Genomic DNA, 105581 nt, shown 5'->3' on the forward strand with positions numbered 1-105581 from the left:
ACCAGCTTCTAGTTTTCTGCCTGGGGAAACCAGACTTTCCTTCGCACAAGCAGCCAGACACCCTTCATCTTCATTGCCTATAAAGAAAACTTGAGGTTTGTCTAAAACATTGCAGGAACAATTAAACTATGTACTGCAACACATGGACAGAGAACCATTACACCAATGACTCATTATTCATTTATGGAGAGAACAGTAAACAACCTCTTCATCTTAAAAAAAATGTTCTATAAGTTTCCAGGACTACCATGGGCTGCCCATGTATTATTAAATTGAACTTATATTGTAAATATTGAGAACTTGAAGCAGAGTGGTCTGACTTATAACGTCAATTGGCTTCATTGCCTTTGGGTATCTAACATCTGAATTCCCATGTTAAATTCTCATTGTTGATCTGAAAACATTCCCAAAAGAATCATCTTGTTTTTAAAACAGTTCACTCCTTTTCATTCTTAAAAAGCAGAAGTGAGGCAATCCATAAGTAATACATGTTTTGTAAATACACTAACAGTTAAATGAAAGCCTAGTTGCCATAAAAAAATTTGTCAAATTTATTTGGATATTTTGAAATATTTACAACAGTTCATTTTAACTCATGTAACAGGGTAAATTCAAGTTTATCTGTGTCTGAAGTCACAAACTTTATACATTTATTTTTCACTGCATGCCTGTTGCTATTGTGTTGTACAGACTGAGGAATATTTTCTTTCATTTATCATCAGGTGACTGCAAAAGGCATATATGTGAAAAAGCAGGACATTTTGAACTGCAATGGATGATACATAAAAGATGAGGCAGCACTGGCACCTTTGGAATACAACTATTCAGCTAAAATGCCTGTCAAAAATGGTAGTGGGTTCAAATATTGCCAAAATAAAAATAAAATTCTCTCTTGAAAATTCCAGGTTCTGAACTTCAGTCTGAGACATGGAAACAAGAAAGACGCAGCTCTGTTGCAGTTTAATTGCAAGGACTCAGGATAACAAAATGATCCAAAGTTGATGGTGTAAGTTGAAATAACTACGTTTCTGAAAATATATGCATAGTCTCAGCATTACAAAGCACAGGAGCATCCAGTTACACCATCATACAAAAACAGAGATTCTAAAAAGGAATATGTTTGATATGAAACAGATTTGTGATTGTGGATAATTTGGAAAAAAAAGCTGACTCTTGAAAAAGGTCAAATCAATGTAAACTAGGAGAACCATTTCTAAAAGTAAAACAACTTTAGAAAAAATTAAATATCTATCACATTATTATACAGAACCTTACAAAAACATTTTTTCAAAAACAAAGGAAAAAAGAAGTCAAATAGCAAGATGGCTGAAGAATAATTGGCATTACAAAATGCCCTTAAAAAAACTAATCAGAAATCCATAAAAAGGGTAAAATATGGAATATAACAACATTCGGGCAAAACACTTGTTTTTGACATTAGAGTAATCCTTTTTCTGAAACTTCCTTTGTATATATTTGCAGGAGAGCAGAATTGAGGTGTGGGAAGTGCAGTTAGTTGGATGGATCTCTTCCAAAGCATACAAATCCTTCAGTAATCTGCTAAGGAACAAGAGCAGAACTCAATGGAAGGATATTTAGGTGGTAAAGGTCTATTGGCTGAGATTTTGTGAAGTATAATTTTCCGTCGCTCTTGCTGTAGCCAGAAGAGCATCTCCACTTTGTCCCGTTGCATCTTCTCTATATATGGCCGGCCCTATAATCAGAAGTTTGAGGAAACATTATTTAGAGGTAGGTAGCAGAATGCATGTCATGCACAGGAATTAGCACAACCCTGCAAAACTGTAGGTAAACTAAAGTAAAATAATGTCATTTTTTAAAAAAATTCCTTAAAAATATTAGTTTAACCTAACTATTAATCAGACTATCTTAGAATTAACCTTACTGAATACAACTGGACTGGTTACCCAAAGACCCTGAAAATGCTCAGGGTCCCAGGTATGATGATGGAATTTGAATTCAGAAAAGATTGTAATTATAAGTTTAACAATGACCATTAAACCATTGTTGATTATCATTGTAGGTTACTAATATCCTTTAATGAAGAAAATGTGACCTCACCTAGTCTAGCCTATATGAGACTCCAGACCCACAGTAATGTGGTTGATTCACAACTGTTTTCTGAAATGAATTACCAAATCATTCAGTCTCAATTGCTAAACAGCCTCAAAAGGAATTATATTGGATTGATCACTTGGCAACATCCAAGAAACTGGAAACAATAATGGCAAACTCAGCCCTGCAAAGCCCACCTTACTGACATTTGGGAGCTAGTGCCGAAATTGGGAGAGCTGTGTCTTGGACACTTCAGGCAACATGTGATATAATCTAGGTGATCTGGGAATCCTCAAAATTGCCTCCAGACCCCATTAAATCTCATGGCATCAGGAGATACATGGGCAAAGAAACTTCTGTTGATTACCATGTACCACTTGATCCCTCAGTTGATGAATCAGCACTCCTCCAAATTGAAATATTGAAGGTAGCAATAGCACAGAATGTATTCTGGGTGGAGGACTTCAATATCCACCAACAAGAGTGGTTCAGCTGCACTACTACTGATTGAGCTGATCGAGACCTGAAGGACATAGCTGCTTGGTTGGGTCCATGGCAGATGATGAGGGAACAATCTGCCTGCCGCAGATGCATCTGTCCTGACAGCAATGATAGATGTCACCACCACAAAGACTTTGTGGAGGGGAAGTCCCATTAAAGATATTTTCCATTGTCTTGTGTGTCACTACGAATGTGCTAAATGGGTTAGATTTTGAACACATCTAGTAATTCAGACCTGAATCTGTGAGGCATTATAAGTCATCAGAAACAACAAAACTTATACAAACACAAAAAAGCCCAAAGAACTGCAGATGCTGGAAGTCAGAAATACAAATAAAAATTGCTAGAAAAGCTCAGCAGGTCCGGCGGCATCTGTGGAATGAAAGCTGAGTTAACATTTCAAGTCCCGTGATGCTTCTTCAGAACTTCAGAACAACAATACAATCTGCAACCTCATGGCTTCATATATCCCCAATTTTACCATTATCATCAAGTCAAGAATTAACTCTGGTTAAATGAAAAGTGCAGGAGGGTATGCCAGAGCAGCACTAAATGAGCCAAACTGGTGAACCTATAACACAGGATGAGTTGCATGTCAAAAAACATAAGCAGCAAATGATAGACAAAGATAAGAAATTCCACAACCGATGGATCAGATCTAAGTTATGTAATTTGGCTACATGCTATCGTGAATGGTGTTGGACAATTAAACAACTCACTGCAGGAGGAAACTTTACAATTATCTCCATTCTCGGGTAATGGTGGAGCCTAACAGATCAGCTCAAAAGATAAGGCTGAACCATTTGCAAGTGTTAAGCAGATGATTTATCTCAGCCGCTTCAGAATGTTCCAGCAGCACAGGTGTTGTTGGGGGTTGAATTGCTCAATTGGCTGGACAGCTGGTTTGCTATACAGCATAACACTAACAGCACAGGTTTGATTCCCACAGCAGTATAAGTTACCATGAAGGTCCTGATTTCTCAACTTTGCTGTTGCTTGAGATTTGGTGACCCTCAAATTAAACTCAGAACCAGTTACATCTCTCATTTAGAGAGAAGTTCTACGGCCCTCTGAAACTAAGGTCTTCACCTATTCTGATTCACTCAAAGAAATGGCTAAGGAATTGGACACTGTAAAGGCTATGGGCACTGGCAAAATTCTGTCAATAATTTGGAAGATATATCCTGTGAACATAGCCAAGCTTACAACAACAATGCTGGCATCTACCTAGCAACGTATTCAGATTTGATCTGCCATAAAAAAAAGCAGATACCATCTGATCAAGTATTGGCCAGTCAGTCTACTCACAGTCATCAATAAAGTGTTTGAAGGGATCATCAAGTGTGCTGTGAAGCAACACCTGCTTAGCAAAAAGCTGCTTACTGATGCTAAGTTTGCACTCTGCCGGGGCCAGTCAGCTGATTATCGCCATACGGCTTTGGTTCAAACATGGACAGAAGAGCTGACAGCAGAGGTGAGTTGAGAGTGACTACCCTTGACATCAAAGCAGCAATATATCATGTTGTATCAAGAATCCCTTAGCTAAACTAGAATACTGTAAAAATAGGAAGCCAGGGAGATGGCTGTGATTATTGGAAGTCAGTCAGCTCAGTCTAAGAACATCGCTACAGGGATTCCTCAGGGTAGTATCCTTAGCCTAAACATTTTCAGCTGCCTGGTCCATGACCATTCCTTCATCCTTTCACTGTCACTGATTCAAAATCATGGAACTCACTCCCTACACCATTGGGCTGTGTCTACACTAAATGGGCTCCAATAGTTTAAGAGCTGAAAATGTGTTGCTGGTTAAAGCACAGCAGGTTAGGCAGCATCCTAGAAACAGGATGCTGCCTAACCTGCTGTGCTTTAACCAGCAACACATTTTCAGCTCTCATCTCCAGCATCTGCAGACCTCACTTTTTACTCCAATAGTTTAAGAAAAAGCTCATCACCACCTTCTCAAATACAATTAGGGATGGGCAATAAATGCTGGCACAGCCAGTGAAGTCCACACCCCTGAATGAATTACAAAGAAAAATTAGTTGAGTTTAAGTTCCACAGACTGAAAAAATAAAATTACTATGAAAAAACTCATACATAGTTTAACTAAGATACTTAGCTGAAATAAAGATATATACAATAATATTGCATTTCTTATGTAAGTATCAAAACTAAAGTTAATGGGAATAGGTAGTTACCTCGCCACTGGGTGGAGTCATACCTAGTACAAAGAAAGATGGTTGTGTTTGTTGGAGATCAGTCATCTCAAGTATGGAAACTTTCAGCAGGAGTTTCTCAAAGTGGTTTCTTAGACCTAAGCATTTTCAGCTATTCAAAAAAGACCTTCCCTCTATCATTAGGTCAGAAGTTGGGATGTTCTCTAGATTATTCCACAATGGTCAGCATCATCCACAGCTCCTCATATGCTGAAACAGTCCATTTCCAAACACCCTGACAACATCTACTTGCTGCCAAGTGACAAGTAACATGAATGCCATATTGCTGCAGGTAATAACCATCTCCATCAAGAAAATCTATGCATAGCTCGTTGAAATTCAATGGCACTACCATCACTGAATCCATCACTATCAACATCTTGGTATTACCAATGACTAGAAACTGAGCTGTACTAGCCATATAAATCTGTGGCTACAAGATCAGGTCAGAAACTAGTAATGGAAATGAGTAACTCCTGACTCCCCAAAGCTCTTCCATCATCTACAAGGCACAAGTTAGAATTGTGATGGTAAAGTCCTCACCACATGAATGACTAAATCTTGAAAAACATTCAAGAAGCCATTCAGGACAACACTCAGGATAATGCAGCCTGTTTGATTGGCACCACATCCTCAAATGTTCACTCCTTCCACCATCAACGCATTGTAGCAGTAGCATGTATCATATAAGTACAAGATTTGAAGAAGCAGAATAGGCCATTCAGTCTATCAAGTCTGATCCACCATTCAATGAGATCATTGCAAATCTAATAATCTTCAACTCAATTTTCCTGCTTTTTCCCTGTTAACCCTTAATTTCCTTACTAACTAAAGATCTGTCTAAAACTAAATATCTCAGCACTGCATATACTTAAGACAGCCTCTACATTTCTCTGGGGTAAAGAGTTCCACAGATTCAATAGCCTCTGTGAGAAGCAGTTCCTCCACATCTCTGTTTGAAATTGGCGAACCTTAATTTGGAGATTACTCCCTCTGGTCCCAGATTTTCCCACAAGGGAAAACAACATCTCTGCATCTAAAATGTCAAGCCCCCTAAGAATCTGGTATGTTTCACTATGGTGGCCTCTAAATCTTCTAGTTTCCAATGAGTACAGGCCCAACCTACCTACCAACTTACTCAACTTCTCATTATAAGACAGTGCCTCCACACCCAGGATCAGCTAGTCAATTGTCTTTGAACTATCTCCAATGCATGTATATCTTTTCTTCAAAAAGTGTCCACAACTGTTCACAGTATTCCAGCACGAGGTCTGACTAGTGTGTTATGTAGTTATAGCAACTCCTGCCTATTTTTATACTCCATTCCCTTTGAAATAAAGGCCACCATTAATTTGCATTCCCTTTTACCTGCTGACCTTGTGTACTAGCTTTTAGTGATTTATGCATGAGGACTCCCAAATCTTTCAGCGATATAGCTTTCTATCATCATTCTCCCTTTAAGAGGGTTTGAGCTATAGGGAGAAGCTGAATACAATGGAGCTGTTTTCCCTGGAGCATTGGAGACTGAGGGGTAACCTTATAGATGTTTATAAAATCGTAAGGGGCATGGATAGGGTAAAGAGACAAGGTCTTTTCCCTTATTTGGGGGTGTCCAGAACTAGAGGACATAGGTTTAGGGTGAGAGGAAAAAGATTCAAAAGTACCTAAGCGGCACTTTTTTCCACACAGAGGGTGGTGCGTGTATGGAATGAATTGCCAGAGGAAATTATGGAGGCTGGTACAATTACAACATTTAAAAGGCATCTGCTTGAGTATATAAATAAGAAGGGTTTCGAGGGATATGGGCCAAGTGCTGGGAAATGGGACTACATTAGTTTAGGAGTTGGACCAAAGGGTCTGTTTCCATGCTGTTTTTCTCAATGACTCTATGTCTCTAATATCTTGCTTCTTTATTCTTCCTGACAAAGTGCATAATCTAATTTTTCCACATTACATTCAATTTGTCAGATTTTTGCCAACTCACTTAAACTGTCTACCGTATGTACTAAAGTAATAATCACATTTTTTTGACTACTTTTTAAGGTTAAATTTATGGAGTTGACTATTACGTGGATACTGCTTTTGAGGAGTTGAAATTCATGTGTGTCAAATTTCATACCGTATCATTAGCAGAAGCCCAATTATCTCGAAACAAATACAAAAAAAATAACTATGGTTATTCTGAAAACCCAGAGCAGAACAGCTAGTGGACTGGAAGACTGGGAGCAGAGTGGAACAACCAGCTGACTGGAATGCTGAAGCAGAACGTGATGGCCGGCGCACTGATTCATAAACGTTGATCTGTTATCTATGAAGAACGAGGGTCAATTTTTACACAAAATATATGGAAAAGCCCAGATTATTTGGCCAAAAATAGGGGGTTGACTTTTACATGAGATCGACTATTACTCGAGTATATACGGTATACCCTTTTGTATACCGTGTCATCGTTGTTTATGCCTTCCTATCCAGCTTTGTGTCATTCACAAACTTGGCCATGGTACATTCACTTCCCTCATCCATGCCATTAATACATATTTTAGACAACTGTGGACCACGCACTGATCAATGACACTTAACTAGTCACAGGTTGCCATCCTGAAAATGTCCCCCTTATCCCAACTCTCTTTCTTCTGCTAATTAGCCAATCCTCCATTCATGCTAATAATCTATCTCCAACACCATGGTTTCTTATCTTATTAGATAACCTAACATGTGCAGCCTTATTAGACGTCTTCTGGAAATCCAGATGTATTAAATGCACTTCTTCCCCTTTATCTATCCAACTTAAATAATTCTAATAAATTTGTGAGGTATGACTTCCCCTTCATGAAACCACACTGACTCCGCTTGATGACGTTAAGTATTTTTAAAATCTCTGTCATTACATCTTTTATAATAGACTCCAAGAACATATCTTAAGATAAATGTCCCTCTTGTACTTGTCTCCTTCCCTTTTGGAATAAAGGGATTACATTAGAAGTTTCCAATTCTCCAGGATTTTTCCAGAATCAATGGATTCTTGAAAGATTACCACCAGTTTATGCACTATCTCTGTAGCTATTTCCTTTAATATCTTCGGATATATCCCATCAGGTGTAGGGGTCTCAGATGTCTTTAGACCCGTTAGTTTCCCCAAGTACATTTTTTTGCAGTCATTGTATTTATTTCCTCTCCCCTTTATACCTCTTGATGATTTAGTGTTTTTGTAATACTATTAGTGTTTTCTACAATAAAGACTAACAGAAAGTGTTCATTCAACTCCTCTGCCACTTCATGATTTCCCTTTATTATTTTTCCAACCTCATTCTCTAAAGGGTTTATATTCACTTTGGCCTCTGTCGTCCATTTTATATATTTAAAAAATCCCTTGCTATCCATTGTGATATTACTTGCAAATTTACTGTCAAATTTTATATTGTCCCTCTTTGTTTTATTTTTGGTCATCTTTTGTTGCTTTTCAAAACTGCTCCAATCCTCTGACTTACCAATAACATTTGCCACTGCAAATTTTTTTCTTTCAATTTGATGCAATCTTTATCATACTCTGCTATCTTATGGTCACTGTTTCCTAGGGATATTTCACTCTGACATTATTTATTAAACCTGGTTCATTACACACGATCAGATTCAAAATAAGTGAGTCAAAATCTCGGAACTCCCTCCCCAATAACATTGTAGGTGATTCTGTACCCACACAAAACCGACTGCAATGTTTCAACAAGGATAGCCGATAAATGTTGGCCTCGCACACAATGCCCACATCCCATCAATGACAAAATCACATCATAGACAGCAAAGATTTTATTGCTATCATAAATTGGTGTTTCTACCTTGAAAGTAACTACATCTTCAAAATTGTTTTTGATTTTCTTCAAAATTGTTGACAATTGATTTTCAATTTGTGCTATATCAGAGTAAAGCTTATCCCTCTCTTTGGACTCCCTTAATCTTGCGGTTGAAGTACCCCAGTAACCTGTAACATAGAAAAATAGAAGAGACACAGCATTACCACCAAATTTATTCTTGAAGGGTCGAACGTATTCAACACACTGGGATATTTTTATATCATCTGGTTTAGACATATTGTGATATACCTCTGGAGCAGGTCAGAATTGAACCCAGTTGAAAATGTGTTGCTGGTTAAAGCACAGCAGGTCAGGCAGGCATCCAAGGAATAGGAAATTCGACGTTTCGGGCATAAGCCCTTCATCAGGAATGAGGAGAGGGTGCCAGGCAGGCTAAGATAAAAGGTAGGGAGGAGGGACTTGGGGGAGGGGCGATGGAGATGTGATAGGTGGAAGGAGGTCAAGGTGAGGGTGATAGGCCGGAGTGGGGTGGGGGCGGAGAGGTTAGGAAGAAGATTGCAGGTTAGGAGGGCGGTGCTGAGTTGAGGGAACTGACTGAGACAAGGTGGGGGGAGGGGAAATGAGGAAACTGGAGAAATCTGAGTTCATCCCTTGTGGTTGGATAGTTCCCAGGCGGAAGATGAGGCGCTCTTCCTCCAACCGTCGTGTTGTTATGTTTTGCCGGTGGAGGAGTCCAAGGACCTGCATGTCCTCGGTGGAGTGGGTGGGAGAGTTAAAGTGTTGAGCCACGGGGTGGTTGGGTTGGTTGGTCCGGGCGTCCCTGAGGTGTTCTCTGAAGCGTTCCGCAAGTAAGCGGCCCATCTCCCCAACGTAGAGGAGGCCACATCGGGTGCAGCAGATGCAATAGATGATGTGTGTGGAGGTACAGGTGAACTTGTGGCGGATATGGAAGGATCCCTTGGGGCCTTGGAAGGAAGTGAGGGAGAAGGTGTGGGCGCAAGTTTTACATTTCCTGCGGTTGCTGGGGAAGGTGCCGGGAGTGGAGGTTGGGTTGGTGGGGGGTGTGGACCTGACAAGGGAGTCACGAAGGGAGTGGTCTTTGCGGAACGCTGATAGGGGAGGGGAGGGAAATATATCCCTGGTGGTGGGGTCCGTTTGGAGTTGGCGGAAATGACGGCGGATGATACGTTGTATACGGAGGTTGGTGGGGTGGTAGGTGAGAACCAGTGGGGTTCTGTCTTGGTGGCGGTTGGAGGAGCGGGGCTCAAGGGCGGAGGAGCGGGAAGTGGAGGAGATGCGGTGGAGGGCATCGTCGATCACGTTTGGGGGGAATTTGCGGTCCTTGAAGAAGGAGGCCATCTGGGCTGTGCGGTGTTGGAACTGGTCCTCCTGGGAGCAGATGCGGCGGAGACGAAGGAATTGGGAATATGGGATGGAGTTTTTACAGGGGGCAGGGTGGGAGGAGGTGTAGTCCAGATAGCTGTGGGAGTCAGTCGGTTTATAGTAGATGTCTGTGTTGAGTCGGTCGCCTGAGATAGAAATGGAAAGGTCTAGGAAGGGGAGGGAGGAGTCTGAGACAGTCCAGGTGAATTTGAGGTCGGGATGGAAGGTGTTAGTAAAGTTGATGAACTGTTCAACCTCCTCGTGGGAGCACAAGGCAGCGCCGATACAGTCATCGATGTAGCGGAGGAAAAGGTGGGGGGTGGTGCCAGTGTAGTTGCGGAAGATGGACTGTTCCACATATCCTACGAAGGGACAGGCATAGCTGGGGCCCATGCGGGTGCCCATAGCAACTCCTTTAGTTTGGAGGAAGTGGGAGGATTGAAAAGAGAAGTTATTCAGGGTGAGGACCAGTTCAGTCAGTCGAAGGAGGGTGTCAGTGGAAGGGTACTGGTTGGTGCGGCGGGAAAGGAAGAAGCGGAGGGCTTTGAGTCCTTCGTGATGGGGGATGGAGGTGTACAGGGACTGGATGTCCATTGTGAAAATAAGGTGTTGGGGACCGGGGAAGCGAAAATCCTGGAGGAGGTGGAGGGCGTGGGTGGTGTCCCGAACGTAGGTGGGGAGTTCTTGGACTAAAGGGGACAGAACCGTGTCAAGGTATGCGGAGATGAGTTCGGTGGGGCAGGAGCAGGCTGAGACAATGGGTCGGCCGGGGCATTCAGGTTTGTGGATTTTGGGCAGGAGGTAGAAACGGGCGGTGCGGGGTTGTGGGACTATGAGGTTGGAGGCGGTGGATGGGAGATCCCCTGAGGTGATGAGGTTATGGATGGCCTGGGAGATGATGGTTTGGTGGTGCGAGGTGGGGTCGTGGTTGTGGGGGCGATAAGAGGAGGTGTCCGCGAGTTGGCGTTTGGCCTCAGCGGTATAAAGGTCGGTGCGCCAAACTACTACCGCGCCTCCCTTGTCTGCCGGTTTGATGGTGAGGTTGAGATTGGAGCGGAGGGAGTGGAGGGCTGCACGTTCTGAGGGTGAGAGGTTGGAATGGGTAAGAGGGGTGGACAGGTTGAGTTGGTTAATAGCACCCTCACCTTGACCTCCTTCCACCTATCACATCTCCATCGCCCCTCCCCCAAGTCCCTCCTCCCTACCTTTTATCTTAGCCTGCCTGGCACCCTCTCCTCATTCCTGATGAAGGGCTTATGCCCGAAACGTCGAATTTCCTATTCCTTGGATGCTGCCTGACCTGCTGTGCTTTAACCAGCAACACATTTTCAACTGTGATCTCCAGCATCTGCAGACCTCATTTTTTACCAGAATTGAACCCAGACCGCTTGGCTCAGAAATAGGGACACTACCACAAAAACCATGATGGCCATTTTTATATAAATAAAAAAGTATATACATAAAATTAATTAATCAATACCCAAAACCAGTTTCTCTTAATTGTTTCAGCTATTAGGTAGTTAATGTCTATTAACAGAACCTATTAGATTCTAATACTAGCAATGTATGTAGTCCACATTACACCTGGATTCGATTATACCAGGATATCCACATTGCAGAATAATGTGGATATCCAGGTATAATCACTAATTCTCAGCTCCTCCAGGAGAGTGTGGTGTTGGGGTCCTCCAAGAGTGCAATCCCAAAGGAATCAGTGAATATATGAGAACTTCCAGTTTTATTGTTGAGTGCAATGTAACTAGGTGTTTACCAGTGTGTCAAGCTTGTAATCAGAGCAAGACAACCAAACTAGCCCAGAAATGCTAAATATATATTTATCAGTGTCAAATTTCTTCATTACGATAAAGAAAATTCCACATTAGTTAAAACAAATTTTATAATGTTCGTTTATGATGATTAACTTGTCTTACCATTCTCGTATATTTAGCTATCTGAAAACTCCTGAGAAACTTAAAAATAACTTGTATGGATTAATTACCAAGTAGAATGCTAGTGAGTGAGATCCTTGATTTGAAGACATTATGCTTATAGAGTGGTGGAACTTGGTTACTAGATGTCCATTTGATGATACATGATTCATAAGATTGAATGAAAGAGATTGTGTTTAAAAGGAAAATGAAAATTTCACCCTGTTGGGATGTGGAGAAGAGCTCTTGTTGAAGTGGAAGGAAGTTTGTGAGAAGATTTGTAGCTCGGGTGCTCATTGTTGTGGTTCTGTTCGCCGAGCTGGGAGTTTTTGTTGCAAACGTTTCGTCCCCTTTCTAGGTGACATCCTCCCAAGCACTGAAGATGTCACCTAGAAAGGGGACGAAACGTTTGCAACAAAAACTCCCAGCTCGGCGAACAGAACCACAACGAAGTGGAAGGAAGTTGGACTCTAATCACAAGACTATATTCTGCTGACATTGTAATGTTTCTTAATGTATAATATGGAGCTTTCAATTTTGTTGAGTAGTTCATGGGGAATATGTTCTCTATAATTTAGTTATTAGCTATCTACTATGTATTATTTGGTCCATGTTGATTTTAATTTGTTTGTAACATTAAAAGTCTTAAAATGTGATATTTTGTTATGCAATTCACTATGTTGGTCATTAGGAAGTTGAATATTCTTTTAAGAGTTGTCATTTTCTGGAAGGATTTTAAAAATAACAATCCATTCTTTGCTACAATAGTAAAAATTTATAAGTTTAGACACTTCATTACAACAATCCCTATGTTAAGTGGAAGCAAAATATACAACACTTCTTTCAGTTGAGCAATCAAAACCATCAATGACAACCTATTTACATCACTAAGAAAAAATGCCAATCTTAATCTCAACCAATTTAAGTTATTCACATACACTCTCTTTAATACTTACTTTGAAATTATTTATAAAGATAGAAAGACAGAAGATTGAATTATAACTGAATTCCTTGGCAAAATCCCACAATGCAGACGGATCTGCTCAGTAAAATCTAACATGGTCAAAAAAAACAAATAATTCTTGGCAAACCACACTTACCTAATACCACACAAAACTGGAAAACACTTAGAGGTTTCAAAAGACTGATTCCCAATATAACTCAATCCAGAGTGTCACAACCATAATATAGTTCAACAAAGCTGTTCAAATGCAACTGGAAACCTGTTTGTCACCAGATAGAACAAATCCTGTTTCTGCAGTGTAATGATTTTATGAGACTTTTCATCATTTGACCTCTCCAAAGCCTACCTTTTACAAAAAATCGATTAGGGTTTGATGCAAATCTCTCAAATTGTTCAAGTTTACTCAAAATGCACTCTCGCTCTTTAATCAGTTTTACAGCTGCTTCCCACGCCTCCAGAGCCTAAAACAAAGAAGGAAAGATATGCAGTTCTTACTATTATACCAAATATACTGAATTTATGTATGATCAGTACTATGAATGAGGGAAATAAGTGTGATAATAGTTAGCTTCATTCCTTTTCACTGTAGAATGTATTTTCGATCACCACCATCCCTGTAGCTACCTTAAAACATGGCCAACTCTTGCCGTTTCCTACCTTGAATTTCATTCTCTATTCTCACTGAGGGCACTTAAAAAGCGCTCCTTTGTGGCCTTTCAAGGTTTAATAAGAATGTATTGGGTTATTTCAAGGTTAAATGTGCTTGCTCAGCACAGTAGCACTGTTTTACAGAATTTAGATAAGGTTATGCAACTTTGCAAAAATAAAGTTTTTAATTAGTGAATTTGGGAGCTGGACTATATGATATTAAATTATATTATATTCATAGTCACTATGGCAATTTCCATAGTGATAGGATATATGCTAAAAGCATTGAGGGCATACTAATTATTTTTGGCACTTAGCACAAAAGGCTTTTGTAACAGACATTTATATTCCAGTGTCGAATGTGCAAATGCACTAATAAAAATAAAATTTGTCTGTGCTCAAAATAAAATCACAATTTAAAATTATGGATCAGACAGTTCATCGCTATAAATGAAGTTATCATTGATCATTTTCCACAGCTCTTCTAACTGAAAGACAATGATGATGAGATTTAGAAGCACACTAATACTAAACAAAATCTTCGTGACATTTCATACCATGTTCTAGTACCATCTTTAGGTTAAGTGTGGTCTGAATGAGAGGAAGAACTGCAACACTGGGTTCAGAAAAGTCTGAGAGAATATGAATATCGGAGCATTAGAGCACAGTGCTGAAGCAAAATGTCGGAATTTGCTTCGAGACAGGTGTTATAGCCACAAAAGGAATAATGGTGTAAAGGGAGATTATAGCACACAGATGGCCTGAAGATCATCCAACAGGGATTCTATATTCCACAGGTATCAAATCTTTATAGCATGATGAGTAATTAAGGATAAACTCGGAAAATAGACACCTGGATTTTCAGATGGCCAGACAGTTGTTAAGCCAGTGTAAATAGCACCTTGGTGTTTTGATCGGGAGGGTTTATGGCTACTGGACCAGATGTGTTGAGTGTGTCCTGCCCAGAGGCAGGTTCCTCAGCTTGAGGAAGGCTGACAGTGACATGCAGGATGGAAGTGGAAAGTGCAGCAACATCTGGACCGTTTTAAGAGGTACTTAAATGTGATTTCTCTTCTGGCTGAATGCCTACTGGAACAACCCTGTCTCTTTATGAGCAAGGAGCATCTGGAGTGAGGTCAAGATGCCTCGTTATGCTGTTGCGTTACTGTTGGTGCTGTAATACAATGTCGTCTGTTCACATAACCAGCAGTCACCGACTGTGCTTGACCTGCCTCTCCACAGCCACCAACTTGTCCATGGAGGAAGCACAGCATACAGTGTTGGTGACTCCTCCAATATTTACCCAATGCCTCTGTCAAATCTGCCTACTCCAGTGTCTTCTCGTGCATTTTAATGAAGTTGTTAATTGCCAAGATCAGGGGTCCTCATCTGCCTGAGGCTGAACAGGTGCCTGTTGTCTGGCAGTCCTCAGAGAATGCTCCTGACTGGAAGCAAGCTAAAAGGGAGCATGTAACTGGAGGAGTAGCCAGGGCAGGAGGTAGAAACCTGTGATTGGAGGAGCAATTGTGGATGTTATCAAGGTCAGAGCAAATCAAGCGGAGCTGTCGCTCTGTCTGCTTGAGCGAGATGACTGCCTAATAGGCTGTGCCCTGAGTTTCAGCTGGAAAGTTGGAGCAGAGGGTGTGAAGTGTGGCAGGATGGAGCAATCCAACTGGTGGGGAAGGTCCAGTACAAGTCCAAGGGAAACATTCCCATCCTGACCCAGCTCCAGTTCCAATTCCTCAGCTCCATCTTGGCCGTCTTCTCTATCTGCCCCAAAGTGGAAACGGACTTCAGAGAGACCACTGATTCCTTCTCCATATGGTGGAGGAGACTGGCCAGGGGCTGGGATCTTGTGGCTACTCATGGGGTTTTCACCCCCAAGTAATGATCACATTAGCTTGAAGCTGAGACATCACATATGAGGTGGTGGTGGTTTGGAATTGTGGTAGAGTTGGAAAGAATGGGCACAGTGCAGGCTAGCCTAGTTTTGAAGAAAGTTTCTGCAAACTACAGAATTAAAGGAACAATGTTGTGAGAATTAACCACTTTCCAGTTCATTACAACATGTCTTGGACAACTGTATTTCATCTCTGCCAATTGATGCTGGAGGTTGAGAAATTTAAAGTTTAGGATATAAATTTTTTAGGATAAATTTTTTTTTGGAAACAAAATATTGATCAGTTACAATATTGTGAGGCAAAGTTTAGTTCTAAAAGTCCAAGGTAATTAACAGTAATGCAACAGAACAAATATTTTGTGCCAATAAAATTGAACATCGTTACATAACAATGCAGCTTAAGATCTCATCAGTAAAGTACTTTACATTACATTGTGAAGAAGAATGCCCATTTGGGAAGTTTGAATAATAGACAAAATAACTTCCATTTTCAAAACATTGGGGAAGTGAACTAGTGTGGAGTAATCAAATTCTAAACAGCTGAAATTCCATACAACATTTTGTGTTCTTTATATTGTAGTATAAGTCATTACTAGGGTCTACAATTTAAAGGACACAATGACTGAACACCCTGAATTTTTCAACTGAAACCTCAATGCTTTTTGAAGTAGCAAATAAAGAGGCAAATAGGGAAATGTCTATGAATGTAAGTTACATAGACTTTCAGAAGGCATCTGATGAGGTTTCTCATCAGATACTGTTTGCTAAAGTTGAAGCTTGTGGGATTGAAGGCAAATTAGCAAGTTGTTGGTGGTAAGAGACAAAGTAGTAATGAGCAAGTGTTGTAAATGGATGGGTATGTCCAGCAGGGTCCACACGGTTTTCTACAGGGGCTTCAATATGTGCAATGAAAATGAAAAATTAGCCTTCAAGAAAATCTCAAAATGAACTCGAGAAAAAAAAAGTATTTTTTGGTAGCCAGAATGCATCAGGTCGGTTTTCCACCTCAGGTGATCTGAATCTTCTCTAATCTTATGTTTATAAGCATGGTTGAGCTGCTGAGGGATAAGCTGACTAAACATGGTTTTTAATCAGTTCCCTGAGAAAAACTCAGAAGGAGAAACATGGCAAGATTTTACAGTGTGTCTTTCAGGATCACAAGTGAGGATGGATTTGATGAAGAAATTATGTCATAAATGTGATTAATTTGCAAAAGTTGGCAATATCTGATGGATAAACTCAGAATGAAAGAGATCAGTGATGGTGGAGGTGGGGCAGGGCAGCGAATGGAAAAATCAGGTCAGATCACAGTGGAACTGTTGATCACAAAGATAGAATTACTTAGTGATGGTAGTGAGGCAGCCCAGCACATGAAGGAATATAAAGTGCTAAGAATGGACATGTGGATTCAGGAGAAGTACTGTATGAGGCAGTCCCATTAGGGAGTAGACACATGATCAAAGTCTGGCAGGACAGAGGAGGTCTTGGATGTCCAATAGCAACCTCAGGAAACTGGTACGGTTACAAAACATTAGGAATGATAATTTTCAAAGTAGTATTTAGTTCTAACTGCTAACTGGCATACTGGAGGCCATGAAATTTTAAACTCCTCCACAGCAACACTTGGTGGCTAAATCTTGCAACTGCATGTGGAAGAGTTTATTAAAACTCACCATTACTACCAAAAGGCAGTTACTGCATTTCACACGTGTATGTGGCTGGTAAGTTGTGACACATTGAATGGTGAAGATACTAGTTAGATGTCACCTACAGGTATTATAGATAGATAAGTTTCTTCTATGATGTGATTCTATATTGTATTGAAAAGATTAATGTCATCCAATGCATGTACACAATTTAAATATAAAATAGATAAGATCATTAGCACTCTACAGTTATTTCATTAGCAAATCCTACATTTTGAGGAGAACAAATGGCAATTCAGAGAGCATTAATAACTGGTATATTTGGAGCAACTGTACACAGATCCATTTCTTTAAATATGCTGTCGTTGACCTCTCCTCAAAAAAATCCGTCAACTCCACAGTCCTTCCAAACTACAGGCCCATCTGAAACATCCCATGATTCTGCAAAATCATGTGCTGTCACCGCCCAAATCTATGCCCTTATTTCCTGAAATTTTCCATCTGAATTCACTTTATCAGATTTCCAGCTGTGCTGCAGTACCAAAATGGCTCTTACTAAGATCATAAGAAATTTCAAATACAACTGTGACAAAGATAAACTTTCCCTGCTCATCCTTTTGACCTGTCTGCAGTCTTTGACACATTGACTACACCATCCTCCTCCAACCCTTTGTCACTGCCATCCAGCTGAATGGGACTGGTCTCAAGTTCCAATCTTATCTATCTAAGTGTATTCAGAGTTTCCATTGCAATGATTTATCATTCTGCTCCTACACAATCACTTCTGTAGTCAACTCCTTGATACTCTGCTATTTCTCCCAAGAAAACACAGTATTAGTTTCACACACATGTTGATGAAACCGAGCTTAATCTCAATATTACTTCTCTAAGCACTTCCACTGCTGCTAAATGATCAATATTGACAATATTCTAATTTTAAAATTCTCATCTTTATTTCCAAGTCCCTCCTTGGCCTTGTCCTTCCCTATCTCTGTGATCCCCTCCAGTCCCAAAACACTCCAAGATATCTGTGCCTCTTGAGCATCCCTGATTTTATTTTTGTTCCATTATTGCTGGCTGCACATTTAGTCAGTGAGTCCCCACGCTCTGGAATTCCCTTCCTATGTTTCTCCACCTCATTATTTTGCTTTATTCTTTTCAGATTTCCTTAAAACCTATCCTTATAACCAAGGTCTTAGTCATCTGGCCTGTAGTTTAGTGCCATAATTTGTTTTACAATACTAGTCTGAAGTACCTTGAAATGATTTATCAGATTAAAGATATTAGATAATGCATAGCTGTCGTAATATCAAAAAAGTCAAGGCCCTGCACAAAGTCTTGGTGGCCCAAACAGTTTTGGATGCAGTGAGACTGACTGCAATTTAATTAAGTATTGTATAGGATCCAGTTTTTAATAAATGCTTAGAAATGTGCAAAGATTTGTTATCAAATCCTAGAAGTCACAGTTGCAATCACATGACTTCAACCCATGCGGCACCAAAACTTAGGGGTAAAAATTTGCAACAACATATTATTTGCATTGTTCTGTCAGGATTTTAGGAGAAAGGCGTAATCCTGTGTTGATGTCACAGAGTTGCTCCGCACTGGCCATTAATCATATAATGAGTGGAGTTAGAGAGGAGTGAGAGAAAAACACATGGACAGCTAAGCAGAAGCCTAAAGTCCAGCCATGAGAATGGCAGAAACATGTAGAGAGAAGCATGTGAAACAGACTGACAAGCACATGTTATAGAATTTATGCAATAATCTTTCAATAACATAACAGTAAGATTAGAACCTGGCATATGTCTGAATACCATTTAGCGTAGCGATTAGTTTTTGTATTTAATAACTAGTGGCACAAAGAAGCATAAGTCTGAAGATAGTTCTTGACCTTGCTTTTTCCTTGATCACATTAAGCCACAAATCTAGGAAGTTTGTGTGTCAGACTTTTTCAGAGGAGCCATGATGTGGAGGTGCCAGTGTTGGACTGGAGTGGGGAGTGGACAAAGTTATAAATCACACAACACCAGGTTATAGTTGGACTATAACCTGTTTGACTATTACCTGGTGTTGTGTGATTTATAATTTTTTCAGGGGATACAGAGCTTTGTAAATGAGCATTGGAAGGTTCAGCAGATATTTCTTAGAAATGCTTAGTGATGTTACACCATAAAACTATTAAAAGCTAGATACGCACAGATTTCCTTCAAAAAGAATATATGTATGCACACAATATTTATGGTAAAAGATGCTGAACCAACTTAAGCCTATTCTATCCACATACCTTTGAAACACGAATTTTGTGTTTAAATGAACTGTATTTAATAGCCATATCAAGACGTTCCGAATCAGGGATGTACAGATTGGTCCAAATATGTTGCAGTCTATTCTGGATCTCCTCTAGATTTTCTAGGTAAGGTTTCTTCCCAAGCCGCTTCTGAACCTCTACATACTCCTATTATGAGAAGAGGGTGAAATGGGGTTTGAGGAATAATTTAAAAATGCAGATAGAGTTTGTCCTTTTTTTCACACACACTTGAGGCATTTTTATTAAAGAAACCACAGCACCCTTCATTCAAAAGCTTGGATTTATCGATTTTATCCCGTTCTGAGCGATTCGGTCCTGTAGTTTAATTGATAGTATTTTCTGCTTGCATTTAGGAGGTATACAGCATTCAATGTTGTAGAGAATGGGACAGGATAAGATTTTCTGATATTCTTTCCAGTGAGGCACTACTGGTGACAGTATGGTTGAGATTACAAATTCACAAATCAACAGCTCAACATGAAGTTACTGTGTATCTAGTTGAAGAAAAAATAATCAGAAATAGTTAAAAAGTCAAAAGGATTTCTGAAAGGAAAATCATATCTAACAAACCTGATGAGTGTTCTTTTGATAAATATAGGTGGTAGAAAAAATGCAATCAATATGATGTGCATGATTTTTCACACAGGAGGCTATGAAGATCAAATGCATAATTAGGAAACAATGGAAAACTAGATGAAAATCTGGATTGAAGGAGGAAAAAAGGGTACTATGGAGTATTGGAGTTATTGGAAGCAGTGTGAAAGCATTCAAAAGGGTTTGGTTTTGAACTTTATTTTTTATTGTTACATGATGATTTATAAGTTCAATCAGAAACAATGGATTCCATATTTGCAGACAATATTCAGTTTTTAAGAGGCAATGTTAATTATTCTGAAAACTAAAGGGAGGCACAAAACAATACAGGTTTATTGACATGATGCCAATATTAAACATTGGAAGGTTGAATGAAATTGTTCCAGAGAACTTATCTCCGTTCATCTAAAGCCGTAGCTTGCTAACAATCATCTATGTAGGTTTACAGACAATGATCACTGCACTTAAAACCTGAACTAGCCATTGGGAAGACACATGACAAGAAGAAGTCTCACTCATCTTTGGAGGTGATAAGGCAAGAAGTGAATGCTGTTAAAAATATATATGATTTTATTATTAGAGGAATCCATATTGCAAGGGAGTTACGTCAAAACTTTATAAGGTGAAGCCCGAGCTGGTATACTGAGTCAAACTATGTACCCCATATGTGGGAAAGAAAGTCAAGGCTATGGAGAGAGTGTAGAGGAGATAAACTCGAACACTAACAAAGATGAGGAATTTCAGTTATGTGGAAAGACTGGAGAAGTTAAGGTTGTTCTCCTTAGGTCTAAGATAAGATTTAATAGAAATATTCAAAGTTGTGAAAGATTTTGATTGAATAAATGAGGAGAAACTTTTCAATGACAGAAGGGTCTGTAACCAGAAGACACAGATGATAGGGAAGTCACTGCAGCCTTCCTTTAAAGATCCTTAAAGATACACAGTTTCTTTAAAGGTCCTTCTGTACTGTTCGATTCTATTTTATATACATATAACATGATTTGGAGAAATGAACAGGGCTATGGATTAATGACAATTGTTCATATGGCAAACAAATATCAAAATCTTCTTGTTAAATCCCACGGCCTGTTTTATGTTATTTCTTTGTAATTCTCTGAGAAATAGCACTCCGAGAGTGCATCAAATGTGGAGTGTGGTGCCAAACCAATCTATTTCTTGAGTAAGCTCTTCTATTATGAAGTATAGCCAAAATCCTTTCCAACTTTACAGGTCCTTGTTCAAAAATTGAATAGTCAAAACTACCTTAAATTAAGTGTTAATAAAATCAAAGACAACAATGTCCCAATTTAATCAGCAAAGATGTAGTAACATACATAGTAACAATCTTTGCCAATTACCTCTGACTGCAAACAATAATTTTGAGCAATTACGTATTTAATTGAGAATATAGATATTTTTTAATTAATCTGTTCAGAGATGTTAATACATTTGCTGCAAGTGGACAACTGCTTTTCAACTCTCATCTCTGAGAGTTGATCTTTAAGAACCTGTACCCAAGTATTCTAAGCTAAGTGAAGAAAAGTGCAGCCCTATGGAGAAAATATATACATATCCCATGAGGTTTACCTAAATTTTGTCCTCTTCATACGGATCATTTAGCAGTTTAATTTGAAGTCTCTTAGGGATATTGACTTGTCGAAACACATATTCACACCTCAGAAAAACTCTAATAAAAACACCTTGATGATTAATTGATCCAACTGTAACTTCTAATTTATTAAAAATGAAAGAGTGCAAATAGCTTCAGCAGTGAAGAGAACGTTATTGATAACTTCAATTACAGCAATTTAAAATTCTTGCATGCTGCTATGTTAGTAAGCATTCCCTGAAATGAGTAAGTTTATTAATATTCTCTGTTTGTCATGATTATGACATGTGCGTTGAAATATATATGGATTTATTTTAATCTAGGTTATCTCAAGGCACTTAGACCTCTGGTATATGATTATCTGCATTATAACAGGATGTAAAATGATATGACACAAAAGTCATTGCCTCTCACCTGCAGTGGACAACCTTACCTTGGCAACTGTAAAGACAAAAGAAAAGAAAATGACCAAACCAATACTAAAATAAAACAATTCTATATTTCCTTTAGCCTTGAAGTTATATATCACAGATAACTGCAGACAATAAAGAACAAACTCGTCAAGAGGTCTCAGCTATCTGTAAGAATAATAGGGTGGTTATTATTTAACTTTCCAAACAAAGACTGGGACTGCCATAGTGTTAAAGGCTTAGATGGAGAGGAATTTCTAAAGTGTGTATAAGATAATTTTCTGATTTAGTATGTGGATGTACCTACTAGAGAAGGTGCAAAACTTGACCTACCCTTGGGAAATAAGGCAGGGCAGGTGACTGAGGTGTCCGTGGGGAGCACTTTGGGGCTAGCGACCATATTCTATTTGTTTTAAAATAGTGATGGAAAAGGATAGACCAGATCTAAAAGTTGAAGTTCTAAATTGGAGAAAGGCCAATTTTGATGGCATTAGGCAAGAACTTTCGAAAGCTGATTGGGGACAGATGTTCGCAGGTAAAGGGACGGTTGGAAAATGGGAAGCCTTCAGAAACAAGAGAACGAGAATCCAGAGAAATTATATTCCTGTCAGGGTAAAAGGGAAGGCTGGTAGGTATAGGGAATGCTGGATGACTAAAGAAATTTAAGAGATTGGTTAAGAAAAAGAAGGAAGCATTTGTCAGGCACAGACAGGAAAGATCGAGTGAATCCTTAGAAGAGTATAAAGGAAGTAGGAGTATATTTAAAAGGGAAATCAGGAGGGTAAAAAGGGGACATGAGATAGCTTTGGCAAATAGAATTAAGGAGAATTCAAAGGGATTTTACAAATACATTAGGGACAAAAGAGTAATGAGGGAGAGAATAGGGCACCTCAAAGATCAGCAAGGCCGCCTTTGTGTGGAGCGACAGAAAATGGGGGAGATACTAAATGAATATTTTGCATCAGTATTTACTGTGGAAAAGGATATGGAAGATATAGACTGTAGGGAAATGGATGGTGACATCTTGCAAAATGTCCAGATTTCAGAGGAGGAAGTGCTGGATGTTTTGAACACACATAAAGGTGGATAAATCCCCAAGACCTGATCAGGTGTACCGAGAACTCTGTGGGAAGCTAGAGAAGTGATTCCTGGGCCTCTTGCTGAGATATTTGTATCATTGATAGTCATAGGTGAGGTGACGGAAGACTGGAGGTGGACAAATGTGGTGCCACTGTTTAAGAGGTGTGGTAAGGACAAGCCAGGGAACTATAGACCAGTGAACCTGACCTCGATAGTGGGCAAGTTGTTGGAGGGAATCCTGAGGGACAGGATGTACATGTATTTGGAAAGGCCAGGACTGATTAGGGATAGTCAACCTGGCTTTGTGCGTGGGAAATCATGTCTCACAAACATGATTGGGTTCTTTGAAGAAGTAACAAAGGAGATTTATGAGGGCAGAGCGATAGATGTGCTCTATATGGACTTCAGTAAGGCTTTTGATAAGGTTCCCCATGGGAGACTGATTAGCAAGGTTAGATCTCACGGAATAAAAGGAGAACTAATGATTTGGATACAGAACTAGCTCAAAGGTAGAAGACAGAGGGTGGGGGTGGAGGGTTGTTTTTCAGACTGGAGGCCTGTGACCAGTCGATTGCCACAAGGATCGGTGCTGGGTCCTCTATTTTCTGTCATTTACATAAATGATTTGGATGTGAGCATAAGAGGTACAGTTAGTAAGTTTGCAGATTACACCAAAATTGGAGGTGTTGTGGACAGTGAAGAGGGTTACCTCAAATTACAACAGGATCTGGACCAGATGGGCCAATGGGCTGAGAAGTGGCAGATGGAGTTTAATTCGGATAAATGCGAGGTGCTGCATTTTGGGAAAGCAAATCTTAGCAGGACTTATACACTTAATGGTAAGGTCCTGGGGAGTGTTGCTGATTAAAGAGACCTTGGAGTGCAGGTTCATAGCTCCTTGAAAGTGGAGTCGCAGGTAGATAGGATAGTGAAGAAGGCATTTGGTATGCTTTCTTTTATTGGTCAGAGTATTGAGTACAGGAGTGGGGAGGTCATGTTGCGGCTGTACGGAACATTGGTTAGACCACTGTTAGAATATTGCATGCAATTCTGGTCTCTTCCTATCGGAAAGATGTTGTGTAACTTGAAAGGGTTCAGAAAAGATTTACAAGAATGTTGCCAGGGTTGGAAGATTTGAGCTATAGGGAGAGGCTGAACAGGCTGGGGCTGTTTTCCATGGAGCATCGGAGGCTGAGGGGTGACCTTATAGAGGTTAACAAACTTATGAGGGGCATGGATAGGTAAATAGGCAAAGTCTTTTCGTTGGGGTCGGGGAGTTCAGAACTAGAGGGCATACGTTGAGGGTGAGAGGGTAAAGATATAAGACACCTAAGGGGCAACATTTTTCACACAGAGGGTGGGACAGGTATGCCAGAGGAAGTGGTGGGGGCTAGTACAATTGCAACATTAAAGAGGCATTTGGATGGGTATATCAAAAGGAAGGGTTTGGAGGGATATGAACCGGGTGCTGGCAGGTGGGACAAGATTGGGTTGGGATATCTGGTCAGTGTGGACAGGTTGGACCGAAAGGTCTGTTTCCATGCTGTACTCTCTATGACTCTATGACATGATATGCAATGAGATCCATGCTTCTATTAGAAGTGCATCCACTTTGCATTAAAGCCCCAAGTGCGTATGTTGCATCCTTGAATGCAACATCACAAGTGACCAACCTCTACAGTTTATAAAAACTAATAAGGCAGGAGAGGTGCCAGGAGACTGTCATGCATCATTGCAGACATTCACCCCAAGCATGACGAAGAAGGAGAAATTGGTGATCTGCCTTATAGGCAGGGATCTGGAGGTCAGTGGTAGATGATGTGTTATGGAGAAAGCCATGACACAAGACTCTGCCAGCCTGGCTCAAGTGTGCCACCCTGCGCAGTGCGATCTCTATAGTCCAGAGGAATGCCCAGCGATAATGAAAGAAGGTTGATATATTTCTCTGCTCCGAGGAGAAAGTGAGGACTGCAGATGCTGGAGATCAGAGCTGAAAATGTGTTGCTGGAAAAGCTCAGCAGGTCAGGCAGCATCCAAGGAGCAGGAGAATCGATGTTTCGGGTATAAGCCCTTCTTCAGAAACATTGATTCTCCTGCTCCTTGGATGCTGCCTGACCTGCTGCGCTTTTCCAGCAACACATTTTCAGCTCATATTTCTCTGCTCCACCACCAGCTTCTGCTACTGCACCTGCCTCCCAACTCATGCTACCATGCTTACTATCCTCCCTCACTTGAATCTTCCCATATCAACATATCTCATACATGCACATATCCAGCACTCCCCTGCCATGAACTCTGCACTGCCTACTCATTCATTCACCTGGATTTGCCGCACCACATTTCCCCCACCTGCACCAGCACAAGAAGTGTATCTCACTCAGACCCTCAATCAAAAGTTATTTTGCTAAATCCCTCACTTTCTCTCCTTTCAAGAGAAAACAGCCTTGAAAGGGCAGACGGTCAAGAGCTGTATATTCACCTCCTCGCTCGCTATGAGGCGAGGATATTAGGGCAGACCAGAGAATGCTGAGACCACTCAATGTGGAAACCTCCATGTCCTGGCACTGATGCCTCAACTTTTACCCCTGGGTTACAGCATTATCTCTTTTGGACAAACCTCAATGGGGTGTCTAGTGTTCATTGTCAAGAGGCCTGTCCAGCAAAACATGCCTTCCTCCAGCTTAGAAGGAAACAGCACAAACACGTCAGAGGATACACCTTGTGAGCAATTCAATGCCATGCCTCCACCAGCTGGTAAAGGAAAAAACACACCAGGTAACTCGGAGGACTGTCAGAAACCAAAGACATGTTCAGCTCAAGTTGTTGGTGATTAAGAACTTAATTAAAATGCAGACAGGTTTGTCAGAGGCACTGGACAACCTGGTACAAATGTTGCAGGTTTGGCCCCACTCATTTGCATCATGCTGACTCTAGCATGCAAGCATCTGACTGCCTCTATTGTCAGATTGGCAGTTGCTATGGGCAGCCGGGTCCGGAACTCAGAGTTTGCTGGATTTACTCCATCACTCCACCTGTTGATCCTCAGCACCAATGCAAGGAGATAAGGAGATGATGGCCCCAGAAATTTCCTCTCAGGATACACCAGAAGTAGTCAGGCTATCCATCTCCACCCTTCCTTCCACTCTGTGAGATGTCATGCTGAGGAGGGCGCACTTCCCTCAAGGCAATATGTCTAGGCCGTCCATATAAAAGGACTCCAAGGTCGCCCGACCAAATTTCCAAGGCCAACAGCTCCAATGTAGGACAGGTTCCCTACATCCCAACTGCAGAACCTGGAATTGCACTGAGACATAGTGTGAGGGAAAGAAAGAAGATGACATTCTGAGGAACAGAAGATCCAAGGTGTGAAGTGAACAGCTCCTGCAACCACGTGTAGGCAATGAATAAATCATCAGTTGCTGCTACTTTGGCACCTAGACTCCATTTTTCCAAGTAGGTAGAATTATGACTGCATCACATTTGGCTGATATTTTTGCATCATGGTTGCCACGGGTGAGGTCCCGGGAGATTGGAGGGTAGCGAATGTTGTGCCATTATTCAAGGGGTACTGCAAAGAAAAGAACTGTAGACCAGTAAGCTTAACACCTGTGGTGGGTAAGTTACTTGAGAAGATTCTGAGGAATAAGATGTACATGTATTTGGAAATACAGGATTTGATTAGGAGTAGTCCACGTGGCTTTGTGAGTGGGAGATCATGCCTCACAAATTTGTTAGAGTTCTTTGATGAAGTAACCAGGAAGGCTGATGAGGGCAGGGTGATAGAAGTAGTCTATATGGATTTCATTAAGGCCTTTGATAAGGTTCCATTTGGTAAGCTGCACTGGAAGGTTAGTTCACATGGAATATAGGGCGAGCTAGCAAATTGGATACAAAATTGGCTTGATAGTAGGAAGCAGAGAGTAATAGTGGAAGGATGCTTGTCAGACTGGTGGTGTACCTCAGAGATTGGTGTTGGGCCCATTGCTGTTTGTAATCTATATCAATGATTTGAATGAGAATGTACAAAGCATGATAAGTAAGTTTGCTGACTGAAATTAAAATGGGCAGAATTGTGCATAGTGAAGAAGGTCATCAGAAATTGCAGCAGGAGCTTGATCAGCTGGGGAAGTGGGCCGAGAAATGGCAAATAGACAATTGTGAGGTCTTGCACTTTGTAAAGTCAAATCAAGGTAGGAGTTTCATTGCGAATGGTAGGGGTTTAAGGAGTGTAATGGAACAGAGAGATTTTGGAATTCAGGTTCACAGTTCTCTGAAAGTGGAGTCACAGACATACAGGGTGGTAAAGAAGGCTTTTGGCACACTGGTCTTCATCAGTAAGGGCACTAAACATAGGGGTTGGGAAGTTATGTTGAAGTTGTACAGGACATTGATGAAGCCGCACATGGAGTATTGTGTTCAGTTTTTGTCACCTTGTTATAGGAAGGATGTTATTGAACAGGAAATACTGCAGAAGAAATGTACAAGGATGTTGCCAGGACTCAATAATCTGAGTTATAAGGAGAGGTTGGACAAGCTAGCACTTTTTCTTTAGAGTGTAGGAGACTGAGGGAGGACCTTATAGATGTGTATAAGATCATGAGAGACATGGAGAGGATGAATACATTTAGTCTTTTCCTTAGGGTTGGTGAATCGAGGACTAGAGGGCATCAGTTTAAGGTTAGAGGGGAAAGAATAAAAGGGAACCTGAGGGCAGCCTTTTTACACAGAGGGTATTATACATATGGTATGTACTGTCAGCAGAAATGGTTGAAGTGGGTACATTATGGATTCAGGATTGGCTGTCTGACAGAAGGCAGAGAGTTGGGACAAAAGGTTCTTTTTCGGAATGGCAGCCAGTGACAAGCGGTGTCCCACAGGGTTCAGTGTTGGGGCTGTAGCTGTTCACGTTATACATTAATGATCTGGATGAAGGGAGTGGGGGCATTCTAGCGAAGTTTGCCGATGGTACGAAGTTAGGTGGACAGGCAGATAGTACTGAGGAAGTGGGGAGGCTGCAGAAGGATCTAGACAGTTTGGGAGAGTGGTCCAGGAAATGACTGATGGAATTCAATGTGAGCAAATGCGAGGTCTTTCACTTTGGAAAAAGGAATACAAGCATGGACTACTTTCTAAACGGTGAGAAAATTCATAAAGCCAAAATACAAAGGGATGTGGGAGTGCTAGTCGAGGATTCTCTAAAGGTAAACAAGCAGGTTGAGTCCGTGATTAAGAAAGCGAATGCAATGTTGTCATTTATCTCAAGAGGGTTGGAATATAAAAGCACCGTTGTGCTACTGAGACTTTATAAAGTTCTGGTTAGGCCCCATTTGGAGTACTGTGTCCAGGTTTGGTCCCCACACCTCAGGAAGGACATACTGGCAATAGAGCGTGTCCAGCGGAGATTCACACGGATGATCCCTGGATTGGTAGGTCTAACATATGAGGAATGGCTGAGGATCCTGGGATTGTATTCATTGGAGTTTAGAAGATTAAGGGGAGATCTAATAGAAGCTTACAAGATAATACATGGCTTGGAAAGGATGGACGCTAGGAAATTGTTTCCATTAGGTGAGGAGACTAGGACCCATGAACACAGCCTTAGAATTAGAGGGGGTAAATTCAGAACAGAAATGCGGAGACATTTCTTCAGTCAGAGAGTGGTGGGCCTGTGGAATTCATTGAGTGCAGTGGAGGCCGGGACGCTAAATGTCTTCAAGGCAGAGATTGATAAATTCTTGATGTCACAAGGAATTAAGGGCTACGGGGAGAATGCGGGTAGGTGGAGTTGAAATGCCCATCAGTCATGATTGAATGGTGGAATGAACTCGATGGGCCGAATGGCCTTACTTCCACTCCTATGTCTTATGGTCTTATTAACAAAAAGGCATTTCGACAAATACATGGATAGGAAAGGATTAGAAGGATATGGGCCAAGTGCAGGGAAATGGGGTTACTGTGGACGAACATTTTCATCAGCATGGACCAGTTTGGGCCAAAGGGCCTGTCTCTGTGCTGTAGGACTCTGACTTTATGATGCTATGACATGTATAAGTATGATTTACCTGTTATTTTGCATGATATGTCAGAATTTCTTGGACCAAAGATTTTCAATGCACACAGTTGGCTAATGCCAAAGGGTTACAAAGTGTGTAATGCTCACTGTGTATTTTATCTTCAGTGTATGGGTGTTTGTGTGATGCTGTTGCCCGTTCAAAGGCCTCACATCACTTGAACTTAACGTCCCTCTCTTACAGAATAAAACACATAACCCATCCACTTTGGACGTGGCCACAGCCACCTTCATTTCATTGCACACTAGTTATTGAAGCCCAATGGAGGTCAACAGAAGTTGGTCCTCAAACAGTGGGTCTCAGGGTCTGCCTCTCTGTCTTGTATTACCATATTAAACATTCCCTTCCTGGTAGCCCTCCCCATAGACCTTGCACTTCCCCAATTCCTGACAAAACTCATCTATCATGTCTCCCCATCTTGTCTTCATCTGCACATACCACCACCCCAGCTCCAGATATATAAAGTAACCATGCCAGTATTGTAGTGCACTGTCTCCTCGTGGAAGCCAGGAGTCTTGCTCACCATCAATGACTGTGCCTCTTGCATAACCCATTTCCGTCCCATGCTCTTATTGTTTCTGCCCCCTGACACCCCCCCAACTTTACATATTGAATTGGCCCCTTCAGTATTGTAATCCCTTCTGTATTCCAGCAATATCATTCAAGTCAAAGTGATTAAATACTTTAGCCTCCCTCCCACAGCAACAGCCCCTGATAAACCTTCTTGATTTTTAATGAGTGGATCTAGGACTGACCATGATCCATCCTACTGAGTGACTTAGCCAAACAGTCCTGAATGATGAGTGGCAAGACCCCTGACTTTACATCTAACTATCTTCCCACAAAGGTCAGCACAGTGGTTAACACTGTTGCCTCACAGCGCTAGGGTTCAATTCCAGCCTTGGGTGACTGTCCCTATGGAGCTTGCACATTCTCCGAGTGTTTATGTGGGTTTTTGGCAGGTTCTCTAGATTTCCCCCACAGCAAAAGATGAGCCAACTAGGTGGATTGTCCATGGGAAATTGTCTTGTAGTGTCCAGACTAGGTAAATGAGGGCTTACGGAGATAGTTTGGGGAGTTGGTGTGGGTGGGATTCTCTTTGGAGGTTCAGCGCAGACTCAATGAGCCAAATGGCCTCTCTCTTAACTATTGTGATTGTATGATTCTTCTGTGAACTCTCCTGCTGATTGTACCAGTCCCACATAGCTGACTGGGGCCCAGACCCCAGACTGCAGGGATACAGACACCTGATCTTGACCAATCTACTGACTTTGACAACGAGTCATTACATTACAGCCATCACATAATGCAGGCATGGGACTATCTGCATTGTACGATGTAGCTATAAGTCCAGCCGTGTGACTGATGACTGCTGACAAGCTGCCTGGTCTTGGGTCTGCGCTAAACTGTAAGGTAAGATTGAAATACTGTGGGCCTTTAAAATGTGGTCAAGGGAGCAAAGTACTAGAAGGTGAGGTAGAGATGGTGTAGCCACTGAATGCTAAGACAATAAGCAAGGAGTTTGAGATACAGTCTGGTCCAATTCATGGGCTGGGTGCCTGTCCCTGTTTGCAAAATGACCTTGCAGTAGCATTCTAATGATAGGTGCCAATATAGTATTACATAAGTGTACTATAAATGATATATACCATGATGATGAAATGAGGCTGGCAAGTGCCTGATGCCTATTGACCATCCAGCATACTATGAGATGTTGATCTTGGGTGTTCAAGATGAAGAAGTGGAGGAGAAATGGTTAGCTGGAGTCACAGATACTCATTCTGGCTCTCATGTTGGGAAGTATTAGCAACTCGCTTTTATCCAGCAGGTGGTAATAGAGGTTAATGAGGTGAGATTAACTAATAATGAAGCTGATAATGAGTGATAAACTCTGTTAATGCATCTCTCACTGTTTGCTTACAAGAATCTCATCTCAACATCTGGAATTTAGTTGGAAAGCGTGATTTGCTGCTCTCTATGCAATAAAGGTCTCACTCAATTTATCATGCAATTCTTCCAAATTTCTCAAAATATCCCACTTTGCTCAGGGCCTAGGAAGATTCTGTATCTGGGCGATATTCTTATTTAACCACAAAAACAAGCACCAATACCAAATAGCACGTTCGATGATCCATGTTCGATGATCTATCGAGCCCTATCAGTTGTTGGCTCTGAGCCATGATACAGATTGCGAAACAAACCAACATTTTCTGGTCAATACTCATTAGCCTTCCTCTGGAGGCTTGAGACTGTGGAGTCAGCTCCTGAATCCCCTGGACTAGATCAAGTATACAATCACTTCCTCTGGCTAGATATCTTATTCCACTAGCTTTTCTTAATGCAATCCCAGCCCAATGTTCACATGGTTCTTGTCAATGGGAATATGCAACATTCTTTGTCAACCATGCTCAAACATACTAGGTTGTCACTTATAAAGCTATTTTAGGTATCTCTCTTTGTATAAGATAGGCTACAATAAAAAAAAGGTTTACTGGAAACAAAAATGCTACCTTGTGATTGTGGTTCCTTTCCGAGGCCACCAAGCATTACAGAGTTAATATTCCATGATCCAGCAACAAATTCCTCCTTTTGATGGAGAATTTCTGCAATTTCCATTTCTTGTCTCCTGTTATAGGAAAAAGATAAATTAGATTCTTAGATCCACAATAATGATTAAAAATAGAACCCATTACAGCCAAGATGTTTGGAGTGATATTGACAGCAAACACGCCAGCAGTCACTAGCCTGAGAACTCTGAAAAAGACAGCAATGTCAGCACTGTGCACATGGACAGAATAACAGCATTCACTCCCTAACAGCACTGTGGATCAACCTACAGCACATAGCCTGCAGCAGTTGAAGAATGTAGCTCACTGCCACACTTTCAAGGGCAGCTAGGGATGGACTATAAATGTTAGTGCAGCCAGTAATGCTCACATCTCATTCATGAATAAAAATACAATCACCAGTTACTGTCAGTCATTCTATTCTCCTAAGGAGGGTGTAGTAATGATGATCTCCCAGAGAAAAAATGAAAGTGATCAGGGAATTCATGAAATCTTGCATTTTTTATGATGTTAATCTTGCTGTAAAAACCTTTACAAAGCTCAAGTGTATCTGGGATTTTAAGTGTATCAAGTTCAGTATAACCGCATTCAATCTCAACTGTCCACATTTTATAATTATGTAGTGTCAACTTTCTCCATTATGATAAAGATCAGAACTAAATCTAATTATTCAATTAATCCAATTATAATTATTTATTTTGTTGCAAGAAAATTTAAACTAAAATATGAAATTATTTACTGATTTGTTATTTGTGAGAATGTTTCAATATTCAGCCTTTTTATATTCATTCATGGGGACATGGGAGTTGCTAGCACAGCCAGCATTTATTGTCCACCCTCAAGAAGGTAATAATGGCTGCTTTCTTGAATCACCACAGTCGTTGGGATCTAGGTATACCAACAGTGCAATTAGGAAGTATCTAGGTTTTGATCTGCCGACAGTGAAATATTGACAATATAGTTTCCAGTCAAGATGTTGTGTGGCTTGAGAGAATTTGTGGGTGGTGATGTTCCCATATAACAGCTGCCCTTGTCCTTCTAGGTAGTAGTTTGAAATGCTGTTTAAGGAATCTAAGTGAGTTGCTGGACTGCATCTTGGGGTTGTGTGCATTACATGTCAGTGCTGACTGGAGTCAGTGTTGATAGTGTGGATGGGATTGAAGCAAGTGGTGAGTATTCCGAAAACATGCCTGGCCGAATCCTTTCAATGGTGGACAGGCACTGGGGAATCAGGAAAGGAGTTACTCACAACCTCTGCCTGGCTCTTGTAGTCACAGTATTCAAATGGCTGGTCCAGTTGTTTTTGGTCAATGATATCATCCACAATGTTGGTAGTGGGGTTCGTAATGATGATGTAATGTAATGCCAAGGGAAAATCATCAGATTCTCTCAATTTGAAGATGGTTATTTCCTGGCATTTGTGTGACGCAGATATTAATTGCTACTATCAGTATAAGCCTGGATGCTGACCAGATCTTGCTAAATATGGATATAGGCTGCTTAAGTATCAATATCCAATGAGCAGCAAATAGTGCTGAAAGCTATGCAATCATAGTGAATAGTTCCATTTCTGAACTTCTTATGAATGGAAGTCCATGAATGAAACCATTTGAGAAGATTGGGCCCAAGATACTATTCGGAGGACTTTCTGTGATGTCTTGAGATTGGGATGATTGACTTCTAACAACCAAAACCTTGCTCCATTGTGTTAGAATAGTTTCATCCTAATATGCACTAACACCAATTTCCCAAGGGTTCCTTTGTGCCTTACTTCATCAAAAGCTGCTTTGGCATCAAAGAGTCAATCTTATCTTAACTCTGGAGTTCAGTGTTTTTGTTTGTGCTTAGATTAAGGCTGCAGTAAGTTCAGGATATCAGTGACCCTGCTGGAACCCAAACTGAGTGTTAGTTTGTAAGGTATTCCTGACCAAATACTGCTTTATAGTAGTGTCAATGACACCTGCCATCAATCAAAAGTCAACCAACTATACAACTAATTAATTTGGTTGGATTTACTTCTTTTTTTGTGGACAGGCCTTTCGTGAGCAATCTTCTTTATTATTAGGTAGACATCAACATTATAGCTGTACTGATCAGCTTTGTTAGGGGCTTGAGCACTAATCTTTAGTACAGTTGCTGGAGTTTGTAAGGGCGCTTCACTTTTGCAATATCCAGTGTCATCGACTGTTCCTTGATATCACATGGAGTGAATTGAACTGGCTAAAGACTGACATCAGGAGTTGGCCAAAAAGCTGCTTGCAAACCTCAGCCTCATCTTTTGCACTGATGTGCTGGGCTCTACAATTATTGAGAATTGTAATCTGTGGGACCTCATCTTCGTGTTAATTGTTTAATTGTCCATCACGTTCCTAATTTGATGAGTTCAAAATAAGCACACTTCATAATGGAGAGTATCCTTAATGTGAAGACCACATGTTGCCTCCACAAGAATTGTGCAGTGGTAAATCCTACTAATATTGTCATGGACAGATGCAAATATAACAGATACATTAGTGAGGACAAGGCCAAGTAGGCTTTTCCCTCACCACCTATCGCAGATCCAGTCTACCAACCCATGTTCTTAGTGACGTGTCCAGCTTTGTCAGCAGTATGGTGATGAGGCACTCTAGGCTATTGACAGTGAAGTCCCCCACCCAGAGTCCCCCACCATTCCTCAGCTCCCTCAACATTGCTTCTATTGGTGTTCAACATGAAGGAGATTGATTTGTCAACAGAATGTGAAGGAATGGGTGGTAGATGGTAATCAACAGATTTCTTTGTCCACATTTAACTTGATGCCATTAGATAGTATGGTATCAATGGCAATTCCCTTCTGTCCATATATCACTGTGCCCCCATCTCTGAAGGATTTATCCTGCCAGTATGACACAGGAATGGCGATGGTGTATCTGCAGCATGCTCTATAATATATACTTCTGTGTGTCTGATTATGTCAAGCTGTTGCCTCACTGGTCTGTTTGACAGTTTTCTCAAACTGGCACAAGCCTCTACATGTTAGTAAGGAGAACTTAACAGGTTTAACATGGCTGGATTTGTTCATGTCATTTCCAGTGCAGTGGGGAGAAATGTTCCATTTCTTCTCTTACACATAATGGGTTATATACAATTATTGTTTATTTAGAGATCCACATTGCTGTGGGTCTGGAGTCACATGTAGCCATAGCAGCGATGATGGACCATGTAAGACCTCTGTCCCTAAATGGTATTAGTGATGCAGATGGGATCCTGCAGCCATCAGCATGATTTTGTAGTCACCATTCCAGATTTATAAATTGAATTCAAATTTCACCATCTGCCATAGCCTCACAGGTTTTGCCTCAGCCTCTGTATTATTAGTTCAGTGGCATGGCCCCAATGCCATGACCTCACTTTGTGACATTATTTTCAAAATTACAGCTGCTGCACATTATGTAATAACACAAACTCATGTCAGGTTTAAAGTGATGTTGGGAAAGGGATAATCTGTTCAAAAGAGATTGCTACATATTTAGGTTTGTTTCTTCAAGTTCAAAGCTGTGTATCGCTGTTTTGTTTTTGACTGTAAAATCTAGCCTGGTTTGATTAGTATTTATAAACAATGATAGTTAATTCTAATTTAAAATATTCTACATCTATGAAACAAATTCCAAACAGAAGCTATTTACTGTTTCAATTCTGTTTCTTGAGCAATAAGTAATTTTATTGCCTCATCTCCTTCATCCTCACTGTCATATAAATGAAAGGCAACTCTTAAGTAGTCTGTGCCCTGCAGAAACAAAAGATAAGATTAATTCTATTATATTCTAACTGTTGACATACATTTCATTATTTTGTTTCCTTTCTTAGGTGACGAAATGGTTCTGATGGAGACTAGAGAATAGTCATTATCGAAAATTTGTACAGCTCCAAGAATGTAAACATGTAGAATTGACATAAATCCATTTTGACTGTATTAATTTAAGTAGAGTCAAAATTGCATAAAAATCTAATCACTCCCCTTATTATGCTTTAGAAATTTTCAGTACTGTTATTAGACATGAAGTAGAAAGATTTTTAGAAGTACATCACTGATAATCTATAATGAAATCAGACGTCACACCAGGTGATGAAGGAGCAGTGCTCTAAAAGCTTGTAATTACAAATAAATCTGTCAGACTTTAACTGGGTGTTGTGTGACTTCTGACTTTGTCTACCCCAGTCCAACACTGGCACCTCCACATCAGGTTTATAATGAATGTCAACAAGATTGCATGTATTGCACAAATAATTTTTCATTAGAATGAGCCATGAGTTGTACACTTATAAAAAGGCAATCAAATTTATTTTGAATATAACAGCTATTGTGCAGTACTGAGTGGAGCACAATGGAGTACAGTACTGGTTGTTCTGCTATAACGTGCATTTTGTTAACATGAATTCACTCTAAGACGATTTACAAATTGGGGACGCTGTTTCTAAATCACAACCTTTTAAAACATGTGTTGGCTGTAATGCGATTACATCGCCAACACTTTACGTGCTGTTTCTAAAGCGCCATTTTTTTATAATGCGGAGTTCCATAAGAACGCAACCATCACGTTATAGAAGAACTGACTGTACAGAATTACTGAGGACATCAAGTTCCCTTCCAAGCCACATATCACCCTGACTTTAGCCTGAAATGCTGTTTCTTAACTGACACGGGGTTAAAATCCCTTCCTAAAGGTCATGTAGATATTTCAAAACCCAAGGACTGCAGTAATTCAAAAAGGAAAATCATCACCAGCTTCTACAGGGCAATTGGAGATGGACAATAAATGCTGGCTCAACCAGCGACACCTACATGGCATGAAAGGATTTTCACAAGTTGAGTGAGTGCTGCACTGTGGAAGATGTCGAAAGAAAGATGTCCCATAAAATTCAATATGATCCAAAAATGGGTGGGGCGCTCATAATGTGCAACTGAGCTGTGTTCATTGCTTCTGATGCAGGTAGAAAGCAAACTGCACTGTCTGCTTATTCACACGATTATAGTAAGCAGGCAGTATGAAACAACCTGTAGAGTGGCTGCATGTCCGAGAAGGGGGCTCAAAATCATGAGCAGTTAGCACAAGTTTAATCTAACCTGTACTACTTCAAACCAGTCTACACGACCTAAAGAGAAGATATATTTTAATTGGAGCTAGCGCTGGGACTCGAAAATGTAGCACTGATAAAGCACAGCAGGTCTGGCAACATTTGAGGAGCAGGCGAATGTTCCTGATGAAGGCCTTATGCCCAAAACATTGATTCTCCTACTCCTCGGATGCTGCCTGACCTGCCCTGCTTTTCCAGCGGCACACTTTTTGGTTCTGATCTCCAGGTTCTCCTTTCTCACTTTCTCCTAGTGCTGGGAGTGGCTGGCAAAGAAAATCTGTTGTGCAAGAAATATGTCAAAGATGCAACAGGGGAGGGAACAATTCCAAGGTACAGGGGAGATGGTGGAGGATCTTGGGATTTGAATTCAAATCCCACCACAGTAGGTGCAGTTTAAAATTCGATTCATACATTAGTACTGCTGACCAGGGACAAATCTTACAGCTCTGAATAATGTAGGAACTAACAAAAAGGTTTGCCAAGAAATTAGAATCATGGGAAATTAGAATCGTGAGAGATTAGCATCATGAGAGATTAGAGTGAGGAATTTCCCGACATTTAAAGCAGAAAGTCACATTTTCCAACCAAAATGAGATCCTTGCTCATGAGACGCAAGAGGCCTAATTACATGAACTAACATCTCATTATTAGTTAATCTTGCCTCTTTTAGAGTCATAGAGTCGTGGAGTTGTACAGCACGGAAACAGGCCCATCGATCCAACTCAGCTATGCTGACCAGATATCCTAAATTAATCTAGTTCCATTTGCCAGCTTTTGGCTCAAATCCCTCTAAACCCATCCTATTCATATCCCCATCCAGATGCCTTTTACATGCTGTAACTGTTCCAGTCTCCACTACTTCTTCTGGCAGCTCATTCCATTGGTGCACCATCCTGTGTGTGAAAAGGTTGCCCATTAGGTCCCTTTTAAATCTTTCCCCTCTCACCTTAAATCTATGCTCTCTAGTTTTGGATTCCTCACCCTGGGGAAACACCTTAGCTATACACCCTATCCATGCCCCTCATGATTTAAAAAACCTCTATAAGGTCACCTTCAGCCTCCAATGCTCTAGGGAAAATAGCCCCAACCTTTTCAGCCTGTCCCCATAGCTCAAACACACAAAACTTGGCAACACCCTTGAAATCTTTTCTGAACTTTCGGGTATCACAACATCCTTCCGAAGGCCGGGAGACCAGAATTGAACGCAGTATTCCAAAACTGGCCAAACCAATGTCCTGTACAGCCGCAACATGACCTCGCAACTCCTATAATCAATGCACTGACCAATAAAGACAAGCATACCAAATGCCTTCTTCACTATCCTGTCTACTTGGGTTTCCACATTCAAGGAACTATGAACCTGCACTCCAAGGTCTCTTTGTTCAGCAAATCTCCCCAGGGCCTTACCATTAAGTGTATAAAGCAAAAGTGAGGACTACAGATGCTAGAGATTAGAGTCAAGATTAGAGTGGTGCTGGAAAAGCACAGCAGGTCAGGCAGCACCCGAAGACAGGAAAATCGACATTTCAGGCAGACGCTCTTCCTGATGTTGCCTGACCTTCTGTGAGTTTCCATCACCACTCCAATCTTGACATTAAGTATATAAGTCCTGTCTTAATTTGCCTTTCCAAAATGCAGCAACACACATTTATGTAAATTAAACTCCGCCTGCTAAGCCTTGATGAAATTGGCCCATCAGATCAAGGTCCCATAATACTCTGAGGTAATCTTCTTGGCTGTCCATTACACCTCCAATCTTGGTATTATCTGAAAACTTAGTAACCATACCTCCCATGTTCACATACAAGTCATTTACATAAATGACAAAAAGCAGTGGACTCAGCACCAAGCCTTGTGGCACATCGCTGATCACAGGCCTTCAGTCTGAAAACTTTTACCACCACCCTCTGTCTTCTACCTTTGAGCTAGTTCTGTATCCAATTTGCAAGTTCTCCCTGTATTTCATGAGCCCTAACCTTACTAACATATTGATTTACAGGTTCTGATATTTCCCACCTGGCAAAGGAAAACTGGACGCCAGCAATTCCTGAAATGAAAGTCAGAGTGATTAAGTGTCAACTCCAGCTCACCGCATGGTCTTCTGGATTTCCATCTTGGATTGCAATCAACAATACTTCAGGGCATGCAACCCATGCTGCACCTTACACAGACTCTGGCATCCACATGTACTTGCCTTACCACAATGTGGCAAGCAGATCTCTGATCCATTTGCAAGATGGATCTGCATTTCAATGCTGCATTTTGGAGCGCATGGCAACTATTATGCCATTAGGACACTTTGTACACAAGGGCAGAAACCCATCTATGATTGGACCAGGTAGCATGTCAGGGTTCCTCACTTACTCTCTCAGCATTCAATAATTTTGCTCTTTGTGAATGTGCACAATATCCCAGACTTGCCTTGCCTTTTCGTGCTTTATCACCTCAGCCAGAACTTAAAGATTCACTATTTCTGTCTTGCCTTGCGGTTTAAGTCAGGCAACTTATCATGGTTAGTCAAAGGGAATAACATGCTGCTATATACAGCAATGTGCTGTGTCAATCTCATAATGGTGTCATGTGCCAGCACTGCACATAGCAAACGTATTGCATGTGCATCAACCAAATGGCTGGATCATAAAATCTAAGATAAACAGTCCTTCAAACAGTAAGTCAAGGGTTTCATCCACAATCTGTTCATGGGCGTGGATAGTCAGCTGGCCACTTGTGGCGGTCAGCTTCAGGGGTCTGTATCACTACAGTCCAGCGAGTGCACCTCAATGAATCCTACAGATCTGGTTTAAACAGTCTGGGGAGTTCAGCACAGGCCAGTCAGAGATCTGTCAGTTATCATTTGAGGCTGTCTGTGCAAGTCAGTAAAGTGAGCAAGCACTGGGGGTCTGTCCAACAAAAGTCAAGGGAAGTTATTAGGGCCACTGCTGAGATAGAGAAGTGGGGAAACTGAATTCTGTGGATTGGAAGCAGCATCCCAAGATACAAATGGGACAATAATTGTGAAGATTTAAACTGGATTCCACATATGAGAGTGAGCTATGGGAGAGATGATTAGCATTATGGTTGCTCTGATTAAACTGTAGGGCTGGAACTCAGGGGGTAATGTTCAGAGCTGGAGCTAAGTCAAAGTGGTAACTAGCAGAGATTCAGTACTGATGGACTCAACAGGGCGAACGAGAAACAAAGGAGATTTGGCGTGGGGGTCTGTGATTACTGATATGAACCCATGACTCACTGTGTCAAGTTCAGCCTACATTGCTTTCCTTATTCATGCAAATGTGAATATGCAGTACACATAGAAAATGGCTACAATAACATGCAGTGGCGTCAGTCTTTTGAAAAATCTGTCTAAGCATTTACTTCTTGTAAATGATGAAGCCCTTCAAAAGTTAATTGCATTAATTAAGCACTTTCACCATAGTTGACGTCATCTGCAGTCAGAGCATTCTGCATTTGAAAAGGTTCAAGTCCTATCCGCTCCAGAAATCACAGAGTCATAGAGATGTGCAGCATGGAAACAGACCCCGGTCCAACTCGTCCATGCCGACCAGGTATCCCAACCCTATCTAGTCCCACCTGCCAGCACCCACCTTCCTATTCATATACACATCCAAATGCCTCTTAAATGTTGCAATTGTACCAGCCTCCACCTCTTCCTCTGGCAGCTCATTCCATACACACACCACCCTCTGCTTGAAAAAGTTGCCCCTTAGGTCTCTTTTGTATCTTTCCCCTCTCACCCTAAACCTATACCCTTTCGTTCTGGACTCCCCAACCCCAGGGAAAAGACTTTGCCTATTTACCCTATCCATGCCACTCATAATTTTGTAAACCTCTATAAGGTCACCCCTCAGCCTCCAACGCTTCAGGGAAAACAGCCCCAGCCTGTTCAGCCTCTCCCTATAGTTCAAATCCTCCAACCCTGGCAACATCCTTGTCAATCTTTTCTGAACCCTTTCAAGTTTCACAACATCTTTCTGATAGGACGGAGACCAGAATTGCACGCAATATTCCAACTCTGGCTTAACCAATGTCCTGTACAGCCACAACATGACATCCCATCTCCTGTACTCAATACTCTGACCAATAAAGGAAAGCATACCAAACGCCTTCTTCACTAACCTATCTACCTGCGACTCCACTTTCAAGGAGCTATGAACCTGCACTCCAAAGTCTCTTTGTTCAGCAACACTCCCTAGGACCTTACCATTAAGTGTATAAGTCCTGCTAAGAATTGCTTTCCCAAAATGCAGCACCTCGCATATTTCCAAATTGAACTCCATTTGTCACTTCTCAGCCCATTGGCCCATCTGGTCCAGATCCTGTTGTAATCTGAGGTAACCCTCTGCGCTGTCCACTACACCTCCAATTTTGGTGTCATCTGCAAACTTACTAACTGTACCTCTTATGCTCGCATCCAAATCACTTATGTAAATGACAAAATGTAGAGGACCCAGCACCGATCCTTGTGGCAATCCACTGGTCACAGGCCTCCAGTTTGAAAAACAACCCTCCACCACCACCCTGTCTTCTACCTTTGAGCCTGTTCTGTATCTAAATGGCTAGTTCTCCTTGTATTCCATGAGATCTAACCTTATTAATCAGTCTCCCATAGGGAACCTTGTCGAATGCCTTACTGAAGTCCATATAGATCACATCTACCGCTCTGCCCTCATCAATCCTCTTTGTTACTTCTTCAAAAAACTTAAACATTAACATGTATCTTAGTTTTGTTGTCACTTCATTGCTTAATTCTACAGGAAGCTGTTTCTCATTCTGCTCCCCAGCCTTAGCCTTGAATTTGTACAGAAGTTCCTGTTCTGATGACAATTTTGAGAAGAATTTGGCTAAATAGTTAATGTGCTAATGGTTCATGCATCTCTTGCACTGCTTTCACATATTTTGGTTGTCACATCTGCCACAGCATTCAGATTGTTAAGAACTGGGTGAAGCCCTTTTTGTATCAGTTGTGTTGTGCCTGCCACACAGTGTGTTAACACATATCTGCAAGTAGACTCTCAATAATAGTCCCGAGGGTTTCGGATAAGGATTGTCTACCTGCATTAATTGTGGTAAATAAATAAATATTATCATTTTTTACTATTATTGAGAGTCTACTTGCAGATATGTGAAAGCAGTGCAAGAGATGCATGAACCATTAGTGCATGAACTATTTTGCCAAGTTCTTCTCAAAATTGTCATCAGAACATGAACTTCTGTACAAGTTCAAGGCTAAAGCTGGGGAGCAGAATGAGAAACAGCTTCCTCTAAAATCAAGCAATGAAGTGACAACAAAACTAAGGTACATGTCAATGTTTAAGTCACGTTGTTGGGTGATACCAGAGACCAGATATGGAGAAGCCCTAATACAGGAAAGACAACTAATTGTATCTTCAACCAGGGCATTAACACACACTCAGGTTTAGATTAGATTAGATTAGATTAGATTAGACTAGACTTACAGTGTGGAAACAGGCCCTTCAGCCCAACAAGTCCACACCGACCCGCCGAAGCGCAACCCACCCATACCCCTACATTTACCCCTTACCTAACACTACAGGCAATTTAGCATGGCCAATTCACCTGATCCGCACATCTTTGGACTGTGGGAGGAAACCGGAGCACCCGGAGGAAACCCACGCAGACACGGGGAGAACGTGCAAACTCCACACAGTCAGTCGCCTGAGTCGGGAATTGAACCCGGATCTCAGGTGCTGTGAGGCAGCAGTGCTAACCACTGTGCCACCGTGCCGCCCACTTGCTTGGTTATGGTCTTTAATTGTGAACATTTTAATCAATATCTATTTAGGAGAGACAAAATGACAGTGGAGTCTGAACACTTCAAAGTACCTTCCTCCACTTTTATCTGCTGCAAAGTTTATGCAAAGAATGTTACTTTGTTTGCAGAGATACAATCTGGATATGAAATACAAACAAGGAATGTAGATATACATTTCAACATGCAGTTGAGAACAGCGCTCCCTATGAAGACATCTGAGGATGCTAAGACAGCGTATGAAATATTCCACATTCAGCAAGAAACAAAAGGTTGAAATGCTCTAGATGTCATTAATGCAGCAGACATAATGAATTTAACAGAAAAAGTTATTGCTTAAATCAAGCAAATTATATAACTTCCCAGGAAACAATGCAGAAAGGATGTCCTCAAAGCATGAAGAGCACTTCTGTTACTATAAGTGAGCGTTGGGCATACACAAGTTGGTAATAGAGTCATTATCCTGAAAAAGGTGATAAAAAAGATGCTGATACTTATCCATGTAAGCCATCATGGAAATGAGTTTAATCGCAGAAAGGCAAGAGAAGTGTTCTACTAATACGTAATATTTTGCTATTTATACCTACTTCTTAATAGTCTTCACTTCATAGTGAAAAATTAATTCACACAAAAACGTTGAGCATTACTGTAAAGCTTTGAATTGGCAAAGACCTTACGTGGTATAACTCAGCTGCTTCAGCCTGAACTGATTTTAAAGAAAAGTGGAATCTTACTTTGCTTCATTCCAATGTCAGATGAAAATTCATCTCCAAACTCAATAGATTTACCCTAACCCACATCATTGTTCCAATGAAGGACCTTAGATCTAAATACAAGCTTGCACATAAAATCAGGATTAAAAATTAGAAACTATGAAATTAAATATTTACCATATTTAAACATATTTTAATTTAATAAATGGTAATATTAAAATATTAAGGTTAAGTAAGTGAATTTGGACATTAAATCTGGAAAAAGTATTTCTATTTTCCTTTGTTTATAATATATGCATTGACTTGGTTGAAATAAATCTTTGTTTATCCAAAGTGTTTGAGGAAAATGAAATAATTTGGATGAAAGAATAGTCTGTTATATGCAGGAGCAAACACATTGCAAAAGGACCAAAGTCAGAGATCGAAAGATAGCAATACAGCCAATATTTTCCAATTAGTGCTTACATCCAATGAGGCTCTCGATCGAGCATGTAGCTCTATAGGGTTTATTCTCTAAAGTATTGTGGCAGTGAAGTAAAAATAGAATACATATTAAAACATTGGTCAAAAATTGAATTTCATCACACTTGGGATTGGTTAGAGCTGCCATTAGTCCTTAATTAATGTTTACTGACATAGTTAAAGAAAAGAGATTTATCAGGGTCATCAGAACACTGAGAGAAGTCACAGAAAGAGAACAATCCTACTCTTTCAGTTATCTCACGTACTTAGCTGTATTTCTGGCACAAACAAAGCATTGTGAACTGCCTTGTTTGCTTTCTTTTCATGTAATGAATAAATCACAAATAAAAGATCAGGCTATTTTCTATTTAATTCTGTAGTAATGGATTCTTACAAAAAGGAGTATATTCACTTAGAGCTGTCAAAAGATCATAATGAAGCAGAGTCAATAATTCAATAACATACCTGTATAGAAATGTAATTTAGATAATCTGACACTGAAACAGCATTTCTGGATTCATTCATAAATTTAGACGCAGCACTTTCAGCTTCCTGCTTTATTACTAAATACCTGTAATGCATTCAAAGAGATGATATAAGTAAACATGTCAAGTGCTTGACTCTCCTCAAATGTTAATTCAAAGTGGTTGCAACTCTTCATTTTTGTTACTTATACTACAGTTTTAGATCATTGAATTGTCCGGAAATACATGCAGCATCTTAGATACATTCACAGTAATACTTATTTTAGGTAAGATCCCAAGCACTTGATGCACTGACTGAAACTTTAGAATGCAACACATAGTAATTTCAGACTTAGAAGTAACGAGAGAGACAGCTTGTACTAATTCAAATGGGCCCAAAAACCACAGTTTTTTTCTGTTATTTCAAGTAGAATTTGAACATCATTTGTTCTGAATGGCACATGTTGAACATGTGTGTCAGTTATGGGTGCAAAAGGGTTGTTCCATCCATGGGAGTTAATGATCATAGCCAGATCCTATATGTTGAATAATTTTACTTAGCAAAGGTACACTATCATAGTGTTCCAGGGAGTAGGAAGCCCCAAATAATTAAATAGGAATCTTAATAGGAACCATCCTACAGTCTGTTGTTTGACACACTTTCTGTTCATTGTGTTAGTAGTCCCACCTTTCCATGCCCTCCACAACTATATTTTTACTGATAGTGCCTTAAATCTATCAAACAACTTGTGACAATCACAAGCCTACCCTCAGATACCTGAGCCAGAAATCTCTGCAGAGCTATCCTAGTTTGCTAAAGTAGCTTCAATGGAAGGGCAGCAGAAACACCATCTGCATGAAACATGGAATGCAGCCTCAGGATAAGGGAATATTATTCAGGACTGAGATAGGGAGAAATCATTCAGAGAGGTTGTGAATCTTTGGAATTCAGTACTAAAGTAGATTGTAGATGTTCATCATTGGGTACATTCAAGACTAGGATTAATGGAGGTTGGATCTTTTGGAAATTCAAGGCACACAGTGAACAAGTGAAGTTGAGACTGAAAGTGGATTTCAACCATGATTGTAATCAATGGTAGATCTGGCTCACAAAGTTGAGTGCTCTATTCCTGCTCCTATCTCCAATGCTTGAAGATGCTGCAGACCTCTTGTAACAGCAGCAATTTTCAACAGAGAAACTGTCACATTCCCTATCACAAGAGGCCTGGAACTCACACAGTTTGTGCAATCATCTTTTTCTGAAAAACAGATAAGTGTCAGCAAACTAAGCAGGCAAATTCTCTTCATACAATATCCTAATTTCAGTGTTTTGATCTGTCAGAAAATCTGGGTTTTAGAATCATGAAAATTATAGTACATTATACCTGTACCCCTACTAGTTCTTCAACTGTAGATGTTCCCAATCCCATTTCCAACTATGTTATATTCTGTCTACTTAAATACATCATCAGGTATCTTTTGAATTATGGTATATATCATTTGCTTCAATGGTCAGGTGGGATAAATAATTTCAAAGTGTGCTATGCTTCTGATGACGATTATCAACCTAGCCACCCTCATCTCCACAGCTTTGTTCCTGTGGTGATTATCTTCAGTCTATTACACTCATTACGGAGTACTTAATGACATGAAAATTTGACTTCCAAAGCCCTCCACCACCTACTATTCCTTTCCTGTCCCCTGTCCTCCCTCACCCACCAACCCCAACAGTTCAGAGCTCTGCCAGTGGTGCATTAGGATGAAGGTTCAGTAAGCATCGTTGTATTTCAGTTGACCGGTGTGTGAGCTCTCATTTAAGACCCAGTCAAGTCAGCCCAAATATTCTGCATAACCAGGAATATGATGATTCATCTTCAGAATGTTACAGTGAGAATTGCTCTTCTACCTAGAATCCTGCAACATCAAACAGTATATGAGGACCAGCACTTTCCCATAGATAAATGGAAAAAGCTCCACTGGCCTGGACTACAGTGCTAGCTCAGATGAACAGCCAGCCAACCTCAGTGAACGGCTTCAACCTGGTCAAACAGATCACGATAATATAGATTGGCAAAGAAACCAGGTTAAATACCCTGGAAAAGCAACCACTGATATCAGATGGAATTGGGATATGAGGGATTATGGAAATAAGGAGGGTGGTTGTGGGAAGCTTCAGTGGCAGTGAATCTGCTTTGTTTTCCTGTAGCTATAGCAGGCGTGGCTTGAACAATGGCTTCAGCATCAGTGAAGGCAGCGTGTTAATTGGAAATTTAAACAGTCCCTGGGACTGGGACCCAGTAATCAGGGGTTGAGACAGTATCCTGGCTATAGCAGGAGCTGTAGCAGCAACGTCTTGATAGATGACTTCAGAGTCGTAAACTTGATGGGTCTTTTCCATTCTCCTGGCGGCAATGCGGTGGCATTGGCTACGTTAGTGGTGGCATAGTGGGTCCTGTCCGAGATCCTTATGGCATCGGCAGCCGGCTGTTTCAGCAGTGGCAGAAACATTGTTTTAACATTTTATAATTTCTGTATCTAAAATGGCACCGGAATATGGTGACCTTTACATTTTTCCCTGTTTTATCAAAATAAAGTGACATAAAATTCCTATAAATATACTATACTCATTACTGTAAATGATTTGTGCAAATACGTAACAATTACAATTATACAAAAAATGATCAAATTTTACATTCAGTTTGAGGAAGAGAGGAGTGGGGCCATGACTAGTATTTTAACTTCATTAAGGACAATTACGAGGGCATTAAAGCAGAGCTAACTAAAGTAAACTGGCAAATTAGCTATAGGGGCAAGTCAGGAGAAATGCAGTGGCTGACATTTTAAAGAGTTATTTCAACATACATGAGATATTGGAGAAGATTTGTAGCTCAGGTTGTCAGCTTGCTCGCTGAACTTCTGGGCTTGTTGTCAGATGATTCGTCATCATGCTAGGTAACATCATCAGGGAGCATTGGTGTACTGTCCCATTTGCTATTTATGCGTCTCGGTTTGTTGTGGTAGGTGATGTCATTTCCGGTTCTGTTTCTGAGAGGTTGGTAAACAGATTCCAAATCTATATGTTTGTTAATGGAGTTTCAGTTTTAATCCCAGGCTTCTAGAAATTCCCGCGCATGTCTTTGTTTAGTCTGTTCCAGGATGGACGTATTGTCCCAGTCAAACTGATGTTCCTCTTTGTCTGTGTGTAAGGACACAAGTGATAGTTGGTCATGTCTTTTGGTTACTAATATCAGGACTTCTAGCAGAAGTTGCTATGCAAAGGTTAGATTGAACGGGCCTTCCCACGATTCAGCCCAAGCTTTGGGTCTGCTATGCGGATGACACCTTTGTCGTCAAGAAATGCAACAGATTAGAAGAAACCCACAAGTATGTAAACTATTTCTTTATGAATATAAAGTTCACCAAAGATGAAGAGAATAATAACAGATTCCCCTTTCTCAACGTTACAGTAGAACGAAAAGCCAATGGAGAACTGCAGACCAGCATTTACACACACTGACCAGATACCCAAATAAAAGAACAACCATTGCAACACCCACAAATGGAAAAATTATTTAAATGAGCCACAGCATATTGCAGCACCCAGGAACTACGAGAAGCTGAGAAAAAGCATCTACACAACGTATTCAATAATACCGGTTACCTGATAAGCACAATCTGCCAATTCCTACACAACAGACCTAAACAGGAAGACACAACACATCCAGAGAGTCTGGCCACCCAACCATACATCAAAGACATTTCAGAGATGATAACCAGACAACTCCTGCCCCGAGGTATCATGGTGGCCCACAAACCTACCATCACACTGAAACAGCTACTGATGAATTTAAAGGACCCCACACCCACAGCCAGCTGTGATGATGCTTCTCCTTTAACAAGGTTGTGTTGTCCTTGTTTTTTTTTATCAGAGAGGTCATAAACATAGAGATTCCAGGGGATCTAGGTTTGAAGAATTTTAGGGCCAATTTGATTCTAGCTAACAAATACTGCATCAGGGAAAAGGCTTTCAAGTTTTTTAAAAACTTGTACAACGAAAGGGGAATGGCCAGTTCTCCCAGCTCAGTTTCTCTCTGGTTTGGTTTAGTTTTAGCAAGCCATCAGTTGTGAAGCTGCTGGACCCAAAGAAGCAATCCATGCTGATCCTCTCTCTGTCTGACATCTCTCCTGTAAGACCATGTGTTGGACTTTTCCCTTTTTTGCCAAGGGGTGTTTACAGGGGTTGTTGCAAGTATTTGGAACAGCATCATTAAGTTGGGATAATCTGTTGGGTTTTTGGATAGGTTAAGCTATTCTGTATTCTGTTTTCTTTTGTTTGTGTTTCATTTGGTAATCTTGTAAATAAATTCAGTTTTGTTTAAAACTAAGTGGTTGAGCCAGGTGCATCACTCCTGGAATATCCACACTGAACCTGCTTAAAACAAATAGCAAAGTTAGGGTATAAAATACTTTCTTTGAGAACATCTGGTCTGGTCCATAACACAGCAGAATGAATGTTATACACAAAATACCCTGTAAGGACTGCAACAAACGTTACATTGGACAAACAGGCTGGAAACTAGCCACCAGCATACATGAGTACCAACTGGCCACCAAAAGACGTGACCAACTATCACTTGGTATCCATACACACAGATAAAGAGGGACACTAGTTCGACTGGGACAACACACGCATCGTAGGACAGACTAAATAAAAGATATGCACAGGAATTCCTAGAGGTCAGACATTCAAACCAGAACGCCATTAACAAACATATAGATTTGGAACCCATTTACCAACCTCTCGGAAACAGAACCAGAAATGATATCACCTACCACAACAAACCAAGACACATAAATAGCAAGTGAAGCAGAACACCAATGCTTCACTGGAGGCTCACAGATGATGTTACCTAGCATTGTGATGAAAGATCTGAGAACAAACTCACCAGCTCAGCAAGCAAACATACAACCTGACTCAATATACATGGAATAGTGACATTCCAAAAAGATAAAGAAGTTTCAAGCAAGGACACATCATGTGTGGTTAACTTAAAAGGTTAAAACTACTTTTAACCTTAAAGAAAAAGAATATAGTTACACTAAAGTGGATGGGAGGTCAGAAGCCCCACAAACCTGCAAACGAGGAATAAACAATGATCCATCAGGTAGTGGTGCCACTGACGTACTGTAGGGAAATAAGGCAGTTAACACGCAAAATTCCAATCACTAAATCCCTAGCTTGCATCTGCCAGTACTTCTACTGGCCAAAGCTCCATATGGATGAAGTAAAAATTTGAAGAACTTTACACACATGCCAGGTAAACCCCAACCCATATTAAAGCCTTGAACCAATGACTCCCATATCACACTGCTATGAATATCCGCATGATTGGGACAAAGGCTTTCTCCTACTCACCATCAGGAATCCCAATAGTTCCACAGGTTTTGTTCAATCTGAATCAGTTAATGGGCCCCACGTACAAGGGTCTCTGAAACTATTCAACAAGAGATTTTTAGAAGAGAAGGAGGAAGTCTCCATGTTAGACTGTGTAGTGGAGTTCTCAAAGTGACTCTTGTGAGCCTGTGAAATGGCTCAAAACACGAAAAACTTCCAAATAGTAATTGAAACAAAAAACAGACAAACATGCTAGGATCTGAACCTTTCAACCAGGAATTCATGTGGCTAATGCTCCTACTAACACCAGGTTCAGTGGCCCATACAAAGTAGCCAAGAAGCTTGGGAAGTGAATTAACTCACCAAAATCAAAATTGAGGAAAAAAGCAAAAAAAGCAAAAGCTAAAACAATACCTTTGCTGAAAAGGACACAAGCAGATAATCGACCTAGAAGACAAGGGTAACAGCAGGAATAAATTAGAAGGAAATGTGAGTGAGGGTCTCACAAATATAAAAGCATTAGTAAACTTAGACTTCTTATTCACCCAAGTAGGTGTAGAATGGAAGTTTAACAGGGCTGTTCACTGCCCTCAAGAATTTTTACAGAGACAGGGCAGACTGCACTATCCCAACTCTACCCAATGTGGGTGTGGGAGAGGTCTCTCCAATAAGGCAACATCCCTATCATAGACCAAGAAAACCTGACCCAAATAACATATCAAGGGCACATAGTCAGTCAAGGAGGAGTACTGTCTAGTGCTGCAAAAGTTGGAAGCAGTACAGTTTCCCATTCCCTTATGAAAACGGGAAATCGTGTGTTTCTTGGGGGCGTGTCAGTTTTACCAAAGGTTTGCCCCATTGCGCTGCTGACAAATCTATTATAGAAAAGCAGCAAGGATAGTATGGACTGAGAAATGTCAAACTGCTTTTGCAAAACTGAAGACCACATTCACACGTGAGCCTTGGCTTGCAGCTCCAACCTTTAAACAAGCATTGAAAGTAACCATTGACGCTTGCAACATTGATGAATGTTCCCCTTCAGGAAGATGTATCTTCAAAAGAAAGACCATTCTGGAACTATTCCATTGTTGACAAGGAAACTGTAGACTTATTACTAGCTCTGAAACACTTCAAGATAACATTCCAAGTGGGTAGCGAGAGAACAAAGCCTATAATGACCATAGCTTTTGTGGAAAGATTTCAAGACCTAGAAGGCCAAGTTAATCTTGTTTTATTAATTTTTAATTCTTTCCTTCAACAATGTCACCTGAAAATTAACAACATTATAATGAAATCAAATCTGATTGCAGACAACTTATCCAGAATCTAGAGACCCAGTTGGAACTGAAGAGGAATTGACCAAGGTTAAGAGAATGAATGTGTGTTTGAAAGTTTGTTTATTGTTTTATATATTCATCTCTTTTTCACTCTTTGTAATTAAATGGAAATTAATCTCATTTAATTTTTCTGGTACGAAAAGTGAGTCGATAATAAGTCATAATCTCTAAATATGATGGATATTTTAGTCCCTAATTCTAAAATGTGTTTTTTTTAAAAACAGGACTACTACACAAATTAGATTTAGATTTATTGTAACGTATATAAAAGTACAGTGAAAAGCACTTTTTTGTGCACTATACATAAAATGTCACAATGCTCTGGCCTCATCTTGAAGCATTGAATATAATGCAAGATTTTACAGCAGTGGAGTTCATTTTATTCTCTTCTTCTTGATAATCATAGGTGCAAAAGAAAATTCTGTGTGGGACATATGGGAAACACCAACTCAAGAAACTCAAAGAAAACTTTAAATAGATTGGACAGTGAACTCTTATGACCACAAAGGTAACAAGGGACTGATGAACCTGTACTCAATAGCAAGTCACCCCCTGCAGGTTATGCCCTAAACAGGAGTTATGTTTTGATTTTTGCCTTAAAGAATACATAAGGAGTGGGATTAAGAAGCCAGTTCCCACTCTACAGAAGTGTGCTAGTGGACCTGAAAATTCACACACGTACCAGTCTATGTTCAAGCATTAGCATGCTGTGAAACTCACAATTGAATCATACTCCTAGTCAGCTCTGTAGTATAGGTAAAGACCCTGACCCTTTAGTATAGCTAAAGGTCAGCTAGCCAGCAGGACAACAAAAGGAAGACTTTCTCACTCTAAGTGCTGCAAACTATTTAAGAACGGAATCTGGGCAAAGGAACGTCAGACAGCCAACAAAACCAAGAAACCAGCTATTCAACTCCCAATGTCAACACTGCTAGTAACCTCCACTGCTACAGTTCCCAATAGCCAACTGTCTGATCCTTGTGGACATTTCAGAGACTCATTTTTAAAAAAACTTTTATTCTTTTGAACTCACCTCTTTTTCTAATGTGTGAATCTATGTAGCATTATTAATTCTCCATGCATTTAATGATTAATAAACTGATCTTTCTAATTGAGTCAAGAAAGCCAATTCAACTGGATTCTTTTAAATCATAAGTTAATTTGGGCCTGAGAGACAGGTGTCCTTGATGAAGTAACCTTGTTGCAACCGACTGAGGAGGTGAGTGAATAGAGGCACCAGTACATTCATCCTCACCCAAAAACTTAACAGTTCATGGCATCTTATCTGGAATTGTAATGAATTGGAGAACCTTGCCCAGGGTCTGATCAAAACATGCATTGGTTTCAAATTTTCCAAAATTTCTAGGTACGGGAAGGATTGCATTAGAACTGAAATTGCTGAAAGTAGCAAATATAACTTGTTTATTCAAGTTATATTGCAAGTATTAGTCTACAAAACATAGTTTAAATGGTTTCCACTGTATTTATACTTTTCTTAAATGAGGACACCAATAGTATGCACAATACTCCAGATGTAGTATTACCAGTGTTTTATATGATAGAAGCATAACTTGCTTCTATCCAGAGAAACAGAAAGCAGAAACCTACAGGACAGTTATCTGAATATTTGTCATAGGGAAAATGTTAGGAATGCTTAGAGAAGTTTAAGGTAATCAAGCAGAGTCAACATAATTTTCTGTAAGGGAAATCATGTCTAACTAATTAACTGCATGTCTTTGAGCAAGTAACATGCTGTAAATAAAGGAGAAGCAGTGGATATTGTGAACTTAGATTTCCAAAGGCATTTGGCAAAGTGCCACTTTAAAGGTGATTATGGAAATTAAAAGCTCATGCTATATGGGTAACCTATTGGAATGGATAGAAAATTGGCTAGTTGACAAGAAACAGAAAGTAGGCATAAATGGATAATTTTCTATTTGGCAAGATGTAGTGAGTGGCATGTCAGAGGAATCAATGCTGGGGTTTCCACTTACAAATTTTTAGAAATAGGTTGGACAAAGGAACAAAATTCATGGTTACTAAATTTGTTGGTGAAAGATAGGTAAGTAATTAAATTTTGAAGAAGATATATACGAAAGCTACAAAGGTCTGATCAATGGACTGTAATTTGGGATAATGTGAAATTGTTAATTTCAGCAATTAGAATGAAAAAAAATGGGCATTTTATCTCAACAGTGAGTGCATGAACATGAATCTGGGTATACAATTGCATGTTTGCAAATTACCTGTACACTAGTACAGCAAATAGTTAGGTAAGCTAATGGAATGTTTTATTTATTACTTGAGGAAATGAAAACAAAAGCAGGGAGGTTATGCTTCTGTCATACAAACACCAGTAAGACCACATCTGGGGTTCGGTGCATAGTATTAGTCTCCTTATTTAAGAAAGTATACAGTGGAAGCTGTTTAGACTATGCTTTGTAGACTTGCAATGGAAGGCTTGTCTTTGGAAGAAACTGCACTTTCTTGCATATAGTTCTGGTCTCCACACTATGTATTGCGTATAGTTATGGTCGCCACACTATCAGAAGGATGTGGATGCTTTGGAAAAGGTACAGAAAGGTTTACCAGGATGATATCTGGAATGTGGGATTTTAGGTATGAGAAAAGACTGGATTTGCTTTCACTGAAACACAGGAGATTGATGGGCAACCTGATAGAAGTTTGCAAGATTATGAATGGGATGGATAGAATGGGAAGTATGCAGCTTTTTCCCAGGGTGGATGGCTTAATTACTAGGGGATACGTGGGGGGGCAGTTGTTCCAAAGAGATGTGCGAGGCAAGATTTTCACATAAAGGGCGATGCCTGGAATGTGCTGCCAGAAGAGGTAGTGGGAGCAGACACAATAGCAGCATTCAAGAGGCACTTGAACAAATACATGGAAAGGAAGGGCTTAAAGGGATATGGAGCCTGTAAGTGAAGACAGCTTTAGAATGGAAGGGCAAAATGTGTCAGTGTAGGCTTGGAGGGCTGAAGGACCTGGTCCTGCACTGTATTGTTCTCTGCTCTTTGAAAAACATTCTAACAAGACATTTAAAAACGTTCAAGATAATCAGGTAACAAAGAAATGTTGGAGAGGCTAGACTTGGATACTTATATTTTCTGGAGTTCAGAAGAGATTAAAGTGGCTTGACTGAATTATGCTGAGAGATATTGACCAGTTGGATGTGATACGGATGTTTCTTCTTGAGGGAGGATTTAGCTCTAGGGTTACTGTCAAAAATAAGATGTCATCCATTTCAGAGAGAGATGAGAAGAAATGTTTCTGAGAAAAGGCCATGTTCTTTGAGGAAAAAAGTCTTTGAATAATTTTAAAGCAAAGATAGTTATATTCTTGACACAAAAAAACCCAGAAGAACTGTAGATGCTGGAAATATAAAAAAAATAGAAATTGTTAGAAATTCTCAGCAGGTCTGGCTACATTTATGGAGAGAAATCAGAGTTAACGTTTCAGGTCCAGTGAGGGTTCTGAAGAAGGGCCATTGGACATGAAGTGTTAACTTTGATTTCTCTTCACAGATGCCACCAGACTTACTAAGATTTTCCAGCAATTTCTGTTTTTGTTCCAGGTATATTCTTGTTAAACGAGGAGATGAAAGGTTATCGGTGCGAGGTGGGTATATGGAGAAATTAGATCAGCAATGCTCTTATTGAATGGTAGAGCAGGCTCAAGGGCTTAGTGACCTACATTTGCTCCTATTCATATGTCATATGTGTAGAAATATAGAGATAATAAATTATACTATTTCAAGCAGATTCATGGATAGCAAATTCAAATTATTTTCCTTTGAAAAAATTTCTCCTGCAGTTTCCTAACACTGCAACATTAACACATTCATAATGACTTTTCAAGCCTGTACCACTGAGTTTCAAAGCAAACTGAAATGACACCCAAACTCTACCTTTCAGTCCCAAATTTAGGTTTCAATAATTTCAGTTCAGGATTAATGGCACGCTCCTCTTTGTTCTTGGACAAAATGTAGGATGCAAAACATTTGGAAGGGTGTACATCCACCGCTGGAGAAGTTACCATTGGATCCTAAAGAACAGAATGAAAACATGTCCTGTGATAAGTACCTTCGTACATTTGGATCCATTTTGGATCCATTTTGTAATAATGATTCACTCAAGTCCTTTAACTTTGAGATTACTACCAGTGAATTTCCAAAGCATAACTCTTTCAAGGCAAACCAAATTTAGAAGTACAGATGTTCACGAAAATTGATTCCCTGCAAGATCTGCTAAATTTAAACTTTATGGCAGCTAGTATTAGTGAGCCACAACATTCTCCCATGTGGCTACTGCCATAAAATTTAAATTTAGCAGATCTTGCAGGGAATCAATTTTCGTGAACATGGCCAACATGGAAGTACACTGGCAAAAAAATCAAGGAAAACCCAAATTTCACGACCACACAGGCATGTCTTCAGAACAAATTGTGAACTACAAGTTTTGAATATACTTATTTAGCCCTCTTTCAGTTTTTTTGAGTGCACCAATTTAAAAAGAGCTAACACCTAAATGTTTTAAAAAAGATTAGATTAGATTAGATTACTTACAGTGTGGAAACAGGCCCTTCGGCCCAACAAGTCCACACCAACCCGCCGAAGCGCAACCCACCCAGACCCATTCCCCTATATTTACCCCTTCACCTTACACTATGGGCAATTTAGCATGGCCAATTCACCTAATCTGCTCATTTTTTGACTGTGGGAGGAAACCGGAGCACCCGGTTGGTTAAGATAAAGGTTGGTTTAATATACAACTATTGCTAAGTTAAAAAGTAAACAATGACAGTTATTAGCTAAAAGACAGATGCAAAGATTGAAAGTAGTGACAGATAAATATACTTATAAAGATAAGACTAAGATCTGTCTCGTCATTTCAAACTTGGCTTGGTAGAAGATTTTTCTTTGAAGTGAAAAGATTGGAGACTTGAAGTCAAAACTCTGCACATGGAATAGTTTTTGTAGTCAAATAATTTGGGAGGTTCTGCCACAGGTGGATTGAGCATACCAGGTTTTAAAATGGAACAAAGGCTCCTTTTTATGACATTGTAGGTTCCGGTGCGTGACAGCCCACTTCAGTACAATAGTGCTTTCGCTGGTTTCCCTTCCTCCACTTCCCTGTTGAGAACCCTCTCTCATAGCCAGTGTATTTCAGAATTCTTGTTGCAATTCCACCTAAAATGGTGACTCACAGCTTGTCATATCAGTACCAAAGCAAAATGGATGCTGTGTTAATTACAAATGAACCATTGCTCTACAAGGCAAAGTTAATTGTGTTGGAACTTCCTTTTAAATTTGTGTTTGGAATCTCCCAGTTCCCTGTTCTCACAGAAGTTTTGAATTTGTAAACATTTAAACATATTGTGTTGCCATGGATTAATTAAACTATATATATTTTCCTTTGTTATCAGTGTTGAGATAATATGGTTCAACAGCCTTTGAACCCTCAATGGAACCGACAGTTATGTGCTGTGCCTACATCTTGAAAGGAGACTTGAGACTTAAAACAAAGAATTGCAGATGTTGGAAATCTGAAACAAAAATACAGCAAATGTGGCAGCATCTGTGGAGAGAAAGCAGGTTCAATGTTTAAGCTCCTGTGAACATTTGGGACCCTACTGGATCCAAAACTTTGACTTTGCTTTTTCTACACAGATGCTGCCAGACCTGTTGAGTTTCTCCAGCTATTTCTGTTTTGTTTCACTTGAAACTTAATTTAAAGGGATTTTCTTTACAGGTTACAGAGTTTAAAACTCTTGTAACAGATTACTCTTAAAAATCTGCAATATCAGAATTTCACTAACATGCCACAACGTTGTTTTATAAATATGTAAAGATAAAGGGAAAACATAGCCCTTTCAAGAGAAAAGAAAAATGTGTGTACAGAAAACTTGGAATAGATCATAATGAATATTTAACATTTGTCTTCCAAACAAAATATTTTGCATGCCTGGCAAGTTTGATGGTGAACTATCAACATTCACCTCCATTAGCTCTACAAAACAAACTGCAATGTCAAGACTTAGCAAAAGGATCAAATTAACATGGAAATCCTTAAGATGCAGCTACTACCGAGTATACTACCCTGTTATGTACTGGGATTTCTACCATTGACCTCCACCCAAATGATAGCAGTCATTTCCAGAAATTCCTGTGATGTAATTTTACCTTATTCCATTCTCGTGTTGCTGTTAGAAACCCTATAAAAAGTCATACCTTATTTAATCAAGCACAACAGCTTTTAATGGCAACATAAATCATAACTATTGTTGAAATTCTAGCTCTGAACAAAATAATTTTATTCTTGTAGAGTGCTGTTAAATTTTACCATTATGATTAATTGCTAGACTTTTTTTTTGAAAAATGTATTTTCAGGATATTTTACTTCTACCTTTGCCTCTTGTCTGTGTCCTAATCTTTATTTTTCCTCTACATAACAATTTTTTAAAAATCTTTTGATTTTAGTGAAACTCATTTTCTGTTGGTTGTCAGTAAGAATGTTTTAATGTGATCAGCTACCTGGACAGCTTAATACATCACTGTAGCTCCATGCTAAGAATCCACATTAAAGGATGTTATAATTCACTGAATTCATATATGACAGTAAATATTTCCTACCCGGTCAAATAATAGATAGTCTTCTGGAATTGTATTCAAAAGCTCCTTATAAATCTCTTGGAGTTCTTCCCCATGGGACAACCCACTGTCCAGTTCTTTTACCATTTCTGAGTCAATCTTTAAGAAAATTACAAGAAATACACTTACGCACTTAATTCTAACTACTTTAACAAATAAACTCAATCAATACCAATAAGAACTTTGCACAGCCTGTTATGGTTATTGAAAAATCAGAGCATTTGCACATTTCAGGTACTGTTACTGCCATATGAAAACTATTACTTTCTCCTTAATTAACTAGATTTGAGAATTCAAAGAAAAAAAACAAAAATGACAGAGAAAGAGTTCATAGATCATAAGATGTAGAAGCAGAAATAGGCCTTTCAGCACACTTCAATGAGATCATAGTTCATCTAATGATCCTCAACTTTTCTTTCCTTTCTTTTTCCTATTACCTTACTAACTAAAATTCTCAGTCTTACACGTGCTTAATGACCCAAACCAAAATTCTTTGTTAATAAATAATTCCTCAGATTTACTATTCTCCGTGAGAAGAAATTCCTCCACATCTCTATTAAATGGTGACCACTGACTCTGAAATTATGCCCTTCGATCCAAGACTCTTCCACAGAGAGAAATAACCTTTCAGCATCTGCCTCATCAAGCCCCCATCAGTTTCAATGGAACATTGGAACAGGAGTAGGCCATTCAGCCCCTTGAACCTGTCCCACCATTCAAGGGCATTATGGCTAATCTGTGGTCTACCTCCATATTCAAGCATGTGGCCAATACTCTTTAATGCCTTTACTTAATAAAAAATTGACTACCTCATATTTAAAATTAACATCTGATCCATCATCACTGTGATTTGTGGAAGAAAGTTCCAAGCATCTACCCCTTTGTGTTTAGAAGTGGTTCCTAACATCGTTCCTGAATGGTCTGGGCCTAATTCTCAGATTATGCCACCTAGTTCTAGAATCCCGAACCAGTGGAAATAGTCTATTCAGCCTGTTTCTTTCCTGTTAATATCATTAAGACTTTGATCAGGTTACCCCTTAACCTTTTAAATTGTAGGGGAAAAAAACAGGCTTAATTTATATAAAAAATAAAAGAACTGTGCATGATGTAAAGAAAAAACAAAAACTGAAATTGCTGGAAAAACGCAGCACGTTTGACAGCTTCTGTGGAGAGAAATCAGAGTTAACTTTTCTGGTATATAACTCTTCTTCAGAACCCTTCCTCAGACTCCTCAGTTCTGAGGAAGGATCACTTGACCAGAAATGTTAACTCTGATTTCTCTCCACAGATGGTCTGAGTTTTTCCAACAATTTCTAGTTGTGTTTCTTAATTTGTATAAACCTCTCCTCATAACTTAACTCCTTAAGTCCCAGTGTCATTCTTGTAAACTTACATTGCACTCCTTACAAGGCCAACATATCCTTCCTAATGTGTGATGCCCTGATCTGTTCAAAGTTCTCCAACTGGAAAGTTACCTGATCAATCTTTTTTCAGCTGAAATGGATAATCTCATATTTGCTTACATTAAACTCCATCTGCCGCAATTTTACCCAGTCACACAGTTTATCAATTCACCTAGTCAATCAAAAGTTTCAGTGAGGTTGCCATTCATTTGTCTAAATGAATTTGTCCAATGAATACAAGAACAATTTAACCTCTCCTCATAAGAAATTACTTGGATTCAATTTGTTAAACTTTTTTGAACTGTCTCCAATGCCAAAATATCTTTCATTAAATAAGGAAGTCAAAACTATTCACAGTATTCTGACTAGTGCTTTGCATAGTTTTAGCAAGCCTTCCCTATCTTTCTACTCTATTTTATACCATATACTCTATACTTTTTAAAAAATAAAGCTTAGCATTCTATTTGTCTTCTCCATTACCTATTAAACCTGTATGCGAGTATTTAGTGATTCTTGCATGAGGACACCCAAATGTTTGTATGTAGCTTTTGTACTCTTTCTTCACTCAAATGATATTCAGCTCTTGCATTCTTCATGCCGAATTTCCCACCATATTTTCCCACATTATATTTCATTTGCCAAGCTTTTGCCCACAGTTAACCTGTTAATATCTTTCTGTAGACTTTTTGTGTCATCCTCACTACTTGCCTTCTTAAGTACATATTACAGCCAAATCAAAGTTTGTGAGAAGATTTGTAGCTCGGGTGCTCGTTGTTGTGGTGCTGTTCGCCGAGCTGGGAGTTTTTGTTGCAAACATTTCGTCCCCTTTCTAGGTGACATCTTCAGTGCTTGGGAGCCTCCTGTGAAGCGCTTCTGTGCTATTCCTCCGGCATTTATACTGGTTTGAATCTGCCGCTTCCGGTTGTCAGTTGTTGTCCGCTGCAGTGGTCGGTATATAGTGTCTAGTCCGATGTGTCTGTTGATAGAATTTGTGGATGAGTGCCATGCCTCTAGGAATTCCCTGTCTGTTCTCTGTTTGGCCTGCCCTATAATAGTGGTGTTGTTCCAATCGAATTCGTGTTGTTTGTCATCTGAGTGTATGGCTACTAGGGATAGCTGGTCGTGTTGTTTCGTGGCTATTCGATTGGGACAACACCACTATTATAGGGCAGGCCAAACAGAGAACAGCCAGGGAATTCCTAGAGGCATGGCACTCATCCACAAATTCTATCAGCAGACACTTTGAACTAGACCCTATATACCGACCACTGCAGCGGACTGCAACTGACAACCGGAAGCGGCAGATTCAAACCACTATAAATGCCAGAGGAATCAGCACAGAAGCGCTTCACAGGAGGCTCCCAAGCACTGAAGATGTCACCTAGAAAGGGGACGAAACGTTTGCAACAAAAACTCCCAGCTCGGCGAACAGAACCACAACAGCCAAATCAAGTACAGAAGATTAATAAAAAGAAGAAAACTTAGGTTAAGATATTAAGAAAGTAGTAAGAACAAAAATATAACTGAAAAATTGACATTTTTAAACATTTCAAAAACAAGTTATCACCTGTAGGAATGAAACTGTACCAATTTCAGTCATGCCCTTTCTGGGTTAGAGCAGTGGATTTACATTACATTAAGAATTAGCATATTGTTAATAATCTTAACTTTGTGATAAGTACAATGGGCAATTAATGTTTAAATCAAACAAGCTCTTCAAAATAACAGGCAATTATGAATAAAATGTCACTTTCACAAAGCAAGAAATGAAGTGACCAACCAGCAAATTTGAAAATCTATATACATAATTTTTCCTTAACCCTGAACTTGCTGCATGATCCGTCCATTAATTAATGCATGCTTTATTACATCATTGTTACTTGCTCAGCAAGATCTAATTTAATTACTTAATCAAAAACAATAATATTTTTACAATGTATAAATACCTCTCCCTCAATGTGATTGTATACAGCAGGGTATAGTTGAAGATAGGTTTCGTCAATAAACATTCTGTCTGAAATTCGAACGTCTGCTGTTCGTGCTACCATCTTTTTGGACACCCTGACGTTGACAGTGGCAGGCTGTGCATGCTCTGTTCCCTTTCGTTGTCTTCTCCGCTTTAGTTTTTGTTTTTTCTCTTCCTCCTCAAGCTCCTAAAAAAGACTCTTCCATAGATTAATTTGCATCTCAACAAATGTAAGTATTCATGAAATTTGTATTAGAGATTAAATTTCTTTGTTTTACCCTCACTTGTAGGCAGGTTATTAAATTGAATCAATTAATTTTGTTTTGGGAAGTAAATTACAAATATATCTTGGGCAAATCAGAACAAACGAACAGATCCTGTACAATTTACTCCTTCAATGTTCATGCAGGGTAAATTATTAAAAGTGGTCTATTCAGAAGAATAATGCATTATCTTATTCAGTTTACATCTTCATTTTTAAATATACATCTTGTTAAAATACTGATTGTTTGGACACAACACATAAAGTAATGCATATAGCGTAAACAATTAAAATAATTATTTTTTTTTAACTGCATTACACATTTGTCTTGGATATTCCAGGAATAGTTATTGATACAGATGATTTAGTGATGATTAAATACTTCACAGTTGCTAGGATCATTAAAAGTGCATAGTGTACCTGGCAAGGTTTAAATTAGTTAAGGAGTGAATAGAATTAGTGATGTGTACATGTGCATTAGGGACAAGCAAAACTTTTGCACTTAACTTGGTAAAGGACAATAGTGCTGCAAAGTGGGCAAGAAATGCTGGGTCAGCCAGTCATACCTTGAACAAATTAAAAAATAATTATCTTTTACATGGAACATTGATTCAAATCAGCTAAGATCATAGGAATGTGATATTCTCTCTGATGATTGCAAAGGGCCAATATGATGTGCACTTGGCATTCTCAAATCTGTTTCCAGGCAGTCCAAAAATCCAACATAAAACAGATCCCAGTCTGGCACAAATATCAATTTGCCTCAAGGCTGCAGCAGCAATAATTGCTCTGTAGCAGTGGTCATACCATGAGCACCAAGCCATCCCAAATCTGATGCTGATGATAGGTAGGAGAATTTCAAGAATCACAATGCTCTTTTGCAAACACGCGTTCATAACTAAAGTACTGAGGCAGAAAAAATGTGCTCTGACTAAAACATTGCAGCAAATCAAAGCATTTAAAAGATATACCTGCAAACGGTACACTAATTTTTCATTAAATGCATCTAACATTTGTTTCTACCAGGTAATTTGCACGTATGTACTGTTATGATTCCTTAAGAGATGGATAACTTTTGAAATTATATTTAAATTTCCAGTGATGGACTGCAAGATCACACAAGAATTCAAGTTTGAAGACTTTTACTGTAACAAACAAACTAAAAGCAACATTGTTCATTCGCCAATCAACTGGGAAATTTTAGTCTAAACCATAGAAGAGAAACTCCCCATTTAACTTTCAACATAATCAAAACTCCCAAGCCATGGATATACGTTATGCTGTCCCTTCTTTATTTTCCTGGAACCTGTCCATATTTATGCTCAGTTCCTGATGGCTTCTTTTCTTCCCTAGCCAGCCAGCTGCTAATCTCAGGAATGACTCCAGTTTACACAGGAGAATACTTCACTCCAGCTCAAGTTAAGGCTACCAGCCTCCTTTGAATCTTCATTAATCTAGTCTCCTCAATCTGAAGTGAGCTTCCAGCCAAGATCTGCATGTTAAAACAACAAACTCAATATATTCTTTGCTTCGGGTGCAGGACCGGCTGCCTTACTTCCTGTTCTCTGTCTCTCAGACGGCTCAGATTTACTTGTATTTGTGAAGTTCAATGATTATAGATTTCTTACAATGATGTTGTAAGAAACCCATAATCCATCATGTAATTGTGTTTTGTTGACCTCTCTGCTCTCAAAGCTATCTCCCTGACAATGTGAATCACATATCCTGGTAGAAATAATAATGGGCCATTTTCTTAACACCAAACTCATTCGCTCTTGGAATTAAACTTACAGTTGAAATCATACTTGTTTATAAAACCTGACAAATTTTACACTTGCCTATGAGTCTTGGAGACTAACAATTTTCCAACTTACTTAACTACTCTTCTCATTGCCTACAGGTGTGGACATCTTGCACCTTCTTCACACGAAGTCACCCAGGGCACTACTAGCTCATAGAAAGAAGGCTACTGTTAGTTGTTGAGTAGAATTCAGAGACTCCTTCATCCTTCCATCTTACCTTAAATTAAAGAGGCAGTTCCAACAACAAAACAATCTTACAAATGTTTTATTCATAACTGTACCATCAGTATTTTCTCTTGCGTGTGTTTTTTAATTTCCTGAGTATGATCATATGTGAGTGCTTGAATCAAGGGAGGAAGACTTGTTTCAGGATCACTATCTTCTTCATCTGGAGTGGAAGTTTCTAACAGCCTGTATGAAGACAGTAAATATGTGATATAAATTATATTCATTGACGATAAAAATTAAAATGTTGATATTAGAGACATTATGTTGGATCTTCTCATTTTTTGTTGACCCGATTACACCATCCTATGATAGATATGGCAAGGATGTCTTCCTCAGTGCAAATACAAAATGGGTTTTTGGTGATGTCAGGTCACCAATTTCCATTGTTTTCTCTGGTCTATGTAATGTGTCTCTCAAACAAAAACATTTATCCAGGTCCAACAAGAAGGGAAAATATAGCACAGATCAAATGTTAGAGAAGGACAGAATATTTAATCTTCATCCAGACAGAGGTGAAAGTGGTAGAAAGCTAAGAGAGAACATAATCCCAGGCTGAGGGGAAAAATGTTGGTCAGTGGAGAAATAAAGGCTAAGACCCCAACAACATCTCAGGCATGACCCCTAAAGACTTACATTCAAAGCCTAGCTCTGCCCCTTCCCAACCTGCTTCCATATAGTCATAACAAATGCAAGTACCTTACAAACTGAAAACGTACCCTGGCATGCCATATTCACAAAAATCCCATCTACCTAATAATGACATCAGTCAAACAAGGTGTGACAATACCATGGCATTAAAAATATAGACAGGGTGGTTAAAAGGGTGTTTGACGTGCTTTCCTTTATTGCTCAGTCCTTTGAGGAATTAGGAAATCATGTTGACTTGAACAGGACATTGGTGGAGCCTTTTCTGGATTACGGTGTTCTGGTCACCCAGTTATAGAAGAATATTATTAAGCTGCAGAGGGGTCAGAAGAGATTTACCAGGATGTTGCTGGGTATGGAAGATTTAAGTAATGAAGAAAGACTGAATAGACTGGGAGTTTTTTCATTGGAGCATAAGAGGTTGAGAAGCAATGTGATAGAAGTTTATAGAATAATGAGAGGTATAGATGGTAGTTGTCTTTTCCCTAGGATCAGGATTTCATGATGAGGGGCACATTTTTAAGCTGAGAGGAGAGAGATTTTAAAAAATGACATGAAAGCCAAAGTTTTTTACACAGAGAATTCATGTGTAGAATGAACTTCCTGAGGAAGTGGTGAATGTAGGTTCAATTACAACGTCTGGCTTGGAGAGGTATGGGCCAGAAGCAAGCAGGTGGGATTAGTTTAGTTTGGGATCATGTGCAGCATAGATTGGTTGGACCAAAGGGTCTGTTTCCATGCTTTCTGACTCTATGAAATGTACTTTGTCTTGGTTTCTTTTTATGCAGAAAGGATGAGACAGAATTGACAAGTAATCAGCTCAAAGCTAGTTAAGTAAACAGATTGTGAGGCCTTGGGCATTTTTTAAAAGCAGTTTGAATGGGTGGGGTCAAGCTCCCGCAGAACCAGGATTTTTAGTTTTATCTTTTCGCAGTTGTTGGGGTCTGGAAGCTAGATGTGGACACTCTTATTGCTCTTTCAGTTATAGATGAAACTATAACATCCATTCTATAGGTATGTCAGGAATAAAAGGATGACTAGGGTAGGTATCGGTCCAGTCAAGGATAGTAGTGGGAAGTTGTGCGTGGAGGCGGAGGAGCTTGGAGAGATACTAAATCAATACTTTTTGTCAGTATTCACTCAGGAACAGGACATTGTTGCTGATGTGAATATTGAATCACAAGTGATTAGAATGGATGGCTTTGAGGTATGTAGGGAAGAGGTCCGGGGAATATTGGAAAGGGTGAAAATAGATAAGTCCCCTGGGCCTGATGGCATTTATCCTAGTATCCTCTGGGAAGCTAGGGAGGAGATAGCGGAGCCATTGGCCTTGATTTTTATGTTGTCGTTGTCTACAGGAATAGTGGCAGAAGACTGGAGGATAGCGAATGTGGTCCCCTTGTTCAAGAAGGGGAGTAGGGACAGCCCTAGTAACTATAGGCAAGTGAGTCTTACTTCTGTTGTGGGCAAAGTCTTAGAGAGAATTGTAAGGGATAGGATTTATGAACATCTGGATAGGAATAATGTGATCAAGGATAGTCAGCATGGTTTTGTGAAGGGCAGGTCGTGCCTCACAAACCTTATTGAGTTCTTTGAGAAGGTGACCAAGGAAGTGGGCGAGGGTAAAGCAGTAGATGTGGTGTATATGGATTTTAGCAAGGCGTTCGATAAGGTACCCCATGGTAGGCTACTGCAAAAATTACAGAGGTATGGCATTGAGGGTGCATTAGAGGTTTGGATTAGGAATTGGCTGGCTGGAAGGAGACAGAGGGTAGTAGTTGATGGTAAAGGTTCATCTTGGAGTGCAGTTACTAGCGGTGTTCCACAAGGATCTGTTTTGGGACCATTGCTGTTTGTCATTTTTATAAATGACCTGGAGGAGGGGCTTGAAGGCTTGGTGAGCAAGTTTGCGGATGATACGAAAGTCGGTGGAGTGGTGGACAGCGAAGAAGGATGTGGCAGGTTACAGCGGGATATAGATAAGTTGCAGAGCTGGGCAGAAAGGTGGCAAATGGAGTTCAATGTAGCTAAGTGTGAAGTCATTCACTTTGGTAGGAGTAACAAGAAGATGGATTACTGGGCTAATGGTAGGCTACTTGGAAGTGTGGATGAGCAGAGGGATCTTGGTGTCCTTTACACAGATCTCTGAAAGTTGCCACCCAGGTAAATAGTGCTGTGAAGAAGGCATATGGCGTACTGGGCTTTATTGGTAGAGGAATTGAGTTCCGGAGTCCTGAGGTCATGTTGCAGTTGTATAAGACTCTGGTGCGGGCTTATCTGGAGTATTGTGTGCAGTTTTGGTCGCCATACTATAGGAAGGATGTGGAGGCACTGGAACGGGTGCAGAGGAGGTTTACCAGGACGTTGCCTGGCATGGTAGGAAGATCATATGAGGAAAGGCTGAGGCACTTGGGGCTGTTCTCACTGGAGAAAAGAAGGTTTAGGGGAGATTTGATAGAGGTGTACAAGATGATTAGGGGTTTAGATAGGGTTGACAGTGAGAACCTTTTTCCGCTAATGGAGTCAGCTGTTACTAGGGGACACAGCTTTAAATTAAGGGGGGGTTGGTATAGGACAGATGTTAGGGGTAGATTCTTTACTCAGCAGGTTGTGAGTTCATGGAATGCCCTGCCAGTATCAGTGGTGGACCCTTCCTCTTTATGGTCATTCAAGCGGGCATTGGATAAGCATATGGAGGTTATTGGGCTAGTGTAGGTTAGGTAGGCTTCGGTCGGCGCAACATCGAGGGCCGAAGGACCTGTACTGCGCTGTATTTTTCTATGCTCTATGTTCTATGAAAGCTGGGGTTCACTTCTGGCTGCTAGAATAGCATGGCAGACAATCGATTTTACTGAATTTGCTTGTCAAGTGTAATTTTTTGGGATGCTACTAAATTGGAACAGTTAATTAGTAGTTGTTAATACGTAATTTTGTTAAGCATTTCAATAGAATCACAGTAAAGCTGAATCTTTTGATTTTAATTTATCTGTATTTTAGCTATGGTGTACAAATAAAGTATGTTTGCTTAAAGTCGAGCAGTTTGACCAATCAAATTGTGTCTAGAATGCTATGTGTTCAAATGAATCACACAGTTCAAGAGTGGGTAGGTGGCAATATTCAATTCTGTCCAGCCATAGGGGGCAAGGCTAATTGCAAGGTTCCTAATAGATGATTCAGGATTCTTTGGGGATCACTGAAGAGGAGTTCAAAGAAGACACACTTATGTTAAGGAGACAAAGAGTAGTCTCTGAAGTAAATCCACAGAGGCCGGTATCCATCACCAAATAGCCATTTACTTATACATAAACAGTCCTTGACTTTTTTACTACCCGATTCAGAGTTAGCTCCCAGTGTCTCTCTCATGCCCCTTTTTATTCGTCAGCCAGGGCTCCCTGATTGGACTACATTAACAGCCCCAATCTAGGAACTCATATTCTATCATCTCCGGGAAAACATAGAAAAGTCCTAGATTGAACAGCTGTCAGTGAAAAGCTGGAGCTGTGCCTATGCTATGCCTGTGGTTAAGTACTGGAGTCAGGTTTCAGGGTCCAGTAGAGCAGTGAACCAGAACAAAAATTGTTAGTGAGATAATCATGATGGACAAACTCTTGAAATGGAGTTTCAAGCCCAGATCAGCAAACATGAAGAATTACAATCCCTTATGAAGTTTAATGAGATCTGTTGGCCCCCAACTTTGTGAAGGCTTGCCCAGAGGAGCACAGCCAGAGACAAGTTTGTAGGACCACGAGAGGCTCAGCTATAGAGGAGCAAAGGAAGAAGAAAGGAAAAGCAAAACAGTCAGTGATTCATTAATTAGGGGAACATCAGATGTTTCTGCAGCTACAGACATCACTCCAGTACAGTATGTTGCCTCCCTGGTATCCGAATCGAAGATCACAGATTTGCTTTATGGAGATGAGGAATAACCAGATGGTCCACCTTGGTAACAATGTATTAGGTAAGAAGTGTGATGTTGGCCTGCAGACAGAATTTCAGAAGCAAGCTACTGAAAACAGGCAGCAGCAAAACTTCAAAAGTAGTAATTCGAGAATAAAGCAGACAAATGCATGGTTGGAAAGCTGATGCAGGAGGAAGGGATTTAGAATGGATACTGGCAGTAAAGAAAATGACTTCTGCACAAACCAAATGCATTGCAGCTAAACAGAGCATGGAGTGAATGCTTCTGGGCATTTGGCTAGTGCTGCTGGATACTTTAAGCTAACTCTGTAGGGTCTGAGACCAGGAAATAATATCAGGGAGGAGTATCCGGGTGCACAAAATACTAAGAGAAACAGGCAGCAGTAGAATAGACAATAGTAACATAACTGATGAAGTCTGAGTTAGGGAGAAAAATATGAAATCTAAATTAGGCTAATATTGTAGGTATGTGAATGCATGGAATATAGTAAACATAATTGATTACCTGCAGGCATAGATTAACATGTGGACTTAGAATGTTCTGATGATAACATTGACTTGACTCAAGGAATGTCAAGTCTGGATGTTAAAAAATTCTGCGAACAAGGTATTCAGAAAAAATTGGAAAGGAAGAAAAGGAGGAAGTTGCAGTATTGGCTAAGGAGAGCTTTGCAGTGCTGGACAATGATGTCCCAGAGGGTTCAAGGACAAAATCAATTGGCTAAAGTATATAAAAAGTGTGCAATTACGTTGCTCAATATAGCCTACAGTCAACCATCTATTAGGAATGTTGTAGAGGAACAAAAGTGCAGAAAAATTACATAAGTGGAAATATTTTAGAGTAGTTATAATAGAGGATTTCAACTACTGCAAAACAAATGGGGATAGTCGTAGTGCAAAAGGAAGAGTGGGGGGAGTGTTCATAGATTGTATTCTGGAGAATTCTCTATAGCAGTTGATGTCCAGTTCAATAAGAAAAGCAGGCATTGATGGATCAAAGTTCTTGGAAATTTGATTAGTTACGCACATGAAATAGGAGTGGGGGGAGCACTCAACAGACAATACTTATAAAGTCTTGACCAATGGTAGAGAAGGTCAGTGCCAAATCCAGAATAATGAAAATAAACTGGGGAGAGTTAATTTCAATGGGGCAAGAATGGAGCTAGGCTGGATCAACTGGAACCAAAGGTTGGTGGGTAAAGCTGTAGCTGAAAAATGGGCTGCCTTCCTAAACAAAGAAACAGTTCAGGCAAAGTCAAGGAATACTCCCTCAAAAAGGAAAGATCAGGTAAAGAAATACTAATCTCCCTGGATAAGAAATTGAAAAAGAAGAAAAGTCTGCTTACGATGCGTCACTTCAGAAATATAATTGAGAATCAAACTGAATACAAACGTTTGTTAGGGGAGGTTTGAAAAAAACAACAGAAACAAAGAGGGATCATGAGTAGAGATTAACAGGGGATCCTACAGCTTAGTCTGCACCAAGCTCTCAGGCCCTGGCCTGCATCAAGGCCCTGTAGGGGGTATGGTCAATTTTATCATGCCTTGATAAACTCCAAAGAATTAATATTTTTCACATTTTTCATAGTTTTTGCCAAATATCTGAGGCTACAATAACATTATAGGATTTAATAATATTTTCTGATGAAGGGCTTATGATGATTCCTGATGAAGGGCTTATGCCCGAAACGTCGAATTTCCTGTTCCTTGGATGCTGCCTGACCTGCTGCGCTTTAACCAGCAACACATTTTCAGCTCTGATCTCCAGTATCTGCAGACCTCACTTTTTACTTTAATAATATTTTGGCAAGGTAAGTTAAATAACTTTATTTTAAATTCTAAAATGCTCATCATTCACCTTTGGGTCTTTTCAACAGATGGAATGTCATAACAGGCTGAAGCACATAAAAAGCTTTTACTTCATTGTGCCTCACAGAATTATTCATAAAACAATTTTATAGTTTCATAACTAATACAAAAAAAGGATAACTTATAAAATACATTTCAATAGTGAATGTTATTCAGGAACTAAAGCAAATGAAACAGATGTTCTAATTAGGTTGTTTTGAATTACCACTCCAACCCCACTCTGTAGCAAATTTAAATAAGCTGCTCCAGCAGCAGCCTCAATAACACAAGCTAACCAAAACCTTATAACATACATAGGGTTCTGAAGTGATTTTAGTGACCTAGTGAGCAGTGCACAGCCTATTAGGGAAGAAGTAGAGACTCAAAGTTATGTTTTAAACTGATCTTATTGGGGCCAGGAAGAGGCACAATAGTATAGCTCCAGCCATATCTGGCCTTGAGCTGCTTCACACAACCGTCCATGTTGACTCCCTGTATTGCACGCCCTACCATCAATGTTTCCACTTGCTGGTGTGCAGTTTCTCATCATTGACAGCCAGCAATCATCTATCATCCTCTCGATGAAGATCAGTGCAAAGCAAATTCAGTTAATCATAATTGAGGCCTGGAGTTCAGTGGAGTTGGGCTGGGGAGGAGTGAAGCCTGAGGATCAGGAAATCTTGTGAGGGAAGAATCAGGGGCAAGGGGAAGAATCAGAGGCAAGGGAAAGAATCAGAGGGAAGGGAAAGGGAGGTATGTGTTTGTTGGTGGTGGTGGTGGCGGGGGGGGGGGTTGGCGGGTCTACATCATGGAATCCCCACATTGTGGAAGCAGGCCATTCAGCCCATTGACTCAACCCTTTGAAGAGCATCCCACCCAGATCCAGTCTCATATGCTACCCACCATCACCTCCCCCATTCCATCCCGCCAGACCCTGCATTTTCCATGGCTCACCTACCTAACCTGCACACCCTTGACCCTATAGGGCAATTTAGAATGGCCAATCCTCCAACCTGCATAGGACTGTGGGAGGAAACCAGAGCACCCAGAGGAAACCCACAAGACACAGGGAGAATGTGCAAAGTCCACACAGATAGTCACCCAAGGCTGGAATTGAACCCAGGTCCTGGCGCTGTGACTCAGCAGTGCTAATCACTGAGCTACTGGAGAAGTAGAGTGGAACCCATGAGAAGGAGACTGAAGCCCAAAGAGGACTTTTGATAAGGGTGAAAATGTTTTTTGGGACAGGGGAGGATGGACACTTGATGCATTTTGCAGGCTTTCTGTCTGCCAATTCCACTTCCAAATCTTTTTTCTATATATGAGATTAAATGTTCAATTTTTCCTCCCTAAAAGAAATGAACTGCTTCAGCATATAACTTCTTGAGTAGCAGAACCCTTCAACATCCTCATCCAAGTCCCATTCTATGTTCACAAGAGTAAACATGAGTATCAAGATATTCAGTGTTGGACCGTATAACAAATGGCCAACTAACCTCTCCCAGAGATCCTCCTTAAATAACAGCAGCAATATGTGTGTTGGAGCCTTGTTAATTTTGTGGTTAAGCTTCAGCAAATAATGTGTTCAATATTAAAAGATTAATTAGAAAAAACATGATTCATCAATGCAACTTGCTATTTTTAAGGACTTATCTGATAGTTAAAGGTCAGACAGGTATTGTATATATAACATAAATTTGCTGATAGCTGAAATAAACTGAGGATAAAACATACGAATCCTGTTGATGAGTTATAGATTAGAAGAGTCCGTGCTTTTAAAGTGTTTTGTGTTTTGCTGAAGGAATGTGTGTGTGCTTATATAAGTGTTATGAGCTCTTATATAAATATCATACAGTTAACTGGTATATAGGTAGTGAGCAGCCTGACAAGCTGGCCTAAGATCAAAGATTGCTAGGTCCAAGAGATAAGCCTTTTTCCAGGGAGACACAAGCAAGTCTTAACAAGCAACCAATCAAACTAGCTATGTGAAAGATAATATGTTTGTGATGTTTGACAGTGGTCATTTGCAGAAGACTAGACTGTGTAAAAGTGCACAGCTGATCTGTATGGAGATGTTGTGAAGTTAGCTAGCTCAGCAGGAGGTTGTCTGATCTCACTAGGTGAAGGTTGGGACAAAGCAGGCTGATCACATGTTTTTTTGTGACCTTCACACAAGTCATTGTAAATGAGATCACTTTGGGCTTCAGTCTCCTTCTCATGGGTTCCACCCTACTACTCCAATAGCTCAGTGATTAGCACTGCTGCGTCACAGTGCCAGGACCTGGGTTCAATTCCGGCCTTGGGTGATTGTCTGTGTGGACTTCGCACATCCTCCCTGTGTCTTTTGCAGCAGTTTTAAAGTGTACTTTGATTTAATAAACAAAATTTGGTTTTAAAAATCCCATAATCCTACCATACTGTACAGCTGCTCTCTCATCAGGCAGAGAGAGAGGAGAGGAGTGGTATTGGTTCAACATCAGGGTTACCACACCCCAGACAAAGGGAAAGATTGAGGAGAGTCCTTTATGATAATCTTGGCTGGAACAGGAATTGAACCCAACTGTTGGCATCACTTTGCATTGCAAATGAGTCAGCCAGCCAACTGAGATAACCATTAATATTAGGTATATGTTATTTTTAAAACTGCTTTGGCTTACTGATGTACAGAACAACCTCAGTCATCCGAACATCAGTTATCTGAATTTCAGATTATCTGAGCAAGACCTCAAAGTCTCGTAAAAACATTATCCATTATCCAAACAATCAAGTCATCCAAACAAAATACTCCCTGCCCATCTCATTCAGATAATAAAGGCTGTTTTGTACATAGTAAATGTGGTGGACTACAAAAAATGGGAATAAAAGTCTAAAATATCACTGATTAGGGCAAATTAGTCAACATAGTAGTGCTTACTTCTGGAGATCATCAGTAATTGATGAATATTTTTGATTATTTCTTTCAGATTTTGGGACTTTATCGAAGCTCTGCAAACCTGACGTATACCCATTGGCACCAAGATCCTCTGCAAAAGATGTTCCTATTCTTAGATTTGGATTTGGTTGCAAACTCTGAAATATAAAGAGTGTACGTAGTGAATTACCCTTTTTCTAATTGCTCCCATTTACCTACATTTTCTTTCTGCATATGGTCAAATTAACAGAAGTGATAAGCATCTCACTATGAGACATTAATATGACATATTTAAACTGCTACATTAGAATTTCTAAATCCCAGAAACAACAGGTCAAAACTCTTATAGAGTCATGCTGCATGGAAATAGAGCATTCAGTCCAACCAGTCTATGCCGAACATAATCCCAAACTAAACTAGTGCCATCTGTCTGTTCCTGGCCCATATCCCTCCAAACTTTTTCTTTTCATGTTCTTATCCAAGTATTTCTCACCAAAACAAGCCAATTGTGGTCCAGTTTTAAACCCTGGATATTACACTGACTTCAATGATTCCAGAACTAAAAATAGCTGTGAATATGATTTAAATAGCTTCCCATAATGAATATACCTTTAGATTTATATGTTGCTCTTGCTGTAGTTCGTTTTGCTCCTTTGAAAGATTAGAGGTTCGTACAGCAGCAACTATCAACAGGAGACAATATTAAACATGGTTAGATATTTGTAAAGCATTGAATCCCTACTGTGTGGAAGCAGGCCATTTGGCCCATTGAGTCCACACCAATCCTTCAAAGTGCATCTCACCTAGACCCAGCCCCCACCCCTGTAACCCAACATTTCCCATGGTTAACCACCTGGCTTGCACATCCACGGACACTGTGGACAATTTAGCATGGCCAATCCACCTAATCTGCACAACTTTGGACTGTGGGAGGAAACCAAAGCACCCCGAGGGAACCCATGGAGATACAAGGAGAATGTGCAAAGTCTACACGTACAGTCAGCTGAGGGTGGATTTGAACCCAGGTCCCTGATGTTGTGAGGCTGCAGTGCTAACCACTGAACCAACATGCCATCCATGATGAACTATGCCTAGGCAGGGTGAAGCCAGAGGACACTCTGTTGGAGGTCCGCAGTGGTCCTGATGTGCAAATCAGCGGTTCGACTTTGGTATGGGGCGAAAGACTAATTAAATGATAGTGCATGAAAAATATTTCATCAACAGTCTGTTAGATCAGTCAGGCAATGAGGAATAGCTGAGATTTTTTTAGCAGTTGAGATTTCCTATGCCAGGACCAATTAGCAGGATGTGCAATTTCCGTGATGGCCAGCATTTTACCAGCAGTGACCAGAAACCATTGTCCAATGAGGGCAGCAACCTGCCTCACAAAGCTACCAGCTGCAAGATGAGGAAAATAGTACTTCCATAATGATGCATATTAAAAGACCAGGTATATTCAGTGTAAAGAGACAGGGAGGCAGGCCCTCATGATCAGGGTCAGGGTTTTAAATTCACCATCAAACAGCTGGGCCCCGCCAGGCACATTCATGGTCTATGAAAGAGCTATCAAGAGGAACCATTCCACCCTGAGAACCTACTAGGAGAGAGTTTATGAGGGTAATTTAGTTGATGTATGTAAGTACATTTCAAAAAACATTTTTAAAAATGGCATATAATAAGCTTGCCAAGGAAATGACGTCCAAGCAATAAAAGAAGCCAGTGGCAGCATGGATACCAATGTGGAAACAGACCATTCTGTTTTTGAACAAAAGGAAAAGTAAAGAAAAATGAATGGTGTAGACGTGAGCATATAGGACCTAATTTCAAAACCAAAACCTTAGAATATTGTTAATTATTTACATTGTCAACAGTTTGGAAATGAATTGACTCCTGAAAGAAATAAAACTGCATATCGCTAGGGATCAAGGGGGAAATGGGAGGGTTTGGATTGCTCCACTGGGAACCGGCATGGACTCAGTGGGGTAAACAACCTTTTACTATTGTTGTCTGTGACTCCGATTCTGACTCTCATCACACTCCCTCATGAGGCAGAGTTGGGTACTACAGATGCTAGAGATTAGAGTCAAGATTAGAGTGGTGCTGGAAAAGCATTAGCAGGTCAGGCAGCATCCAAAGGGCAGAAAAATCAACATTTCGGGCAAAAGCTCTTCATCAGGAATTAATCACTCTTTAACTTTTCATTTATTTCTACAAAAATTATGTCTTCTCTACTTGGCAGTTTCCCTTTGGGTGATCAATACAGGTGATCCCCGATTCATGATCATCCAACTTACAAACAAAATCCCATATTAATACTAGTTTTAAGGATCCAACATGCAAATATTTGTTTGTACTTACAAATGACTATTTTGTATTGCACTGTATTGTTTTCCAACTTCTGGACAAAACAATTTATGAATCTACAGGAATGGAACCCATTCGTAAGCGGGAGACCGCCGTATTAAAATATTGTGTGTGCAATCCTCATACTGCTGATCATAGCACAGCTGTTAGAATGGAAGCACACTATATCACCACGTGAATTTAAACGTCATTTTAAAAATACTTAGGCAGAATGATTGCTAATTGTATACTCATTGGATTTAATTATATCCAGTGGAGGACATACGGGCTTTCACTTGAGTAGATATAATGTTCACAAACTACAGTGGTAGTCGAGGTACCGGAGATTTGGTGGGAACATTGTTGCAATGTTTCACTCTGTAAATAAATATTAGATTAAAAAAAGATTGCCTCCTGTACTATCCAACAGGCATTTTGGAATTTAAAACTAATCAAAATTCAGAAGAGTTGGGATAAAGATTTCAGTTAGAAAACAGCAATGGCACAGCTTTTGTGCTCAAGGATTTGAAATTGACCTCAAGGGAAGCTGACCACAAAACTTTAGTGATCTTTGTAGTGTGATGTTCCCCTTTCTGATAACAATTGAAATCTTGAGCCAAGACGCAGGGGTTAGAACAAAAGCCAGCAGCTGTGGTTTTAGCAAGCAACTAAGAAACCATTCATGTTGAGGTATTTGCACATGCAAACCAGTGAGTTAAATACATCTATATACATCTTATTTAATTTTTTGTAAAATAAATGATTATCATTGGACTAAGGTAAGATTCCCAATCCTGATGGTTTCCTCATTATTATCATAGCAAATCTGAGCCATTGCTAAATGCTTACTTTCCATTTGCCTATGATCAACAGATGATTCAACTTGATGGGGCAACATATTATAAACTTGCGCTTTGTCCAGCTCTGGCATATTTTCATTGATCTGTTAAAAAAAATTATACCCATGTTGGAAGAAAATGGAGAATTCACCTTATATTTAGTTGAACAAAGATCTACATTCATATTCTAATAAATGACTAACCTCTTGAAGATCTGTTTCTATAGTTTGCTCTTGCGGTGGTGGTGTTTTCTTAGGTCGACTGAGGTTGAAAAGCTGTTTCATTGAAAAGTTGGCTTCAGGAGACATTGATTTACTAACCATATGCTTATATCTTCTGAAATATTCAATTTTAGAATCTTCATCAATATCATCTATTAATTTGCGTGAAGCCTTGATTTCTCTAGATATCCAACGCTTTATAGTTGGTAAATTCAAACTTTAAAAAAAATCATAAAAATACAGTTGAAAACAAACTAAAATCTATGTCAGACTTCTTCTCCTCGCTATAATTTTCTCATTATTCTGATCTGAGCAGTTCTGTGCCCACATTTTCAATTTATCATATATCAAATTCAGTATACAGTAATATATGTAACTAGCAAAGTCATCCCAGTTTCTAGATGGGCAGAAAATCGCACGCTGGTTCATTAAATCTTTCATCCAACGGGTAGTGCTGCCAGTAACTAGTCTGAATTACAAGTGATTCATGTATCTAGCAGAATGACAACTTAACATTCTGAGAAGTAATTTTGCAAGCTATTGAATTGTTCAGATTATAAACAAGTGGGGGAAGAAGGTCTATTAGCAGAGAACTGGCTGAAGGAGAACAAAAAAGATGAACAGATAGGAATTAAACAATAAATGCAAGCATCTCTGATGTGAAAAGGAAAAATTCTTCTTACTCATTAAAGTACATTATGCAGTTTCTGAATTACAGCAGTATTTCTCCCTCCCTGCACTTCTTCAATCTTCCATATTTGTTTATCCAATCCTCTATATTCCATCAAGTGCCAATGTATTTAAGCTACCACACACCTTAAAAAATTATAACTCAAGCATCTTGAGTGAATGTTGCAAACGGCCAAACAGTTACCACACAGTTGCCTTACAAATATGATCAATAAAATTAGAGGAGGAGGAAAGGAAAGGAAAAAAATGCACAGCATGAGTATTTGAGATACTCAGCTTCAGAAACATTAGCACCTCAACAATGATATAGCACAGACCTTTGCACACACTTACCTTATAAATGATTTCCATCACTTGTGAAAGGCAAAAGCATAAATAGTAAAGTTTCTAATTAATATTAAACAGATAACTAAGATTATCTTCAAACAAGCTCTGAGCTAAGATCATTTATTCAAACACATACTCTAGTCACCAAAACCAAGGGAGACATCAAAGCACCTAGAAGTTGGTAGTGAGAAGAGTCACAGGGCTCATTCTTGTTGACAATAAATTAAGTTATGAAGAAAGTTTGGAGAAATCTGAGCTTCTTTTCTTGAAAGAGAGGGAAGTACCTGAGGCATGATTTTATAGAAACATAGAATATAGTTAAAGGAATGTGAAAAGCAAATTTAAAATAATTAATTTTAGATTATGAATGGGGCAAAGGGGACAATGGTTCAGAATAGTACGTTGTAAATTTAGCATTGGTATCAGGAAGGTCTTCATAAGAAAAAGCCATGATGTGGAGGTGCCGGCGTTGGACTGAAGTGGACAAAGTTAAAAATTACACAACACCAGGTTATGGTCCAACAGGTTTATTTGGAAGTACAAGCTTTTGGAGTGCTGCTCCTTCGTCAGGTAGCTGTGCAGCAGGATCATAAGACACAGAGTTTATAGCAAAAGATTATGCATGCAACTGATATGATATATTGAACAAACTTAGATTGCTGTTAAGTCTTTCATCTTTTAGAATGGTTTGCAGGTTTCAATTCATTAATATGAAAATCCCACAACTTCTCTCAAATCAGATTCTCGAGATAACAAGGTTTTATAAAAGGAAAGGGGACATCTCAGCTCAGACAATGCTTTTAATGTGTGAGGTTAGAGTCTGTCTGTAACTCAATCTTGAGTCAGACTGGTTCTATTTCCAAAGTAGGAATTTATGAAATGTTACATGGATTGACTGCCTGCATTGACTGCCTGCTTTTTGAGCAAAATAGAATGTGTCTGCAATCACAATTCTGCAAATGCAAATTCACCCCATTGACTTATATGTGTGTATGCGTGCATGTGAGGGAGAGAGAGAGAGAGAGAGAGTGTGTATGTGCATATGAGTGTGTGCATGTGAGAGTGTGTGTTTGCGTGTGTGCGTCTCTTGGGAGTGTATGTGTGTGTGTCTGAGAGAGTGTGCATATGAGAGAGGGTTTGCATGAGTGTGTGAACATGCAAGAGTACTTGTGTGAGTATGTCTCTCAGGATAGACACAGGATGTGACTGATAGGGTACCCTTCATTGTCCAGTAATTTCCAGGAATGGAGAAATTACATCATATTATTCACAGCCTGCAACACATTATCGGTGAGGATGAGCACCTCACCAAGACCTTCCCCATGCCTCCACTTCTCACCTGTGAACAACTGCCACACCATTGTTTATAGCAAACTGCTCAGCCTTCAGGACAACATCGACCACAACACTGTACAACCCTGTCAGGGAAACCACTGCAAGATGTGTCAGAGTGTCGACACAGATACCTCTAACACATGAAGGGACACCACCCCCATGTGTGCAGCAGATACTCATTTGACTTGGTCAATGTTATCTACCTCATAACCTGCAGTCAAGGTTGCCCTGGGACATGGTACATTGGCGAGACCAAGCAGATGTGACGACAACAGATAAATGGACACCGCGCAACAATCGCCAGTCAGGGATGTTCCCTCACATTTGGGGAATACCTCAGTGATCAGGAATATTCAGCCTCTGATCTTTGGGTGACTGTCCTCCAAGGCAGACTTCAGAATATGCAACAATGCAGAATAGCCAAGCAGAGGCTGATAGCCAAGTTCTGTACCAATGATGATGGCCTCAACTGGAACCATGGGTTCATGTCACACTACAGGTGATCCCACTGCATTATACACTCTCACATGCACACTCCTACATATTCACACACTAGCACAGACTCTCTCTCATACACATGTTCTCTCTCAGACACACACACATACACCCTCCGAGAGCCATGCACATCCCTCTCTCTGTCTCTCTCTCTCTCTCTCTGTCACTTCCTCCCTCCCTCACATGCATGCATACACACATACAAGTTTATGGGACGAATTTGCACTTACAGAATTGTGATTGCATTCACATTTTATTTTGGTCAAAAAGCACACAATCCACAGGCAGTCAATCCATGTAACATTTTATAAATTCCTACTTTGGAAATAAAACCAGTCTGACTCAAGATTGAGTTACAGACAGACTCTAACCTCACACCTTAAAAGCATTGCCCTGAGCTGAGATGTCCCCTTTTCTTTTATAAAACCTTAAGTTATATTGAAAATCTGATTTGGAAGAAGTTGTGTGATTTACATATTAATGAACCGAAGCCTGCAAACCATTCTAAAAGATGAAAGGCTAAATTTTTCAGTATATCGTATCAGTTGCACGCATGACATTGTGATCTTTTGCTATAAATTCTGTGCCTTATGATTCTGCTGCACAGCTACTTGGTGAAGGAGCAGCACTCCAAAAGCTTCTAAGTTGGACTACAACTTGGTGTTGTGTGATTTTTAGCTCCATAAAAAAAGCATAATCAACATTTAATATTGAGTTTCAAAGTGGGTCATCAAGCTAATAATCTTGAAATCATTTTTAAAAACAATTAGATAGGACAATAAATGAAATGAATAGATCAATTACGATGAGACAAAAATGAGCTGTTTCACCCCAATCTGTAACATTGTATCAACTTAATTATTTGTTTTTGATTTGTAGGAATTGAATGTAAATAACTGCTGGCCATCATAAATTGTTAATTGTAGTATAACAAAATGTTTTGCAATGAATTTACTAGTTATGCAAACTTGTGTTTCATTGTGTTCGCAAATTATTTTGTATAGCCTGACTTCATGTAACAACCTTATGTAACAAAGCAGAAAGGAATATAAAGGGGAGCATTGAAACAATAAAATTTTGCTTATTTAAGTTGAAAAACTTACTACTTAGTGCAGTCAACTGTGAGCTGAGCCTTCAGTCTACTAAGGTTAGCCTCATCAGTAAAAATGGAGCGCTGTCTTACCACATCCACCATTTGAAGATAGTGAAGGAATAACTGTTCACAGACTGTGATGATATGTGTTGTAATTCGTCGGCTGAGTTCTTTGTTTTCCACGTTTGTCAAAGTAATGTCAGCAGATTGGTGCAAAAACTCCTCCCAAAGCATCTTTACATCTGCTAAAATCATTCCTCCCTAACAATAACAATTCCAACTTCAAATCAATCTGTTCAGAAGCACAGTATATGTTTACAAATAATATTCCATAATTAGTTCAAAAGAGGTACAGCAAACTTTTTATTAACTGGCACTCATGGGACCAATGTACTGGTTGATCAAATATTCAGGTATTACGTTTTATTCACTTCAATAATTTATTTCTCTTAAATAAACCTTACTGGCACAGAGTCTTCTCATTCGCACCCTCAACTGACAACTTGGACATCACAATAATACAGTAAACCTCCGTATTTTAGGTAAACTTGAGGCATTAGAGAAATTTAATTTTTGCGGGTTTATCATAAATGCTGGTTCATATGGTGCCAGTTAAAACAAAGTTTGCTGTATTTGCTTTTACTATATTAAAATTGCCCAAAAAATAAACTGGTATTTGCAACTTCTAATGTGACATGGTGAGAAACAAACCAGAAGTCCAATAATTGATCATCGGTTTGTAATGTATTTGCAAGTTTGAGCGATGTAAAATAGTGGAGGCTATGTGACTTCAGAGTTGCACAATGTTGACATTGGGAATACCTAGTGTTCCCTCACCCAATCACTCCTGAAGAAGCTCTGAAGAACAGTTATATTAGACTTGAATTTCCCTCTCCATAGATTATGCCAGTATGAGTTCATCCAGCACTATTTGTTTTCATTCCTAATCATCATCCATGAGTCTTATGAGAAATCAATTTTATAGAACGATAACAGAAGGTTCAGCTGTGTTGGTTCTCAAACCCCAACAGCCTACCAACAGTGAAAATTTATATTTAAAACTACACAGGGCTGCTATTGATGGGCTGCCAGTATGCATCAACTGCATTATTACGTTTGGTCAAAAATGGAAAGGGACTGAAGTAATAAGGTCACCAAAATCAAATGATAAAATGAATCCAACATGGAAAGTCAAACATTAAAAAATATGACTGGAATACAAAGACTGTAAAAGCTGGAAATCTGAGTCAGAAAACATAAAAATTAGTGTATGCAGAGAGATCAGGGAATTAATATCAGGTTCACATTTTTAACAAGATTGTGATGAAAGATATCATTGGCTGGTGATGCCTATCTGCTCACTCCACATATGAACATTTCATTTCTTAAAAATAGAAGCACTTACCAGTGCCTGTTGTGTAGCTAAAGAAACTGATGAAACTTCTGTTTTTGCACTGATCCTTCTTTGAATCAATTGACAGAGTTCCTTGAGAGTGGCCGGGGCCAACCGAACATTTTGATCAATAGGAGTTACTGGACGCTTTAACTGAAACACTTCAAGGACATAATCAAAAATGGATACAAACAACAAATTACATGAATTAAGTCCTACAAAGCGGCTCTGCCTTTATGAGGGCCTTTAAATGCTGCATTTCTACTTGAGTACTTGTTTGATATTGGTACCTTTCAGTGAGTGTTTTTAGGCATTAACATGTTACACTGCTCCATTTGAGTGTTCTTCATTCAAGCAAAGTCTGCGCATACTTTCACAGATCATGGTTTAGCACACGAGAATTCGATGGAATATCTGACTCACAATGATTGCATGTGGTAATCTAAAATCATCTGTTCAATCAACTACCTTGAACAAACAATTTATCTCTCATTATAATGCAAAAATTATTCATGATATAGTTGGTCTGTAATTTTTAGGATTCCTATTTATGTTTATATACCTTTAACAGGATGATAACTTTGTTTGGATATATTGTTGTCGAGAGTGTGGTGCTGGAAAAGCACAGCAGGTCAGGCAGCATCCGAGGAGCAGGAGAATCAACGTTTCAGGCATAAGCTCTTCATCAGATGAAGAGCTTATGCCCGAAACATCGATTCTCCTGCTCCTCAGATGCTGCCTGACCTGCTGTGCTTTTTCAGCACCACACTCTCGACTCTCATCTCCAGGATCTGCAGTCCTCACTTTCCCCTAGTTGGATATATTGTTGGAGGTTTCATTACATGAGATCTTGCCTCTAATTACTCTGCCTCCAATACTCTTGATATTGCTGATCCAATATGGCCTTCTTCACGGTACTCTGGTTTTCAATAATCATCTCATTACTGACTGGTTACTCCAAAAACACTCCACTGGCTGTCAAGTGCAGGCTAGGTGCATTAGCCATGCTAAATGTAGTGTAACAGAGATTGGGTCAGGGGTGGGTGGATCTGGGTGGTATGCTCTTCAGAGGATTGGCGGAGACTCAATAGACTGAGTGGTGGCTTTCTGCACTATAGAGATTCTACAATGCAGTTTACCTGTTGCCAAAGTCTAATTCCATTTAATGAATAGTGATTCTCGTTCAGTACAGAGACTTAGTTTATATTTTCTATCGGGCTAGTTTGAAAGTCAGGTAAATTGGGAAACTTTATGTACTTCTTAAAATTTTTAACTCTTGCAACAACTCCAGGAAAGCAGGACATGATTTCCAGCGCACTACCCCAGTGGGAACCTTTTGTAATGCAACAAGCCTGCATTGTTTGAAATATTTGATAAGCTCAGAATTAGTCTTGGCTATTTTGTCCCAACAATTCAATAACCTTTCTAATGATACAATGAGTCTCCATTTCATAATGAGCACTCAAAAATGAACAACTTTCTTCCATGACAGTTTTGGAGGGGCTAATTTTAAATAAAATTGCATTAGAATATGGTATGCTATTATAAAACACTTTGGGGCCAGATTTTTACTGCCAACGCAGGTAGCTTAAGGTCTTCCATACTCCTGTGTCACTTCCATGACATCTCAAGAATTTTAAGCTCTGATCGCACACCACCCTCCAGTATATCCCTCCAGACATGGTGGGAATCACAGAGACTTGCTTGCAAGGCGATCAGGATAGGGAGCTGAATATTGACAGATATACATCCTATCGAAAAGATAGGCAGGTGGGCATACAGGGTGAGGTTGCCTTATTTGTAAGAAATGAAATTAAATCAATAGTAAGAAATGAACTACAGTCAGATGGTGTAGAATATTTGTGGGTAGAATTAAGGAACTGCAAAGGTTAAAAAAAACATAGTTGGAGTTATGTACAGGCCTCCAAATAGTAGTACAGAGCTGGGGCACAGAGTACACCAGGAGGTAGAAAAGACGTGCAGGAACGGCAAAGTTACAGTGATCATGGGGGATTTCGATATGTGGGTGGACTGGGAAAATCAGGTTGGTAGTAGACTGCAAGAAAAGGAATTTGGAATGTATACAAGATGGCTTTTTGAAGCAGTTTGTGGTGCAGCCCACTAGGGAACAGCCAATACTGGATTTAGTGTTGTCCAATGAGGCAGACTTGATAAGGGTGCTTAAGGTGAAAGAACACCTAGGAGGCAGTGATCATAATATGATTGAATTTACTCTGCAATTTGAGAGGGAGAAGATAGAATCAGAGGTAACGGTATTACAGCTGAATACAGGCAATGACAGAGCCATGAGGGAGAAGCTGAGTAGAACTGACTGGGAGAAGCACCTAGCAGGAAAGACAGTGGAACAGTAATGGCAGGAATTTCTGCGAGTAATTCAGGAATCAGAGCAGAAATTCATCCTGAGGAAAAAGAAGCATGGGGCAAAAAGGATGAGGTAACCATGGCTGACGCGGGAAGTCAAGGATAGCATAAAAGCAAAAGAGCATATAATGTGGCAAATGGCAGTGGGAAACCAGAGGATTGGAAAGCTTACAAAGACCAAAGGAAGGCAAAAAAATATAAGGAGGGAGAAGATTAAATATGAGGGTAAGTTAGCCAGTAATATAAAGGAAGACTGTAAGAGTTTCTTTAGATCTATGAAGGGCAAAAGAGAGGGAAAAGTAGACATTGGATCACTGGAAAATGATGCTTGAAAGATAGTAGTTGGAAAAAAAGGAAATGAACTGAATAATTTTTTTGCATCAGTCTTCACAGTGGAAGACATGAGCAATTTCCCAAAAATTCAAGGGAGTGAGGGTGCAGAGCTGAGTATGGTGGCCATCACTATGGAGAAGGTGATAGAAAAACTGAATGGCTTGAAAGTGGATAAATAACCTGGACCAGATGGACTTCACCCCAGAGTTTTAAGGGAAATAACTGAAGAGATAGTGAAGGCATTATGAAAGTGGTGATCTAGAATCAGGGAGGGTGCCAGAGGACTGAAAAATTAGCAACATGACATCCCTGTTTAAAAAGCGAGTAAGGCAAATGATGGAAAATTACAGACCTATTAGCCTAACCTGGATCATGGGTAAGATCCTGGAATCCATTGTGAAGGATGAGATTTCTGAATACTTGAAGTGTATGGTAAAATAGGACAAAGTCAGCATGGTTTCATCAAGTGGAGGTCATGACAAATCTGCTAGAATTCTTTGAGGAAGTAACAAGCAGGTTAGACCAAGGAGAGCCAATGGCTGTTACCTATCTGGCATTCAAGAAGGCCTTTGACAAGGTGCCGCACAGGAGGCTCCTGAGTAAGATAAGGGCCCATAGTGATAGAAGTAGCATGGATAGAAGCTTGGCTATCTGGCAGAAAGCAGAGCGTGGGGACAAAAGGGTCCTTCACACGATGGCAGCCAGTGACAAGTGGTGTTCAGCAAGACTCAGTGTTGGAACCACAACTTTTCACTTTATATGTTAACAATCTAGATGAAAGAACTGAGGGGCATTCAGGCTACATTTGTAGACGATATAGAGCTAGGCAGAGAGACATAGCATTGAGGAGGTAAGGAAGCTACAGAATATTTGGACAGGTTAGGAGACAGGGAAAAGAAGTGGCAGATGGAGTACAACGTGGGAAAGTGTAAGGTCATACACTTTAGTAGGAAGAAGAGGCGAGGACAATTTTCTAAATGGGGGGAGGATTCAGAAGTCTGAAGTGCAAAGAGATTTGGGAGGTCTAGTCCAGGATTCTCGCAAGGTAGACTTGCAAGTTGAGTCTAGTAGTTAGAAAGGCAAATGCAGTAATGGCATTTATTTTGAGCGGACTTGAATATGAAATCAGGGATGTACTTCTGAGGCTCCATAAGGCTCTGGCCAGACCACATTTGGAGTATTGTATGCAGTTCTGGGCTCCATATCTCAGGAAGGATGTACTGGCCTTGGAGCATGTTCACAGGAGGTTGGCGAGAATGGTCCCAGGAATGAAAAGCTTCACATATGAGGAACATTTGAAGACTCTGGGTTTATACTCGATGGAGTTTAGAAGAATGGCGGGGGCGGGGGGGGGGGGGGGCAGAATCTAATTGAATGGCCTGTACAGAGTAGATGTTGGGAAGATATTTCCATTGGTAGGAGAGACTAGGACCAGAGGGCATAGCCCTCAGGTAAAGGGAAGACCTTTTCGAACAGAGATAAAGAGAAACTTCTTCAGCCAGAGTGCTGAATCTATGAAATTTATTGCCACAGAAGCTGTGGAAACCAGGTTATTGAGTATATTTAAGTCTGAGATAGATAGGTTCTTGAGTTACAAGGGGATCAAGGGTTACAAGCAGAAAGCGGGAGAATGGGGTTGAGAACTTTATCAGCCATGATTGAATGGTGGAGCAGATTCGATGGGCTGAATGGCCTAATTTCTGCTCCTATGTCTTATGGTCTTTTTTAATTACTATTCATTCAGTATTCACCTGGAGCATGGGAAGATGAAACAAATCCTTTTTATTTACTGGATGGGAGTGCTGCTGGCTCTGCCAGCATTTATTGCCCAATCCTAATTAGTTAATCAGGTTCAGCTAAGAGTCAACTTAGTTGAGACTCAATGGACCAAATGGCCTCTTTCTTCACTATAGGGTCTCTATGTTTTTAACTGTTTACCTGTAGCTTGAGTCTAATTAGATTTATTGATGAGTGATTCTTGTCCAGTACACAAACCTAGGGCCTGTACTTTCTATCAGGTACATTGTTGTTGGTGTGGAGTCTCATGTAGGTCAGAGAAGGCAAGAGTGACAGACTTCTTTTTCTAAAGGGCATTTTTTTAAGCAAATGGGTTTTTATGACAATGTCTATATGTTCATCATTGGGACATTGTTCATACTAGATTTTATTGAATTTCAAATTTCACTATCTACCATGGTGGGATTTGAATCTTCGACTCCAGAACATCAATATGGGGATGTGGTTTGCAATCTACTGACATTATCACTACACTACCATCTCCTTCTGCCAACTGAATCAATCATTCATTCCTACACACCTCATAGTGAAAAAATCCTCCAATTAAGAAACCCATTCAAAGCTTTTAAATCTAAAATGATTAATCTTTTATTAAGAAAAACAACTCCATTCATTTTCTCTTTACAGTATCAAAATGTGAACATAAAACCCCTAAAGAGATCATTGTAACCAAGCATTCAAATGGAGAAATGTCAAAGAACTCCACTGAAACTTCATGACCAGATGGAAATGTTTTAATTTATCTAACTTATATATGCTATATGAAGGCCCTTCTTGTGGTGCAGTGGTAGTGAGCCTATTGCTGGACTGGTGTACCTGGGTTCAAGTCTCATTTGCTCCAGAGGTGTGTAATAACATCTCTGAACAGGTTGATTACAAAGATGGGTTAACAAACAAAGGCTATATGAGTCTATATGATCAGAACTCTAAATACCGTATGACTCTATAGCTCTACAAAAGACGGCCTGCCAATTTAAGAAGTCCAGCATAGGTTTTATTTTTAACTCTCGCTAGCAGTTTCAGCCTGTTTTTCTAATGTTTAAAGAATGGCTTAGATCAAAAAATCTTCAGATCATGGAAGTTATGTATACCTTATTCACCTTTCAAGAGTGTTCTAACTGTTCCATCAATTCTTGACTTACTCACTTCAGGTTGAAGCCTTTGCAACAGTCAAAATACAGTCTGTGTGAACTTACATAAGTTGGCAAGTTTAATCACAGAATCATGCAGTAAAAAAGAGGCCCTTTGGTCCATCAAGTCTGCACCAACCAAAACTACTCTAAATCTACACTAGTCCCACATTCTACACTTGGTCCATTGCCTTGAATGATATTTCAAGTGCTCATTCAAGTACTTTGTTTAAGGTTGTGGGTTTTCCCACTTCCCAGATAGAGCATTCCAATTCCCATCACTCACCGGATGAAAAAAACATTTCCTCAAAACCCTACTAAACATGAAATTATACCCCTTGGTATTGGCAATTCAGCAAAGGAAAACAGAGGGAAGGTGATGGCCTAGTGGTACTATCACTGAACTGTTCATCCAGAGATGCAGGTAATGATCCTGGATTTGAATTCCGCTATAGCAGATCGTACAATTTTAGGGCCCTCTTATGGTGCAGAGGTAGCGTCCCTACTGGATTCAAATCCCACCTGCTCCAGAATTGTGTAATAATACCTTTGAACAAGTTGATTAGGAAAATGGTTAAATTGAAGAAAAGGGAAAACAGATGCTTTCTATCCAATCTGTTCATGCCCTCATACTCTTACACATCTCAAGTAGGTCCCCATATATTTTTTCTGTGCTAAAGAAAATAAAATCTTAGCTTATCCACCCTTTTCTTCATAGCTAAAATGCTTCACCTTCAGCAACATTCAACAGAATCTCCTCTGCACCCTGTCCAGTACAATCATATCATCAGCTCACTGTCAGAGTCACACTTGCCTGCTTAGAGTCATAGAGATGTACAGCATGGAAACAGATCTTTTGGTCCAAGCCCTCCATGCCGACCAGATATCCCAACCCAATCTAGTCCCACCTTCCAGCGCCCAGTCCATATCCCTCCAAACCCTTCCTATTCATATACCCACCCAAATGCCTCTTAAATGTTGCAATTGTACCAGCCTCTACTCCATCCTCTGGCAGCTCATTCCATACACCTACCACCCTCTGCGTGAAAAAGTTGCCCCTTAGGTCTCTTTCATATCTTTCCTCGCTCACCCTAAACCTATGCCCTCTAGTTCTGGACTCCCCGACCCCAGGGAAAAGACTTTGTCAATTTATCCTATCCATGCCCCTCACAATTTTGTAAACCTCTATAAGGTCACCCCTCAGCCTCTGACGCTCCAAGGAAAACAGCCCCAGCCTGTTCAGTCTCTCCCTGTAGCTCAGATCCTCCAACCCTGGCAACATCCTTCTAAATCTTTTCTGAACCCTTTCAAGTTTCACAACATCTTTCCGACAAGAAGGAGACCAGAATTGCATGCAATATTCTAACAGTGGCCAAACCAATGTCCTGTATAGCTGCAACATGACCTCCCAACTCCTGTACTCAATACTCTGACCAATAAAGGAAAGCATACCAAACGCCTTGTTCACTATCCTGAGACTCCACTTTCAAGGAGCTATGAACCTACACTCCAAGGTCTCTTTGTTCAGTAACACTCCCTAGGACCTTACCATTAAATGTATAAGTCCAGCTAAGATTTGCTTTCCCAAAATGTAGCACCTCGCATTTATCTGAATTAAACTCCATCTGCCACTTCTCAGCCTATTGGCCCATCTGGTCCAGATCCTGTTGTAATCTGAGGTAATCCTCTGTGCTGTCCACTACACCTCCAATTTTGGCGTCATCTGCAAACTTACTAACTGTATCTCTTAAGCTCGCATCCAAATTATTTATGTAAATGACGAAAAGTAGTGGGCCCAGCACCGATCCTTGTGGCATTCCACTGGTCACAGGCCTCCAGTCTGAAAAACAACCCTCCACCACCATCCTCTGTCTTCTACCTTTGAGCCTGTTCTGTATCCAAATGGCTAGTTCTCCGTGTATTCCATGAGACCTAACCTTGCTAATCAGTCTCTCATGTGGAACCTTGTTGAACGCCTTACTGAAGTCCATATACATCTACTGCTCTGCTCTCATCAACCTTCTTTGTTACTTCTTCAAAAAGCTCAAGTTTGTGAGACATGATTTCTCACGCACAAAGCCATGTTGATTATCTCTAATCAATCCTTGCCTTTCCAAATACATGTACATCCTGTCCCTCAGGATTCCCTCCAACAACTTGCCCACCACTGAGGTCAGGCTCACCGGTCTATAGTTCCCTGGCTTGTCTTTACCTCCCTCCTTAAACAGTAGCACCACGTTTGCCAACCTCCAGTCTTCCGGCACCTCACCTGTGACTATCGATGATACAAATATCTCAGCAAGAGGGCCCAGCAATCACTTCACTAGCTTCCCACAGAGTTCTCGAGTACTACTGATCAGGTCCTGGGGATTTATCCACTTTTAACCGTTTCAAGACATCCAGCACTTCCTCCTTTGTAATCTGGACATTTTGCAAGATGTCACCATCTGTTTCCCTACAGTCTATATCTTCCATATCCTTTTCCACAGTAAATACTGATGCAAAATATTAATTTAGTATCTTCCTCATTTTCTGTGGCTCCACACAAATGCCACCTTGCTGATCTCTGAGGGGCCCTATTCTCTCCCTAGTTACCCTTTTGTCCTTAATATATTTGTAAAAACTCTTTGGATTCTCTTTAATTCTATTTGCCAAAGCTATCTCAAGTCCCCGTTTTGCCCTCCTGATTTCCCTCTTAAGTATACTCCTACTTTCTTCATACTCTTCTAAGGAGTCACTCGATCTATCCTGTCTATACCTGACATATGCTTTCTTCTTTTTCTTAACCAAACCCTCAATTTCTTTAGTCATTCCCTATACCTATCAGCCTTCCCTTTCACCCTGACAGGAATATACTTTCTCTGGATTCTTATTATCTCATTTCTGAAGGTTTCCCATTTTCCAGTCGTCCCTTTACCTGCGAACATCTGCCTCTAATCAGCTTTCGAAAGTTCTTGCCCAATACCGTCAAATTTGGCCTTTCTCCAATTTAGAACTTCAACTTTTAGATCTGGTCTATCCTTTTCCATCACTACTTTAAAACGAATAGAATTATGGTCGCTGGTCCCAAAGGGCTCCCCCACTGACACCTCAGTCACCTGCCCTGCCTTTCCCAAGAGTAGGTCAAATTTTGCACCATCTCTTTTAGGTACATCCATAGACTGAATCAGAAAATGTTCTTATACACACTTAACAAATTCTTCTCCATCTAAACCCTTAACACTATGGCAGTCCCAGTTGATGTTTGGAAAGTTAAAATCCCCTATCATAACTACCCTACTATTCTTACTGATAGCTGAGATCTCCTTACAAGTTTGTTTCTCAATTTCCCCCTGACTATTGGGGTTACTCGCCACAGTATTCTCGGCTTCTGACCTGCTCTTTCGGTAACAATATTTATATGGTGAGTCCAGTTCAGTTTCTGATCAAAGGTAACCCCCAGAAATCCTTGTACTAGAAAAAACTGGATCTGTCAGAAATATTGTAGAACTCTGAAAATACAACCCTAGGTCTGTGCTTTTTCAACATGATTAAGTATTGTGTATATCAGGGGTACAGTTTCATGCATATATTCAAGGATGGCCTGCTAAATGCATAGTGAGCTCATGTAAATGGGTGGGTTACAATCCTAGAACACTTCCTGTTAGTTCTCCTCTGCAGCCACACAAGGAAACCAACAAATGATTTTTACCTTTTTTCACCTATCTGCATTACTCCAGCCATTGGACAAATTGTGCAAAATGCTTTTGCACAAACATAAATACTAAATGCAATGGGGATGCTTTATGAGGAAGAGTGTGGGAAATTCTCTTAAATGTCCTGATATTCATACCTCAACCAGCTTCATTAAAACTGATACTTTGCCATTACCTCACTACTGTTGGGGAAACTTACCATACACAAACTGCCTGCACATTTCCAATGTTACAACACTGACCATCAATGTTTCCTCTATTTTTTTCATTTGTTGTGGGTGACCCATTTGTTGCACTGCACTGTCCCTTAAAGTTTCCACAAAACCACACATCTTAAAGAAAATGTTTCTTGTGCATAATCTGTTGTTCCCCAAATGGTACATTCTGGACTGTGTGTTTGTGGTATATGCTGTTTAGAAAGAACATCAGTAACAATGTTTCATAAGTGTTTCATTGCCTGTAAAATGCTTTGGGACATTCTGATGTCATGAGAAAGGTATTTACCAATACAATGTATTCTTTCTTTGTTCCTAACTTCATCTGTATTTCTGCATGCCTTACAGAAATAAAAGGGAATGAAGATACTTTTTGCCATACTACCAAAATATATTTCCATCACAAAGATGTAGGAAACAGTTGCAGAAATTAACATCTATTAAGCCTTACTATCATGTATGGGTACCTGGAGGTTGTTCTTCAACAGGAGCAGCTGGGAAGAGACTTAGAGGTTCCAGCATGTCTTTATATCGTTGGTGTAGTACCTTAGCTGCAGCTGCACTTCGCACCATAGTGCTTGAACCATTTTTATTTGATAGTTTCTTGTTTTTATTTTTCATAACAGTTACACCAAGACCTTGAATCATCATTGTAGGAAATCACTGTCAAGAGAACATAACCAGAATGTATTTCACATATAAATTTCACTACTTGGCAATATAAAAAAGTAAAATATATAGCATCACGTTCACACCATCTACAGGTATATCAATAATACTCAGCTCTGGCTATTTTTCACCATCCTTAACTTGAATTGCAATATCTGACTATTGTTAAACTTTGTTATACCTGAATTCTATTGAACTACACAGCTCACATGGCAAGACTGAAGCACAACGTTAAGATCTGTTTCAGGACTTGAACACATATCTAGGTTGATACTGCGTGAGTGGTGCAATTTCTGAAGTGCTATTGTCTGAGAGAGGCTTTAAGCTGAGAACCACCTTATTGTTCATATGGATATAAAATATTCTATAAAATTATTGATAGCCACCACAGATCTGGCCAATGCCTATTTTTCCACATCTACCATCAAAACAGATTAACTGATCACAAATCCTTGCCATTTCTTGGTCCCAGTGTATTAACTTCAAAATTTCTCTCTTTGTAAACCTCACCATGACTTTGCCCCATTCCATCTCTGCAACTTCTTCCAAAACATGTCCTGCAATCTTCTTACTCTAGTTTCCTTCTTTGTAGGACATTTGTCTACAGTTCTAGTACTGGATTCTTAATCTATTTTAACCACATTTCCTGAACTATGAAACATGCTTCTCAAACCCTTCAGTCTTATTACCATTCACCCCTCTTCTCAAAACCTATTACATTGACCTTATCTTCAATCAACACCAGATCTTACACTGCTGTTTAGTATCTGTTCATAATACTGAGGAGTGCCTTGAGATGTCTACAACGTCAAAAGTAAATGCAAGTTGCGAGTGTTGGAAGGAAGAGAATTTTTTTTATTTGTCACTTCCAACTTTGTTTTTTCAAATCACAAATCATACATCAGTAAAGATGCATTCCCTAGCAATTCCACCAACGCCTCTTCTTTTGCAATGCCAATCGAGCTTTATGTTTTATGATATATGGGTGTCGCTGATAAGGACAGAATTTGTTGCTCATCCCAACTGCATTGAGAAGTGATGGAAGGCTGTCTTACTGAGTTGGTGCAGTACATACTGTATAGTGCATGTACACCATGAGTGCTACTGGGTAGCAAATTTCAAAATTTTGATCCCAAGGCTGTGAAGGAATGCTGCTGATAAGCTGCTTGAAAGGAAACTTGCAGATGGTGCTGCATATGCTGTCATTGTCCTTCTTGGTGCTAGAGATCACGAGTGGTGCTGTCAAAAGAACCCAGCTAAAAAACATGATGAGTTGCTGCAGTGAATCTTAAACATTGTATAGCCAGCTGCCACCATGTGCAGTGGTAGAAAGCTGAATGACTGTTTCACTTGATGGATGGTGTTGATCAAGTTGGCTGCTTCGTCCTGAATGGTGTTAAGCTTTTTAAATATTTTTGGAGCCCAAGAATATCACATTTTTGAATTCTGCCTTTTAGATTGCAGACAGGCTTTGGGAAATCAGGAGGTGAGTTACTCACCTTAGAATTCCTAATCTCTTGACCTGCTCTTTCAGCAGGTTCCAGTTCAAATTCTTGTCAAGATTTTGATAGTGGGGGATTCAGCAATGGTAATACAATTGAACATCAAGTTTGATTCTCTATCGTTTGCCATTTGTCAGCCCAAGTCTTGTTGCATATTGGCATGGACTGCTTGAGCATCTGAGGATTTGTGAATAGTATGAAACATTATGCAATCATCAGCAATCATCTCCATCTGAAAATGGATGGCTTCACAGAATTTCTGCAACAGTGCCTTGTACCTGATTTACATGGACTCCAACACTTATGACCATTTTCCTCTGTCACAGATAGAATTCACTCCAGCGTAGAGCTTTCCCTCATGATTCCTATTTTCTGCATTTTGCCAGAACTCTTTAATTACATACTTAGTCAAATACTGCTTTGATGTGAAGAACATTAACATTCTCAGCTGATGAGTTCAGCAAGTTAACTATTTTTCAATCAAGACATCACTGGATCTTGCAGCACTTAGTGAATCAGTGAGCAGGCTATTCCTGTGTAAATGTCACTTGATAACACTGTCAACAACACCTTCCATTACTTTGATGGTGATTGAGATGAGGCTGACAGCCTGTATTGGATTTGTTTTGCACTTGCTGGATAGGAAACACTTTAACAATTTTCCACAACCTCTGCGGCTTAATAATAAAACATGCACAGACCTTAGTTGTGACAACTAATTGTCCAATTTTGCTTCCAAAATCAATTAATGAACAACTAAACCAAAATATTATGAATGCTATTCAATAAACATGTTGTGTCTGAAATTTAGTTACGATGGTATTCTATGGTATTCTCACCATTTCAAAATCACTATTAATTTTGTAAAGCATAACATGTGTGGTGTGTTTCTGAAAATCTAGGAAGTGGTCATGACTTCATGAATTCAAGGATCACAAAAGCATGGGAATCAATTTACAGTTTATATGCTGACTATATAAATTTATATAAACAGTGCACTGACGTGTGTATCAATCAATATACATACTTTAGTACAGTCAATATAGAATTGACTGTAAATGATAGATAATAGGGTCGAAATGTTTATGCTTAGCAATCAAATTAAACACGATCATTTACTATAATTCAATTTACCACACAAACTTCCAACTGTTTTTATTGCGCAATGTGGACATCATTACAAAATAACTTTGGTGAGTTTCGTATTCCTCATTCATCCTCACAGCTACATATAACTGAGAGTAAAGGTAGGAAATTACCCCCTCACCTGAGTGCGTCTGAAGCACACAGGCTTGGCTCTCAGTGCTGACAATCCATGCTGTACAGATGATGTTTCCTCCTTCTCCCTCTGCACTGAGGCAGGAACCTTTCACTCAGCTTTCTCCATCAGTCTCCCTCCGCCGCCCCATTCTCCGGGCATGCGGCGGAAGGATCCCAATCAGTGCGAGCCGTCCGGTTGCCAGGAGACGGCCGTATACAGAGCGCGAGGCTCTCAGGTGAGAGCCTGCCCGACAGGTAACACATGGAGACATGTCCTTGCTGGTAACACTTACAATCAATCCACTGCTCCGCACTCACACTTTGCGAAAGTCCAGTTTTAATGCGGCACAATACAGAGGGACCCGGACCTCCACCCGCATGCGCACCAAGTGCCTTGGCCAGAAGAGGATTTGGGGTTTGGAGTTTTTGGGGGGAGACCTCATGTCCAATGGCGGTTCCTCAATAATCCATGGGTTTGAGTTGGGCCATTGGGATCTCCTCCCTCTCTGACATTGGGCTGGCTTTTTTCCACGCAGGTCGATGTACCAGATGGATAGCCTAACTCTATTGAGTATCTGGGTACCCCATTGTGTAGAGACAATTACCTACACACCAACTATCTATCTTGTGCACCTCAATATGCTTAACATTATTATGTGCAAATAATGTAATACACAAATTGAGAATTAGCCATTATTTACGTACACCGGTTTGCCCTAAGCCTCTTTAGCAGCACTCCATAGACCTAAATTCATACTGTACTACAGTTGCATAATCCTTTCGCATTGTTGTTCGGATTCATTTATTTCTTGGCTCCCGCTGTAAGAGCATAGGCTCCATATTTCGTTTCTATGAGTTCCTTCTTCCAGTGGACGAATTTAACCGAGAGGACAGTGAGGTAAATCAAAATAAACAGAGTGAACACACAGCCGGTTGTGACAGATAAATCTGCATGTTTGAGTCCCTGACCCAAAACCCATTTCATCAAATAGTTGATTTCCCGAATGCCCTTTTAAATTTGCTCTGTCCATTTAATAATGGTGGTAAAACCTTTCAGTGCATTTGCCAATCATGTCTGGACCTGCTGTAATTTTTATCGTAAGAGTTCAAAGCCAGTGTTGTAATTTTCCTAATAACCCCCAAAGTATGTCTGAGACAAAGACCACCCCCCCCACCCCCCATAAATGTCTGTGAATTTGACTGGTGCATGTGGCCTAATACAAAAGGTGATGTTTTGGATGTTACATGTGAAGGTCCCATACTGGAAGCGTTGTTGGAAAGCTCTGATGCAGTATTCTTCTTTCTCCCTATAGCTGCCTGGTGATGTCTGTATTCAAGCTCTGGCTTTCTACAGTACAATTTAGAGCGATATTTATCCGGAAACCACACAAGGCATTTTCTGTCATTCTGATGGCAGCTGCTTTGTGTGCAGCCTGTATATTTTCTAATAGAACTTTCACAGTTTTCTCATGGCAACCAGTCTATTAAGGTTTTGACACCTCTCATGGGTGTCTGGTCATTAGAATGTGAGGGGTGAATCCAAGTGAGTGTGAGGTCTAAGGGTAAAACTATGTTCCAGGATGAGTTGTTTTTCTGGATGACCTTTCACAGCATCTCTGCGAGTGCAATTCAACCTCTCTACAATCCTGCTGGATTGAGAATGGTAGGTGATGTGGAACCTTTGGCTAACACCAAATATAGTCATCACTGCCTGCATTACCTGGGCTGTGAAATAGGTTCCCTGGTCCAAATCTGCACAGCGGTCTCTAGTGAAACGGTGTTGAATTAATGTCCACTGTTGCTTTTGCGGTGTTTATTCGAGTGGGGAATGCCTTGACCCATTTGCTAAAAATACCCCCAATGACCAGGATATACTTAGATCTCCATTTATAGGGTGATAATGGGCCAGCGTAGATTATTTGAAGGTCTGTTCACCATCTGGTTACTTTCCCACCTTAACCCTTCTTCATTAGCATACTTTCTCAATTGTTCTGGACACAGATGACATTATTCTGCACATAATATTTTATGTCTTTTCCCATTTCTGGCTACCTACATAATCCCTTCATTCTGCCAGTCATTGCATCTGTCCCTTGATATCCCTGAACACTGTGCCATTGTTAAATCCCTTGTTTTGGTCCTAGACAGGTACTGTTTACCATCCATTTTTGAAAAAGGGTCTGTCCTTGATATTGAACTTGTCCTCCCACTTGCTATACTTGCTATATATGCGGACATCATTACCTCCTGTACTTGTTTTAACTCAAAATCACTGCTCTGAGCTTGTACCAATCTTAGACCTTGGTTTGACTCACAGTGGCGGCATCTATTTGTTCTGGAATGGATGGATGGGTAGTGGCTGCCTTGGTTCCCCTTCAAGTGCACCCTGCTTAGCTAATTCATCTCCCCTTATGTTTCCACTTCGGGAAGGTCAATGGTGGGCTGTCACCTTAAAAAATTGCGTATTTGTGGTCTTGGGCAATTTGCAGAATAAATTTGCACAGGGGGGCATACAGTAATGGTTTCACACCTGCCAAGATGAATTCTCTAGCTTCAAATAGTGACAGGAAGGCAGTTAAACCATTGCAGACATAACTGCTGTTTAGAGTGTATGTCTGCTGGTGGGGGAATGTTTTCAGGGTGGCTGACCACGTAGGCTATAACTGCAAGCTCCAGCAGCCTGAGAGCTCAATTTGTTGCAGATCTTCAATGCCAACTCTATTAGGGGTTTGCCTCTATGGTTCTCCATGTATTTACCACATCCTGTCTTTCAGTCTCCATCCTTCACTTCAGAGGATAAATTTACACATATTCTTACTGGGGGGATGGGGGGAAGAATGTCACTGTTCTACTCCCCAGGTTCCCTTGGGTCTTCTCCCATTTTGTTTCAGAGCAAAAGGTCCATTGGTCCCATGATACTCATGGCGTTCTCCATAGCTCAAATTGTTGACTAGGATGGTGGATACTTTGGTACATTTGACCACAATATTGTGACCCTGTAACATAAGGATCCTGTGCACTTTGCAGTTTTACCTGAGCATACTGTCTTTAACCCTGCCATCCAGTATAAGGTGAATGGGTATTCATCAGGATGGTTAGGGACTTCAAGCTGATTATGTAATCAAAATGTTGTACCTCCCAAAACACAGCTAGCGCATGGAGAAGCCCTGCTGTACCGGTGAAAGATTCCAACAGGCATGGCTACCAGTTTGAGATTATTGTGTTTGTTCTTGGCAAAGTACAGCTGCCAGTCTGCCATCCATTGCTGCAACTTTCAAAGCAAAGGGAAGTTCTGGGTCGTGTCTGCAGTGCAGGGGCCTCTGCTAGGGACTGCTGTAATTCAGCAATAGTGTCTATGTGCTGTTCAGTCCATTCTCATGGGGCATTTCTTTTTAAGGAGGCCAGAGAATTAGGCAGCTTTATCAAAATAGTTCCGACAGTTTCCCAGTAAGCCCAGAAACAAATGCGATGACTTCACTTTCGCTGGGGAGGGGAAAATAGGCGATGGCCTCAATGGGCTTGCCTTCTAACTTGCATTTCCCCTGAGCTATCACAGTTCCCAGATCTCATACTTGTTCTTGGAGTTAACTTTTAGTGCAAGGGTGTTGGGGAGAGTTAAAGTGTTCCTTTAAAAGTATCAAACGTTCAGTCCTTGTTTCTTGTCTGCAGGAGGAAATCATCCACGTACAAAACCAAAGATTGGGAAAACTTCTCTAGCCCTGTGGTTAGCCTCTGATGAAACATTGATGGAGAATTGTGAAAGCCCTGGGGCAAACAAGTCCAAGTGTATTGCTGGCCCTGAAATGTGAAGGCAAGTTTGTATTGGCAACATTGGTGGAGGATGTGACAGACCAAAATCCATTACTAACGTCCAGTCTGGTGAAATGTTTTGCCCATGAGACCTGCCTCGTCATGGTTTTGGAGCTGGTTGCTACTGTTGGTACCACAATTTGGGTGATTTTATATAGTTTCCTGTAATTGATGGTGGGCCATCTGGTTTCTTAACCAGCCATATTGATGAATTGTTGGTAGATGCCACAAGCTGCTAATGACCTTGGCCACCTTCCCTTTGGGGAAAGTGTGACTTTGGGTTTGGTCCATTTATCACTTTCTTGCCCTCTATACAACCATTGTCATGTTCGTAACTGGTGAACACACTGTTACGCTCTGTGAGAATTGCCTGTGCTGCTGGGTCCTTGGGGTATGACTCAAGCTAAGGTACAAAAACATCTTTATTGGCCTGGAATGCACAGGGATGGTGATTAATTTTTGCCGAACGTGTCATACATGCCAAATGGTAGGTAAGCCCCAGGCAGTAATTAAAACCAGCAGCTTTGTTGCCAAATCCTGCATTTGAAGAACCTTTCACATGGGCTATAACTGATTGTGTAGGTCCCCTCCCGAGAACTAAACGTGTGAACCGGTACTGGTTAACCATAACGGCTGTGTCTATCAAATTTCCAGAGGCAATTCCATTACGGAGTATCAAGGCAAAAAGTGTACTAGAAGGGTTAGTATCTTTCTTCACATGGTACGGGCTACCCAGAAAGATTCAGTTGGACCAAGGGTCAAATTTTACTGCTAGGCTATTTAAGGAGATTACAGATAGTTTAGGGTATACAACTCGTTCAATCCAGTGCATATCATCCTGAATCCCAGGGAGCTTTAGAAAGGTGGCATCAGACTTTGAAGACCATGTTGAGAGCATACTGTCAGGATTATCCAAATGATTGGGATAAAGGTATCCCATTCATGTTGTTTGCCATTAGACATTCCCCAAACGAATCTACTCCGTTCACTTCCTTCGAGTTAAAATTTTGGCATGAAGTGAGAGGCCCTTTGAAATTAAAGAAAAATTGACAAGACCAAAGTCAGAGATCTCACACTTAGATTATGTATCGGAGGTGAGGTAGTTCATGTGCTACCTGTCACACCTCCTGTCTGCATGCTACCGGCAACACAATCTGGTGCACTTTGGCCCAATTCTCTTCTGCACTAACCTGCCGTGATCTCCATTTCTGCCTTGGGATTCTATCTTTCTGATCAAAACCCTCCGGAATATTCTCTGCCTCCTTTTTGGAGTACACATCCACACATATATCTTTTATCATTTTGTGTTGCTGTTGCAAGTCTCTTCGCCTTTCACGAGTTAACACTTCTGTCTGACCCTCTGCCTGTTCAGACTTTTCCTCCACCATTACATCAAACAGGGTGTCCACAAACTAAACCTCAACTCCTTCATCTTTCTCTTTACTTTTCACTTCGTGCTGACTTATTATAGTGGCATCTGGTTACCACACAGTCTGGGAAAATACCAGGATATTTCTGTTTTAACTACTCAGTTTCCTCTCCACACCTAGGGATGTCACTCCCACCTTGGATTCTGCCAAATCATTCCCAAAATTAACTGAATTCCTCAAACTGACACTCTGTCAATCTCTCCCAGTGTAACTTCCCCAGTCTTGAGTTGGCACTCCAACTTGATCTTACATAGGGAAATGCTAAATTTCTATCTATCTATTCCATAAATTACCACACTCTCAGGGAACGCATCAGAGAGAGTGCATATTCGCTCATCCCTTACTATCAGCAATTTAGATCCTGAATATCTCAAAATTATAACTTCTTGTCCTTCTATCCTTGTTTTTTTCCGAGTAAACTTTACCGACAGGGGGGAATTCATTCTAGAAATCTGCTACTGACTCTATTCTCAGCCCCTGCCTAGGCTGCGCACTCTCCTGCAGCTCCTCAGCTCTTGTTGGGGTCTCCTTTACCACATCTTTTTCCACAGTGCCTTTCTTTTATGACCAGCACTGTGATTTTACATGTCCCACTTTACCACAGTGGAAATACCCGAGGTCTTTCACCTTTTTACCACCCTTTTGGGCTTCTTTTTTATCCTGTGGTAAATTCTTATCAGTGCTCTCTATTCTTGGTTTCATAACGTAGGATGTCCCCTTCTCCCAACTTCTATCCTTCAGAGGACAAAATTCTGGTCAGAAGCTTGTCTTATGCACCAACATGTATTCATCTGCTAATTCTGCTGCCCTTCTCACTTCCTGAACTTTCTGTTCCTGAATTCTTACCATCTCTGGAAGTGAGTTTTTAAACTCCTCCAGCAGAATAATCTCTCAGAGCCTTAATGGTCCTATCTATTTTCAAAGCATGCACCCATCTATCAAAATGACTGTGTTTAATTCTTTCAAACTCAACGCAAGTCTGACCTGGTTCCTTCATAATGTTTCTGAACCACTGTCTATATGCTTCTGGTACCAATTCATAAGCACTTAAAATAGCCTGTTTAACCTCTTCATTATCTTGTGACCCCTCATCTGACATAGTGGCAAATACCTCACTAGCTCTGCCTACCAGTTTAGTGTGAACTAGCATTACCCATAAATCCTCAGACTACTCCATCTGCCCAGTCAATTTTTCAAATGAAATTAAGAAGGCTCCAACATCTTTCTCATCGAAACGTGGCAGAGTTTTGATATATTTGTATATATCACTTCCTTCTCTTTTAATCTCCATCCTGTTAACTTGACTTTGCGGACTCAGTTGCAACTTCTCATGTTGAAATTCTCTCTTTCTGCTCGGCTAAGAACCTTATTTCTTTTTCCTCTCTCTCTTTCTATCTCCCTCTCTTCTCAGCTAAGAATCTTCTCTCTTTTTCCTCTCCCTCCCTCTCACTCTCTTTGTCTATCCCCCTTTCTCTCCCCATCTCTCTGTTCATCTTCTAATTGCATTTTCCTCAATTGTAATTTACATTTTTCCAGGAGGTAAAAACAATGACTGCAGATGCTGGAAACCAGATTCTGGATCAGTGGTGCTGGAAGAGCACAGCAGTTCAGGCAGCATCCAACGAGCAGTGAAATCGACGTTTCGGGCAAAAGCCCTTCATCAGGAATAAAGGCAGAGAGCCTGAAGAGTGGAGAGATCAGCTAGAGGAAGGTGGGGGTGGGGAGAGAGTAGCGTAGAGTACAATGGGTAAGTGGGGGAGGAGATGAAGGTGATAGGTCAGGGAGGAGAGGGTGGAGTGGATAGGTGGAAAAGGAGCTAGGCACGTCGGACAAGTCCGGACAAGTCATGGGGACAGTGCTGAACTGGAAGTTTGAACCTAGGATGAGGTGGGGGAAGGGGAAATGAGGAAACTGTTGAAGTCCACATTGATGCCCTGGGGTTGAAGTGTTCCGAGGTGGAAGATGAGACGTTCTTCCTCCAGACGTCTGGTGGTGAGGGAGCGGCGGTGAAGGAGGCCCAGGACCTCCATGTCCTCGGCAGAGTGGGAGGGGGAGTTGAAATGTTGGGCCACGGGGCAGTGTGGTTGATTGGTGCGGGTGTCTCGGAGATGTTCCCTAAAGCGCTCTGCTAGTAGGCGCCCAGTCTCCCCAATGTAGAGGAGACCGCACCGGGAGCAATGGATACAATAAATGATATTAGTGGATGTGCAGGTAAAACTTTGATGGATGTGGAAGGCTCCTTTAGGGCCTTGGATAGAGGTGAGGGAGGAGGTGTGAGCACAGGTTTTACAGTTCCTGCAGTGGCAGGGGAAAGTGCCAGGATGGGAGGGTGGGTCGTAGGGGGGCGTGGACCTGACCAGGTAGTCATGGAGGGAACGGTCTTTGCAGAAGGCGGAAAGGGGTGGGGAGGGAAATATATCCCTGGTGGTGGGGTCTTTTTGGAGGTGGCGGAAATGTCGGCAGGTGATTTGGTTTATGCGAAGGTTGGTAGGGTGGAAGGTGAGCACCAGGGGCGTTCTGTCCTTGTTACGGTTGGAGGGGTGGGGTCTGAGGGCGGAGGTGCGGGATGTGGATGAGATGCGTTGGAGGGCATCTTTAACCACGTGGGAAGGGAAATTGCGGTCTCTCAAGAAGGAGGCCATCTGGTGTGTTCTATGGTGGAACTGGTCTCCTGGGAGCAGATACAGCGGAGGCGGAGGAATTGGGAATACGGGATGGCATTTTTGCAAGAGGTAGGGTGGGAAGAGGTGTAATCCAGGTAGTTGTGGGAGTCGGTGGGTTTGTAAAAAATGTCAGTGTCAAGTCGGTCGTCATTAATAGAGATGGAGAGGTCCAGGAAGGGGAGGGAGGTGTCAGAGATGGTCCAGGTAAATTTAAGGTCAGGGTGGAATGTGTTGGTGAAGTTGATGAATTGCTCAACATCCTCGCGGGAGCACGAGGTGGCACCAATGCAGTCATCAATGTAGCGGAGGAAGAGGTGGGGAGTGGTGCCGGTGTAATTACGGAAGATCAACTGTTCTACGTAGCCAACAAAAAGACAGGCATAGCTGGGGCCCGTACATGTGCCCATGGCTACCCCTTTGGTCTGGAGGAAGTGGGAGGATTCAAAGGAGAAATTGTTAAGGGTGAAGACCAGTTCGGCCAAACGAATGAGAGTGTCGGTGGAAGGGTATTGTTGGGGACATCTGGAGAGGAAAAAATGGAGGGCTTGGAGGCTCTGGTCATGGCGGATGGAGGTGTAGAGGGATTGGACATCCATGGTGAAGATGAGGCGTTGGGGGCCGGGGAAACGGAAGTCTTGGAGGAGGTGGAGGGTGTGGGTGGTGTCTCGAACGTATGTGGGGAGTTCCCTCTACTGCACTTGTCTGTTTCTCTGACACATCTTAGTGTTTGAGTAATTCCCTTACAATTTCAGATTTACTTTTGTCCTTGGTTAAACCCAAATCTAACTTATTTGCTAATTCTAAAAGTATGGTCTTTTTCTTTTCTTCTAAACTTCCTTCGCAAATTTGAGACTCATATTCAAATCCCAGAACTTCTTTAGCAATTTTAAGAGCCATTTCTCTCACTTTAAATTTAATCAATCACTGAAATTAAACAAATTGCCTCACCTATGTTTTATTTAAAGATCTTGGACACTAACTGCAAGTGTTCAAATATGCTGGGATTTTTCATACCCCAAATCTATTCAAATCTGTCTAAACCAGTTCAAATCTAGATGACAAGTCCCCAAACCTTTAAGACACGGGTAAACCCTCCTGCTTAATTTAAACTAACAACACGGAAAAGAGTTATCTCGTGCAGTAATCTATGAAAATCCAAAAAATGAACAACTTTATTTCCTAAAGTGTAACAGAGAATAATTAACGAATAACTATTTACCACTCTTTTCCTCTAATCTATCTTTTTCTTTCCCTTCTATAATACTAGTTCAACAAAAGCCCCGGTGAAGACTTACCAAAAATTCAAATTTCAAAACCAGCCAGCAGTCGAATCTTCTTGTTGTATCTTCCTTTATAGATTTGTTCTCCAGGTCAGTGTTGATGTTTTTCTCTGTGCAAACTCTTTCTCTACACAGGTATCCCTCAGAGAGTTCTGACTAGCAGCCTACATCTGTTGATCTTTCGACAATTGTCCCCTAAGCATTCAATTTTTCCCAGCCTTTTACCCCCAAAGCATTGGATTATGTCATTAACTTTTAATATTGTCAATGTACTAAATTCAAACTTGATTGAAATTTGGTATTTTGGGGGGATATAATTTAAACTGATTGGCCTAATTCAAATTTGTTTTTGTCTCCAGGCAACCAGCTACCTGAGCGGCTGGACCACATTACATTGTATCTTATTCAGAACACTTGGTGCAGTCAGGTAGTTCTGCTAGCTTTTAACTCTCTTAAAGGTGCTGTACATCCACATCTTTATAACAACTTGCAAGGAATGATACACCTACACCCCTAGGTCTCTTTGTTCAGCAATACACCCAGGGGCCCACCTTTAAGTGTATAAATCTTACCTTGACTTAGTTTAACAAAATGTAACACCTCATATTTATCTAAATTTAACTTCATCTGGCATTCCTGGTCCATTGGCCCATTTGAGGAAGGTCCCATTGTACTCTGAGAAAACCTTCTTCACTGTCCACTAACACCACCAATCTTGGTGTCATCTGCAAATTTACTAACCATCCCTCCTATATTCACATCCAAATCATTGAAATAAATGACAAAAAGCAGTGGAGCAAACATCAATCCTAGTGGTACACTGCTGATCACAGACCTTCAGTTTGAAAAACAACCCTTCATCACTACCTTCTGTTTCCTACATTCAAGCCAATTTTGTGTCCAATTGGCTAGCTCCCCAGGTTCCTACTTGGCTATAATATTGCTGAAGATTTATGTAAAGGTATTTTCGAGAATGCTTACCTCTGTTTGCAACTATTCCAGTGGCAATTATTTCTCATGTTTCGTTCTGCCTGTTTTTACACATGCGCCAACGTCAGCTGCTGTCAGACCATGAGAGAGGTATAGTACATTGAACAGCTTCATCTCAAAAATTAAAATGATAAATGTTCATTGTTTTCCCTCTGAAAAAAGAATATTCTTGCATAATTCCTATATAAGCCCTGCTGGACTGCATTACTCTCAAACATATCTTTTGCCTTTCTAATTTGTTTTTGTCCCTGTATGTCACACAATGTAAACCAACCCCCAAGAAACAGTCAGAAGACAATCAACCACAGCCATCCACGTTTGCAATGACTCTCTGTCCCTGCATTAACAATATTTTTTCAATGTACTGTGTTAAATTTACTTTTGTTAATAAATAGGATTTAAAATCTTCATTCAGGCTGTGCTATACTTTGTGTTAGGCTTTTGGGTGATTTTTGAGTGAACGTGAGTGATATTTCTTGCTCGTCTGCCCCAGTGCCACTTTTCTCTTAAGTCCCATTATTTCTATTAAGTGATTTTCTATTCAATGAGATTTCACTCAAATGCAACTACCTATACTTCACAATGTTATTTGGGGGAATTGTACTGTTTCCCAAAGCAGTGTTTGCATGGAGGATGACACATAAATAGAATGGGTGGTCAACCTGCTGCCTTCCTGCCAACCTTAAGCTAAGTCCAGCCCAAAACTTCGGTGGCCACACAAGGCAACATCCAGTTTGCACAACCTTAGGTCAGTTTCTCCCTCTGCTGCAAAAGTGAGTGTTGGGGAAGGCAAAACGAAGAAGGCCAGCTCGACTTTCATAATCTCAGGTTAAAAAGTACAAATAACTGTAACTGCTTTGGATAGGTACTTTGTGCCCATTGGGCACACCCTCCCCCCTCCCCATAATGATCGTCCCCCTAACACCCTCCAGACCCAGACAACTGAAGCTCCCCTCCTTAATTGCTTCCTGACCAAAGATTACAGTGACATGTACATTTTATATCCATAGATCCTCTCCTCATTGGGGCTGTTTGTGGTATTGGCTGCTGCT

The 105581-nt window shown here is 40.3% G+C and overlaps 1 protein-coding gene across 1 annotated transcript; it reads right to left on the reverse strand.

The window, feature by feature from the left end:
- Positions 1-1549: 1549 nt before the first annotated feature.
- ccdc87 (coiled-coil domain containing 87) lies at positions 1550-91576 on the reverse strand. The gene is made up of 19 exons (XM_060842563.1): positions 91393-91576; positions 81386-81534; positions 79991-80241; positions 76023-76257; positions 75830-75923; positions 73247-73320; positions 72641-72795; positions 63369-63498; positions 61004-61210; positions 57637-57753; positions 54913-55049; positions 44257-44362; positions 35376-35476; positions 31654-31769; positions 22016-22023; positions 19356-19526; positions 13221-13335; positions 8624-8766; positions 1550-1714 (listed from the first exon to the last, which is right to left on the reverse strand). Exons 1-19 carry the CDS (start codon positions 91574-91576, stop codon positions 1550-1552), a joined length of 2658 nt encoding a protein of 885 aa, XP_060698546.1.
- Positions 91577-105581: the final 14005 nt, after the last annotated feature.

Source organism: Hemiscyllium ocellatum, chromosome 23 (assembly GCF_020745735.1).
Source record: "Hemiscyllium ocellatum isolate sHemOce1 chromosome 23, sHemOce1.pat.X.cur, whole genome shotgun sequence".
In the NCBI taxonomy this organism is placed as follows: domain Eukaryota; kingdom Metazoa; phylum Chordata; class Chondrichthyes; order Orectolobiformes; family Hemiscylliidae; genus Hemiscyllium; species Hemiscyllium ocellatum.

Bases quoted from the DNA above. Each gene is read 5' to 3' on its own strand.
- ccdc87 (XM_060842563.1), bottom strand. From the start codon at position 91,576: ATGATGATTCAAGGTCTTGGTGTAACTGTTATGAAAAATAAAAACAAG. The intron at 55,050-57,636 runs GTAGGAAATATT...TCTGTTCTTTAG, and splicing joins ACTATCTATTATTTGACCGG to GATCCAATGGTAACTTCTCC. The intron at 8,767-13,220 runs GTAGGCTTTGGA...TCTATGTTACAG, and splicing joins TAATCGATTTTTTGTAAAAG to GTTACTGGGGTACTTCAACC.